The sequence below is a fragment of the Schistocerca piceifrons genome, chromosome 2 (assembly GCF_021461385.2).
Source record: "Schistocerca piceifrons isolate TAMUIC-IGC-003096 chromosome 2, iqSchPice1.1, whole genome shotgun sequence".
In the NCBI taxonomy this organism is placed as follows: domain Eukaryota; kingdom Metazoa; phylum Arthropoda; class Insecta; order Orthoptera; family Acrididae; genus Schistocerca; species Schistocerca piceifrons.
This window is the reverse complement of record NC_060139.1, coordinates 174,371,076-174,515,254: the sequence shown is the minus strand read 5'-3', so window position 1 is coordinate 174,515,254 and position 144,179 is coordinate 174,371,076. Positions and strand designations below refer to the sequence as shown.

The window sequence follows — 144,179 nt, the reverse complement described above, 5'->3', positions numbered from 1 at the left end:
AGGGTAGGGAGGACAGAAAGAAAGCAAATTTTAAGAGAGGTTAGAACTGAGACAAACCTTCAGTTTGAAAAAGAAATCAAAAAACATAATTCCAGCTTATTACATCAGCATAAACAGCCATTGGTTAAGAATTTTCAACTGTCAGCAGATATTTTAACTCCACCCAATTTTAACTCAGACAATGTGAAATGTCAGCTATTTTTATTGCATCAAAATATTCGAGGACTGAGAAATAAAATTAATGAATTAACTATATGCATAGATGAATTAGAGTCTTCAAACGCAGCTGACATAATCTGCCTCTCTGAACATCATGTGACCACTGGTATAGAACTTTTAAGTGTTACAGGGTTTAGGTTAGCATCTCACTTTTGTAGATCAGAAATGGAGAAAGGAGGAGTTGCCACATTCATCAGGAACTGTCATAAATTTAAGAACATAGACATTCATAAATTTTGCCTAGAACAGCATATGGAAGCATGTGCAACAGAATTAGATTTTCACAAAAAATCTTTCATAATATTAAGTGTATATCGAGCACCTGCAGGTAACTTTAATCTGTTTGTAAACCACCTTGAAGCTGTACTGGCCCATTTAATAACCAAAAACAAAGAAATAGTGGTTGCTGGTGATTTCAATGTAGATTTCCTTAAAGACTCTCCGAATAAGAACTTATTTGAGTTAGTAACACTATCATTCAACTTAATTCCCACAGTAAAGTTCCCCACTAGGATAGCCACTTGCTCACAAACAGCCATTGATAATATCTTTATAGAAAAGTCCAATGAACAAAATTATATTACAAAACCAATAGCCAATGGCCTCTCAGACCATGACATGCAGTTCCTTCTGTTAAATGTTAATACTGAACAGGATATAAAATCTGTTAAATCTGAGCTCAAGAGGGTAATCAGTAAGCCAAAAATTGATTATTTTAGGACACTCCTCAGAGACATTCACTGGACTGATGTTTACAGTGCTCATGGCATGAATGAAAAATATAACATTTTTGCTAATAAAGTGCTTACCTTATTTGAACACTGCTTTCCCCCAAAACTTACCAAGGTTAGAGGAAAATCTACAAAGAAGCCATGGATTACTCGAGGAATAAGGGTATCTTGTAAAACAAAAAGAAAACTGTATCTGTCAATCCGAAACATTTCCAATGTTGATGCTATAGCACATTATAAGAAATACTGCAAAATATTAAAGACTGTAATATGGATGTCAAAGCAAATATATTACAAGGAAAAGATAGTCATATCAGGTAACAAAATAAAGACAATATGGGATATAGTGAAGGAGGAGACCGGTAGGACCAGACATGAAGAGGAACAAATAGCAATAAGAGTAAATGATACATTGGTGACAGATGTGTATAGTGTGGCAGAACTTTTTAACAAACATTTTATAACTGTTACTGAAAAGATGGGGTTGTCAGGTTCGGTAGATGCTGCTATGGATTACCTTAGACCAGACATTTCAAGTAATTTCCATAATATGAATTTGACCCTCACTACCCCAACAGAAATAATGTCCATCATAAAATCTTTAAAATCAAAAACATCTAGTGGGTATGATGAAATATCAACAAAGTTAATTAAAGAATGTGATTCTGAGCTAAGTAACATATTAAGCTATCTGTGTAACCAGTCGTTTATCAGTGGAATATTTCCTGAATGGCTGAAATATGCTGAAGTTAAGCCACTGTTTAAGAAGGGAGATAAAGAAATAGCATCAAATTTCCGTCCAATTTCACTGTTACCAGCATTCTCAAAAATTTTCGAAAAAGTAATGTACCATCGTCTTTATAACCATCTTATCTCAAATAACATACTGTCAAAGTCACAGTTTGGATTTCTAAAAGGTTCTGATATTGAGAAGGCTATCTTCACTTACAGTGAAAATGTGCTTAATTCATTAGACAAAAAATTGCAGGCAACTGGTATATTTTGTGATCTATCAAAGGCATTTGACTGTGTAAATCACAATATCCTTTTAGGTAAACTAGAATATTATAGTGTAACAGGAAATGCTGCAAAATGGTTCAAATCTTATATCTCTGGCAGGAAACAAAGGGTGTTATTAGGAAAGAGCTTGATACATGTCTATCAGGCATCATCCAACTGGGAACTAATTACATGTGGGGTCCCACAAGGTTCCATTTTGGGGCCCTTACTTTTTCTTGTGTATATCAATGGCCTTTCATCAGTAACATTACCAGATGCCAAGTTTGTTTTGTTTGCCGATGATACAAACATTGCAATAAATAGCAAATCAAGTGTAGTCTTAGAAAGATCAGCCAATAAAATATTTGTGGACATTAATCACTGGTTCCTAGCCAATTCTTTGTCACTAAACTTTGAAAAAACACACTACATGCAGTTCAGAACTTGTAAGGGGTGTCCCAAGAGTATATGTCTAACATATGATGACAAGAAGATAGAAGAAGTGGACAGTGTTAAATTCTTGGGATTACAGCTTGATAATAAATTCAATTGGGAGGAGCACACCACAGAACTGCTGAAGCGTCTTAACAAATCTCTGTTTGCAATGCGAATTTTGTCAGACGTAGGGGATATAAAAATGAAAAAGCTGGCATACTATGCTTACTTTCATTCCATAATGTCATATGGGATTATTTTTTGGGGTAATTCATCAAGCCAAGCTAAAGTTTTCCGGGCACAAAAACGTGCAGTAAGAATTATATGTGGTGTGAACTCAAGAACATCCTGCAGAAGCCTGTTTAGGGAACTAGGGATACTAACTACAGCTTCCCAGTATATTTATTCCTTAATGAAATTTGTCATTAAAAATATATCACTTTTTCAAACCAACAGCTCAATTCATGGAATCAATACTAGAAATAAGAATAATCTTCACAAGAATTTAAAGTCACTTAGTCTTGTACAAAAAGGTGTGCATTATTCAGGAACACACATTTTCAATAACTTGCCAGCAGCCATAAAAAGCTTAACAACCAATGAAATTCAGTTTAAGAGAAGCCTAAAGGATTTATTGGTGGCCAACTCCTTCTACTCCATTGATGAATTTCTTAGTAAAACCAACTGATTTGTATATAAGTACAACATAACTTCTGCACAATTTCAGTGCAGTAATGTGTTCACTGAAAATTTGTGTGTGTGTGTGTGTGTGTGTGTGTGTGTAAGTATAATCTAACTTCTGCACCATTTCAGTGCAGTAATGTGTTCATTGTAAATAAGTATTACAGTAGTTGTATTACATGTTTATTACCTTATAAATAAATAAAAAACGTTTTTTATTTTAAATTCAGTGCATTAGTATTTGTAAAATGACTCTTAGTGTTCATTAAAAATGACGATCATTCCACTTGGGACCTGTGGAATGGTACATTAGCTTATTTGTTTTAGTTGTAAATATTTGTCATGTATTGTTGTTTTTCTGACATGTTCCACATCCAGGAGGACCTCCTCACTACGGATCAATTGGAATGAAAGTAAATCTAATCTAATCTAATCTAATCTACTGAACAGAATTCAGGAGAAGAGAAATTTGTGATACAACCTGACTAGAAGGGCTCATTTAGTAGGTCACATTCTGAGACATCAAGGGATTACCAATTTTGTATAGAGGAAAGTGGGGGGAGGGGGGGGGAGGAGTAAAATTCGTAGAGGAAGGCCAAGAGATGAATACAATAAGCAGATTCAGAAGGATGTAGTTGCAGTAGTTACTTAGAGATGAAGAGGCTTGTACAGGACAGAGTAGCACGGATAGATGCATCAAACCAGTCTTTGGACTGTAGACCAACAACAACAATTCATCATCACTAACATCTGATACATATATTATATTTCTGCTATTTTTCCTGAGGGCATGCAGCTCTACTGTATGATTAAATGATGATGGCGTCCTCTTGGGTATTTTTTTTTTAATAGAGGTGGAGCCCCTCCACGCCCACACCGGCATGATGGCCAACACAAAAGGTCTACTGCCATCTCTGCATAAGGGTTAGTATTCACTAAAGTGAGGTGTCGCAGGATGTGGGTACTGCGATGTTTGCGTATGTCTGGTTAGGATTAACCATTAATACGCGCTCATCTGGAGATAGATTGGTCGAAATCTGACGAAGGGTAGCGGTTTGAAGGGTAGAGGAAAAAAAGTGCCAAAGCAAGAGCCAAGAGAAAAAAACCTCTGCGAAAATTAGGTCGGGTGGCAAGAGCAGTAGCAGTTGTCTTGCTGCCTGCGATAGGTTGTGCAAGGATAGGCTTTGTTAGCAGTGGGTATCATGCATGTCGATACCTTGACGTTGTGCGTTTGTGCTGCTCGGCGGCTGGCGCTGGGTGCTGGTACAGAGTCCTCGTTCAGCGTCCTGCAACCTGCAACAGTTAGGTTTGTTATCGGTCTTGTGTCCGATAGGTCATATACCGGAGGCACAGTGTGAGGGAGTGTTGGCAGATTGTTTGTGCATCTGTGGGCGAGCTCGTCGGTGTTCCTGCTGTGACCTGTTGGTCGGTTCTAATAGCAGCTGGTAGTTGCCAGTCAGTGTTGCTGATATGCAGGGGCTTACCGGCGTTTGTCGCTGTTTGCGTATGTTAGTTTACCATAGGTGGTTATGCCCTAGCTAGCAGTGTCTTTGGCCGCTTGTGTTTCCACCTGTGGTTGTGATCATAGTTTCCCAGAGTGAGGATGAAAGGATTGTTTGAGTGTCTCGAATTCCTGTATAGTCGTGTGGCGTGTTTCTTGAATACTTCCTTGTAGGTATCAAGGCGGTATTCATGGTGAAGATCCACGGTGCGTGTGTAGCGTGGAGCATTGCTGATGATTCGTAGCACCTTGTTCTGTATGATCTGCAGGCGGCGCAGTCGTGTGGGAGCTGCATATCCCCAGATGGGAGCTGCGTACGTCATCAGAGGTCTAATCAGTGTCATGTATAAGGACCTCGACACCCTCCTATTCAGTGTGCTTTCCCTGTTGAGCATTGGGTAGAGCTGTTTGAGCCTCGCGTGCGCTTGGTTGGCAATGTATTCGATGTGGTCCCCCCATGTAAGTTTCCGGTCCAGCCAGACACCAAGGTATCTGACTTTCTCTCGGAAACGTATTGGGCATGTATGTAGTGTTATCGGTCTACAGTGTTGGTGTTTGCGCAGTAGTTTCGGTCTGCGTGTGAACAGAACTGCTTCGCACTTGTCGACGTTTACTTTAATACGCCATCGCTCCAGCCAAGGCTCAGCTGTTCTGAGTGCTGTCTGTATTCGTGAGTTGATGTTCGACGGTTTCCAGTCTTGCACAAGGATGGCTGTGTCATCCGCGTAGATGGCTAACGTTGTGTTTCGTGTCGCTGGGAAGTCATTAATGTACAGGTTAAACAAGATGGGCCCTAGGATGCTTCCTTGGGATACTCCAGCTTGGATACCATGTTGTGTTGATTGTTTATCCTGCACGTTAGTGTTGAAACATCTGTTCGTGAGATATGAGTGTATGAGACGTACGAGTCTGTCCGGGAAACCAGCTTTGCTTAGTTTGCGTATGAGTCCGTTGTGCCAGAGATGATCGAAAGCTTTTTCTACGTCTAGGAACACAGCCCCTGTGGCTTTGTTCATGTTGTAGCCGTGTGTTATATGTTCGACTACGTGGAGGAGTTGTTGTGTTGTCGAGTGGTGATTCCTAAAGCCGAATTGCTCTGGTCTTAGGGTGTCATTGGCGATGCAATGCCTTGTGATACGTTTTAGTATTACCTTCTCAACAATCTTGCTGAGCGAGCACAGCAGACTGATGGGTCGGTAATTTTGTGGGAGGGAGTGGTCTTTCCCTGGCTTCCTGAACATCAGGACCTTGGCCGCCTTCCAAAAGTCAGGGAAGTGTTGGTGTGTCAGGATGGCATTCGTTAAGTGTGTGAGGTATTCTACGGCTTTATCCGTGAACTCCTGGAGGACACGGTTTTGAATTCCATCAGGCCCAGGGGCTTTTCTAGCGTTGGTGTGCTTGATAGCCCATGTGACTTCATTTGTGCTAGTACATCTTATTTCATTGCGCGAGGGCTGGGCTACAAGTCGTGTAACCTCCTGGTCCGTTTCAAGTGTGAATGCTGGGTCTGAAGGAACCAGATTCGGCATGAAAGATGCTGCAAGTGTTGTAGCCATAAGCTCTGCCTTCTCCGTCGCGGAGTAGGCTGGGCCGTCTGGTCCTTGTAACGTGGGAATGTAATGTTTCTCCCTGGTGAAGTGTCTGGCCAGCTGCCACACGCCAGGACGTGTGGTGTCGAGCCCAGCGAGTTTCTGTCCCCATTGTTCATTTCTGAATGTTTGAATTTTATTCCGTATTATGCCCTGGAGTCTGTTGACGTGCAGTTTATAGAACGGGCGCCTGGTACGCTGCCAGTATCTCCTGAGGCGGCTCCTCATTGAGATAAGGCCCAGGATTTTCTGGGGCAGGGCCGTCGAGTGTTGTCTTGGTGTTGTAAATGGAATGGCGTCAGTCATTGTGTCTTGGACAGCAGTTGTGAGAGCCTCCACAGCCTCATCGATTTGCTGTGTGTTGTTAATTTCGTGGGTGTCAGGAATGTGACTATCAAGCATTTCCTTGAATAGTGTCCAATTCGCACGCTTGTAGTTAAGCATCCTGTGAGGTTCGATGTCCTGCAGTGTCTCTTCCATGTGCAGTATTACAGGCATGTGGTCTGAGTCCAGATCATTTTCAACCGTTAGGTTGAGTGTGCATGTGATGCCCTTTATGAGGGCTATGTCTAACACGTCTGGCCTATGTCGGGCCTGTGTAGGCACGAACGTGGGAACGTCCGGTCCAAGTATAATGCAGTTTCGGCCTAGTGCTTGTTCGTACAGTTTCTTGCCGTTGGAGGTTCGTATTCGTGAGTTCCAATCAGGGTGTTTTGCGTTGAGGTCTCCAGCGGCTATTACCCGCGGTGCTATGTTGAGTACTGTGCTGATATCGCGTGTTACTATGTTTTTAGGAGGATTGTATAGCGATACCAGTGTGGTGTTGGCTCCGTTGAACTTGACCCTGACGGCCGTAGCCTCTAGTCTTTCAAGTGCTGGGAGCTCGATGTTCATGTGGTCTATGTCTCTGTGTATGATGATTGCCGTGCCGCCTCCCCTCCTGCCATCCGCTTGGTCGGTACGATAAACGCAATAACCTGGGAAGTTTAGTTGTTTGCGAGGCGTAAGCAGTGTTTCGTTCACAAGAGCGATTCGGATACCCTTTCGCTCCATGAACGCGGCCATCTGAGCGTTTTTGCTTGCGATCCCGTTGGCATTCCAAAACAGGATCTGTGTGATTGTGTTTAAGTCTGCGTTTCGGGGCTGGTGTGGTGTATTATCCATGTAGTAGTGTAAAAAGCGGTGTGATAGTGGCTTGGAAGCTAGTCCAGTTGAGCGTACACGACATGAACTGCATGAAGAGTTGTGAGACACACCCCATAATCTTCGTGACTATTTCGGTGGTCGTGTGTCCGGGGAATAATGTTTCCATTATTCTCTGGAATGTTGTCGTAATGTTGGTCATGTCGGCCTGCGAGTTATTGGTCGTGTTAGCGGCCGCTTGTTCCATTGTTGGCGTTTGGTGAGGGCTGGCCTGCGAATCGGTTGTTCGTGTGGCAGTTGTGGGCGCCTGTGTATTCTCTGTGGTGAGTGGGTGTGTAATGTGGGTTGTTGAGTTGGTGTCCGGGATGTATTCGTGGATGTTGGTGTTCTGTTGCCTGTGTACTTGTTGTGGTGTGGTCGTGTTCCTCGTGCTGCGGCTGTGCGGCTGTTTCTCCTTCTCCTCCTCCTCTGGCGCTGTGGTTGTCCCTGTGTAGGTGCGTTTTCTGTAGCCTGTGGTGGGCTGCAGTTCGCGATCTCAGGGGGTAGGGTGGTGTTGTTGCTTGTTTCGTGTGGTGTGCCCGGTGCGGGTGTGGTGTCAGGTGTTGTGCTTGTCTGTTGTGTGTCTGTTGCTGGGGGTGTTTGCTGAGCGTGTTCTGAGCTCTGGGGCTCCTCTGACCGTCCCGCACTGCTGGGGCTGCCAGCGACCACTCCAGCGAAGGATATTCCACTTCTTACTGGGCGCGGGGGCGGTTTTGGAACTGTGATGGCGGTAGGTTTCGCATGTTTCGTGATTTTGCGCCTCAGAGCTGCTTTGTAAGCAATGCACCCTCTGTAGTTTGCCGGATAGGCAGCACCACAGTTGGCGCACTTGCGAGGTGCAGTATGGGGGAGTTTGCAGCGTTGGGTTGTGTGACCGCCAGCGCAAATGTGGCAGCGGGGTGCGAGACCGCATCTGATACCCGCGTGCGCATAGCGCTGGCAGTTATGGCATTGTTGGGGGGTGTGCGGCGTGTTGTAAATTTCTACATTTACGACCATGTGAAGAAATAGCTTTAACTTCAGCAGGTCACAGGATTTGGCCGTGTCGGCCAACTCCGCCATGTAGTTATGAGATGGTCTCGCTGTGCCGAACTCTGACATTCGGTTTACCCGAATGCACTCCCATCCGAGAGCAGAGAGTTCATTGTGTACTGTGTCAGTCGGGGTTCATGAGTCTATCCCCTTTATCACGTACTGCTGTGTTTTTTCCAGGACTGTCCTGTACGTGAAGTGTTCTACCTTCCTTTCTTTGAGAAAGTCCTGTAGATTTGTGTAGTCTGCCTTGTTCGCCACGTACAGTGCGGCGTGTTCCCCGGTGAGCTTAGAGTAGTATGTTGTGGGGCTGTGCTGATTGTTAAATTCCTTGTTTAGGAGACTTAGGTCTCCGTAGTTGTGAATGATGACTGGTGGGAAGCCAGTCGCGGTGTTGTTTTGGGTAAAATATTCCGGAGGTAAAATAGTCCCCCATTCGGATCTCCGTGCGGGGACTACTCAAGATGATGTCGTTATCAGGAGAAAGAAAACTGGTGTTCTACAGGTCGGAACGTGGAATGTCAGATCCCTTAACCGAGCAGGTAGGTTAGAAAATTTGAAAAGGGAAGTGGATAGGTTAAAGTTAGATATAGTGGGAATTAGTGAAGTTTGGTGACAGGAGGAACAAGACTTTTGGTCAGGTGAATACATGGTTATAAATACAAAATCAAATAGGGGTAATACTGGAGTAGGTTTAGTAATGAATAAAACAATAGGAGTTCAGGTAAGCTACTACAAACAGCATAGTGAACACATTATTGTGGCCAAGATAGACACAAAGCCCACACCTACTACAGTAGTACAAGTTTATATGCTAACTAGCTCTGCAGATGACGAAGAAATTGATGAAATCTATGATGAGATAAAAGAAATTATTCAGGTAGTGAAGGGAGATGAAAATTTAACAGTCATGGGTGACTGGAATTCGATAGTAGGAAAAGGAAGAGAAGGAAACGTAGTAGGTTAATATGGGTTGGGGCTAAGAAATGAAAGAGGAAGCCGCCTGGCAGAATTTTGCACAGAGCATAACTTAACCGTAGCTAACACTTGGTCCAAGAATCATGAAAGAAGGTTGTATACATGGAAGAACCCTGGAGATACTAGAAGGTATCAGATAGATTATATAATGGTAAGATAGAGATTTAGGAACCAGGTTTTAAATTGTAAGACATTTCCAGGGGCAGATGTGGACTCTGACCACAATCTATTGGTTATGAACTGTAGATTACAACTGAAGAAACTGCAAAAAGGTGGGAATTTAAGGAGATGGGACCTGGATAAATTGAAAGAACCAGAGGTTGTAGAGAGTTTCATGGAGAGCATTAGGGAACGATTGACAAGAATGGGGGAAAGAAATACAGTAGAAGAAGAATGGGTAGCTTTGAGAGATGAAATAGTGAAAACAGCAGAAGATCAACTAGGTAAAAAGACGAGGGCTAATAGAAATCTTTGGGTAACAGAAGTGACATTGAATATAATTGATGAAAGAAGAAAACACAAAAATGCAGTAAATGAAGCAGACAAAAAGGAATACAAACGTCTCAAAAATGAGAGCGACAGGAAGTGCAAAATGGCTAAGCAGGGTGGCCAGAGGACAAATATAAACATGTAGAAGCATGTATCACTAGGGGTAAGATAGATACTGCCTACAGGAATATTAAAGAGACCTTTGGAGAAAAAAGAACCACTTGTATGAATATCAAGAGCTCAGATGGAAACCCAGTTCTAAGCAAAGGAAGGAAAGCAGAAAGGTGGAAGGAGTATATAGAGGGTCTATACAGGGCGATGTTCTTGAGGACAGTATTATGGAAATGGAAGAGGGGTAGATGAAGATGAAATGGGAGATATGATACTGTGTGAAGAGTTTGACAGAGCACTGAAAGACCTAAGTTGAAACAAGGCCCCAGGAGTAGACAACATTCCATTAGAACTACTGACAGCCTTGGGAGAGCCAGTCCTGACAAAACTGTGCCATCTGGTGAGCAAGATGTATGAGACAGGCGAAATTCCCTCAGACTTCAAGAAGAATATAATAATTCCAATCCCAAAGAAAGCAGGTGTTGACAGATGTGAAAATTACTGAACTATCAGTTCGCTAACACGAATTCTTTACAGACGAATGAAAAAACTGGTAGAAGCCGACCTCGGGGAAAATCAGTTTGGATTCTGTAGAAACATTGGAACACATGAGGCAATACTGACCCTACGACTTATCTTAGAAGAAAGATTAAGGAAAGGCAAACCTACATTTCTAGCATTTGTAGACTTAGAGAAAGCCTTTGACAATGTTGATTGGAATACTCTCTTTCATATTCTGAAGGTGGCAGGGGTAAAATATAGGGAGCGAAAAGCTATTTACAATTTGTACAGAAACCAGATGGCACTTATAAGAGTCGTGGGACATGAAAGGGAAGCAGTGGTTGTGAAGGGAGTGAGACAGGGTTGTAGCCTCTCCCCGATGCTATTCAATCTGTATATTGAGCAAGCGGTAAAGGAAACAAAAGAAAAGTTCGGAGTAGGTATTAAAATCCATGGAGAAGAAATAAAAACTTTGAGGTTCCCCAATGACATTGTAATTCTGTCAGAGACAGCAAAGGACTTGGAAGAGCAGTTGAATGGAATGGACAGTGTCTTGAAAGGAGGGTATAAGATAAACATCAACAAAAGCAAAACGAGGATAATGGAATGTAGTCGAATTAAGTCAGGTGAAGGGGAGGGAATTAGATTAGGAAATGAGACACTTAAAGAAGTAAAGGAGTTTTGCTATTTGGGGAGCAAAATAACTGATGATGGTCGAAGTAGAGAAGATATAAAATGTAGACTGGGAATGGCAAGGAAAGCGTTTCTGAAGAAGAGAAATTTGTTAACATCGAGTATTGATTTAAGTGTCAGGAAGTCGTTTCTGAAAGTAGTTGTATGGAGTGTAGCCATGTATGGAAGTGAAACATGGATGATAAATAGTTTAGACAAGAAGAGAATAGAAGCTTTCAAAATGTGGTGCTACAGAAGAATGCTGAAGATTAGATGGGTAGATCACATAACTAATGAGGAGGTATTGAATAGGATTGGGGAGAAGAGGACTTTGTGGCACAACTTGAGTAGAAGAAGGGATCGGTTGGTAGGACATGTTCTGAGGCATCAAGGGATCACCAATTATCACCAATTTAGTACTATGGGGGGGGGGGGGGGGGGTGGGGTGGAGGAGCGTGGAGGATAAAAATAATAGAGGGCGACCAAGAGATGAATACACGAAGCAGATTCAGAAGGATGTAGGCTGCAGTAGGTACTGGGAGATGAAGAAGCTTGCACAGGATAGAGTAGCATGGAGAGCTGCATCAAACCAGTCTCAGGACTGAAGACCACAACAACAACAACAACATTATAAATACAGTTGCCATGTTGTAGAAATGGATGTACATACAGTTGTTTGTTCCTCTGTATTGGATGCCACTGATGTTGGGTCATACACCTGAAAACTGGTTCATTAAATAAACATTTCAAGTGCAGCTCATGATATTAAAGATGTTCTTTAATAAATATCTTAAAGCTGCAGAGCACAAAGCAGCCAAGATTTTTATAACAGAAGTTTCCAACATTCAGAATAATAACTGCATACGTACAGTAGAAAAGCTAACCACAGAAGTCACCAGATCACAGAGAAAGATAGCCAATCCACTCAATGTTCCTGAAAGCAGTATGTGAAGAGGAAGTGACAAAGGTTATAAAAATCTAAAAGAAAAGCAGTCTGCTGCACACAGTGAAGTGTAAAAACTATCTAATCAAGCATTTGGCAGCATAAGTAATCACACCACTATTGGATACTGTCAGCTGCTCACGCCAAGAAGGAGTATTTCCTGATCAACCTAAATTAATTAAAGTAGTCCTAACAATTACAGACCAATATCTTTAGAGTCAGAATTCTCAGATATATTAGAAATGTTCATGTTCAATAGATTAACTGCTTACCTGGAAAATCATAATGTAATAACTAAAGCAAATCAGTGGAAACAGAACTGAATCATTAACAGAATTTATTGTACAGGCCTTGGACAACAGGATGGTAGTGTCTGTAGTTTTCCTTTACTTGTCCAAGGTGTTTGACACAATTAATCATGCAGTTCTAGTAAGAAACTAGAGGATTTCTACAACATGAAAACTGTATATATAATAGCATAAATATAATATACATCTGAAAATACAGCTGACTGGATAACATATCATCTCAGTAACAGGAAGCAATATATAACCATTACCAACAGATGAGAAGTTAAAAGCATTAAGTATGGTGTACCTCATGGTCTATAATGGGACCTATCTTCTTCAATTTATTTGTGAATAAAATACAAACATGTGGAAATGAAAATGTGATACTACATGCAGATGAAATGACTTTTCTAAATGTTTCCAACAATTTTGAAGCATACGGGAAAGTGTTTTCATGTGAGTCAATAACATAGCACAATGGCTTATGGAAAAAGAGCTAATTATTAATCTGAAAAAAAAACTATGTAGGTCCTGCATGGTTTCCAGAAACAGATCAAAAGAACTGGCAAACCACCTCCGCTACAACCTTGACTAGTCGGCGGTGCTGGTCTCCCGCATCGTTCCCTACGCTCCTCGGAGTATGGGATCTCATCTCTATAAGCTAAGTGCAGTGATATTTGTAATGAAACAACTGGCTCAATATGCATATCAGAACTCTTTTTCACTGACTGTTATGGACTTTTTCAGCCATATTTGCAAAGCATAACCACAGTATAGGGCAGCTCTACCATCACAGGAATGTAAAGAATGTTCACATTACAGAAGAGAACCATTCAAATTGTGCCTATAAAGAAGCAAAAAGAATATTGTAGAAATTGTTTTGAAGATGTTTATAAAGCTTCCTGGCAGATTAAAACTGTGTGCTAGACCAAGACTCAAACTCGGGAACTTTGCCTTTCACTGGCAAATGCTCCACCATCTGAGCTAACCAAGCATGTCTCATGATTCATCCTCACAGCATCAATTCCACCAGTACCTCTTCTACCTTCCAAACTTCACAGAAGCTCTTCTGCGAACCTTGCAGAACTAGCACTCCTGGAAGAAAGGATATTGCAGAGACATGGCTTAGCCACAGCCTGGGGGATGTTTCCAGAATGAGATTTCCACTCTGCAGTGGAGTGTGCACTGATATGAAACTTCAAGGTCCAGAGTTCGCGTCGAGGTCCAGAGTTCGAGTCTCTGTCCAGCACACAGTTTTAATCTGCGAGGAAGTTTCATATCAGCACACACTCTGTTGCATAGTGAAAATCTCGTTCTGGAAACATCCCCAGACTGTGGCTAAGCCATGTCTCCACAATATCCTTTCTTCCAGGAGTGCTAGCTCTGCAAGGTTCGCAGAAGAGCTTCTGTGAAGTTTGGAAGGTAGGTGATGGGGTACTGGCAGAATTGAACTGTGAAGATGAATCATGAGTCATGCTTGGGTAGCTCAGATGATAGAGCACTTGCCCGGGAAGGCAAAGGTCCCAAGTTCAAGTCTCAGTCCAGCACACAGTTTTAATCTGCCAAGAAGTTTCATATCAGTGCACACTCTGCCGCAAAGTGAAAATCTTATACTGGGAGATGTTTATATTTTGTTGTTTCCATCTATTCAAGACCATTGTGGCTGCAGATGAGATCCCACAAAACTGGAGACCAATGAGAGTTTTCATACCCATCATGCAAGAAACACAAAACAATCACAGTGCATTTCACATAGTCTATAGATTTTTGAAGAGGGTCGTAAATACTTTGGTATCAAGCTAATACAAGCATTGCCAAGTGTAGTATCCTATCCTCGTCAGCACTGTAGAACGTTGTAATGCAAGGAAGCAAGGGAGAGGATGTTGTTATGGGTGGCCAGTATCCTCTTTCTACAACAGAAATGCACACATGAATTAATATGGTTCTTTATTTACATGAATTGTAAATTCTTACTTAACTATAATAGATTCCATCTGTTGTGGCACAAGCTCATCAGAAATAGTCCTATTGCTGACAATATTGGTAATCTTGTCATTACAGTCTTTAGTCCCACTGCTAGTCCCAAAATGGGCACTAATCTGATTGCTAAGTATTGTCGTAGCCTACGATGTGAACTGAACCCACACTGCAACTGACTGACAGATGCCAAACTGGATCGTGTGTTAGTCCGGCCCTCTGGTCAGCAGCAGTGGCCTAAATACATGCTGTCAAGAGGACGCTGTTGGCATGTTGCTTGTTGGTGTATGTCTGTGGCCACTCTCATGATAGGTGTGCTTGATCCAGTGCCTACTATCGATCTTAGCACTATATCTTTGCCGACCAGTGTGATGGTGACAGTTTATGCCAGCACACCTAGATAATTGCAGAACTCCAAAATTGAGACAATTTTCTGTGAAACTGTAAAAAATTTCTAATTGATCAACAATTATATAACATATGAGCAGACAGTGAGCAAACATTCACCATGTGAGCGTTAAATTTGTGTACAATATTAAGAGAAACTAGCATTAAAAATTAATGTTACAAAGTAAATGAGAAATAGACCCACTCATGTAAAATCAAAGACAAAATTTTTCCACAAAATTGTATTTTTTAAGCTGTGTTGTTATAAATCATTGTGTATTCTAAATAATTATGCATTATGTAACATTATCTACATACTGTGAAAGTTATTATATGTATTTACTGTGGGAGTTATTATATTATATATTGCCTAGATGATGTGTCCTATGTTACTAGTACATAAATGTCACAAATAAAGCTTACGGCCAGTAAGGCCTTGCCCACCTGGCTAGCCGCGCGGTCTAACACACTGCTTCCCAGGTGGGAAGGCATGCCGGGGACCGGCATGAATCCGCCTGGTGGATTAGTGTCAAGGTCTGGTGTGCTAGCCAGCCTGTGGATGGTTTTTAAGGTGGTTTTCCATCTACCTCGGTGAATATGGGCTGGCTTCCCTTATTCCGCCTCAGTTACACTGTGTCGGCGATTGATGCACAAACTCCATTTCCACGTACGAGTGCACCATAATTAGTTTACCACACAAACATTTGGGGTTACATTTGTCTGGTTGTCTGGTATGAGACATTACCGGGTGGGGGGGGGGGGGGGGGGGTGTCAACTGGGGGCCAAGCCACACAATAACCCTGGGTTCGGTGTTGGGTGGCACTGGGGTGGATGGACTGCTATGGCCTGTGGTGGGGTTGTGAACCACTGAGGGCTACGGAGGGGATGAAGCCTCTCCATCGTTTCTAGGTCCCTGGTTTAATACTATACAGTACAGTAAGGCCTTCTGCAAAAATAGACAACAGACACACACACTCATGCAAATGCAACTCCCACAAACATGACTGTAGTTCAGGCAACTGAAGCCACACTGTGAACAGCAGTGGAAGTGGTGACTGGGTGGGGGTAAGGAGGAGGCTGTGGAGGCTGGGGTGGGGAGGGGGAGGGATAGTAGATTATGGCTGTCAGACAGTGAAGTGCTGCATGGGAGTGCGCAGGGATGAGCTGGAGAGAGGGTAGGGCAGTTATGTGCAGTCTGGAGGTTAGACGGAAGGCAGGGATGAGGTGGAGGGAGAGGGCAGAGGGGTTAGCAGGAAAGGAGAGGAGTAAAAAGACTGGGTTGGGTGGTGGAATAAGGGATGCACAGTGCTGGATTGAGAACAGGTAGGGACTTCATGGGTGAGGACAATGACTAACGAAGGTTGAGGCCAGGAGGGTTAGGGGAACGTAGGACATATTCCAGGGAGAGTTCCCGTGTGAGCAATTCAGAAAAGCTGGTGTTACTGGGGAGGATCCATATGGCACAGGCTGTGGAGCAGTCATTGAATGAAGGATGTCATGTTTAGCAGTGTGCTCAACATTAGGATGGTCCACTTGTTTCTTGGCCACAGTTTGTTGGTGGCCATTCATGTAGACAGACAGCTTGGTGGTTGTTATGCCCACATAGAATGCAGCACAGTGGTTGCAGCTTAGCTTGCAGTTCACGTGACTGGTTTCACATATAGCCCTGCCTTTGACAGGGTAGGTGATGTTTGTGGTGGGACTGGAGTAGGTGGTTGTGTGAGGATGTATGGGACAGGTCTTGCGTCTAGGTCTACTGCAGTGGTATAAGCCATGAAGTAAGGAGTTGGGAGCAGGAGCTGTGTAGGGATGGACATATATACTGTGCTGGTTTGGTGGACAGTGGAATAGCAGTGTGGGAGGGGAGTGAAGGATAGTGGCAGGACATTTCTCAGTCTAGGGCACAGTGAGAGAGAGCCAAAACCCTGACGGAGAATGTATTTCAGTTGCTCCAATCCTGGGTGGTACTGAGTTACCTTCTACCAGGTAACCCTTGTGGTTCAAAACAAAACAAAACTCCCCAGCTGTCAGATATATCCACCTACAAACCTTGCCATAATGACCCCCATCCCAGAAATCCAGCAGGATCTCCAGTCAGTCCTCAAATCCTTAGTCCCATGACAGTACCTCTCCCTAGAGTCTATCTCTCTGCTCATCCTTACTACTCCCCACACTCCTACCTTCTATAGTCTTCCTAAAGTCCATAAACCCAGCCACCCAGGATGCCTCATTGTGGTTGGTTACTGTGCCCACACTAAGAGACTCTCTGCTCTCATAAACCAACACTTTCAACCTATTACCCAGAACCTACCCTCCTATATAAAAGATACCAACCATTTCCTCCACTGTCTCTCCACAGTTCCTGTTCCTTTACCACATGGTGCCCTACTCTTCACTATTGATGCCACCTCCCTTTATACCAACATCCCTGATGCCCATGGCCTACCTTTCCCAATGCCTGACAGATTCCATACCAACAACCTCCTTCCTAGTTGCCATGACCAGCTATATCCTCACCCCCAATTACTTCTCCTTTGAATGAATTACCTACAAACAAAGCCAGGGTATGGCTGTGGGCACCCGCATGGCACCATCCTATGCCAATCTATTCATCGGCCATCTAGAGGGTTCCTTCCTAAACAACCAGAATCCCAAACTCCTCACCTGGGTCAGATTCACTGATGACATCTTTACAATCTGGATTGAGGGTGAGGACATCCTATCCACATTCCTTGAGAAGCTCAACAACTTCTCCCCCATTTGCTTCACCTGGTCCTATTCAACCCAACCAGTCACCTTCCTAGATATTGACCTCCACCTCATAGAAGGCTACATCAGCACCTCAGTCCACATCAAACCTACTGACCACCAGCAATACCATCACTTCGACCACTGCCACCCATTCCATACCAAGAAGTCCCTTCCATACTGCCAACCAGCCCATGGTCATTGCATCTGCAGTGCTGAGCAGCCTCTCTTGAAATATACTGAGGGTCTCACTGAAGCCTTCACAAACTCTAATTATCCTCTCAACCTTGTACAAACACAAATCTCCTGTGCCTTATCATTCCAGTCTCCCACCACCTTCCGAAGTCCCACCATCTGGCCACAAAAGAGGGTTCCCCTCCTAACTCAGTACCACCCAGGACTGGAGCAACTGCATTACATTCACTGCCAGGCTTTTGACTACCTCTCATCATGCCCTGAAATGAGAAATGTCCTACCCACTATCCTTCACACCCCTCCCACACTGGTATTCCAATGACCACCTACGCAATATACTTGTCTGTCCCTACACAACCTTGTTCCCAACTCCTTACCTCATGGCTCATACCCCTGTAGTAGGCCTAGATGCAAAACTGCCCCATATATCCTCTCACCACCACCTACTCCAGTCTGGTCACAAACATCACCTATCCTGTCAAAGGCAGGGCTACCTGTGAAATCAGTCATGTGATCTACAAGCTAAGCTGCAACCACTGTGCTGCATTCTATGTGGGCATGAAAACCAACAATCTGTCTGTCCACATGAATGGCAACCAACAAACTGTGGCCAAGAAACAAGTGTACCATTCTGTTGCTGAGCATGCTTCTAAACATGACATCCTTCAATACAGAGACTGCTTCACAACCTGTGACACGGATCCTTCTCATTAACATCAGCTTTTCTGAATTGCGCAGGTGGGAACTCTCCCTGCAATATATCCTATGCTCCCATAACCCTCCTGGCCTCAACCTTCATTAGTCATTGTCCTCACCCATCCAGTCCCTTCCCTGTTCCCAATCCAGCACTATGCAGCCCTTATTCCACCATCCAAACCAGTCTTTTTACTTCTCTCCTTTTCCGCTACCCTCTCCGCCCAACCTCATCTCTGCCGTCTGTCTAACCTCCCAACTGCACATAACTGCCCTACCCTCTCTTCACCTCATCTATGCATGCTACCCAGCAGCACTTCACTGTCTTCCAGCCCTACCCTACTATTTCTCCCCTCCCCACCCCAGCCTTCTCATTTGCAACTCATTATCTCTACTTTATGGTGAGTAACAACTTTACTTTTCATAATATTGTTACATTCCATCCTGAATTTTTCATTGTTCAATAAATAATCACAATCAAAATGCATGCTTGTATAAGCACACAGCAAGCATGTGTAACTTATAAGTACATGGTAATTTATTTATTTATTCTTTGCCCATGGACTCCAGCTGAAAGTATTGGGTGTGTCATACAATAGGCTATTAACATCAAACTCGATTACATTATGTATAAATGAAACAAATAATTAAACAGAAATAGTCCATAATCATACAAAGGTATTACATGTTTCACATTGTATGTACACACAAATCCAAACAACAAACAGAAATGATAATTTTTAAAAGTACATTTCAGTAATGACGTAACATATTTAAACACCATCTTAGTATTCACTCAAACTGTATATACGTTTCTCTGTGAGAACATATTAGGTCTGAAACTTCCTGGCAGATTAAAACTGTGTGTCCGACCGAGACTCGAACTCAGGACCTTTGCCTTTCATGGGCAAGTGCTCTACTATCTGAGCTACCGAAGCACGACTCATGCCCGGTAATCACAGCTTTACTTCTGCCAGTATCTCGTCTCCTACCTTCCAAACTTTACAGAAGCTCTCCTGTGAACCTTGCAGAACTAGCACTCCTGAAAGAAAGGATACTGCGGAGACATGGCTTAGCCACAGCCTGAGGGATGTTTCCAGAATGAGATTTTCACTCTGCAGTGGAGTGTGCGCTGATATGAAACTTCCTGGCAGATTAAAACTGTGTGCCTGACCGAGACTCGAACTCGGGACCTTTGCCTTTCGCGGGCAAGTGCTCCACCATCTGAGCTACCGAAGCACGACTCATGCCCGGTACTCACAGCTTTACTTCTGCCAGTATCTCGTCTTCTACCTTCCAAACTTTACAGAAGCTCTCCTGCGAACCTTGCAGAACTAGCACTCCTGAAAGAAAGGATACTGCGGAGACATGGCTTAGCCACAGCCTGAGGGATGTTTCCAGAATGAGATTTTCACTCTGTAGTGGAGTGTGCGCTGATATGAAACTTCCTGGCAGATTAAAACTGTGTGCCCGACTGAGACTCGAACTCGGGACCTTTGCCTTTCGCGGGCAAGTGCTCTACCATCTGAGCTTCCAAAGCACAAATCATGCCCGGTACTCACAGCTTTACTTCTGCCAGAATCTCGTCTCCTACCTTCCAAACTTTACAGAAGCTCTCCTGCGAACCTTGCAGAACTAGCACTCCTGAAAGAAAGGATACTGCGGAGACATGGCTTAGCCACAGCCTGAGGGATGTTTCCAGAATGAGATTTTCACTCTGTAGTGGAGTGTGCGCTGATATGAAACTTCCTGGCAGATTAAAACTGTGTGCCCAACTGAGACTCGAACTCGGGACCTTTGCCTTTCGCAGGCAAGTGCTGTACCATCTGAGCTACCGAAGCATGACTCACGCCTGGTACTCACAGCTTTACTTCTGCCAGTATCTGGAAGGTAGGAGACGAGATACTGGCAGAAGTACAGCTGTGACTACCGGGCATGAGTCATGCTACGGTAGCTCAGATGGTAAAGCACTTGCCCGCGAAAGGCAAAGGTCCCGATTTTGAGTGTCGGTCGGGCACATAGTTTTAATCTGCCAGGAAGTTTCATATCAGCGCACACTCCGCTGCAGAGTGAAAATCTCATTCTGGAAACATTTTAAGTCTGTTTCATTTTTAATGATTTTGGGGAGTTTATTAAGAAACCTTTTGCCTGCTTCTTCTGGGGCAGTCGTAGACAGTTTTAGGTTTCTGTTTATCATGTAGTAATTTTCATTTCCTCTTGTACCGTGTTTGTGTACATTTTTATTTAGGAGGTGTTTATTGCTTGACCTTACTGCTATTATGCTTTGGTATATGTACAGTGAATATACTGTCATAGTATTATTGTGTACAAAAGCTTGCCTACAGGTCTGTCTTGGTGGTATTTTTGCAATACATCTCACTGCCCTTTTCTGAATTGTGAATATTCTTTTTAGGTAGCCAGCTTGTGCACTTCCCCATATATGAACTGAATAAGACAAATGTGGGAAGACAAGTCCATAATACATTGATCTGAGGACTTTATCATCCACAGTCTTAGCTGTTTTATGCATGATGAAGATCTGTTTGTTTATCTTTTTACACAGTGTATCTATGTGCTCCCCCCCATGCCAAATGTTTGTCTATTATAGTTCCTAGAAAATTTGTGCTGGTTACTTCTTGAATAGTCTTTCCATTTATATTAAAATTTATATTATAATTTTCACTATGTTTGGTCTGAAATACTACATTCATTGTTTTAGACTGATTCATAAACAGGTAGTTTTGTGTTAAATATTTATTTGCATTTTCGAAAGTCAGGAGAGCTTCCTTCTCAAACTCCTCCTTTGTGTCAGCTGTGCAAATGATTGTTGTGTCATCAGCATACATTATAAGTTTCTGATTTATATAGCTAGGGAAGTCATTTACGTAGAGTATAAATAGTATTGGCCCAAGCACAGACCCTTGTGGCACACCATGTTCAACTGTTTGTAATTCTGTTCTGTAGTTTGTTGCATTTCCCCCACTAGTATGTCTGATTTCAGTGCATTGTTTCCTATTTGTAATGTATGATTTAAGTATGTCATAGCATTTTCCTCTAATTCCATACTGATATAATTTCATCATTAATTTTGAGTGGTTCTCACAATCAAATGCCTTAGATAGATCCATAAAAATCCCACACGTCTTTTGTTGCCTGTCAAGTAAATTAAGAATGTGCTCAATTATATCTGTTGATGCTGTTTTTGTTGACTTCACTTCTCCGAAACCATGTTGTGATGAATGCAGTATACTGCACTTTGTTATAAAACTTACAATTCTATTCTTTATTATCATTTCATAGATTTTAGCAAATGTTGAGATCAATGATATTGGCCTGTAATTTCCTAATTCATCCCTGTTCCCTTTCTTAAATATTGGCTTCACTTTACTTACTTTCATTGAATCTGGAAATATACCTTCTTCTATCACAGCATTCAGCATGTGTGTCAATGGTTTTAATATAGATTCTCTGCATTCCTTTATGAGATGTGATGTGACACCATCCAAGCCAGATGAATGTTTAATTTTAAGTTGTTTTATTAGGTTTGACACTTCTGTATCTGTTGTAGGTATGAAAACCATAGTATAATTTGTGTGTGGGGGGTTTAACAATTTACTTACTGCATTTGTTTTATTTTGTCTTATTAATTCGTCTGCTACAGTAATATAATATCTGTTAAAAGTATTGGCTATTTCTAGAGGGTTTGCGTTGCTTTTCCCACTCATCAGTGGGCAGATGTCCTCTGCCCGTTTTGTTACTTTTCCTCTCTCTTCATTAATGAACGACCAAAAACCTTTTGAGTTCTTTCCCTTATCTATAGACATCTTGATGAATGATGCTTTAGTTTCTCTGATAAAACCAGAGTACTCTTTCTTTTTTATTTTATACTGATGGAAATTAACATGGCAACTATGTACGTGTAGAAAATTCTTGTAGAGTTAATCCTAATATTTATCATTTTAATAGCAATTCTGAGGAAATATGGTGACTTTTCAGGCCTAACCATGAAGAACTGCACAAGAAGGAAACTTAAGTAGTAAAAATCTAGGAAACAGTATTCTGTGGTTTGCAGTCTACAAGAATGAATTCATTGCCTGAAACAGTAACAGAAATATGGGGTGATGTAATTATATGGTGGTTTCCAAGGGATTTCTCACAGTCACGGATTGGTGACAAATGCACAGGTTAGTGTATATATTATTAATGTTTGGAAACAGCAGTATCTGTTATTTTTTAATATGATATATCAAGAAATATATTATGGCACATAATAATAACTGTTGAAATGGACTAGACTATAGACAGTAGTTTCTGCATTAGACTTTTGTGATGAGTCAAAACAGGATGCCACAATAGATATTAAACCTAGTTACCTGTTTTCAAATGGTAGTGCATTTTTGAGCTGGCCGGAGTGGCCGAATGGTTCTAGGCACTACAGTCTGGAACCGCGAGACCCCTACAGTCGCAGGTTCGAATCCTGCCTCGGGCATGGATGTATGTGATATCCTTATGTTAGTTAGGTTTAAGTAGTTCTAAGTTCTAGGGGACTGATGACCTCAGAAGTTAAGTCCCATAGTGCTCAGAGCCATTTTTTTTTTTTTTTTTTTTTTTTTTTTTTAAAGATGGAACACAAGCTTGGATTAATAATAATAAAAATAATAATAATAATAATTTTATTGTCGTTCAGCTGATTACAGCAATAGACAAAGTTAAGAGCATATATTTCCACATAAACTACTATATCGATGTAAATTGTTTTACATAAAATAGGTACACGTTAGAATACAGTATTTTCATCTTCAAAGAATTCATCAATGGTGTAAAACGGATTGTTCACTAGTAGCTTGTATAATTTAGCTTTAAAGATATTTACAGGCAGTTCTTTAAAGTCAGCACTTAGTCTATTAAACATCCTTAGTCCAAGAACTAGGTAAGAGTTATGCGATTTTGATAATCTATGATATGGTATGTCTACAGATGTTCTGTTTCTAGTATCATGGCTATGAATATCACTTCTCAACACAAAATTAGACACATTTTTTCTAATGTACATTAAAATATTGTAGATGAATAAGTTTACTACTGTAAGACACTGCAATTTAATAAACAGAGGTTTACAATGTTCTGTTTTATCAGAATCTGTTAGTATTCTTATTACTTTCTTCTGTAAAAGTAAAATGATATTTACATGACAGCTACTACCCCACAGTAAAATTCCATAAGAGATGATGCTTTGGAAGAAGGCAAAATATGCTGATCTCACATAGTCATTGGGAACATGTCTTTTTAAATTTCTAATTAGATAAATAACTCTTGAAAGCCTAGCCAATATATTTTTAATGTGTGGTTCCCACGTCAATTTATTGTCAATAGTAACACCTAAAAATTTAACAGTTTCTAATTCCTGGTAGTTAGGAATCTCTTTGAGGCTAAAGTAAAGTGTCTGGGTTTTGTTTTCATTTAGCAAGAAGCCATTAGCTTTGAACCATAATGAGGACTGAGCAAGGGTATTTTCGGTCAGTGTTTTCAGTGTACCTAGATCAGAGCTTTTATGTAGAAAAGTTGTGTCATCAGCATACAATATTGTATGAGAATTTATGAATAAGGGCAGGTCATTAATCATTAGTATAAACAGTAAAGGTCCAAGCACCGACCCTTGAGGCACTCCGTACCTAACATTAACCAAATTTGATTTCTCCCTACTAATGCACACAACTTGTTGACAGTTCTCTAGAAAAGACCTGAACATATTTATACTGTTGTCATCAAAACCGTAGTAAACTAGCTTATTCAGCACAGTGTCACGCTCTACACAGTCAAAGGCTCTGCTCAGGTCACAAAATGTAGCCTGGGCATAGTCCCTAGCCTCGAACACATCTAGGACTAACTTTACGAGGGAGTCCATTGCATCCGTTGTGGATTTACCTTTCCTAAATCCAAACTGTTTATCACTAATTATGTTTAGTTTACCCAAGTAGGCACTAACTTGCTCATACATAATCGTTTCTAAAATTTTTGAAAAAACTGGGGTTATGGATGTAGGTCTGTAACTAGCGGGACAGTTCTTTTCCCCTTTTTTGTATATGGGCACAACTCTAGAAATTTTTAGTATGTTGGAGAACTTACTTTCAGCTAGGCATTTGTTAACACAAAAGGTTAAAGGATGAATCACACAATCAATAACATCTTTCAACAAATTACATGACATATCATAGTAATCAACACTAACTGAAGGTTTGAAATTTTTCACTATTTTTAGGATATTATTTGGGCTCACTTCTGTGAAAGTGAAGGTGCTTGGGGGAAGCTTTTCAAAGCAGCTGTCCCTAATACTAAATGCATTTTCAGGTGGTTTGATTATTGAACTACTAATTTCTTCAATGGACTGAATGCAATATTTATTAAATTCTTCTGGGGTAATGGCAATTTTCTCTTTGTGTTTAGTGTGTGCAATGGAGTTTATTACACTCCAGGCCTTCTTGCATTTATTGTTAGATTTTTCAATGTTTACTATGTTATGCAGTTTCTTTGCTTCATTTATTGCCTTCCTATACTTGCATTTAGCTTTAGCATACAGATCTTTATACAGTTCTGATTTACTGGTTTTGTACAGACTAGAATATAGCATAACAGTATTTTTCAGTTGCCCTAAATGTGGAGTATACCATTCCTTCGTTTTCCTTTTCTTGTAATTACTATAAATATTCACTGTACATTTTTTGAGGGGGATGTCATTTTCAAATACATTTAAAAAGACGGAGAAAAACTTTGTGAATACAATATCAGCTGAATAGTGTTGAAGCCTAATAAAACATGTGTCCCAACTGAAATAAGTGAGGGCATGTCTAAACCTATCCATCCTCTCTCTGCTCACTGGTCTAGTAATCACAGTTTTAGATTCTCGTTTGGTGCAGTCTGAAGTTACATTATTAAGTCTAAGATATACTGCATCATGGTCTGAGAAAGGGAAACTAATTGCATCAGTGGATATACAAGTTCTCTTAATATTTGTAAATATATTGTCTAGACAGGATGAGCCTCTGGTAGGTTTGCAGTTAACATAGTACAGGTTAAATTGTCGAAGCACGTTTTTGAGCTCTGTCACAGTTTTTCTGTCCTGCAGGACATCAAAACTTGAATTGATATCCCCTCCAATGACAACATTGTATTTTTTCCATTTCGGTATACATATGACATTAAGAGTTCCTCAAGTTTCTCCAGAAAGATATGGGGGTCACCACTAGGTGGCCTGTACACTACTACTACCATTAGCTTAAGGCTCTCAATTACTAGACCTGACATTTCAAAATGCATTTCATCACAAGGGGTATTGAGATCTATCCTGCCACAGTTTGGTGCAAGAGGTGTTTTTGTATATATTGCTACCCCACCACATAAGTGCTGTTTTCTGCAATAGCAACTAAGTAGTGTGCAATCATTCAATACTTTGTACCCAAGCTCATCCTCTTTACACCAATGTTCACTTAAACATAGAATATCTATCACGTTTTCATTTGAAAATTCGTTGACAATTAAGTTTTTATCGCCATGCCCTGAATTTTGAGGTAGCATATTTTAAACTATACTTTAGGCATTTCTTTTTTTGCATATTCTCTTAGTTGACATGACCTACTGTTACTGCATGAAAGTTGACCAGGTTGTGTCCTTATGTTACTAGAACACCCAACCTGGTCTATGCATACAAGTTTTTTGTCATCTTAGTTGAAACATAATCCAAACACATTACTGGTCTTTTTTCCTTCTCTAGCTTATCCAATACTATTCTGATAATTGTATCACTTAAAACACGTTTACCCAGGTAACTGAAATGTTGACCACGCTTGGTATGCCATTCTCTGCTATAACTACTGGTGTTAATTAAGGAAACATTCTTAAAGTGCTTACAGATTGCTTTGTACTCCTTGTTTGTCTGCCCCACTTCCTTATTCACACATGACCACTGGGGCAAATCATGTCCATGTGGCACATTAACAACAATCACGTTGGTGTTCCGAGAGTCTTCTTCAGTGTCGAAGTAGCAATCTTCCTTTCGTTTCTGCTGACGTTGTTTGCTCCGGCCATTACCACTACAAAGTCTCTGTCCGCGAGGACTGTGCTTTCTTTCTTGATTGATGTTGAAACATCTCGTAAACCAGCTCCTGATTTAATGGTACCTTCTATTTCAAACTCGTTAATCACATGAGGTCCACTTTCTGTTAACATAGCTGCTAATCCTCTGGCGTAACTGTCTAAATAAATCTTGATTTTACCTTTTTTCTTATACCTTACTTGGCTGTTCGCTAAGTTTTGAGAGTCCTGCACCACCTTATCAGATGAGTGTGCTGATACAGTTTCTATGTCATCTGTGTTTTGAAGCGAATTATATTTGTTATTTAATGGTAACACAAATTCCTGCCTATGTTTATTGTTAATATGTTTGTAAGTGCTCCCCTTCGATTTTACAGTTACCCATCTACTGCTAGGCCTGTTGTGAGCCGTTTTAGTCATAGCTTCACTTTCTGGCAATCCTTCCATAGGTTTGGGGATATTAAGACATACCTGATGACCACTCTCTTCCATTTTAAGCTTGAGTCTTCTGTTTTCATCACTCAGAATTTTTGTGTCCTCTCGTAGCTCAGCAATAATTAACAACAGATCATTTTCGGAGGATGAAGCACCGATTTTCACATCTTTGGTTTTTGTTTTACCACACCATTGCTCCTACTTGTGTGGATTTAATTCATATTTCTCATACAGTTTTTTTTTAATTCGTCCTGTAAGGGAATGATGGAGGGAAATCGTCCATGCCCTTTCATAGAAACCATTCTGACATTTTCCTGAAGTCGAAGCTTGAACATGGAATTGCAAAGAATGGAGAGGCAGGTCAAAGCTTGAGACCATTTCTGAGGCATGTTCAGATGTTCAGTTACAAGAGCATTAATTGTAAAATTCAAGTGTTTGGAATTTAGTCCCACTGAGACATACAACTTTAAACTGTCTGAATATTCAGTGACAAGTGTTTATATCAATAAAACTTGAAAGAGGACAGTCAACAACTCAAGAGCAATCAATAAAACTTTAAAGAGGACAGTCAACAACTCAAGAGCAGATGAATGATATGAACACCTTTATAGTCTTGGCCTGATATTACTTACTGTTTTTGCATGATTGCTCAGGCAGACAAGTGTGGACTGTGAAGAAAGAATTTGCTCATTTAAGAGGGAGAGAATGTGGGAGAAGGATGTAGAGGGAAGGAACAGGTAGCTTTCAGTGGCAATGGTGAAACAGACTTTCATTTTTAAGTTACCAGTCTTGTGAGTCATTTGATGCCATCCTCCATCTTTTCATTTCCACAACATCTTCTGTAATCTGTTTTGTGCATTCTAGTTTTTATCTCCTCTACTGATCCCACTAGCACCAATCTTAGTACTCGTAGATGCCACAGCACATGTCACATGAACCTGACAATTCTTCTGGTAATGATTATCCGTAGATTTCTATCCTTACCCATTCTCTTCAGTACATCATCAGTTTTTACCTTAGCTGTTTACTTAAATGTAACATTTTATGATATGGGAAGTTCTGGCTGAATGTAAATAATTTAGGACTGAATAGTGGAAAGTAAACACACACACACACACACACACACACACACACACACACACACACGCGCACACACACACACACACACACACACACACACACACACACACCTATGAAACTACATTGTGCCAGAGGTTGAGGTCAAGGGATTATGGGACCAAAGGATGTGTTGCAAAAGGTAACTCCCCTCTACATAGTTCAGAACAGGTGGTGCTGGAGAGGAGGTTCCAGATGGCATAGGTTGTGAAGCAGCCATTTCAACATAACTTCCAACCCCTACTGAAATCCATAGGCCTACTCAAGATAATTTCCCTGAATCCATCTCTTTCCTCACCCTGATGACCCCCCCCCCCCCCCCCCACATCCATATTCTAGATGTTTCCAAAACTCCAACAATTAGCTGATTACTGTGCTCCCACTGAAAGAATCTCCCCTTTTATCAATGAACACCACCAACCAATAGCCCATAGCCTCTCCTCTCATATTAAAGATAAAACATTTTCCTCCCTGACACTCAGCCATTCCCACACCATTACCATTCAGATCCATTCTGGCCATTGTTGATGAAACATCCCTATACACCACCATCCCTCATGCCCATGGTCTTGCTTCTATCAAACACTGCCTCTCCCAACATAATTCAAATTCCAAACCCACAATCTCATTCCTTATACATCTAACCAATTTCCTAATGCATAGCTACTGCTCCCCTCAGATATATAAACAAATCCTTGCATGGCCATGGGCATGTGGATAGCACCTTTCTATGCCAGTCTGCTTGTGAGACATCAAGAGGAAACCTTCCTAGCCTCTCAAATACCCAAACTCCTTCTCTAGTTCAGGGTCATTGATGATATCCTCATGTTTTTTTACCTAGGGCTAGGACACCCTGTCCTTGTTATTCCATACTCTCTAACACCTTCTTTCCCATTCACTTCATCTGGCCCTCCTCAGCCCATCATGTCACTTTTCTGGGTGCTGACTTCCACCTTTCCGATGGCTCCATCCATTTCCAGTATGCACATTTTAATAACTGTCATACATGCTTTATCAAAAGAAAAAAAACCACTTCCATATAACCTGGATACCAATGTAACCCATCCATAATGATTACAAACGCATTGTTAGACTACTTACAGGCCATAAAGGACATTTAAGCAGTTATTGTTCCCATGCAACTGTATGCAGATGGAATCGGCAGAAAACCTAATTCATGGCTCCATTGGAAATACCCTCTGCCATGCACTTCATTGTGACTTAAAGCTGGGTGTTAATGTAGAAATAACATTAGTGAATATATTTATTGGTCCATAGATGTAAGAATCCCTAGGCTGTTGTATAGGTTTCTGCACTATGTTACGCTATCAACTTTATATCAAATTATTACAGCACATTTCTGTAGAATAAATACTTTTTTGATGTTAGCTGCATTTAACCAGGAGACTATACCATAAGACAATACTGTGTGAGAGAGTGCAAAACACGCTAGCATTCCAGTCTGCAGGTCAATGCAATGCAGGCAGAACTCAGACTTTCCATTAACTTATTCATATGTTAATGCTACCAATCTTTCTAATCTATCTAGACTCCTAGGAACTTCAAAAATGGAGCTTCATCGCGTGCGTGCCCATTGATCTCTGCTTCTGATGCCTGTAATTAATTTTTGTTATGTTGGAAATGCATAAGTCTCTTCAGATTAATGGTTAAGCCAAATTCTTTGAACATTTTTATTAATGCTATTAGAACAACAACAACTACAATACTTATGCTAGTACTACTAACATTATCAGAGAAGGCCTTTACTGTAATAGCACATACAATAAGAGGTGCAGTGTCCTTGCACATAGTGCAGTCAGTACCAGTTTGACGTACAATGAGTCATGAGCATTGTAAAGATGGCAGGAGCATAAACCATTACAGAATGAGAGAGAAACCACTCCACTATGGATTAAACAGAATGACTTTCAACATTTACACATGGTGGTGCTGGATGGTGACTGCACACACCACTCTTTATGTCCAGCTGTCAGTGCTGCCTGAATGTGCCTCCTCTTGGTAGCTGAGCTTAGCCACCACATGCAAGTGCAGGCAGATTGAATAACTCCTAATGGGCTAGCACCTCATGTCCTCCTGAATTTTAATGGATAGCATGGTGCCCGTGTGATTGAGGTGGTAACCGCAGTTACCACAGTCCTTTCCCTTTTTTGGGGCAACTGGAAGCTGGTGCCACTCCAGTGTCCCTTGCCCATAGTGTGGGATGACCTTTGGTGCTCAGGAAGGTAATGTCCACATTCTCCACAGTGCTGCCAGTTGACGACCTCTGTGTCGCAAAGAGCTGCCTGTCAGCCCGCACAAAAGAGTAGGGCCAAAAGTAATCTGGACAGTGGTGGCTTCACTGTGGGCAGATGCCCATAGTTGTATTGTGAGCCACTGGTGGAGCTGAGACCAAAACTGGATGCATGTAAGTGTCCTGCAGCTTGTTGGTGGAGACAGAACTGGTGGAAATAGTGCCCCTGCTGCCCATGTGGCACCTCTGGCTGCTGTGTATGGCCATTGGTGCCTGGACATTGATGAACTTGTGGAGGGCTAGAAAAAGGAACAGCAGACATTGAGCAAGACATAGTATCATAGGGAGTAGACTCAGTGGAAAGGCCATCGAGGACTGAGGTGAGGGAAGAGCTGATGATCTCGTAGGACTGTGCGGAAACTGGTCTTTCACTCTTGGACTAAATTCATTTCAGTGGCATGTCACCAGCTCTTCCTTCTGTCTGCAGTGTGAAGATGTGCTGAATGTGCTTGCCATGGATGGCTGCTGGAATGCAATGCTCATGGCTAACCAAATGTGTGAGCCCAGGCTGGAGTCCCAGGCAAGTAACATGGTTTTGAAGGGGCCCTGGGGGACCATGGAGTGGGGAGCAGTAGATTCAGCACCACGCACAGCTGGCGGCCATACAGTAGCACCACTGGGTTCTTCTCACCAAAGGGTGGTGGATCTGTAGGAACTAAGAAAGCATTTGAGTGCCTCGTTCACCAGAGTGTCACCAATATACTTCTTCATTTGCATCTTGAGAGTGCGTGTCAGCTGTTCAGCTCCCCATTCGACTGAAGGTGGAATTGGGGGTGCACAAATGTGGTGAATACCCTGGTGTGCACAAACATTGAGAAATGTCTGCCAGATGTATTGTGGACCATTGCTTGTTATACCAGGATGTGGAGCAAGACTTCAGTGGAGAATATCTGAGCGAGAGTCCTTTCCTCCACTGTGGTGGAGTTGTGATTTAAAACATACGGAAACTGGGACTAAGCACTGATTGGCTACCAACCAGTAAACATTCAAGAAGGTGCCAGAGAAGTTGACATTGACATGCTTCCAAGGCTGTCATCATGAGTAACATTGATGGGTAATGGGCTGATGATCTGCACATTTAGAACAAGCAGTGATTAAATGTTTGATCTCACAGTCAATTCCAGGCTAGAAGAGATGGTGGTGAGCCAGCATCTTTGTGCATGAGATACCCCAGTGATTCTGATGCAGAATGCATAGAATGTCATGCCAGAGAGATACCAGAATGGCCACCTGTGGTACAGCGTTTTCTGTAGACAACAAAATAACCCCATTGATAAGTATGAATATGTGCCGTAACGGAAAATAATTAAATAATTGTGGATGGAATCCAATGCATGCGCTCCACAATTCTGTGCCGCGTGAGATGTGTTGTATCACAGCAACTTCTGCCTCTGAATACATGCTGGAAGGAATGTGTCAACTGTCATCTAAATTGACAGTGCCCACAGCAGCCCAAGAGTATTACTGGTGCCCTACATCATGGGAAAATTCAGTGGCTTGAGCTATCATAAGCAGTTCTTCTAAAGAAGGGTCTTCCATCTACAATGCTTATTGGCAGACTTCTTTATCAGGGACTGCCTTAACAATAGCATTCTGCTCCATGAAGTCTGTGTAAGGTTGCTGAGATTGAGTAGTAATGAAGTGGCACTTCCATCTTAAACCTTGCAACTCCACTGTCCAAGTCCAATGTTGTTAATGGGGTTACTTCCTGCACCGTTAAAACTTTACTCTTGTGGAAATCACACAGTTATTTATGTTTTTGACAATATGAAGTCAACAAATGACACATGCCATCAAATAACACAGATACCAGACCGTGAAGGGGGCTAACTTCCCTAACAAGTGGTACATTTAGAGAGAGATCCATCACAAAAAGAGAGCCTTAATGGATTCATCATCTATTACCTTGAAAGCTGTGAATTGTTGGTGTAGGCATGTCTCACACAATTCCTGGCCTTTGGCAGTTTCATTATACATGGGAAAAGATGTTGGGCATGCCGGTAAATTTTGAGGCCATATCGGATTCATCATCTATTACCTTGAAAGCTGTGAATTGTTGGTGTAGGCATGTCTCACACAATTCCTGGTCTTTGGCAGCTTCATTATACATGGGAAAAGATGTTGGGCATGCCAGTAAATTTTGAGGCCATAGCACCAGGCCTGTCAACACCCTCTCCAACAGAACTATGTGTTCCTGGTGCTGCTGCAGGAAAGTCTGAAGGACAGACCGCTTCACCTGTGTCAGCATTGTACCTTTGATGACAACACACATGAATAACAAACCTCACTTGTCACCACTTGTGCAATAATAACACAATTGTGAATGCCAAAAACAAATACAGTCACTTTAATGCCATAACCATAAACACATTCAATACAACATCATTGTACATAATCCATTCAGTACCAATTTGACATACAATGACCTGCAAGTGGAGTGAAAATCACAAGAGCATAGACTATTTCAGAACAAGAGAGAAGCCAGTCCGGGGTTAAATAGAACAGCTTAACATTTTCATGTGGTGGCACTGGGTAGTAGCTACACACTGCTCTTGATGCCTGGCTGTCAGAACTATCTGAATGCTCCACACCCTGGTGGCCAAGCTTAGCTGTTGCACCAGTGTGAGCTGATTGAATAATGCATGATGGGCTGGCTCCTTGTGTCATTCTGGACTTCAATGTAGGTGAGTCTCCATCCCAGTTCCATTTTTTTCATTTCTGCTTTCATCTTCTGCTTCTTCTTCACACATTCACCTATAACATTTTATGCTTTTCTGAAGCTCCATAAGAATTCCCAAGATGCCCAAACTTCTTCGAACCAAATGAGGCAAAACAAATGCATGAGATAATTGTTTGATGAATCATTTTCTTCTGATATAATTTTCATTGTTGTCAAAATAAATAATGTAGTCATTGATTCCACTCCTAATCATAAATGCAAAAAAATGTAACTGTAGACCAGTGGACCACATTTCTTGCAACATTGTGGGAAATGGTCAGTTTACCTGTAGGGTTGACTCCATCTTTGATGCCATTATGATGGATGCCTTTTGTTTCACCTCCTATGTCAGCATCTACTGAATTATTCTCATGCAAACTTGATGCCAAACCTTCTCACCTCCCCTTTCTGGAACATGTCAAACTGGAGTACAGTCTTTCTTGAATCCAAAAGTGAGCTATGAACAATCCTTCTTCACAGGTAGTAAACTCCAATGGAATTGCTGAATCTACAGAGCAAGAACCAACTCGTTTTTCTAACTTGTTTATTAAGGAAACTACAATAAACCACCAACAGTAACACACTCTTCGAAACCAACGAAACAATAAGGATGTCTTCTGTGGATCAAGCAAATAACTAATTCTTACAATCAGAGTTCCCTTCAACTCTATACCCATAAAACTGTTCTATGTCAAACTCAGCTGGTAGCTAGTGTAACACAATGGAAGTGATGTATTATAATCATTGCAGAAGAGAGGATGGTTGGGGTGGCACACTGCAGAAATGGCCGATCTTCTCTGCACTCGGTGAGTCGAGAACTGCCCCTAAACGGCCGGGCACTGGCTTTTCTAGCCCTGGGCATAAGGATATTTCTGGGACTATTTGCACACGTGTGACAGCCAGGAAATAGTTCATTGATCATCATCCCCCCGTCCTCTGCTGTTTGCTGATGCCCTCTCATGGACAGTGACCACACCCACATGTTTGTTGTCAACTGTGGTACTTGCTGCTAAACACTCTTGCATCAGCCAGACTTTGCAGCGGAACTGGCAGCCCACATTGCTGGTCTGTCTGCTGTATTGCTGTTGCAGTAGGCGTCTGTGGTGACTGCAGCAGAAATCTTATGCTTGTTTCTCATCACCCCAATAGAAGCGCCAAAGAGACTGGTATAGGCATTTATATTGAAATAAAGAGATATGTAAACACGCAGAATAAGGTGCTGTGGTCGACAACATCTATGTAAGACAACAAGTGTCTGGTGCAGTTGTTAGATCAGTTACTGCTGTTACAGTGGCAGGTTATCAAGATGTAAGTGAGTTTGAACAAGATGTTATGAGTGACAGCGTCTTTGAGGTCGTGTATGACCATTTCACGAGTGTGCTGTGAATATCAGGAATACAGTAAAACATCAAATCTCCAACATTTCTACAGCTGGAAAAAGATCCTGCAAGGACAGGACCAATGACAGCTGAAGAGGTTTGTTCAGTGTGACAGAAGTGCAACCCTATTGCAAATTGCTGTGGATTTCAATGTTGGGCCATCAACAAGTGTCAGCTTGTGAACCATTCAACAAAACATCATTGAAATGGGCTTTCAGAGCTGAAGGTCCACTTGTGTATCCTTGATAACTGTATGACACAAAGCTTCACTCACCACCTGTGCCCATCAACACCTATACTGGACTGTTGATGGCCGAAAACATGTTGCCCGGTCAGACGAGTCTCATTTCAAATTGTATAGAGCAGATGGACATGTACAGGTATGGCGACAACCTCATGAATCCATGGACCTTGCATGTCATTAGGGGACTGTTTAAGCTGATTGAGACTCTGTAATGGTGTTGGGTGTGTGCAGCTGGAGTGATATGGGAGTCCTGATACATCTATATACAACTCTGATAGGTGACACAGCATCCATTCATGTTCATTGTGCATTACAACAAACATCTGCAATTCTGACAGGGCATTGCAATGCCCCACATGGCCAGAATTGCTTGAGAGTGGCTCCAGGAACACCCTTCTGAGTTTAAACACCTCTGCTGGCCACCAAACTCCCCATACATGAACATTATTGAGCAGATCTGGGATGCCTTGCAACGTACCCCCTTGTATTATCCTTGGATTTATGGACAACTCTGCTGGATTCATGGTGTCAGTTCCCTCCAGTACTACTTCAGACATTATTTGAGCTCATACCATATTGTGTTGCAGCACTCCTGTGTGCTTGTGGGAGCCCTACATGATGTTAGGCAGGTGTACCAGTTTCTTTGACTCTTCACTGTAATTTTTTTTCCTGACTCTTCTTTCAAGTCAGTACTGGCAAAATCAGCTGTCTGCTGCCACACATTCACACATTCTCAGAATGACATCCAAAGGTTTGTTGCTTGTAATCCTTCTGGTTGCATCACAGTGTATATTTCCAACTTATCCAGGTAAAATATTTAGGAATCCACAAGAATATACATCTTCATGTTATATTTGTTTGATTTGCTATGGATTTATTGGCAAAAGCTGCACCTTCCACAGAATTCTCCCAGTTTCTCATTTACTGCAATGTTTTTCCCAAGAATACAGGTCCCAGTACAAACATAGAAAATATTTCCCAAATTACTGTTACCTTGTCTCACTCTCACTGTGTCCTTTCACCCTGAGTTACACAATTGTTGCCATATCTAAGGCACTGCCTGATGAATTTGGAATATATGATCATTACAAGACAACATTTTTCAGTACCATCCTCATCAGTTTGTCACAGATCCTCTAAGCTTGCCTGGTACTTTTGCTTGCACTTGCTCAAAATAAAAGACTGATGGAGGCTTTCAGTTCCATAACAGGTTTTGATTTTACATCTCTCACATGCTGAAATGAAGCTTTGATGCTCTCAGTATACTGATTTGTATATAGAACTATAATGTACAAAATGTCATCTGTGAGGCAATTCTAGGATTCCAAAGTGGTTATTGATGCTTTTGATACACCTAGAAGTCCAGGTATCTTTTCAATAACACTGCAGGCCCTGAAACATGCTTTGTATAGTGGTGGAACAAGATTCCGGTGTCTCTCTTTGTTCATCCCAGTACAGTAATGATTTTTTTCCTCAAGTACTTCCTCATCACCTTTGCTGTCATCTTCCTTTGCTTCTGAATCTTCCCATTGAACTATAACTTCATCATCACAATCCTCTTCAAAAAACATCTTCTGGATTTCAATACATTTTGGGTCGAGGAGGTTAGCTGTAGCTTTCCTCCTGAAATATTAAAATTCCTATAAAGTAATGCAATCAAGCACAATGTATCAATGTGATACTTTATATTCAGACAGCCATAAAAAACAATCCAATAAGAAAATAAATGCATTTTACATTGTAAAGAAGCTTTGTACTACTTATGAAGTTAAGTTGATAACCAAATTAATGCACTGTTGAAATAAATGGAATGGGCACATTGTATCAAATGAAGCAGTTAGAGCATACCTGGATTCAAAGCAGTTGCTCTGATATTGAAGCACACGTCAATGAAAAGGGTTCAGTGAAGGGATGTTACTAGTAAATAGGTATCATTACTGTTGATAGCTGATGAATAACTGACAGCATATTTTGACAGTTATCATTTTGATCAGTCACATGTGACAAAAGGTTAATACAATTTGTTTTACTTTTGATACTGATTTCATCACTGCCTTTGACAGTACAGTTCAGTGGTGTATTTTCTTCCTTCATTAGACTTGTTTTCTGTTTATATTAATCTGAGTAGGACAGACACATTTTACTGTCCTTTTTGTAAGAGATCAGCCACCCATACGTATCTAGCAATGTTTGGATGCTTATTTATCACACAGTAATAGATCCAAAAGCATTATTTCACTTTTTGCTGAATAAGGCTTGTGCCTCATGTGCCTTCCCAGTTTTGTTTCTGAGATGAGCAGTGACAGAGCTATTGCTCCTCTTTCTCAGTCACCACGTCCATCTGTCCTCATCTTTGTTTTGATGATAGTTGAGTTACGCCTAGCTCTTCCTGTTGCAGAACTGATTAAAAGTTTTAGAGGATCAAAATCCAACTTTCCTTTTATTATGTTCCAAACATATGTGCTTCTTAAAACCTCTCTCTTTGATCTTACATTATCTCAGTCAGTGGGCATTCCCATAGGACATAATCCATTGTGCCCATTCTGCCACAGTTGTGAATGGTTATTGCCCTCCTACCAATTCTGTTCAAATATGTTGCATATGGCCCATGTTCAGAACTGTAATCGACCATTCACCTACTTTTGTTCAAAATGTATTAACTGTGTCTTTATTTCTATTTGTGGAGATAAACTGATGAGCCAAACCATTACCACTGTCCACCAGATGACTGAATGCTGCAGGGTGGCATTGCAGGTACATGATATGCTAAGAGAAGTTGATAAGTTGAGCAGAGATGAATACAGAATCATCCTTGTGACAATATGGCTTGCTTATGGGGAAATCCATTGACTTACGTAACTTTGAAAAAAGCCAGATTGTTATGGCTCAGTGTTTGGCAATAAACATTTCAGAAATGGCAAAGCTGGTTGGCTGTTTGCTTGCTGCTATCAGAAGAATATAGAGCTTTGAGGCTTGCCTGCTCTGTAAAGTGGACAGACAGAGTACAATGCTAGTACAGGCACAAGTATTTCAGAGAACACCATTCAGTGCACATTGTTGAATGTGGGTCTCTGCAGCACACCACCATTATATGTCCCCATGTTGACCCAAAGAATCATCAGTTATGATTGCAGTGGGCACCGCGTCATCGAGATTGGGCTATGGATGAATGGAAATGTAATTGTCTGGTTGGACGAGTCAAGTTTCATGTTAACACCAGATCAATGTCTGTGTTTGGATATGCCATCATCCAGGCAAGCTACTGCTCAAAACAGCACTATTCCATGGATGCATGGATATAGGTGAGCACAGTGCAGTATTATGCTATTGGGGGGATTCACCTGGGCTTCCACGGGACCTGTGATAGTAATTGAAGGAACCATGATAGTTATAGACAACATGGAACATTGTTGTGGACCATCTGCATCACTTTATGGTTGATATCTTTCCTGAAGGTGATGGCATCTCCCAGCAGACCAGAATTGTGCTACAGTGATGTGAGGAACATGATAGTGAGCTCACATTGATGTCGTGGCCACCAAATTTGCCTGGTTGTAACCCAAAGGAACACATCTGGGATACTGTCAGTTGCCAGTTCATCACTCACAAACCACCAGCCCATAATCCATGGGAAATGCATGATCTGTGTAGACATCTGGTGCCTCATACTTCTGGATGCCTACCAAGGGCTTTGCAGATTCATGTCACTTAGAATTCCTTCTATATTACATTCCAAAGGTGGACCAACATCCTATTAAGCAGGCTGTCAAATGTTGTGGTTCATCAACGTATTCAGTTCTTGCTTATGAAAAATTTCATGATTCCAGACAATGGCAGTGATGAAATTTGGCATTTTAACAAGAGTCATTTACATGTTTTCCATTTTAATGAGTGAAATTCTTTATTTCTGTTCAAATAACTTATGGGAAGGCGGCCACATAATGTACTCAACAACCACTGATATTTTCTCAGGTAAACTCCCCACCAGTTTCAAGGCACAAATCAACAATTTAGAGCAATACTGTCATAATGAGCACTTTTTAAAATTTGCAGTATGACAAATTGAAAGTTCCAGTATTTCCCAGAAATCAACCTGGAAATGTACACTTGCGAATGCTGCTTGAAATGTTCAATTGTTCCATTGTCATTGTAAGTCCTTTAAACCAAAAAAATTCTAGAAATTGTTTTAGTGATGGAATTATTGGTATTGCTGTCTCACATTAATGTCACTTATGATCATATTTCACTGAAACTGTACTACATCAGCATGTGGCTACAAATCTGAATAACTTTATTTCATAAATTCTGTTGGCACTAACAATGCCTGCATGATATTTCTTATTTCAAAAACTTTCTAGCATTTTGTACAGATACATGAGACATATAAACCTGTTTCAGTTCTGAGCACTTAAATTGTTAAAGAAGAAAGAAACATTTTTGTAGCCAATCTCGCTTTGCTGCTTTAGGAATTTGTAGATGCAGCTAGCTGTGTCTCTGCTTCCTCTGCATTCAGTTACCTTGTACCCCATGAAGCACATTCCTTTTCATACTCCCTTGTTATAGATAGTGTGGAGTGATGAATACCTGCTGTAAATCAAAACAGGCCCTTAGAAATATACTGTCAGTTTGTGCCTTCAACTTGTCAGCATCTTTTTCTGCTCGAGCCAGGTCTTTATTTTCCATATGTCTTTGTATTTCCTCTAAAGCAGTTGTATTTCGTGGTTCAGCACTCTTCTAGGCCTCTCATCACATGCATCCATTTTACATTTGAAAAACCTAGGATAGTATTCCATCATATTGAAAACCTTTTTATACATCCAAGCTAATGCATTCCCCCCCCCCCCCCCCCCCCCCCTCTCCACTCACCCATCCCTCATCCCTCTCTTACCACTTCCACTTCTGAATGTATATGCTGTAAATCTTTCGAATGTCATGGGTACTATCTATGTATTGCCATGAACAATCCTTTTTAGTGTAATGTAATTCTACTTTATCAAATAAATCTATATGAGTTCTTGTATCTTCGATAATACCATCTCATGTTCAGTGATGATTATTATGCTTTCCATGTTTGCTCTCACTCATTACACCTTCTGGACTTGTTTTCCCTAAAATTGTCTTTACCCACAGATTGGTAGTACCAAATGTCTGCAAAAACATAGTTTTGCATACATTTAGTACTTAATTTTCAAGACTAAAAGTATACTGTAATGTGCAAGTGCACCTGGGCATAATACCATCTTCTGATCTGTTACGAATTCTTTTTCTTGGAATTTTTGTCATCAACTTGCTCAGATAATCACCTTTCCTGTCTCCATTTTCTAAGCCATAAAAAGTTTCAAACAATTTCTGCCTTTGATCTAATGATATTTTGTCTATACACTTGCTTCTTGCAGTTACGTCTCTATTTTCTAAGCCATAAAAAGTGTCAAACAATTTCTGCCTTTGATCTAATGATATTTTGTCTATACACTTGCTTCTTGCAGTTATTCCTCAACCTGGACGCATCAGCTTTTCTTGCATTTGTTCTCTGCTTGAATTTATGTATGCTTTTCCCTTCTGATAAGCTTCTTTTCTATTGTTTCTCCAACATTTCCACTCTTCACATTTTCATTTACAGGTTGCCCCTGTAAAACTTAGCTCCATTCTAGTATATCTATTTAAAGGTAGCAGGCTAATTATACTTCCACACTATCACTTGCTGTACTTTTATTTACAGTTCTTTTTGTTGTTTCCTCTATGTTGCCCATTAGCACCATTATTTATCCCATCCAAATTCTCAATTATGAGATCCTGCACTTTTTTGTAAGCATGTGTAATTCCTGTAATAATAAAAATAATTTCTTGTGGCAGAGTAACTCCATTGGTCTACTATAGTTTATTTGCAATGCTGCTAAATGTATTAGAGTAGTTCAATAAATTAAGCTTAAATACATTTTTCTTCGTACCTGAAACTATTGGTTCACTTTACCCTCTCTCAGAATGCTGTTTCAGTGAATTATCAGTCACTGTAATGTCCTCTACAGATGAATTGCTTCTTTCTCAATCATCAGTATCTAAACAACAACAACAACAACAACAATAACAATAACAATAATAATAATATTTTAGCTCATTATGTGCACTAGTGTTTAGCCTACAACCAATTTATTGTTGTTTGTTTCTTGATTGTTGTTTGTTTGCTATTTAGATGGACAACTACACTTACAGAGTACACCATCATGTCTTGTGTTTTCTGATGAAGAATATGGTTGCATAAAACCATGCTTTCTTGCTTTCTCTAAAGGCATTTGTTACATTAATCTGGAACGTCTCATTTTATGGTGTCACCCAAAAGATAAACTGTATGCTAGGTTACACTACATAAAATACAACACATTGCACTGTAACCTGATTCATTGATTGTTACTCATACTTAATGGTACTAATGACTGGGTAGTATTAGACAATAACCACAACACAGAATAGATAAAAAGCTTCAAACATGGCATGCTGTTTCAATCAATTTATTTGCCCACCCATTACAAGCATTACAATGACAAAGGGGTTCCGTGATACCAGTGTAACTGTGCTGTGATATATAAACATGATTTTGTTGTTTAGTGAAACAAAATCATAAAAGTAGTTATGATAAAAGGCCATGCAAGCTACTGAAGATATAAGTGCAAAAGAATTGTGACAGCAGGTGTGAAGATCTTACACTGAAAATGTACATAGTTTGTAGTCACGATGTTCAGACATCTTCTTTGCATGATGAATCAGTAAGTAGAGCAGTTATAATTTTATTTCACTGATAAAACATTAGCTTGGGCAACACAGTGACATTGTAACTTCATTTTCTCCCACAGTGTAGTTACAATATTGCTCTGAACTGTTGAAAGGTGCTATGTTTTCTTGTGGTATTGGTGCTTGGGAATTGATGGGATATTCACCTGTCAAAATGTTGGTGATTTTTGAGGACATCATCTGACTGAATCCCTATGTGTCATTGTTATTATCTGAACAATTGGGAACCTCATCCAATGAAAAGCAATCAATTACTGGCTCTGTAGTTCACAACTGGAGTTTATATGGATTCATTGCCATGGCACACCTCCATGCACTATACATCAAACATTTCAAGAAGTGTGCTGTAATTGTTTTTTATTGAATCTCGACAGTTGACTTGAACTATGTGTTTTACATTAAGTGTACTATGTTTCAGATATGCGTTTCAGCACAATCACACAAAGTAGACAGAAGTAATGCTATCTATATTAAATGTATAAGAAATGATTGTGGTGTGGGCTTCTCATTCAGAAACCATATTTGAATATTGGTTATTCGTGAAAAGATTGTGTTATGCCATGCGTATGAAGAAATATCATTGATGAGCATGTGTCGGAATTCAGTGACTGCAGAATAGTGACCAACTGAGACTGTGGCTTATTACTTCAATATATTGCTGCTCCTGTGACAACTATCATGTGAATATTGAAACTATGGGTTCAGGATGCCACACTCAGCACCATGCAGGATCTCATGGCCCACGAGACTATCACCTGAGGTGACAGACAGACATATTATATTGTTAACTTGACTGTGTAGGATGATACAAACACATCATGTGTCTTGAATGAACTTGTCTGTAACAAGTATCTGGAACACTATGAACTGTCAGCATGGCAAACATTTCTTGCAAATTCCCTTGAGGTGGCAGCAAAGAGAGGTGCTCTGATAGTGGTGCACACAATGACAATATTAGACACTGGAATGGCACCAGATCATCTTTTCTGCTGAACCGTGGCTCTGCATACAGCATTGCAATGGACAAATCCATGTGCATAGGCTCCACGGAGAATGAAACTATCATTCATAGTAATCAAATAAGCCCGTATGGTATATACACTGATAAGCAAAAACAGTATGATCACTGCCCACTGCAACATTGGATGCCACCCAGTTGCACTGCAGGCATGTGACAGTAACAAAAGTATGTAAGCAGAGTAGACATGGATGGAGGATCACCCTACCAAAGATGTGAGCTGCAGATCAGGAAATCCATTGGGATAAGTAATGTTGACAAAGGGCACATTATTATTACACAGATCCTGTAAATGAGTATCTTGAAAATGGCACAGCTGGTTGAATGTTCACGTGCTTCTGTAAGGAGCATCTATGGATAGAAGTAGGAGGGCAGTGAAACTACCACTAGGCACTAAATGGTTGGAGTCTATGACTCTTCACAGAATGCTGGGCTTGGGGGCTTGTCTGCTCTGTAAAGAAGCACAAATAGTGATCTGTGGCATCTCTGACAAACAAGCACAATGCTGGTGCATGCACATTTGTTTTGGAGCACACCATTCATTGTACATTTCTGAATGTGGAGCTCCATAGAAGACCACCCCTACAAGTTCACATGCTGACCCAGAAACATCGTCAGTTATGGTTATGGGGGGCACAGGTGCATCAGGATTTGACTGTCAGTCAATGGTTATGTGGGAGCTCTTTGGGTGAATCACATTTTTGCTACACTAGGTCATTGGTCATCTCCACAAACACTGTCATCAATGTGAATGGTGGCTCGAAATGTGCAGCTTGCCACAGATGCAGTCTGGTGGGAGTAGTTTTATGCTGTGAGAGACATTCCCCTGCACATGCATGAGACCTGTGGTAGTAATCAAAGCCACACTGACAGCAGCAAACGATCTGCATCCCTTCAATCTTGATGTCTTCCCTGACAGCGATGTCATCTTTTAGTAGTATAATTGTTCATGTCTTGGAGCAAGAACTGCACTACAGTAGTTTGAGGAGCATTTAGTGAACTCATCGTGATGTCTCAGTGAGCAAATTCGCCTGATGTGAAGACTGTGGAACCCACCTGGGTCGCTATTGGGTGCCATCATTGCTTACGCAAATCAGCATCCCATTATTTACATGAATTACTTGACCTCTGCATAGACATCAAATGTCACATGTCCCCAAAATCCTACAACAAACTGTTGGATCCCTGATATGCAGAATCCGTGATGTATTTTGTTCCAAGATGGACAAACAAGCTGTTAAGCAGATGGTCATAATGTTTTGGCTCATTAGTGTAATACAATCACCTGTGGTTTGAATAATGGAGCATCTGACATGCTAAGGCTGGTGGCTGTCTCATATCTTTGAGGTCTCCATGACACGATATTTCAGTGATGTAACTAAATAACACATGTTGCCTGTGCTTTCCTGAACTACCTCCAGACAGAAGGTGTCTGACTGTAGCTCTTGCCAGCACATGCTTCAGATCTCTCACCCATTTAAAACATATGGTCATGGGATGGCTACAGACTGGCACACCACCACTTACCAGCCATTGGAATTTAGGAAACAGGCATAGTGTTGAAGCAGCCTGAAACAATGTACCCACATATGTCATGTAAATTCAGTTCTACTTAATGATCAGCCAGGCTACGGCCACTGTTGATGCCAGAGGTGCCAGGTGTGTGTTAAATTTTCATCCCTGTATACCCTCAGATTACCTATAAGTTCAGTTGTGTATTATTTCTGTTATACTGTATATGCAAAATATGTAACATTTTGTTGTTTGCTATCCTTCCTGGTACTACAGATTTAATGGCCATCAGTATATATTTTGTAGTCTGCTATCCAGTACAATTCTAGTGGGGAAAAACAACGCCAAAGGTCCAGTTATAAGTATGAAGTAACAATTCAGAATCATTTCATTTTTCTAAATTTCAGATAATTAATACTAAATCTCCATATATTTTCATTTTCTTTCTTTTGTCTAACAGGTAACATAATAATCACTTGTCTTTTCAATAAATATTTGAAAATTTCCCAGTTGAAATCTGTGCATTGTAATTATTATGAATGAGTTTACCATTACATTCAATTAACAATAAAATTATTTCAGTTGCTGACTGAAGCAATCATGTTGAAATCACTACAGAAAATTAAAAACTTTGTTATTCACTTATTTATTTCATGTTCCAGTGGTCCATATGCATATGTTACAGAATGTGGAACATGTCCCCATATCTCAGTTAGTTAAATGTTTCATGGATCATTTGAATGATACTTTTATCTTTTATAGAAATGATGTGGAACAAGTTAGTTTATGCAATATGTATACATGAGTAATGTTAACATTAATGAACATATTTTTTTAGTTCCACTCCTGCAACAAACTTAGTTTTTAAGTAGAAGTCATTAATGGAACAGGAGTTGTCCTGGAGAAATGATTTTAAGTTGGATTTAAAACTTGCTTTGCTACTTGTCACATATTTCATGTCACTGAGCAAATGAGCAAATTTTTTTTTCTTGCTGCATATAGAACTTCTTTCTTTAATGACAGATAATAAAGATCATTTGTCCCTATGGTGTCATAGGTATAGATATCACTCGTCTTTTCAAATTGTGATGGATTATTTATGACAAATTTCATTAGCAGATACCTGTATTTTGATGGCACAATGTCCAGCTCATTGGAGACATACCTACATGATATCTTTGAGTGAACACCACATATTATTCTTATTGCTCACTTTTGTTCAGTCAGTACTTTCTAAGTGATGAGTTACCCCAGAAAATTGTTCCATAAGACATCATTGAGTGTAAATATGCAAAATATGTCAGGATGGGTGTTATTCACAAAAACAAGCTCCTACATAAATCAAGTAGCCCACGTCACAGCCACAGTACACCAAGAAAGCTCTACCAACAACAAACGAGTGCAGAGCAGTAAGGAATGTATTACATCAGCACAGAAGTTTTCAGTTATCCCCTCCCCAAATTAAACCTGTTGTCAATGGACCACAAAATTTAAACAGCACATGATAGAATTTGTCTGTTTTTATGATCCTAGGAAACTGTACATACCAACAGTTGTGTCAAAATAAAATTTCATCTACAGATCCCTTTCATGTGCAATAACTTAATTCCCAGAGACATTGCTTTTACAAATATGTTTGGGTTATTGTACACTAATGTTTTATGCCTTTGACATCCAGCTGTAATCTATAAAATTTCATCAACTATCTTCAAGTAACCACATACATTGATTACCCCACATCTTACAATGCCACCAGTTTTTCTTAAACATTCATTAATATGTTGTATCTTCTCTGACTATATTCATTTTATTTTACACTAGCCTTTTCCTCATAGCTTCACCTGTGTATGTTCAGCACATATATTGAACACACTTCCCCCTCCCCATCTCTGTGTCTACCTCTTTGTCCCTCTGTGTGTCCGTGTCATCCTCCCACCTCTATCTGTGTCTTCCTCCCTGTCTGTTCATCCATTTCTTCTGCCCCTTCTCTCTCACCATATTTTCCTCTTCCCTCCCTCTGACCATATCCTCCTCCTCTTTCTTTCCACATCTGCCTCCCCCTCTCCATTTCCCATCTGCCCACTACCTCTCTAAACCTTCCACCTGCCTCATGCATGTCTCCTCCCCTCCTGTCTGTCCATTTCCCCTTTCTCTGTTGATCACCACTTCTATTCCTGTCAACATTTCCCTGGCCATGCTCATCAGCATGTGTAGACCCTGCAATACAGTTCAATAAAACAGGCTGACATCACTCCCACAACACACTTGCCATGCAGGATATGCTCTATGTCAGGGTCTTAAAAATCATTTATTTACCCCTGACATAGAGGCCATTATGCAAAGCAGGTCGATTAAATAAGTCAATACTGCCCCAAAAGAACATGCCTGTAACGCAGGGCATCATACTTGTCAGGGCCTGGAAACCATTTCTTGCCTTGAGATGTAGATTGCCCTGCAAAGCAGGTTGGTTTTTCAGACTGATAGTGTTCCCACGCAACATGCTTTTCATGAAGGGAAGCCTATACATGAGGAGCTGGAAGAAACATGTTTTAGCCCAAATTTCCACTCCTACTGGAGCCATGAGGCCATGAAACCTGCAGTGCTCTTACTTGTGAGGTCTGCTGTTTCCATGCCAAATTTGGTTGAAATCAATCTGGGGGTTTGGGAGGAGATCCTGAACTTCACACACATGCACTCTTCTTCATGTACATATAACAGACAGATTAACATTGTTAAAACAATATCAGCAAAAAATACTTGACCATATGGGCTCTTGTTACACCTCAACAGTCAGTTAACTACAGTATTTACACTGACGAAAAAAAACACAGCACCAAAAACTAATTAATGTAGAATAATGAAATTTTAGGAATACATTTGTCTAGGTAACATATTTAAAGGATTAAAATTGCAGTATTACAGCTTAATGCAAGTGTGAGGTAAGCCACTAAAAATATGAAGTGCTGGTACATTAAAAACCAGTGTAACCGAAAGTATGTTGAATGAAAGCATGCTTGATCAATCCAGGGACAGTTAATGCTGTTTGTGGATGATGCTGGAGTTGTCGTCCAATGATGTCCCATATGTGCATGATTGGAGACAGAGCTGGTGACTGAGCAGGCCACGGCAACAAGTTGATCCCCTATAGTGCATGTTGGGTTACAACAGCAGTACGTGGGTAGTGTTCTCCATTTGGAAAACAGCTCCTAGAATGCTGTTCTTAAATGACAGTACTACAGGTCAACACACCAGACCAACAAACAGTTTTGCAGTCAGTATGTGTGGGATAACCAGCAGAGTATTCCTGCTGTCATACGAAATCACACACTAGACCATAACACCAGGTGTAGATCCATTGTATCTAATACGTAAACAGATTGGTTGCAGGAACTCAGTTGGCCTCCTCCTAACCAATGCATGGACAACAGTGGCACTGAGACAGGACCAGTTTTCATCATAAAATACAACATACCTTCATCCTGCCCTCCGAAATCTCTTGCTTGACATCACTGAAGTCACAAATGGTTTGGGGTCAGTGGAATGCACACTATAAGATATCTGGCTCAAAGCTGTCTTTGACGTAACCAATTTATTACAGTTCATTGTCACTGTGATACCAGCTGCTGCTCAGATTGCTGCTGAAGATGCAGTATGAAGCACCAGAGCCATTCGTCAAACATGTTGGTCTTCCCTCTTGGTAATGCCACGTAGCCATTCAGAGCCCAGTCTTCTTGTGACCATACATTCTTATGACCACCACAACCAGCAGTCATGCACAGTGAATATGTTCCTATCAAGTCTTTCTGGAATATCATAGAAGGGACATCCAGCTCCTTGTAGCCCTATTATACAGCCTCATTGAAACTCAGTGTGCAGTGGGGCGGAGTCAGTTGTCTGTTGTTGTTAACGCTATCATTCAGTCCACCTACCTCGATAGGATTCTTGCTGATATCCTTTCACTCTGTGGTACCAGATATGTGCTAGGCAGTGTAAAGCAGCATTGATGAAACCACTACCTAATAGCTACCACCCAGGGGCTGCGTAACTCTAGTTGAAAGTCAGTTCCTGAAAGTTCATGATTAAAAAATCGGGCATTCATGATATTCAGTCTACTTGCAGAAAAGCCTTTAAAATTAGATTAACTCTGTTTTTTTACTTTATATTGAAACACATGAAATGGCTATCAAGTCTGAATTTAATATGGTGAAACATTATCATTGAAAGTTCACTGTCCGTATAACAAATATTCACTCAAAAAGCAGCCAGAATTTTAACAAGCCTGACATGACTAATTTTCACATCCTACCAGTCACAGACCCACAACTATTCACGAGTTAAACATTTGGTCATTTCAGTGGTCTTCTTCGTAAGAAGTGCTCACCAAAATATTCTGTACAGAGCACAAAACACGCCATGGGGAATTTTTACTATGACAAGAAAGTTCACACGCTCATATCTCTCGAACTATTTAACTTAGAAACACCAAACTTTCCTTAAAATGTTCGTAACTCCAGTCACTTCAGTCACAATATATTCAAACTGAAATTATCTCACTATTTCCTCATCTTACAGAGTATTTTTAAGGAGCAATCTAACATCGTGTTATCCATAGGCCGGCTAGCAAGTGACTCTCTTGAGGTACTCTCCTCTCTGCATGCTCCTCTTTTAGTGCGGGACAGCTTAATTCTGATTGGCTGTTGATCTAAACGACCAGTCAGAAGGTTCCTACCTGATCATTCTTGTGGCAAATCTTGCCTTATCCAATCACTAATTTGATAGTAATTAATGTCAGAAAAACTTCAATTTCTTGTATTATGTTTAATCAAAATAAGCAAAGTGCGAAATATACTTGAAATTGATAAATAAACTTATTCCACCTCTAACTTCCATTGTGGCTGCTTTTATACAAAACCATGCTCACACAGATATACTTCACCTGAATTGTGGTTGCAACATATCTTTCCCACAGTTCATTTGTACAAAGTTTTACATAAAATGAAATATTAAATTTTTACATATGTCCCACAAACACTCTCTCATTCATTCTCACTCACTCACACACCAAAATATAATCAAATAATAATTTTGGTCGATTTTTGTATTATGTAATGCACAGAGTCTAAAGTTTTAAAAATAAAATTCTAATTAATTGATTTTTTATGCACTGACAACTCTGTAATGGCTCCAAATGATAGTGAAAGTCGATATGTTATTGTTCATAACTCAGTTTTAAAAAACAAGCATGGGTTTTAAGACTTTCAGGTAATTCTCTTTATCTCCGGAACTATAATAAATAAAAATCTGACATTTTGACAGTGTCATTACATTAATAACAAAAGGTTGTGTACCAAATTTGAACAAAGTTGGATAATTACTAATATGGATTATTTAGATTCATAGAGGGTATGAATCTTCATATCGACTGAATGTTACAATATGCAGTTGTCATGGCAGGCAACATCAGCTATGCTGTGACCAGAGCGAAAAAGAAACATAGCCATCCTGCAGCCACCATACTAGACGGCTGCGTGCCTTACTGCAACAAATGTTATCTCATAATAACTTGCTATGTTACACACCCCCTACGCACCCAAAGTTACTTTTAAATGCATTTAAGGTTCGTATAACGGCAATGTTATTACTGAATTTTTAAACTGAACCTACAAATTTAACTATGGGATTTTTAATGGATATTGTTCCTACTTTCAATTTTTTCCAAATGAATGAAATATAAAATACATTGTGGTTTTTATGATGTTACATCAGATTTCAAAGGCTTGGACTTGACAGCGAATAATAAAATTGATTTTCATTAGCAAATATTCAAGTTTTCCTCTAAATTAAATTTTACTTTAAACAATTACTTTACAAATTTCTATATCATTTTGAAATGAAATAAACCACTTAATGCTCTTTACAGTCACTATGTTAGTGTTCATGAAACCTAATATATTATCATACAAAAGATTCGACTTAATTAGCAGTATTCCACAAAATTTTCTAGCAGGATAACACTAGCTTTAATCATCGCTGTGGATAAAATATTTCTTTTGTTATATTATTACAATGAAATTTTCTTCACTTATTCTTAACCTTCTCGCTTTGGGGAGCATCTTTTTTACCTACTTTAGCAAGAAAACACTTACTTTCTATAGCAGCACTGGGGTAGAATATGTTTCTTTCTCACACTTACACTTTGGTTGCTTTAAAGACTCTTCACTGTGATACAGTGTCCAGTTATCTTCCCAGACCTGGTTTCTTATAGTCTCGTATCAGGTTTTTAAAAATTTCATACCTGCAAAATGCAGTATATCTCAGCCACCATTCTTAATTTCTGCACCCTAACTTTACTCATACTAATGTATCATAATTCGTTTTTTTTGTTCTCAAATCTAAAGGGGAAGCTTTGCGAGGAACCTTCTAGAATTTTACTGTACTCAAAATTTACTGCTTATTTTTACAAAACTATATTCCAAGGAATCTCAATTTTCATTGCAATTCAACATCTTGTATCAAATAGCCTTTTACAGTACTAATTATTTTCAGTAAAGGGTGAATTAACCATTATTCAAAAGTAACAACAGTACCCAAATTGGCACTATTACTTTACTCTTTTTCAAGAAATCATTATATGTATTTTATAGTGGGAGAATTTCTAAGCGAGTTCCTGCTGAAAGCAATACTTATTACTATGTAAGAAACATTTTCTTTAACTTTTCTTTTCAGAAAAATATTTACCTTACAGTTACTATTAAATATCTCATGACTTTACATAAAACAAGCTATTATACACAGAGAATGCAAAATTACTGGAAATGTTGAAAATATTTACGACAACTTATGTGGCTCGTAAATAAACATCAGATACATGATCTATTTACTTACCTCTACTAGGCACACTCCTAAAGCCTCTTACCACAAACATCTTCCTACATCATTTCTACATGTTCTGAAAATGGCTTAGAAATCACATATTAAGGAGTCACATTACATTATTTTTTCAGTACACCTTTTTACATCACTTTCACTCCACATTCATTTGTGTTAGTCTTTAGTAGTCATTTACCTCCCAAAAATATCTTTCTTTTAACAGTTCTCGTATTTTTCTAATGGCATTCACTCTTTATGTACATTATTTACCACGATAAGGAAGAAGGAAAGAAAATATCAAAAAAGTTCCAAATGATGAAGAGTTTGGTTGACAATATGAAACAAAAAGGAAATTTTATTGCCAACAACTTGGGATGCCTGGTGTTTGTCATACACCTGACAACACTAAAAATGCGTGTTCCCTGTACTTATTCAAATCAATGATATTTCGCAATCCCAGAAGTTTGTGCAACCTGACATATTCTAATTTATATGCATTGGCATGAGGCTTGGCCATAATTCTAAAGGGTCCCACATACTCAGTTGTGAACGTTTTGGTTTCTGCCGTAAGCTTTTTAGGTTTTTCCTTCGTTTTCACCAGCACTAAATCACCTACTTAAAACTTGTAGGACACACTCTCACATTGTCTCTCCTTTTTCTTTCCAGAGCCTTTTGTCTAATATTTGCCCATGCTATCCTCTTTTTCTGCTCCATGGCCATTTCAGTAAAAGTGGGAAATTCAACTAAGTAAAAAATAAATAAATAATAATAATAATGTGTTTCCACACATTAACTCTACAGGTGCAAAAACAGTTATGTAATAACATGGCTTTCGGCACCCTCAATGTTTACAAAAAAGTCTTTCTCTAGTTTACTAACAATTACTTTGGAGTTTGCCTTTTTTATAGTATAAGATCTAACATACTTCGTAAATCCATCTACCAGTACAAAGACATATTTACAACCCCCCCCCCCCCCCCTCCCTCTTGAAACAGGTAAAGGGCCAAAAAGGTCCACAGCTACAAGATCTAGCCTATTTTGAGGTTACATTTGTACCTGTATGATTATATTATTTGCTCACACCTTCCAACATCTGTCACAAGATTCCAGCCTTTTCTGTACCCTGTGCCACATGTTACCGAAAATCACTATCTCATTCAATTTTGCAATACATTTTCTGGCTCCATAATCCCTGTACTTCCTACACACATAATGTATCAGCGAGTCCATATTTGGTTCTTGGAAACAGATGTGCCATTTTTCCTCATCATTCTTTTTTAGCCTAAATAGTATCTCCTGGTGTATTTTGTAATATTCTGCTTTTTTTGGCAAATCTGGATGACCTAGCCAGCTTTTTACCAGTTTAATATTGTCATCCTGATTTTGCTTCCTCCTGAGGTTCTTACAAATGTGTTTAAGTGGTCCTTCTTCCTCTCATTGTATTGTTGCCTGCAAAACATCACTCCATTCCTGTTGTCCTAAAGGATCTACTTCCAGCCCATTTTCTTACGCATTTCTAGACAATACATGACTACAATGTTCTCTGAGCCCTTTATGTACTTTATCTCTATATCAGATTGCTGGAGATACATTGACCACCTCCTCAGTCTGCCGTATTTTAGTCGGCATGTCTGCAAATATGTTAAGGCCTGATGGTCACTGTAAACTATTACTTTGTGACCTAATAGATAATGCTCAAATATAGTTGCTAGAACTTCCAGCTCAAAATTCCATAGTTCTTTTCTGCCTGTTGCAACGATCAACTAGCAGACATGATCATTTTGTGAACTCAGTTTTCTCCTTCTGTTTCAATTTGGAACAGTTCCACCCCCAGACCAGAATCACATGTGTCTGATCCAAGACAGAAAGACGTGGCAAAGTCAGGATGGTTTAAGATCTGACTACTTAGCAGCACCTCTTTAAGCTCTTTGAAGGCCCTCTGACACTCATTTTTCCATCTAAACAGTGCATTTTTCTTTAACAATTCTCTCAGACAAGGTGCACTGAATAATTTTCCAGTCACAAATTTTCAATAGTATCCAAAAAAAGCCAAACATACCATTTAATTCATTTCAGGTAGTAGGTGCTAATAATCCCTAATGACTTTAATTTTTTCAGGATCAGGCATAATTCCTTTTCCACTAACAATATGTCCCAGGAATTTTATTTCTTTCCTCATAAACTCCATTTTTTCTAATTTGAGTTTCATTCCACCCCTTTCTATTGCTTCTAAAACCTTATCCAACAACATACAGTGTTCTTCCCAATTGGGAGTTGAAATCAACACATCGTCCACATAAACAGTAATTCTTCTTAATAACTGGTCACCTAGCACTTGGGACATTGCCCTAAAAAATTCACAAATGCTGTTATTTAACCCAAAGGGTACAACCTTGTACTGATAGCACCTTCCCTCAAACAGGAAAGCTGTGTAGTTCCTAGATTCTTTCACTACGGATAGGGTCCAGTAACTACAAGTTACATCTATCGATGTGAAAAATTTTGCACCTTTAAATTTTTCCAATAATTCTTCTGTATTTTCAGGCCTCTGACTCTCTTGCAATATTATTTTGTTCAAAGCTCTAGTGTCCAAAATGAGTCTAATCGAACCATCTCTTTTAGACATCACAACCAATGGGTTGTTATATACACTAAATCCCCTTTCTATAATGTCCCATTTAAGCATTTTCTGAATCATATCTCTCACAGCTTTTTTATGTACTTTTGGAACAGTGAATGGCTTTTGGAAGAAATGGGCATCCTCTTTTACAGTTAGATAACATTCATAATCTCGAACTAGTCTTGGCTGGTGAGAAAACACTTCCTGATGCCTGCTCTAAATTTGTATTACTCATCCTTTTGTGTTTTTGTTAAATCGGATAACCCTGCACTTTTTCGTTAATTATTATTCAGATGTTTTCTACCTCAGAATGATCTACTTCCTTCGTTTTGCCATACTCATTGTTCCCCACAATATCCTCTTTCTTTCTGCAGTAACGTGTAGGCATGTCACCTTGCCTGTCGGATTCATACTGCCTTTTACCAATAAAAGGAATAGCTAATGTTCTTCCCTGCACCACAATGACAGCTTCATTATGCCAAAAATCCACGTTTCCTTTGTACATTTGTAAGAAATCTGCTCCCACCAGCATTTACTTGCTTAAGCCATTTATTATCAGAAAGTTCTGGTCCAACTGTACTTCACCAATCCTCACAGGTAGCATAACTTCATGTTTAACTACTTTCTTAATTTTCCCTGTGGCTACAATAACATTTATGTCATGCACTGGCATTATAACCACATCCTTACTAGCAGGGAGAGCATTCACAAAATCGTGTGACACTGCACATAAATCGGAACCACTATCCAGTAAACAAGGAACCTATTCATTAAAAATAGTAACTTCTATTATAAGCTGTCCTGCAGTTTTCTCTCTGACTTCAGAATAAAGTTCATCTAACAATTCTTGCACTACATCATGTCTATTGAATCCTACACCTTCTGTGGAAATTACGCACATATTCATGGAGTCTTCTTCCTCTTTAACTGTGGCAGCTTTGATTAGTCTGTCCACTACTGACAAATCAAAACACTTCTCCAAACACTCTCCTTCTTTAATAATAATATTGAATTCTGCAACCATTCCTATTGTGTTGCCAGAATTATCAAAATAACCCCCTGCTTCCTCCACTTCTGTTCCTTCTTCGCCACTATCAGACACTACTCCTTCTAATCTACGTAAAACTTCCTCTGCCCTACTATATTCTTCCTCAGGTACCTCTAATACTGTTTCCCCTATTATAGGGCCACACTTCACTGTAAGCTCATCATCTGCATTGCAGTGCTGACTCACACTAACATCCTGTTCTGAATCATTATTTTCTAATACCTGTTCCTCATTAATGTGGTTCCTGAAATCACTTCCCTGGAATCACTTCCTTGAAAAACACATATTTTAACAGTGTCCCTCTCCTCTGCAACATCTGTTTCTACTATACCGACCCCAATATGTTCAGTTGGTGGCTGCCCTACAAAAGGTTTTGCTAGCAGATTTAACCTACGCTGCCACAGCCTGCAAACGTTAGCACCATTACAGACTGCCATTAGTTTTCCTCTCTCCTATGCAGTTATTGCCACTGACATTTCTTTCAGCTGGCTGTCTATGCCACTCCACCCAGTCAGTGGTCTGCTCCTGTCTATAGTCAACATTTTGGTCGCTGTCATTATGTCTACTTCCAACAGGAGCCCCTCGCCCATGGTACCTGCCTCTGTAATTACTGGGCCTCTGCACTCCTATTCTATTTACATATGCGTCGGGTCTGTTTTCATTTTGCTTAATGAGTGGCCTATAATCCCTCCTAGCATTCTCCTCCTCCTTTAGAAAGTTTTCTACCTTCTCAAGGTAATGAATAAATTTATCAATATCATCCCTAGGTGCCGATATTAATTGATTATGCCAGTACAAAGCCAACTTATTCTCTACCCCCATAATGATCTGTCCCGTCTCCACTTTGGAGCTCAAATATGACAAAGTTGTGACCCATTTTTGCACAAATCTCTTAATAGTATCTTTCTTCAGATCATATTTTTCACCTGAGCAGAATTTGTTCAAAACTTTCATCTGCTTTCATTTGCCCCAATATTCTGGTAAAACGTCCTCAAAATCACACAGAATTCTTTAGGATGTACATTTTTACTTGGATCAAATCGCAAAAACTGCCGATGTGTCACAAATGCAATTTCTGAGGATCCTACAATACCATTAGATATTAGATAGCCACTACTGTTAGTAATACTTCGTTCTATTCTTTTTAGTCTACCATCATGGTTACACAGTTGTTCACCTACAGCTGTACTAAATTGAGTTATGTTAGTTTCCAGGTTAGTAAATTTAGCAGCCACTTGCACGCCAAATTTTTCACACACATCCTTTCCTTCCTTGATTTGATTTCCCATTACAGTGTGACTATCCTCACATTGTTTTTCCACATTATTTACTTGTTCCTACATTTTATTTAAATCTGCTTTTACTTGTTCCCGTAACTGTTTGCTGTCATCAGCAGTGCTGAAGACCTTGCTGTCGTATGCCCAAAAAAAAAAAAAAAAAAAAAAAAAAAAAAAAAAAAAAAAAAAAAAAAAAAAAAAAAAAAAAGCCCTGTCATCAGCAACTTGCTTAATCTGAGATGTCAATTCATTTTTACTGTTTTACTTTACTAATTTCACTTTGTACACTGTCACTAAACAAAGTCATGTTGTTTTTCCATGAATCTCTTAATTTATAAATTTTGTTTTCCATTCTTGATTCCATTTCTACTGATATGTTTGTAAACCCCTGATTAACTTCAGAAACCAATCCATCAACTTCAGTATACAACCCATTTATTTCAGTGGGCAATCCATTTATCTCAGAACTTAAGGAACTCTTTATATCAGAACCCATTTCCTTCATTTTAGTGTTAATATCAGAGCTTAGTGAAATTTTAATTTCAGAACCCAATCCATTCATTTTGATATTCATATCCCCCACATGTTTCAAAATATTTGCTAACATTTCTGAAACACTATCTTTCTGCTCACAAGCAATTGACAATGGTTCCTGTTTTATCTCTGTAACAGTAACAATTGCAAACTTAACATTAACCTCAGATTCTGCTTCACTTTTTTCCTCCTGAATAGGAATAGATGTGGAGTTTTCAACCTTCGATTCCCTTTTTAGTCTTTGAACATGAAATGGTGTAAACTTGACATCAGTTTCCATCGTGTTCTGTTCATTGTCTGTCACATAATTAGCATGCACTGAATCTGGCAAGCCACTATCATTTGCTTGTGATGCATCAAAACTAAATACACCAGCCACTGCATCATCTGCATGTACTACTTTCTCCGAATCTACCCTCACATTCTTGTCTACTATAGCAGGGTTATTATTTTCCGCCATGTTCATAAGTTTCTTTACACACACACACACACACACACACACACACACACACACACACACACACACACACACACCAAATGAAGTACAAAACAACTTATCTCTTCTCGATCATCATCAGCAAGGCAAGATGTTACAGCCGGTCCATTCGCCAAGCTCTGCCCCCACAGATGTAGTTTCTGGGTCCACACTCTGTCCACTGCTGCCAGCTGCTGCAGATGCCTGGCTGCTGTTGCTCATTGTCACGTGATGTACAGCTGCTGCCGACATCGTCTGCCGCCTTCTCCACCAGTGGTTCTAGCCACGAAATCTTCCACTTCGCTATTGCTGTACTTTCTGAATCATCGTTCCCTTGATTGCATGGTTCCTCTGTCTTTCTATCAAAGTTTGTTTATGCACATTTGGGTCTTTCTTTTATTGGGTTAGCTACACTGCTGCTTTTAAAGTTCACTCTCACCTGAACTTCACATTTACCGGACGCATAATGCAGCAAGTGTGATGGGGCGGGGTCAGTCGTCTTTGTTGTTATTAATACTATCATTCAGTCCACCTACCTTGATAGGATTCTTGCCAATGTCTCTTCACTCTGTGGTGGCAGATACATGCTAGGCAGTGTAGAGCAGCGTTGTTGAAACCACTACCTAATACCTACCAGACAGGGGCCGCGTAACTCTAGTTGAAAGTCAGTTCCTGAAAGTTCATGATTAAAAAATCGGGCATTCAGGATATTCAGTCTACTAACAGAAAAGTGTTTAAAATTAGATTAACTCTGTTTTTTTAATTTATATTGAAACACATGAAATGGTTATCAAGTCCGTATGTAATATGGTGAAACGTTATCATTGAAAGTTCACTGTCTTTATAACAAATATTCACTCAAAAAGCAGCCAGAATTTTAACAAGTCTGACCTGACTAATTTTCATGTCCTACCAGTCACAGACCCACAACTATTCGCGAGTTATACATTTGGTTGTTTCAGTAGTCTTCTTTGTAAGAAGTGCTACCCACAACTATTCGCGAGTTAAACATTTGGTTGTTTCAGTAGTCTTATTTGTAAGAAGTGGTCTCCAAAATATTCCGTACTGAGCACAAAACAAGCCATGGGGAGTTGTTACTATGACAAGAAAGTTTACACACTCATATCTCTCGAATTATGTAACATAGGAACACCAAACTTTCCTTAAAATGTTCGTAACTCCAGTCACTTCAGTCGTGATATGTTCGAACCAAAATTAGCTCACTATTTCCTCGTCTTACAGAGTATATTTAAGGAGCAATCTAACATCATGTTATCTGTAGGCTGGCTAGCAAGTGACTCTCTTGAGGTACTCTCCTCTCTGCATGTTCCTCTGTTCGAGTGGGAACAGCTTAATTCTGATTGGCTGTTAATCTAAAAGACCAGTCAAAAGTTTCCTGCCTGATCATTCTTGCAGCAGATCTTGCCTTATCCAATCACTAATTTGATAGTAATTAATGTCAGAAAAACTTCAATTTCTTGTATTATGTTTAATCAAAATAAGCAAAGTGCAAAATATTCTTCAAACTGATAAATAAACTTATTCCACCTCTAACTTCCATTGTGGCTGCTTTTATACAAAAGCATGCTCACACAGATATACTTCACCTGAATTGTGGTTGCAACATAACTTTCCCGTGGTTTATTAGTACAAGGTTTTACCTAAAACAAAATATTAAATTTTTACATATGTCCCACATACAGTCTCTCAATCATTCTCTCTCACTCACACAACAAAATATAATCAAATAATAATTTTGACTGATTTTTGTATTAAATAATGCAAAGTGACTAAAGTTTTAAAAATAAAATTCTAATTAATTGATTTTTTATGCACTGACAACTTTGTAATGGCTTCAAATGATAATGAAAGTCAATCTGTTATTATTCCTAACTTGGTTTTAAAAAACAAGCATGGGTTTTAGGACTTTTAGGTAATTCTCTTTATCTCTGGAACTATATTTATCATACAATCTCTTCAGATTTTTATTTATTAAAAATCTGAAATTTTGACAGCATCGTTATATAACTTGCTGCATTACAAGTGATGTTCTGATATTGGTATCTTTGTCACCTTAAAGGCATTCTTGACTAACATCAAATCACTATATCCAATCTCAAAGGCAAATAATACTCATGACCATTACAGTGTGTATTTAAAGAAAATCTGATCTACATCCTCATAGTGATGCTAGTAGCACCACTCTCATGTGTCTGGTGCTGGTACAAAATCTGAAGAGACATCATCTTTCAGATGTAGAAACATGTCTACCAACTTTCGTTTATGTCGAACATCTCCTTCGTGACATTGCAGCTTTTTCCATCAATGTATGTAGAGTGTCTTGTATTTTTCAAGGTCGTCAGTGTTTCTTAAAATATTTGTACTTGTGCTTATGCTACATTCACTGAGGTTTACTTTACATTGTAATAATATTTATAAAATGTTCTTTCAACTTGCCTCACATTCAAGGAAGCAGCTCACTAATTGGACACACAAGATTTGAAATGAATGAATAAAATAGGCAGCCAAGAAGAGTAGATGGGCTGGTGGCTCCTACAGCTTGTGATTTTATAACTGACTTTTTTTGTGGGAAGCAGTATTCAGCATCATCTGCAGCTACTGACACCAAATAATGATCAAACCAATTGTACACATTGTGACAACTCACAGGTGAAGCTAAAGAAGACTTCCTGTCTTGTTCAGACTGATCTGGGAGACAGGATGCTTCCCTGACTAATAGAGAGATGCACTGAAAATACCCATTATACAGTAAGAAAAGGGCCATACATATCTGTGTGTTTATTGTAGTATTAATCTATATAGCTGTGCAGGAAAGACATCGACATGAACGGTGAACTACAATGTTGTCTGAGTTTTCTAATCAGGAGTGCACCATAGTTCATTCCACTCTTTTTTTCAGGAGGTATCATTACATTCATGATTTCCTAATCCTGCTGGAGGTAGTTATACTATGCATTTCTTCCCATAAAGAATCTCACATGTTTCTTTTTCAAGTCTACGACAAAAGGTTGTAGCCTGTACCCAACGTTTTGAAATCTACACACTGAACAAGCAGTGCAGGAAAACAGGAAGAAGTTTGGGAAGGGAATTAAAGTTCTGGGAGAGTAAATAAAAAATTTTAGGTTTATTGATGAATTGTAATTCTATCAGAGGTGGAAAAGAACTTGCCTTGAAAAGAGAGTTTGAGATGAACATCAACAAAAGTAAAACAAGATAATGGAATGTGGTCAAATTAAATCAAGCAATGTTGAGGTAATTAGAATAGGAAATGATACATAAAATGTAGTTGACAGGTTTTGTTATTTGTGCAGCTAGATTACTGATGATGTCCAAGGTAGGAAGGAAGTAAAATTCATTAATTTTCTGTAACTAAAAATGAATTTATGAAAAACATGATTTCTTAACATCTAATATAAAGGTAACTGTGAAGTGAAGCCTTGTATGGGTGTGAAGAGTAGTCAATAAACCGTTTGAAGAATAGAAGCTACATTCTACATTAAGTGCTACAGAAGAATCCAGAAGGTTAGATGTGTAGACTGAGTAACTAATGAGCAAATACTGAATTGAACAGGGGAAAAAATAAATTTCTGGCACAACTTGACTGAAAGAAGGTATCATTTGATAGAACACATCCTGAAAGGGCACATTCTGAGTCATCAGTTTGGTAATGGAACAAAGTCAGGGAGGGGAGGGGAGAGTAAAAATTATAGTCAAATGCATTTAAGTTTTAGTAGTTATTCAGAGATGAAGAGGCTTGCACAGGAAGACTAGCATGGACAGCTGCATCCAAGCAATCTTTGAACTTGATACCAACAACAATACCACTTGGAGACACAATATTCTTTGATAGCTCCCTGAATCCAAGGACATTTCCCCATGCTTATATTGTCCTCCCTGTCACACTGCACCTTCCAATAGTGAACTGTGAAAAGCTTGTTAGACAAGTATGAGCAGATTAATAGTGTCACTTACATGAGATTTCTGAGGATTAAAACACTTGTTGTCATAATGTAAAATCCAGGATGGAGTGTAACATATTACGAAAAGGAAAGTTGCTACTCACCATATAGCAGAGATGCTGAGTCGCAGATAGGCACAACAAAAAGACTGTGCAAATATAGTTTTTGGCCCTAAAGGCCTTTGTCAAAAATAGATCTCTCTCTCTCTCTCTCTCTCTCTCTCTCTCTCTCTCTCTCTCTCACACACACACACACACACACACACACACACACACACACACACACACATGCATGCAAACGCAGCTCACACACACATGAATGCAGTCTAAGGCAACTGTAGCTACACTGTGAGCAGCAGCACCAGTGCATGATGGGAGGGGTGACCGGGTGGGGGTAAGGAGGAGCCTCGGGTGGGGAGGGGGAGGGACAGTAGGGTAAGGGTGGCAGGCAGTGCAGTACTGCTAGGGAGCATGCAGGGATGAGGTGGAGAGGGTAGGGCAGCTATCTGCAGTCGAGAGGTTAGATGGAGGGCAGGGAAGAGGTGGAGAGGGGAGTAAAGAAAAGGAGAGAAGTAAAAAGCTTGGGTGCATGGCGGAATGAGGGCTGTATAGTGCTGGAATGGGAACAGGGAGGCTGGGTGGGTGGAACAATGACTAACAGAGGTTGCAGACCTACTACATTTACCCCACCCTCCAAAACTCCCTCCACACAGAATCCAGAACCTAATCAGATCTGAAACATTGTCATGAATCTTTCCTCCAGAAGCCTTAGCTCCACAGAAATATCAGTCCTTTCCAAAGGCCTCACCTTTTCCCCCATTCCCAAATTTAATCATGCAAGACTTGTTTAAGACCTTCTCTCCTTCTCCCGACCCCTACAGTGGAAACACTTTTTTGCTACCAACCCTACCAATCAGACTCAACCAAAGACCAATGTTGAACCCAGCCTAACTCAGTTGGCTCCTCCACCCAATCATGATCCACCACACTGCCCCCAAACCACTCCCTATGAACATTCCAGAATTTCTTAACCTCGAACGTTGCCTCATCATCATTCCCCAAGTCCCTCAACATGCAAACTAACCTTAACACCGGCAGAAAGAATCACAGTCTACCATCTAAAAATTGATCCTGGCCTTATAATCCTACCTGCTCACAAAGGCTCCACCATGGTTGTTTCGAACCTGGCAGAAGGACCCCGCCAGCTGTCGGATACATCCACCTAAAAACCTTGCCACAGTGACCCCATTCCAGAAATCCAGCAGGATCTCCAGTCTCTCCTCAAATCCTTAGGCCCATCCCAGAACCTCCCCCCAGAGTATATCTCTCAGCTAACCCCTACCACTCCCCTCAGTCCTACCCTCTATGTGCTTCCTAAAGTCCATAAACCCAACCACCCAGGACACCCCATTGTGACCAGTTACTGTGCCCCCACTGAGAGAATTTCTGCTCTCATAGACCAACACCTTCAACCTGTTACCCAGAACATACCTTCCTATATAAAAGATACCAACCATTTCCTCCACCGATTATCCTCAGTTCCTGTTCCTTTACCACATGTTGCCCTGCTAGTCACTATTGATGCCACCTCCCTTTATGCTAGCATCCCTAATGCCCATGGCCTTACCACTATTGAACACTACCTTTCCTAATGCCTGATGGATTCCAAACCAACAATCTCCTTCCTAGTTGCCATGACCAACTATATTCTTACTCACAACTAATTGTCCTTGGAAGGTATTAGCTACAAACAAATCTGGGGTATGGCTGTGGGCACTGGCATGTCACCATCCTATGCCAACCTACTCATGGACCATCTAGAGGAATCCTCCCTAAACACCCAGAATCCCAAACTCCTCATCTGGTGTGATTCATTGATGACATCTTCATAATCACATCAAGGTTGAGGACTTCCTACCCACATTCATCCAGAACCTCAACACCTTCTCCCCAATGCTCTTCACCTGATCCTACTCAACTCAACAAGCCACCTTTCTCGATGTTGATCTCCACCTCAAAGATTCTCTACATCAGTACCTCCCTGTCCATATCTAACCTACTAACCACCAGCAGTACCTCCACTTTGACAGCTGCCACCCATTTCACACCAAGAAGTCCCTCCCATACACCCTAGCCACCAGTGATGAGCAGTCTCTCTTGAAATATACCGAGGGTCTCACTGAAGCCTTGACAGACAGTAATTATCCTCCCAACCTTGTACAAAAACAAATCTCCTGTGCCGTATCTTGCCAGCCTCCCACTACCTCCCGAAGTCCCACCATCTGGCCACAGAGGAGCATTCCCCTCGTAACTCAGTACCAACCAGTACTGGAGCAACTGAATTACATTTTCTGCCAGGGTTCGACTACCTCTCATTGTGCACTGAAATGAGAAATGTCCTGCCCGCTATTTTTCCTATCCCTCCCACAGTGATATTCCACTGGCCACCAAAGCTACACAATATACTCATCCATCCCTACACATCACCTGCTCCCAACACCTTACTTCATGGCTCATACCCCTGTAATAGACCTAGATGCAGGCCTGTCCCATACGCCCTCAGACCACAATTTTCTAGATGGCGGAGACATTGTATGTACAAGTGAGTGGTGTTCTTGCGAAAAACGAAAATACAGTGTGTGTAAATTGTAGGGACGAAATTATGAAGCTAAATGAGCATATTTCTAGCCTTCAGCAAATCATCAGTGTATTGAATAGTGAGATGTCTAAACTTCAAAAAGAAATAAGTGAGCCATTAGTCAAACAAAAGTCAATTTCTCTTCCACAGAAAAACTCTAATGAGTAGACAAAAATACAATATAAAAACAGAGATGTAAATACGAAAACATCACTGGGTAGTGAAAACACCAAACAGTTGGCGGTTAAAAACAAATTTCATGTTCTTTCTGTGAGTGAAGAGGTGGATTTAGGCCTAACATTGGTAAGGGATCATGAACTTTGGAACAAACCTTATCAACAGAATGGTGATACAGGCTCTAAGTTCAGAATTAAGGCAAACAGTGACGGTGAGAAACTGAGCATACCATCTTTTGCGTGAAGTAATGGGACGAATGAGAAAGACAATATCAACAAAAAAGTAGGCCTACAACAGTGCAAACATGAAAGTAGTGTATTATTTTTAACGGACAGTCATGGCAAAAACATGACGAGACTTTTCGAAGGAAACAAAAAATACGACACAACAGGTATTGTGAAACCAGGAGCAACAACGAAAAACAGTATTGGTGTCAACTTACACGATAAAATGTCGGGGAAAAATGACTAGATTGTGTGTATAGTGGGTGCAAATGATATTGCAAAAATTGAAGCAAATAACTGCCTAATGAAACTAAAGTTCCTGGAATGCAATAAACATCAAAATACAATAGTTGCAATTTTACCACACAGATATGATCTTTTGTATCTCTCTTGTGTCAACAAAGAAATTTGAAAAACTAACATTAAAATAAAACAAATGTGTTCTTTGTTTGGGAAATGTAGCATCCTTGATACAGGCAAATTGGACAGATGTCAGCATACCAGACACGGGATGCATCTGTATTACGAAGGAAGAAACTTTGTGCGTAAAATGATAAATGAAATCATTGCAAACAGGAATAGAGCAAAAAGCAAAATTTCATTTACTGGTATGAGACCAGTCTCAGCAGCAGAAGAAGCAGCATCATCAAAAGCAGCAAAATCATCAGTGGCAGGACCAACAGCTGAAACATCAACACATTCAGCAGAAACTGTTGCCCATCCTACACACAACAGAAAGTAAACCCAGCATTTTTTATGGCGAGTAACATGAGAGAAAAAGATTCGTTGCGTGAAACATGTCTCTCGTGTGTTCAATATGAGTCTTCCCACCTCAAGCAATACTATCAACTAGTGTACTGGAAAAAGCCACTCCTAACAAACATCATGCAAATGCAGTGGTGAGCAAAAATCAAACTTTGTCTTAATTCCACAAAAATATATGTAGTCTCAAGAATAAGAGGGACCATTTATTAATAAATTTAAAAGATGAGTGTGAAAGTGAGCCTGATATACTGTGTTTCTCAGAACATCATGTTAGGAGTAGAATCCACAGGCTGCAAATTTAGAACTTTAGTTTAGCTGCACATTACTGTAGATCTATTACGAGAAAAGGTGGAGTTGCAATATTTGTAAAAAACAATGTAGTGAATAAATCTCTAGATTTAAGCAAATACTGTGACGAAGAGCATTTTGAGGTGTGTGCCACTGAGTTAAGAGCAGATAGTGCAACAGTTATTGTACTGGCTATTTACAGGACACGTGCTGGAAATCTGAATGTATTTCTGAGACAAATAGACTCACTTCTGTCCTTAAACTGAATCAACCGTTGTTATGGGTGACTTCGATGTGGACTTCTTGACAGAAAATAGAAACAAAACAGACTTTGAACACCTGATGTACTATTACAACTTAGTACCAGTGGTGGACACTCCGACTAGAGTAACAGCTGGTTCTAGCACTTTAATAGATAATGTATTTGTAAATAAGGATATTTACAATAATTTAACTGTGAAAAATATTATAAATGGCCTCTCTGGTCATGAAGGGCAATTCCTCACTCTAAACCAAATAAATGTACAAAGGAAAGAAAATTTCACCTGGAAAAACTTTAGGATTATAAACAAACACACCATTGAAAGCTTTAATTAGCAATTACAACTAGCGGACTGGTCACCTGTATATGTTGCAATTGACGTAAACTCAAAATTTAATATATTTATCAAAGAAGTTACAAATCTATTTGAAGAAACCTTTCCAAAAAAAATCAGTGAGAGAAAACCTGGAGACAAGCCTTGGATTATTAAAGGCATCAAAATTTATTGTAAAACAAGAAGAGAACTATATGCAGCAGCCAAGAGATCAAATGATCCCACTAGAAATATGCACTATAAACCCCACAATAAAGTTCTGAATAAGACCATACAAGCAGCCAAGAACATGTGCTTGAAGACAGAAATTGATTACTTGAGCACTAAAGTAAAAACTATTTGCAATTTTGTAAAGAAGGAAACAAGGAAAAATTCAGTTTGTAGTGAAAATATTCAAATAAAAAGTGAGGGTCATATTGTTAGCAATTCAAAAATAGTTGCAGACACATTAAACAAACATTTGTTAACAGTAATAGAAAAAATCGGTTTACAAGGCTCCATGAACCAAGCCATCAATCTTTTGAAAGCCAGAATACCTAGCTCAGTACAACACATGAAGGTAACAACAGTCACTGTTCAAGAAATTGAAAGAGTTGTTAAATCTCCGAAAAGTAAAATCTCTACTGGGATTGCCGATATTTCTAACAAATTATTAAAATACTTCTGCAGCCATGTAAGTAAAGTCCTTTGCCACATTTTTGATGCATCACTTAAGCAAGGAATAGTTCCTGAGAGGCTTAAGTATGCAGTTGTAAAACTAATGTATAAGAAGGGTGATAAGATGGATGCTGTTTTTAACTATCAGCCAATATCACTACTGACAAGTTTGTCAAAGGTTTTAGAGAAACTAATACATGCCAGGATAGTTAAGCATCTCAGGCATCAAAATATCCTCAGCGAAAGTCAGTTTGTATTTAGAAAGGTTTGTCAACAGAATATGCAATATTTGCATTTTCTGTCAGAGTCTTGGAATCTATCAACAAAAAACTAAAGGTGGCTGGGATTTTTGTGACCTAACAAAAGTATTTGACTGTGTCAGTCACCAGATTCTTTTACAAAAAGCTGCACATCTCGGTATAAGTGGTTCTTCAGGGATTGACATGTACCTGTCAAACAGGAAACAGAAAGTTGTAGTGGATAGTCAAAATGGAGTCCCATTATCTTCAGAATGGGCTACCATCATGTGTGGAGTGCTCCAAGGCTCAGTTCTGAGCCCCCTGCTTTTTATTATCTTTATAAATGATCTGCCTCCCTGTACGAAATACTGTAGGTTCACCATTTTTGCTGATGACACTACACTACTTATTGGTAATTAAGAACATAAACTTGAGGAAACAGCAAATAAGGTTTTAAGTAAAACAGTGAACTGGTTTAATATGGTCTTTCATTAAATTACACTAAAACAAACTACGTTCAGTTCCACACAACATTCAAAGATGAAGAAATAGTAGTAAAAATAGGTGAGCAGGTGATAACCAGGATGCATACCTCAAAATACCTAGGCTTGCATATTGACAGCAAACTGAACTGGTCAAGCCACATCCTGGATCAATGCAAAAGATTGAGTTCAGCAACTTACGCATTATACATTGTTTCTTCTTCTAGAAATATGGAAACCATGAAGCCAGCCTATTATGGTTATTTTCATGCCATTAGGGCATATGGAATGATATTTTCGGGTAAACAGTCATTGGCTAAAAAAGTACTGTGTGTACAAACAAGGGCCATAAGAATCATGTGTGGGGTCCATCCTAGAGCCACATGCAGGAATCTTTTTAAGAAACTTGGAATCCTTACATATATTCTCTTTGATGTGCTTCATAAGGAAAGAAAAATCCATTTTTTAAACTGAACAGTGAGTATCATAGTCTATAGACGAGAAGAAAACATGATATCCACTATGAACAGGCAAATCTAAGTATGAAAGGAGTCCATTTCACTGGCTGTAAGATTTTTAACACCCTCCCTTCAAGAATTAAGTGTTTGGTAGAAGATGAGCTCTTGTTTAAAAAAACTTTAAGGCAGTTCCTATTAGAAGGATCATTTTATACAATAGAAGAGTTCCTGAACTACAATGTTTAGCATTTCTTGTATCGCTAGATGCAAATATGTGCCCAAATCTACATTTGTAATCCTGACTGTTGTTTATTGTAAACACATATTTTGCAATATTTATTTTCTGTAACACTAATTATTTGCCCTCCCACCACCACCTACTCCAGTCCTGTAACCCGGAAGGTGTACATGATCAAAGGCAGAGCCACGTGTGAAAGCACCCATGTGATTTACCAACTGACCTGCCTACACTGTGAAGCTTTCTATGTGGGAATGACCAGCAACAAACTGTCCATTCACATGAATGGACACAGGCAGACAGTGTTTGTTGATAAGGAGGATCACCCTGTGGCTAAACATGCCTTGGTGCACGGCCAGCACATCTTGGCACAGTGTTACACCATCCGGGTTATCTGGATACTTCCCACTAACACCAACCTATCAGAACTTGCCCTTCAATATATCCTCTCTTCCCGTTACCCACCAGGCCTCAACCTCCACTAATTTCAAGTTGCTGCCGCTTATACTTCACCTATCATTCAACAACATCTTTGCCTCTGTACTTCCGCCTCGACTGACATCTCTGCCCAAACTCTTTGCCTTTACATATGTCTGTTTGTGTCCGTATATGTGCGGATGGATATGTGTGTGTGTGCGAGTGTATACCTGTCCTTTTTTCCCCCTAAGGTAAGTCTTTCCGCTCCCCGGATTGGAATGACTCCTTACCCTCTACCTTGAAACCCACATCCTTTTGTCTTTCCCTCTCCTTCACTCTTTCCTGATGAAGCAACCGTGAGTTGCGAAAGCTCGAATTTTGTGTGTGTGTTTCTGTTTGTTTGTGTCTCTATCAACATACCAATGCTTTCGTTTGGTAAGTTACATCATCTTTGTTTTTAGATATATTTTTCCCATGTGAAATGTTTCCCTCTATTATATTCACATCATTAATTATTTTGTAATATTTATTTATCTCTCAAAATTGAATTTCTGTAGTAGAACCTAAGTTACTGTTTTCTGTAGTATGAAATCTTTTTTCTTTTTTTTATATGTGCTACCACAGATCTCCAACACGTTCCATATCCTGTGATACTGTCACAACATAGATCACCGGAACAAGAAATAAATAAATAAACCACCACATACTCCAGTCCAATCACAAACATCATCTTTCCCATCAAAGGCAGAGCTACCTGTGAAACCAGTCATGTGATCTACAAGCTAAGTTGCAACCACTGTGCTGCATTCTGTGTGGGCATGAAAGCCAACAAGCTGTCTGTCCACATGACTGAACACCGATAAACTGTGACCAAGAAAAAAGTGGACTATCTGGTTGCTGAGCACGCTGCCAAACATGACATCCTTCATTTCAATGACTGCTTCACAGCCTGTGCCATATGGATCCTTCCTACCAACACCAGCTTTTCTGAATTGTGCAGGTGGGAACTTTCCCTGCAATATATCCTACGTTCTCATAACCCTCTTGGCCTTAACCTTCGTTAGTCATTGTTCCATTCATCCAGCCTCCCTGTTCCAATTCCAGCACTATAAAAACCTCATTCCACCATCACACCCAGTCTTTTTACTTATCGCCTTTTCTTCAACCCCTCTCCCGACCTCTCCCTTGCCCTCCATCTAACCTCCTGACTCTGCACATAGCTTTCCTATCCTCTCTACTTCATCCTTGCATGCTCCCTAGCAGTACTGCACTGTCCACCACCCCTACCCTACTACACCTCCCACTCCCCACTGCAGCCTCCTCCTTACCCCCACCCAGTCACCACTCCCATCATGCACTGGTGCTGCTGCTCGCAGTGTGGCTATAGTTGCCGTAGACTGCAGTCGTGTGTGTGTGTGTATGTGTGTGTGTGTGTGTGTGTGTGTGTGTGTGTTTTGACAAAGGCCTTACGGGCTGAAATTCTTATTTGGAACAGTCTTTTTGTTGTGCCTATCTGTGACTCATCATCTCCACTATATGGGGAGCAGCAACTTTACTTTCCATAATATTGTTACGATATCATATTGTCTATGATTAGGTGCTGATCCCCACCAACTCTGGTCATAAGTGAAAATGCTTTGAGAGTGAATGACTGTAAGAGATTTAATGGGCCTTCCAAATCACTACAAACCCTCTTGCTACTAAGGTTTTAGTGTCCTCAAGAATATATCCCTCAAAGTGTTAGGATATTAAATTATCTGAGTCACAAATTATTTGTAATAAACAATGGGAAATCCAGCATGGAATAATGACAATAATGACAACATTATGTGACTGTGCTGGAGTAGATGGTGGTGGGAGGATTTATGGGCAGGTCTTGCAGGTTTATTACAAGGATATGAACCATGAGACAATGGGGTTAGGAGAAGAGATAGAGTTAGAATGGATGAGGATATTGTGTAGGTTCCATGGGCAGGGGTCACAAGCATCACCTATCTAATCAAAGGCAAGGCAACCCGTGAAAGCAGTCATGAAAGATGATGAAACTTCCTGGCGGATTAAAACTGTGTGCTGGACCGAGACTCGAACTCAGGTTCTTTGCCTTTCGTGGGCAAGTGCTCTACCAACTGAGCTATCCAAGCACAACTCACACCCCGTCCTCACAGCTTCACTTCTGCCAGTACCTCTTCTCCTACCTTCCAAACTTTACAGAAGTTCTCCTGCGAAACTTGCAGAACTAGCACTCTTGAAAGAAAGGATATTGTGGAGACATGGCTTAGCCACAGCCTGGGGGATGTTGCCAGAATGAGATTTTCACTCTGCATTCTGCTAGGTTTGCAGGAGAGCTTCTGTAAAGTTTGGAAGGTAGGAGACGAGATATTGGCAGAAGTGAAGCTGTGCGGACGGGGTGTAAGTCGTGCTTGTGTAGCTCAGTTGGTAGAGCACTTGCCCGCGAAAGGCAACAGTCCCGAGTTCAAGCCTCAGTCCAGCACACAGTTTTAATCTGCCAGGAAGTTTCATATAAGCGCACACTCCATTGCATGGTGAAAATCTCATTATGAAAGATGATATCTATTCAAATTTTGCACTAGTCACATAAGAGTGGCGCTAACAGTGCCACTATGAGAATCCAAATTATATTTGCTTTAAATACACGCTGTAATGGTCACAAGTGTTAGTTACCTTTGAAATTGAACATAGTGAGTTCATGTTAGTCATGATTGTCTTTAAGGCAACAAGTACACCATTATCAATACTTCACTGAGTTTGAATGAGATAGTGTAACAGGGCTACGAGGAACTGGATGTTCCTTCTGCAGTACTGCAGAAAGACTTGGCATGAAGATAGTCACTGTAAACGATTGATGGCAGTGGCTGTTAGAACAATGTATGGCTGCAAGAAGACCAGGCCCTGGCAGCCATGTGGTGCGAACAAGAGGAAAGACCATCATGTTTGGCATATGCCTCAAGCGCATCATACTACATCTACAGTGGCAACTGGAGCCACAGTTGGTATGACAGTGGCAAAACAAACTGTTAAAAATTGGTTACTTCAAGGACAGCTGTCAGCCAGACAGACTGTAGCGTCCATTCTACTGGTCTTAAACCAACACCATTTGTGACTTCAGTGGTGTCAGGCAAGAGCTCATTGGAGGGGAGGGTGGAGATCTGTTGTGTTTTCTGATGAAAGCTGGTTCTGTCTCAGTGCCAGTAATGGACATGTGGCTATCCCATGCACACTGACTGCAAATTTGTAAGTCAATCTGGTGATCCGACCTGCTGTATTGCCATTCATGAAAAGCATTACAGCAGGTGTTTTTCAACAGGATAATGCTCATCCACATACTGCTGTTGTAAGCCAACATGCTCTACAGAGTATCAACATGATGCTTCGGCCTGTTTAATCACCAGGATTGTCTCCAGTTGGCTATATATGGGACACTTATCAAATGACACAAACAGCATTGACCAACTTTGTATTGACCAACCAATTGCAACAGGCATGGAACTCCATCCCACAAACCAACATCCGGCACCTGCACAACAGAATGCATGCAGGTTTGCATTTAACATTATGGTGGTTATACTAGTTATTAATGTACCAGCATTTCACATTTGTAATGTCTTATCTCACAATTACATTAACCTGTATCTAGCAACATTAATCACTTAAATATGTAACCTAGACAAATGTATTCCTGAAATTTAATTATTCTACATTAATTATTTTTTGATGTCGTGATTTTTTTTTGTCACTGTATATTTGTTATCCAGCATGACACGATTAGGCTGACTGCATGTGTATACAGAGCAATCATTCTCCTAGAATCTATGCCAAAGCTTTTAGCCTCCTTTAAACATCAGATGGCAGCTCCTCGGAATGAATATGTCTACAGACTCTTGTCTACTTTGGCATTGTCAACATTCCATCTGATTTGTCACATGCCCATTTTGTTGACCTCCACAAACCACACAAAACCAACAAAAATATATTTAACAGGATAGATAAAAAAATCTACTCACCAAGCAGTGACAGAACACACAGATACTCAGTTTCCAAAATTTCCTCTGTTTTCATGACTGTCCTAATCGATTTTTTCATTTATCATTTTGGGTACCATATAGATTGCACACTCATTACCTCTTATTAACGATTTCCGTATGACTTTTTCTAATTTTTCTGCCTTTTTCCTTGCCTTTTCTTCCATTTTTCTATCTTTTCCACCCTCTGTTTCCCCGCTCTCATGATTTTTAACTCTCCAAGCTGTCCTCTCTTGCCATGGTGAATCCCATATCACATTACATCTGTTCTTTTCGAAAACATGCCTTTGCAGTAGCAAAACTTAAGGTCCCACATTCTGTTTCATGAAATCTGCTTGTCCCTAGGAGTTACTCCAAAAGGCCTAACATTGAAAGTTGGTATTTCTGGATGCAGTCCTACCCTACACCAGGCTCTTTTGCAGTTTCAAATACAGCACTCTCTTGCCCTTGCACAGCTAATCTGTGACCTGTATCTATCATCAGCAAATTTCCGCTCTACCAGACTTCTCTCCTTATATAAAATTCTGCAGTTATCTTCCCCTCATGTTTCCTTGGATGGTATCATCCACAAAGCCAACAAGCCAACTTCAGACTGCAACAGCATGCCAGACTTCACCTCAGAAAGCTATCCCACCATCAACCACCAATCCTCTCCTACAAACCAAGCTTGCCCAACCTCCTTAAATCGAATCACAGTTTGGTTTCTGAAGTCAGCCATAGTAGAATTCACAAAAGTTGTACTTGATGCTCTTGATAAAGATGAGTGTGTCACAGGCATATTTTTTGGATCTTTCTAAAGTGTTTGGTAAAGTCAACCACAAGATTCTATTAAATAAAGTAGAAGCATTAGGAATAAGAGGGGTAGCCAATGACTGGTTTTGATCATACCTAGTAGATAGGGTACAAAGAGTAGGGATAACACATACTTCAAATAGATCCAAACATTTAGTAAAACACTTATCAGAACTGAAATACATTACTATAGGGGTTCCGCAAGGTAGCATATTAAGACCAATACTATTCCTGATATACATCAGTGACTTTCCCAGTAGTGTTACTCATTATAGTTACTGAGAAAACAAGAGAACTCCTTGCCAAGAAAGCAAATGAAACTCTCGAGGAAGTTTATGACTGGTCAGTAAGCAAAAAAGTGACATTGAACATAAAGAAAACTAATGCCATGAATTTTAGTTTGAAGAGGAAAATGACAATGTTAAATTAAATGTAGATGGCACCTCTATAGACTGTGTAACAAATGCAAAATTTCTAGCAATGAATATCGATTCTCAGTTGAAATGGTGCGAACACACAATGGTACTTATAAACAGAATGTCATCAGCATGTTATGCCCTTCGAATCCTATCATCAGTGTGTAACATGTAGTGCCTTTTAGTTACATATTATTCTTATGTACACTCAATTCTTAGCTATGGCATTCTTTTTTGGGGAACAAATGCACAAAATATGAACACAATTTTCAAACTCCAAAAAAGAGCCATAAGAATAATAACCAAAAATACTAGTCAAGCTCATTGTAACGATCTGTTCAAAACACTGGGGATTTTAACTGTTCCATGTGAATACATTTACATCAGTTGTACACATCAAAAATAACATTGGTAATTACTGCACAAACTTCTCTGTGCATGACCATGCAACAACAGAGTACGCGAAGGAACTTTCCCCCCTTCTTGCAGCGGTGTACCATAGGTCTCTAGAAGAGCATAGCGTTCCAATGGATTGGAAAAGGGCACAGGTCATCCCCGTTTTCAAGAAGAGACGTCAAACAGATGTGCAGAACTATAGACCTATATCTCTAACGTCGATCAGTTGTAGAATTTTGGAACACGTATTATGTTCAAGTATAATGTCTTTCCTGGAGACAAGAAACCTACTCTGTAGGAATCAGCATGGGTTTCGAAAAAGACGGTCATGTGAAACCCAGCTCACGCTATTTGTCCACGAGACTCAGAGGGCCATAGACACGGGTTCACAGGTAGATGCCGTGTTTCTTGACTTCCGCAAGGCATTCGATACAGTTCCCCACAGTCGTTTAATGAACAAAGTAAGAGCATATGGACTATCAGACCAATTGTGTGATTGGATTGAGGAGTTCCTAGCTAACAGAACACAGCATGTCATTCTCAGTGGAGAGAAGTCTTCCGAAGTAAGAGTGATTTCAGGTGTGCCACAGGGGAGTGTCATGGGACCATTGCTGTTCACAATATACATAAATGACCTGGTGGATGACATCGGAAGTTCACTTAGGCTATTTGCAGATGATGCTGTGGTGCATCGAGAGGTTGTAACAATGGATAATTGTACTGAAATGCAGGAGGATCTGCAGCGAATTGACGCATGGTGCAGGGAATGGCAATTGAATCTCAATGTAGACAAGTGTAATGTGCTGCGAATACATAGAAAGATAGATCCCTTATCATTTAGCTACAAAATAGCAGGTCAGCAACTGGAAGCAGTTAATTCCATAAATTATCTGGGAGTATGCATTAGGAGTGATTTAAAATGGAATGATCATATAAAGTTGATCGTCGGTAAAACAGATGCCAGACTGAGATTCATTGGAAGAATTCTAAGGAAATGCAATCCGAAAACAAAGGAAGTAGGTTACAGTATGCTTGTTCACCCACTGCTTGAATACTGCTCAGTGGTGTGTGATCCGTACCAGATAGGGTTGATAGAAGAGATAGAGAAGATCCAACCGAGAGCAGCGTGCTTCGTTACAGGATCATTTAGTAATCGTGAAAGCGTTACGGAGATGATGGATAAACTCCAGTGGAAGACTCTGCAGGAGAGACGCTCAGTAGCTCGGTACGGGCTTTTGTTAAAGTTTCGAGAACATACCTTCACCAAAGAGTCCAGCAGTATATTGCTCCCTCCTACGTATATCTCGCGAAGAGACCATGAGGATAAAATCAGAGAGATTAGAGCCCACACAGAAGCATACAGACAATCCTTCTTTCCACGAACAATACAAGACTGGAATAGAAGGGAGAACTGATAGAGGTACTCAGGGTACCCTCCGCCACACACCGTCAGGTGGCTTGTGGAGTATGGATGTAGATGTAGATGTAGATAGACTCAACTTACATTTGCCAATAAAAAATAAACATGAAACTCAAAACAGAATTTTCTACCAAGGAATAAAACTGTACAATAAATTACCAAAAGAGATTAAAGAAACTGCAAAAATACACTTATCTAAAAAGGCAGCTAAAAAGTACCTGTGATGCAATACATTTTATACATTGAAGGATTACTTAGATAAAACAGAGTAGTGGTTTGATAAAAAAATGTTATACAAATAAATAATAATAATAATGATTATAAAACACCTTCACTTTGTGTTTTTTTTTTCTTTTGTTTTCCTTTCTAGTAATACTTACCCCCAAGCTATGCATAGCACAATAATAACACCTCTTCCTCTTTCTGAGCTCAGCATATGGAGGGATGCTGACTCAGTTTTTCAGGATAGCAAATGGGAAGTTGTGGTACAGAAAATGGCCCAGAGATCACCAAAGTGTGTGTGTGTGTGTGTGTGTGTGTGTGTGTGTGTGTGTGTGTGTAGTGAGTGATGTGCTGAAACATTGTGTGTATAGTGTGTGCAGTGACTGATAGTGAGATATGAGTGAACAGTGTGGCATTACATTATTTAATAAGTTACTTGTAAAAAAAAAAAAAAAAAAAAAGGGTACTGTATACCAGGAATAAATCTAATGATTGTCTCTAATTAGAAGTCTGTAAATAAATGTTTATATGAATTTGCTTATTTTAAATTGGTCTAAACTTGTAAATACTTTGACATGTCCTATATCATTGTAAAAAGAGATCCACTACTACTACTAAACCCCACAGCTTTCACCTTTGCCTCCCAGACGAAGAATAACCCATAACCCCAAGAACCAGTCACAACAGTACATTGTCCTTAACCTCTCATCTAAAGCACTCTACCCTCCTGAATTATCTGTGTTATCTGAGGGCCTCACTTTCAGCCCTATACCTGCATTTGATCATGCTACTTTCGTGAAGGACCTACTTTCCTTCACATATATTATCCTTTGGAAATATCATTTTGTCACCCAACCCCAAAACCTTTCCAACAGTAAACCTGACATTAAACCCTGCCTGAACAGTTCAGACCATGATCAGAACTTGATCCATCACCACTATCTCAAAATCATCCCTTACAAGCCTTCCAAGAATTCCTCACATCCAGCATTGCTTCACAACCCTTCCTCAGGTCCCTACAACATGACCCTACGTTCCCTAAAAGCTGATGACTCCATCATTATCCTCCCAGCAGACGAAGGATCTACCACTGTAGTAATTAACTGAAAGGAGTATGTTAGTGAAGGTCTATGCCAGCTGTCTCATACATCTACATACAGTGTCTGCCATCAAGATCCCATCCCTGTCTTTCAAACTGACCTGCAGTCCCCCTCTCAAGGACTACCACCTCAATCCATAGACCTTCTCATCCCACCCAAACCACCCACCCCCACCTTTTACCTTCTTCCTAAGATCCACAAACCCAATCATCCTGGCCATCCTATAGCTGCTGGCTTCAAAGCACCTGCTGAACATATATCTGCCTTAGTTGATCTACACCTGCAACCTGTAGTTCAAAGACTCCCCTCCTACGTCAAAGATACCAACCATTTCCTAGATTGTGTGAAATCTGTGTCCATCCCACTCCCACCACACACCTCACTAGTCACCACTGATACCACCTCCCCCTTTACCAACATCCTCTATGTACATGGTCTGTCTGTTGCTGAACATTTTCTCAGTCAGCGCTCACCTGATTCCAAACCTATGACATCCTTCATGCTCACCTTAATTAACTTTATACAACTACTTCACCTCTGAGGGCAGACATACAAACAGATCAGGGGTAAGGCCATGGGAACCAGGATGGTTCTTCCTATGCCAACCTTTTCATGGGTCACTTGGAGAGCACTTTCCTGGGATTCATAAGTCTTCATCAGCCCTTGGTTTGATTTAGATACATTGATGACATCTTTACCATATGGACACATGGGGAGGCTGACCTTCTAAAATTCCTGGAGTCTCTGAATACCTTCTCCCAATTAAATTTCACATGGTCCTATTCCAAATACCATGCCACTTTCCTTGATGTTGATCTTGTCCTCACTGAAGGCCAGCTAAATACTTCCATCCACATTAAACCTACCAACAAACAACAGTACTTACATTCTAACAGTTGCCGTCCTTTCCATGTCAAAAGTTCCCTCCCATACAGCCTTGGCATCTGAGGCAAATGTATTTGTCTGGATGCAGACTCTTTACAGCAATACACCACCATTCTCACCTCAGCCTTCACTGCACATAATTACCCAACCAGCCTAGTTAAAAAGCAGATTTTCTGGGCCATCACATCTAATCCTGTTACTGCTGATCCCTCCATAAAACAGCTTCAGAGCACACCATTGGTGACTCAATGTTATTCTGGTCTGGAATGTCTTAAGGTCGGGACACACACGTCCGTGCCGTGTCAGGGCCGAGCGTCGGACGAGTGACGGCTGTGCTCCGGTCCGTTCCTGCAGGGGCCACACATGACCGGGGCGCGTCCGTGTCTTTGTTGTTCCTTGTTGTGACTCGGATGCAGTGATCTGTGTTTCTGTTTGTGAAAGCTGTAAAACATGTTCACTAATTTTCGTAATGGTGAATTAGGACTTATAGCACTTGCTTTAGACGAAGAGGAAAAAGAACGAAGGCAAACAGGAAGAAAAAATTGTGGATCCACAGTGCCTGGAAAACAAGACCAGTACAGGGAGAGTTTCGAACATTATTTTATCATCTCATAGATGATGAGACTAAGTTTTATGAATATTTTAGGATGACACAGTACACCTTCTGTGAACTTTTAAAGAAACTAGAACCAAGACTGACAAAATACGACACTTTCTGGAGAGTATCAGTTTCACCCAAAGAACGACTGGCTGTTTTTTAAGGTAGGTTAAAGAAAAGTACACAGAACACAAATAAATATGAAGTTTTAAAGACAGCATTTTTATTTTATTACATTAGTAATTGAAAGATAAATACGTAAGTTACTAAATAATATAGTTAAATTTCTACTACCCTAAGAAAAACAAATGAAGACTATTCAGTGAATTAGTTTCTGAAGCTGATGAGGATGCAGGGGAACTTGGAGGATGATCGCTTTGGTTATTTATATACGAATTGTGGGAATCCCTTTGCAGATTCAAAAGCTGCTGTGTAGGTTCTGTTGACTCGTTTTCCACAGGTGAAGGATATGGTGTTGAAACAGATTTTGCTGAGGAATTGGAGGATGATGGAGTGAATTGATGGACTGATACGTCATTCAAGAGTTGCTTCAGTTCAAAGTCTTGTACAATTGAAAAAATCCTCTTTTAGCTTGATGAAAAACTCTGTCTTTGTACTCGATATTCCTTTAGGTTTCACTTCCCTGATCGTAAAGAACAGGAAACTTATGAACTTCTTCTATTAGTCGTTCCACATCCATGTTTTGTACACAGAACAGCCTTGCGCAGTTGCACAGTTCACAAGACAATTCTACCATCAGGCCGTGTCCGTCACGTGAAAAATTAAACACGGCGAATCCCGCCCGGCCCGGCCCCGGTCCGTTGACGTTCCCCGTGCATGGCCCGGTCAAGTGGGGCCCGCTACATTTGTTTTAATGATGTATTTCGTCGTCCGGGTGACGGCCGATACTCGGACGTGTCTCGGCACTGACACGGTTCGGGCATGTGTGTCCCAACCTTTAATCAGCTACTTCGACAGGGCCATGACTTCCTCAAATCATGTCCTGAAATGAGATCTTTTCTGTCGCCCTCCCAATCTCCACAATATTCTTGTCAGATCCTATGGTCCTTCTGCACCCATCTTCCTGCCGTATGGCTCCTACCCCTGTGACCATCCCCATTGCAAGACTTACCCTAAGCACCCTCCTACCTCCACCTATAATAGCCCTGTAACTGGCAAAACATATACTATCAAAGGGAGAGCCACCTGTGAAATGACACAGAGCAAAATGCTCTACAACTTGACATTCACGGTCTCAGCGCCTGTTTCACCACACATGTTATCTGGAGTCTTCACCCAGACACCATTTTCTCAGAACTCTGTAGGTGGTAACTAGCACTAGAACAAGTCCTTGGTTCTCACCATCCACCTGGCCTTAATTTACGTTAATTTCTTCCTGGCCTTAATTTACGTTAATTTCTTCTGTCCCAGTATTTCTTCACTGTAACTACTCTTTACTTTACTCTGCTTTAGTTTTCTTCCTCTTATATTGTCTTTTCCATCTATTTTTCACTGCCTCCCTCCCATCTCTGTTATGTACAATGCACTTACCTTTTCGCTCTTATTAACTCATGCACAATTTTTTAGTAGTAATTTCTGTCTTGCATATTACCCTGTCTTCCACCTTTAAGGTCTCAGGTTTTCAAATCTTGTCCAATGTAGTCCCCAATGATCAGTCTCTCCTTCTCATCCCATACAGTAAGTCTCCCCTTATCTGTGGTTGTGGGAGACTTTCCCAAAATCTATCTTTTCCTAGACCTCTCCAGTTCTTTTCCTTCACCCTTCTTCCTTCCCCTTCAACCCTTCTGCCTGAAGAGGGATTCAATGGCTTCAAAAGCTTGCCAATGATGTGTGTGTTCTGGTGCCACTTGGCAAGTGCATTTTTTTATCTATCTAATTAAATAATTTTGTCAATAATTGATGGTTTTTGTTGTTATATCAACAAAAATATATGTAATATGCACAATCCAACATGAACCAAATATCAGTCTTTACTGATGTCTGGTGTGACCTTCTGCCCCATCTTCAGTAATGGTTCCATGCGAGGGTAAAATTTTAGCTGCTATGTGGTTTTCCACAATCATGATCTCAAGAATCATGAACAAAATGATCTTGTCAAGCTATCAAATCCTGTTTCGGTTCCCTTAATGCACTTTCATTCATTTGAGCCACCAGTGCATCCTGTCGAGGGCTTCCTCCCTCTCACACCCACAATCTCTAGGGAAGGAGGTGACTTTGTTCTGGGAGTCAGGACTTGCAGAAATTCATGAAAACAAATTGACAGAGGAGACAATTAGGTTTGCACAGTACCTACAGTGGCACAAGCAATTATCTCATTGTGAGGCACAGTGCCTTATTTCATGGGAGGATCAGTGGCTGAAAGTTAGGGTTATGAAACTGTGATTGATGAGGTCATCAGTCCTGCCATGTGAAAGCTCCTCCCAACCACAGAGGCAAAAATAAGTGCTGTTGACTAATTTCAAAATACATTTATTCCTCCTTAAGCAACAGTATCTATAAGATGCTAGTGGCATAAAACAACATGTATACATCACATATTTGAAGGGTTCACCAAGTTTACTAGCAAGAGGTAGATCAATTTCACTGGAGAAGTGTCCTGTATTTTGACCTATCTCAAGCACCCATAAAAATTCTATTCATCTTTCAGTTTTTACACAGTGCCTTGGAAAGGGACAAGCTAGCTCTAAAACATCAGCGCTTCTCGTTGTGAAGTTATTTTAAGGTTTTATTCTTTCTTTACACCTCTCAGTGTTTAGCAACAAAAATAATCGATTTTTGGAAATATAACGTAATTGAATACGTAAAAAATCTACTCAACAAGTGGTGGCAGGAGAACACAATATAAAAGGTATTATAGTTTGCAAGCTTTCAGAGCCAGTGGCTCCTCCTGGCACAAGGGTTGAAGGGGAAGAAAAAGGGGTGAAGGAAAAGGGCTGGTGATATTTAGGAAAATGGGTGGAGTTTGGAAAAGTTTCCCAGAACGTTGGGTCAGTGGAGACTCACCCAATGGAATGAGAAGAGAAGACTGATTGTCAGGGAGAAATCTCATATGTGCAGTCCCAACAGTCAGCCTTTCCTTCACATCCCATCTGGTAAGGAGACGACCTGTGGTCCTGGGTGACTTTTCTGTACTCTACCTCTTTTCCTAAATCTCGCCAGTTCTTTTCCTTCACCCCTCTTCCTTACCCTTCAACCCATCTGACAGAAGAGGGAGCCACTGGCTCTGAAAGCTTGCAAACTGTAATACCTTTATATGTGTGTTCTCCTGCCAATGCTTGGTGAATAGATTCTTTATCTATCCAGTTACATTATAATCCTTGTTTAACAGTTTCATTAAATTATTACTCTATTGAGTGACTTGACTCATTTTATTTTACTATGAATAACTATTTATTTAGCTCATATTTTATGAGCACACCTCACTTTGTCTTTCTTCAAAGATTTGATGGACTTATCTTTTCATCTCTGCTGTACTTCTTATCTTTCCTACACATTACTTATTTCTTTCCATTCTTGTAAACTATGCAGCAATCAGTGCATTTGATAGTTATGGTCACTGTAGATACCTCAGAACACAATGAATAAGATATTAAGTAAAAGAAAATTGGGAAGACAGCACTTTGGGAAGTGAAAAGTAGGAAAATGAAACTACTGGTTAAATATGTCTGGCACAATAATAAGATACTACTTGCACTAACCATAAATAATCGTTTTAATAATAGTTTTCCAAACACAGTGACATTTTGGCAGAAAAAATGAGAAGTTTCTTCATATACAAATGTACATTTCTCTGCTGCTGGCCATGTCTATGATTTTTCAGTAATGTTTCAGAGATTAACCCACTAGTTTGTAATCTGTTTCAAGCAATTGGAAAATCATAGTTTATATTTATTTAAAAAATGAAGTCATGTCTACACTAGAGTACATGCCTTCATTGATGATCTATAACACAATTATTCCATGTATTCTTATTATGTAAGTCAAGTTTTAAGAAACATAAATTGAAAAGTAACTGTTAAGTACTTTTTCAGGAAGCAATGCATGCACACTAATAGCTCTCCTGGTAGCTCATCAGTGTTACAAAGATAACATAAATATTTCACCAGGTGAACAGCGCCTGAGCTCTCACATTATTACTGCTCTGGCAGAAAGCATAATGGAAGGTAAAGCAAACAAACAGCATCTATGTAATTAGCTTATAATTCAAATGAGATATTCATAAAATAAATTGATGAAAGTATACACGAATTATAGTAAGAAAAAAGAATTGTTTTATTGACTGCAAGGTTTATGTGCACTTCCTACAGGATACATTGCGTCTCTTGTTTGAAGAAGTGCCTTTGGAATTGTGAAGGTTCATGTGTGCATGGTGGTGTACCAGCGTATTTCTGCATTGTGGTAAGATGGCGTTTCAAGAACATCTTCCTCTGTTATGGATTGGTTGAGTTGGTCCAGACCATTGTAATGTAGTTCAAATATGATCCTTCATACTGACAAAGGCATTTCTTCCATCATTAGAGGCCATATGGCTCACAAGAATTGCAAATATGCCTTACCTGTGCAGTATTATGGAAGGATGGCTGATCCCATGTTCAGTGCCAACACACTGGGGCTGAACTGGTACTGCTTGGTGGTGTCCACTATGCCTTGGAGATCCTACATTGTCACATATGGATAGGGAATAACAGCATGTCATTATGGAAATGTTACTATATTGGGTCAAAATTACCATCTGAGCACTGAAACCATACATTTCTGAACACAAGTTTATTGAATAGTATTTATTCCAGCCCCCCCAGTTGTTTACACTGTTCAGAGATACCATGTAGTTTTAGTATAAAGAAGTGGAAGGTCACATATCCTCACATGAAATGACTGTAAAATACTTTAAAATGTTTAAACTCGACTCCAAAATAGCATACTTACATGACTGGTATGCCATTCACTGAATGTCACTGAACATCAAAACCTTAGTTTTGATGTTGCTTGAAAATATCTACACCTGTAAAACTTGCTTTCTTGTATTTCACCATCAACATAACAATATTTATGATACAGTTGCTAACACAAATAGGTAGGAGAACCTCTATAATATACAGTAGTTTTCATTTTTTCACAGTTTCGAAAAAAGTTAAAATGAAAACATGTTGTAGTCTTCAGTACAAAGATGGGTATGATGCAGCTCTCCTGTGAAGGCTTCTCATCTCTGCATAACTAATGCAACCTACATCCATTTGAATCTGCTTAGGGTGTTTCAAGCTTTGGTCTCACCCTGCAATTTTTACTCGACCAATTTTCCTGCCATTATCAAACTGACAATCCCATGATGCCTTATGGTGTGTCCTATTGATCAGTCCCTTCTCTTAGTTAAGTTGTGCCATAAATCCCCCCCCCCCTCCCCCCACTTCCCCAAGTTCAACCCAGTACCTTCTCATTAGTTACTCCATGTACACATCTGATCTTCAGCATTCTTCCATATTTAGAGTCTTTATTGGTCATTCAGCATTATTACATGCAATAGACTTCGTCAGTTCACTTAACTTATTAATTTTACAAAATAAATTTTTACATATTTAAGTTGATATTGGGCATTTCTAAAAATTCTTCTAATGAATGAATGGATTAGTTAACAAGAAGTTATGTACATTTTCTTAAATAATTTGTCAGGCTAGATTGACACATTCTTAGACAACTTGTTATATATTTTAATTGCCATATACTTATGACTATTGTTAGTTTTAGCTAATCTATTTTAGATTAGATTAGTACTTGTTCCATACATCATGAATACGACACTTCGTAATGATGTGGAACGTGTCAGGTTAATAAAAGGTGTCTATACAAGATATAACATTACACAGAATATTACAGACACTTAATTTTTTTTCTTTTTTTTTGGTGGGGGGGTGAGGAAATTGCCCACTTACTATACCCAAAAATTCATCTAATGAGTAGAAGGAGTTGCCATCCAGAAATTCTTTTGATTTCCTTTTAAATGCTATATGGCTATCTGTCAGACTTTTGATGCTATTAGGTAAGTGACCAAAGATTTTTGTGATGAGTTACCCCAGAATTTGATGCCATACGAAAGCAGGGAATGAAAATAGGTGTGGTAAGCTAATTTACTGAGATGTATATCACCAAAATTTGCAACCCTAATAGTATAAGTAGCCGAACTCAAACATTTCAGCAGATCTTCAGCGCTTTTTTCCAGTTCAACCCCTCATAAATGCAAACACCTAGAAATTTTGAATATTCTACATTAGCTACCGATTTCTGATCGAAGTCTATATTTATTAATGGTGTCATTCCATTTACTGTGTGGAACTGTGTATACTGCGTTTTGTCAAAGTTTAATGAGAGCTCATTTGCAGAGAACCAGTTAATGATTTTGTGAAAAACATTGTTCACAATTGCATCAGTTAATTCTTGTCTGTTGGGTGTGATAGCTACACTTGTATCATCGGCAAAAAGCACCAGCTTTGCATCTTCGTGAATATAGAATGGCAAGTCATTAATATATATTAAGAACAGCAGAGGACCCAAGACCAAACCTTGTGGCTGCCCCTTCTTGATTGTTCCTCAGTTTGAGAAATCACCTGTTTTTGCATATTATGTGAACTGCTTATTTCAACTTTCTGCACTCTTCCAGTTAGGTATGATTTAAACCATTTGAGTGCTGTCTCATTAATACCACAGTACTTGAGCTTATCTAGAGGTATTCCATGATTTACACAATCAAAAGCCTTTGAGAGATCACAAAAAATCCCAACGGGTGACTTCCAGTTACTCAGAGCATTTAATATTTAATTAGTGAAAGTATATATAGCCTTTTCCTTTGATAAACCTTTCTGGAAACCAAGCTGACATTTTGTTAAAATTTTATTTTTACAAAGGTGTGAAGCTACTGTACAATACATTATTTTTTCAAGAATTTTGGATAAGACAGTCAGAAGAGAGATTGGGCGGTAGTTGTTGACATCAATTGTATCCTCTTTTTTATGCAGTGGTTTAACAATGGCATACTTCAGTCTATCTGGGAAAATATCCTGCTTCAGAAAGCTATTATGTATGTGGCTAAGAATCCCACTTATCTCTTGGGAACAAGCTTTAATTATCTTGCTGGAAATGCCATCAATTCCATGTGAGCTTTTATTCTTGAGAGAGCTTATTATCTTCCTAATTTCAGAAGGAGAGGTGGGTGGAATTTCAGTTGTATCAAATTGTGTGGGTAGGGCCTCTTCCATTAACTGCCTTGCTTCTTCTAATGAACATTTAGATCCTCTTTCCTCTACAACATTTAAAAAATGATTATTCAAAATGTTTTCGACTTCCAGTTTGTTGTTTGTCAAGTTTCCATTTGCTTTGATGGTAATGTCGTCATCCTGTACTCTTGGTTGCCCTGTCTCCCTTGTAATAATATTCCAAATTATTTTGATTTTGTTATCAGAGGTATTAATCCCAGACATGATGCACATGCTTCTGGGGTTTTTAATAACCTTTCTTAATGTGGCACAGTAGTTTTTATAATATTTGGCTGTTTCTGGGTCATTACTCTTTCGTGTTGTTAGATACAGTTCCATTTTGTGGTTACAAGATATTTTTATTCTTTTAGTAAGCCAAGGCTTTTTGCATGGTTTCTTATAATTAGATTTAACTACTTTCTTGGGGAAACAGTTTTAAAATTATCTTACAAGTGTATCATGAAATAAGTTATATTTTAAATTAGCATGGGGTTCCTTGTACACCTCATCCAAGTCTAACTGCTGAAGATTTTCCCTGAAATTTCTAATTGTTGAGTCATAAATTGAATGCACAACTTTGGAGGGTAGTTTTGAATTACTGAATGGAGCTATATCATGTACTGTAACTAGCTGAGCACCATGATCAGTGAGGCCATTCTCAACAGGACAAGAATTTATGTTTTTAAACTTATCTTGGTCTATAAAAGTGTTATCTATCAATGTGCTGCTGTACTTTACTACCCGAGTAGGAAAATCAATGACAAATGTCAAATTGAAAGAACCGAGCAAGACTTCCAGGTCATTCTTCCTATTACACTCTTTCATCAGTGAATCGACATTGAAGTCCCCACAAATAATAATTTGCTTTCCCTTATCTGACAGATAGCACAACAAGGCATCCAAGTTTTCCAGGAATAAATGAAAGTTTCCTGAAGGGGACCTATATACTGTTACAATTATAAAAGAGCCTTCCTTCAGTTTAAGTTGACAGGCACATGCTTCTATATGTTGCTCAAGACAAAACTTTTTTGTATCTAAGTTTTTTATACAGTAATAACTTTTGACATGTATAGCAACTCCTCCTCTCACCTTATTCTCTCTACTCATATGTGCAGCTAGTTTATAACCACTGGTATTTACGTTTTCCTTATCAGACACAATGTGATGCTCAGACAGGCATAGTATATCTATTACATTATCAGATTCAATGTCATCTAAACAAACCAGGAGCTCATCTACTTTATTCTTCAATCCCAGAATATTTTGGTGGAAAATGGTAACATTATTTTTTACTTTACTTTTGTGAGAATCTACTTTTTTCTTTAATCCACCAATATTTTGGTTAAATATGGTGACATTATTATTTACTTTAATGTTGTGAGAATCTTGTGAGTTTTGGACCTCTTTAGCATCTGCCTGCCCTAACTTCTCAATGGACACTGATATTAGTCTAAAAAAGAGGTACATACATGAGTACTAGCATCCCCCCTTACGTATTTCGCTAACAACCCTGCCAGTTTACCCTTCCCTTTCCTACTGAGGTGTAGGCCATGTCTTGTGAAATCCCCCCTATCAATAGTCTTGACAGGAACCAATCCAATGTCTGACAGAATGGCCACCCTACGCAACTGATCCAACTCCATATTTACCCTCGTGTCAGAGCGGTTCAACTGGGGCTGATCATGCCACACGAAAGCAGGCACCAGCCCAACATTGGTATGGGTCGTTGCCGAGGCTATTTTCACCAGGTCACACTCAATACTGTAGCCTTGATCCCTATCAATACTTTTTCCCACTCCACCCACTGTCATCACATGATCCTGCTTTGAGAAACCCTTGCACAAGGAACCTATATCCTCTACCACCTGGCTAAGACATGCACTTGGCTTGAAAAAGTTTGTGACCTGTGACCTGATACCTGTCACCTAATTTTTCCTCCAAAATCTGGCCCACACCTCTTCCATGGCTGCTACCTAGCAACATAACTTTCCTCTTACATTCTACTTTTTTTGAAACAGTTGGTTTCATAGTGAGATTCTGTTGCATCTTAACTACATCTACTTCCACTGGAGCCTCTTCCTTACTTAACTGTGGTAGCAAGGCAGATCTATTGGTTGTGCCAATTGGGGAAACTGTCAGACACTGTTCTTTTTCTGTGGCCCCTGTTCCCATCTACCACTTCCCACTGCTGTTTACCTTCCTCCCCCCTTAACCTCTTCAGTTCCTCCCTTGCTCTGTCTAAATCAGCCTGGAGGGCTCTAATTTTCTCCTCCTGTTCAGCTATAATCCTATCTCTTGAGCAAACCCTGCAAAAGAATGGAAGAGTCTCGTTTGCTTCCCCAATTCCCATGCCGCTACAAATTCCCCAATGAAACCACCTGTCACAACAGCTGCACAAAACCCCTGAACTAACTTTCCTACTGCAACTCACACACGTAGTATCCAAGGTAGTTTGGAAATTAGTTAAGAGATTTGCTAAGTGATGATGATAATATATTAAATACAGATATAAAAGGACACTAAATATGTTTTGGAAACTAATGTGTAAGTAAACTATTAGCAAATGCACTTAAATCTGTGGCAACAGAAGAGAAGTACAGGTTCTTGTATAGTAGTCATGCCTTTGATTTGTTACACATAAGTTAGGTAGTTCAGCAAGTATGTGGTTAACGCTGTCAAGAATATATAATTGTAAAAATTCTATATTTAATGAATAATGGTTTACAATGAGTCCTATTATCTACCTTAGCCATTACTCTGATTGCTTTCTTCTGGATCACCATAAGTTCATTTATTTTTCTGCTGTTTCCCCCGAGTATTAACCCATACCCTAAAACAGATTGAAAAAAGGCAAAGTACACTGTCCTTACATACTCAAATGTCACACAACACATCAGCCTCATCAACAAATATATAACTCTTGACAACCTAACCACTATGTGATCAACATGAGAGTTCCATGTTAGATGTTGCCAAGTATGATACCTAAAAACTTTGCACTTTGATTTTGTATTTTTGTAGTCTTTGATAGACCAAACCACATATTCTGGGTCTTTTCCTCATTTAATAGTAGACCATTTGCATTAAACCATGATGTTCCATTTTCTTTTGCCAATTTCATACCACTTACAAAGTTATCAAATACATGGTTTACAGACAGAAAAGTTGTATCATCTGCATACATATACGTCTTTACATCTATATTTCCTGGTAAGTCATTTATGTGTACAAGGAAGAGAAGTGGTCCCAATTTAGATCCCTGTGGCACTCCGCATTGAACTTTGAGTGTGTTTGACAAATGACTTCCTGAACTCACCACCTGTTTCCTTTTATTGAGGTATGATTTGATGAGTTTTAAACTTTAGTCACATATTCTATAGTACTCAAGTTTAGAGTGCTCAGATTACATTAGGTTACCTGTGTATGAGCGTGGTCCTTGAATGCTGCTAAAATGTCTTTGACTAAGAGCTCTATGGCATTTATAGCTGACCTTCCTTCTCTGTAACCAAACTGTGACGCGCTTAACATATCATTTAGTTCTAGGTACTCATACATCTGCTGATATATTATGCCTTCAAAGACTTTTCCTAGTACTGGAATTAGTGAAATTGGTCTGTAATTTGCAGGATCTGATTTGATACCCTTCTTAAAGGTTGGAGTCACCTTGGATAGTTTAAGACGATCAGGAAAAACACCTTCTATGAGACACAGGTTTATAGAATATGTTAATGGTGCTGCAATGTAATGTTTGCTTTCTTTCAATAGATTTGTCTGACATATTAAAAATATCTGTACTGTATGAATTTTTCATTTCTTTGACTATTTTAAGAACTTCATGTTGGCGTATATCTTTAAAGTGTTTCAGTGATGATCTGGCCCTATTATGATTTAGGTTTGCACTCTTAAGATAATCTATATATGTTACATTGGGTTTACTGATCAACTTTTTGATACCATCAGCACAGCTTACAAAATATTTGTTGAATGTATCTGCTGATATTGGGACTATCTTGTCAAAGTTTCTGACTTCACCTTTAACAATATTTATTACTGACCAGGCTGTTTTGCATTGGGTTTTACTATTTTTATGAAATTTGTGCTGTACCTATGTTTTTCCAATTGTAACTCTTTCTTATGCAGTTTCTTAGTGGTTTTTTCGAGATCCTTAATTTCATTAGAATTGTTTACTATGCCAAGGTGCTTCAAAGCAGTAGCTTATTTTTTAGATTCTCCAGTTCTTTGGTGTACCACAATTTACCCTTTCTTGTTTTATTATATTTCTTTTGAATAAGATGGTCTTTTAAAGTACCTATTAAGTAATTGTGGAATGTTTCATAAACTGTTTGGGCACTGAAATCATAGTTTTGAAATAATTTGTCCCAGTTAGTTATGCTCAGCTGGTGTGTCAGTTTTCTGAGATTGTGTTTTGTTAATATTAAGGTATTGAATTTTGTTAACTTTTGTGAAGCCTTGCTCTCATCCCCTTTTGTAAAATGTCTCAACTCTACTGTTAACATAGAGTGGTCTGAGGAAACAAATTCCTTTACCTTGGTGGAGTACATATCATGAGCACAGTTGACAAGAGCATTATCCAAGCACGCTTTTAGTCTTGTTGGTTCGGAATTTACATGATGGAAGTTGAGCTGCCTTAGCATATTCAGTAGCTTATTTACACTGGGTTTGTTACATGTTACATCAAAGCTTAAACTAAAGTCTCTCCCAGTTACAGTTACATATTGTTTCCACTTCGTTATGTAGCAGAGTACATTGTCTAAATTACCTAAAAAGTTTTATCATCTGAATCAGGGGAATGGTAGATACATACAGGTTTAATTATGTCACATATGATCCTGGTAATTTCAAAGTGTTTCTCTACACATGCCCAACTAAGATCTAGTGCTCTACACTCTATTTCATTTGAAACATAGATAACAGTACCACCATTACGGTACTGAGATCTGCAAAAACTGTTTCCATGTTTATAAACTTCTGGTACATAGTATTGTATTTGTTCTTGTTCAAGCCAATTTTCAGATAGACATAAGAAAGAATACTTATACTGTGGCAATGACTCCTCCAGAATTTTAACTTTACTTTCAAGACCCTGAATGTTTAAAAATAAGATGTTGCTGTGACTTATCTGTGAGTTATCAGGCTGGTTTCCCACATTTTTATTTTCTTCTTGGCTTGAAACCATAAAAAATTGTCACTGGATTACACCAATGTATTTTTCCTTTGGCTCCTCCTTATGCATTGCTGTGTTGCTGCTCCAGTTGTTGTTGGTTCTGCTACTGCTCCTGCACTACATTTCAAAATCTTCTGTTCTCTTTTTGTCTGGAGTGTTTATCATCCACATTTTACTTCCAAACAAGGCTATACTTCAGACAAATACGTTCTGAAAAGACTTCCTAACACATTTGTATTAATGTTACCAAATTCATTTTAGACATTCTTTTCTTGCTGTAGCCTGTCTGTATTTTATATCCTCTCTACTTGGGCCATCATAGGTTACTTTGCTGTCTAAATATTCAATCAAACTCATTTGCCACTTTTAGTGTCTCATTTGCAAAACCATTTCCTCCAGTATCACCTGATTTAATACTAAATCTCATTATCCTCATTTTATCTTTATTGATGTTCACCCTATAACCCTTTTCAAAACACTATCCATTCTGTCCAGGTCCTATTCCAAGTCCTTTGTTGTTTCTGGCATAATTACAATGTCACCAGCAAACCACAAAGTTTTCGTTTCTTTTCCATGAACATTAATCTTTTTTCCAAATTTCTCCTTGGTTTCCCTTAATGCTTGTTCAAGGTACAGGTTGAATAACATAGGGGATAGGTAACAAACCTATCTCACTCGCTTCTCAAATACTGATTCCCTTTCATGTTTTTCAACTCTTATAAATGCAGTCTGGTTTCTGTAGAAGTTGCAAATAACCTACCACTCCTTGTGTTTTATCCCCGATACACCCAAAATTTTGAAGAGTTTACTCCAATCATCATTGTCGAAAGCTTTCTCTAAATCTCCAAATGCTATAAACATATGTTTGTCTATCCTTAACCTATCTTCTAAGATATGTCATAAGGTCAGTAATGCCTTGTGTGTTCCTGCATTTCTCTGGAACTCAAACTGGTCTTCCCCGAGGTCGGTTTCTTCCAATTTTTGTATTCCTCTGTAAATACAATATGTGATGAAAAGTATCAGAACACCTGGCTGAAAATGACTTACATCTACATCTACATTACATCCATACTCTGCAAGCCACCTGACGGTGTGTGGCGGAGGGTACCCAGAGTACCTCTATCGGTTCCCCCTTCTATTCCAGTCTCGTATTGTTCATGGAAAGAAGGATTGTTGGTGTGCTTCTGTGTGGGCTCTAATCTCTGTGATTTTATCCTCATGGTCTCTTCGTGAGATATACGTAGGAGGGAGCAATATACTGCTTGACTCGTCGGTGAAGGTATGTCCTCGAAATTTTAACAAAAGCCCGTACCGAGCTACTGCGTGTCTCTCCTGCAGAGTCTTCCACTGGAGTTTACCTATCATCTCCGTAACGCTTTCGCAATTACTAAATAATCCTGTAACGAAGCGCGCTGCTCTCTGTTGGATCTTCTCTCTCCCTTCTGTCAACCCTATCTGGTACGGATCCCACACTGCCGAGCAGTATTCAAGCAGTGGGCGAACAAGTTTACTGTAACCTGCTTCCTTTGTTTTCAGATTGAATTTCCTTAGGATTCTTCCAATGAATCTCAGTCTGGCATCTGCTTTACCAACGATCAACTTTATATGATCATTCCATTTTAAATCACTCCTAATGCGTACTCCCAGATAATTTATGGAATTAACTGCTTCCAGTTGCTGACCTGCTATTTTGTAGCTCAATGATAAAGGATCTATCTTTCTATGTATTTGCAGCACATTACACTTGTCTACATTGAGATTCAATTGCCATTCCCTGCACCATGCGTCAATTCACTGCAGATCCTCGTCAATTCGCTGCAGGTCCTCCTGCATTTCAGTACAATTTTCCATTGTTACAACCTCTTGATACACCACAGCAACATCTGCAAAAAGTCTCAGTGAACTTCCGATGTCATCCACAAGGTCATTTATGTATATTGTGAATAGCAAATGGTCCTATGACATTTCCCTGCGGCACACCTGAAATCACTCTTACTTCGGAAGACTTCTCTCCATTGAGAATGACATGCTGCATTCTGTTATCTAGGAACTCTTCAATCCAATCACACAATTTGTCTGATATGCTCTTACTTTGTTCATTAAACGACTGTGGGGAACTGTATCGAATGCCTTGCGGAAGCCATGAAACACGGCATCTACCTGTGAACCTGGGTCTACGGCCCTCTGAGTCTCGTGGATGAATAGCGTGAGTTGGGTTTCACACGACAAGTTTGTGGTGCCCTCCATCGGTAATGCTGGAGTTCAATATGGTGTTGGTCCAACCTTAGCCTTGATGACAGCTTCCACTCTCGCAGGCATATGTTCATTTAGGAACTGGAAGGTCCCTTGGGGAATGGCAGCCCATTCTTCACAGAGTACTGCACTGAGGAGAGGAATCAATGTCAGTCGGTGAGGCCTGACACGAAGTCGGCATTCCCAAACATCCCAAAGGTGTTCTATAGGATTCAGGTCAGGACTCTATGAAGGCCAGTCCATGACAGGGATGTTATTGTCATGTAATCACTCCACCACAGGCCGTGCACTATGAACAGGTGCTCGATCATGTTGAAAGATGCAATCGCCACTCCCGAATTGCTCTTCAGTAGTGGGAACCAGAAGGTGCTTAAAACATCAATGTAGGCCTGTGCTGTGATGTTGTTGTTGTGGTCTTCAGTCCTAAGACTGGTTTGATGCAGCTCTCCATGCTACTCTATCCTGTGCAAGCTTCTTCATCTCCCAGTACCTACTGCAACCTACATCCTTCTGAATCTGCTTAGTGTATTCATCTCTTGGTCTCCCTCTACGATTTTTACCCTCCACGCTGCCCTCCAATGCTAAATTTGTGATCCCTTGATGCCTCAAAACATGTCCTAGCAACCGATCCCTTCTTCTAGTCAAGTTGTGCCACAAACTTCTCTTCTCCCCAATCCTATTCAATACCTCATCATTAGTTACTTGATCTACCCACCTTATCTACAGCATTCTCCTGTAGCACCACATTTCGAAAGCTTCTATTCTCTTCTTGTCCAAACTACACTCCCGGAAATTGAAATAAGAACACCGTGAATTCATTGTCCCAGGAAGGGGAAACTTTATTGACACATTCCTGGGGTCAGATACATCACATGATCACACTGACAGAACCACAGGCACATAGACACAGGCAACAGAGCATGCACAATGTCGGCACTAGTACAGTGTATATCCACCTTTCGCAGCAATGCAGGCTGCTATTCTCCCATGGAGACGATCGTAGAGATGCTGGATGTAGTCCTGTGGAACGGCTTGCCATGCCATTTCCACCTGGCGCCTCAGTTGGACCAGCGTTCGTGCTGGACGTGCAGACCGCGTGAGACGACGCTTCATCCAGTCCCAAACATGCTCAATGGGGGACAGATCCGGAGATCTTGCTGGCCAGGGTAGTTGACTTACACCTTCTAGAGCACGTTGGGTGGCACGGGATACATGCGGACGTGCATTGTCCTGTTGGAACAGCAAGTTCCCTTGCCGGTCTAGGAATGGTAGAACGATGGGTTCGATGACGGTTTGGATGTACCGTGCACTATTCAGTGTCCCCTCGACGATCACCAGTGGTGTACGGCCAGTGTAGGAGATCGCTCCCCACACCATGATGCCAGGTGTTGGCCCTGTGTGCCTCGGTCGTATGCAGTCCTGATTGTGGCGCTCACCTGCACGGCGCCAAACACGCATACGACCATCATTGGCACCAAGGCAGAAGCGACTCTCATCGCTGAAGACGACACGTCTCCATTCGTCCCTCCATTCACGCCTGTTGCGACACCACTGGAGGCGGGCTGCACGATGTTGGGGCGTGAGCGGAAGATGGCCTAACGGTGTGCGGGACCGTAGCCCAGCTTCATGGAGACTGTTGCGAATGGTCCTCACCAATACCCCAGGAGCAACAGTGTCCCTAATTTGCTGGGAAGTGGCGGTGTGGTCCCCTACGGCACTGCGTAGGATCCTACAGTCTTGGCGTGCATCCGTGCGTTGCTGCGGTCCGGTCCCAGGTCGATGGACACGTGCACCTTCCGCCGACCACTGGTGACAACATCGATGTACTGTGGAGACCTCACGCCCCACGTGTTGAGCAATTTGGCGGTACGTCCACCCGGCCTCCCACATGCCCACTATACGCCCTCGCTCAAAGTCCGTCAACTGCACATACGGTTCACGTCCACGCTGTCGCGGCATGCTACCAGTGTTAAAGACTGTGATGGAGCTCCGTATGCCACGGCAAACTGGCTGACACTGACGGCGGCAGTGCACAAATGTTGCACAGCTAGCGCCATTCGACGGCCAACACCGCAGTTCCTGGTGTGTCCGCTGTGCCGTGCGTGTGATCATTGCTTGTACAGCCCTCTCGCAGTGTCCGGAGGAAGTATGGTGGGTCTGACACACCGGTGTCAATGTGTTCTTTTTTCCATTTCCAGGAGTGTAGTTATCGTCCATGTTTCACTTCCATACATGGCTACACTCCATACAAATACTTTCAGAAACGACTTCCTGACACTTAAATATATACTCGACGTTAACAAATTTATCTTCTTCAGAAACGATTTCCTTGCCATTGCCAGTCTACATTTTATATCCTCTCTACTTCGACCATCATCAGTTATTTTACTCCCTAAATAGCAAAACTCCTTTACTACTTTAAGTGTCTCATTTCCTAATCTAATTCCCTCAGCATCACCCGATTTAATTTGACTACATTCCATTATCCTTGTTTTGCGTTTGTTGATGTTCATCTTATATCCTCCTTTCAAGACGCTGTCCATTCCATTCAACGGCTCTTCCAAGTCCTTTGCTGTCTCTGACAGAATTACAATGTCATCGGCGAACCTCAAAGTTTTTACTTCTTCTCCATGAATTTTAATACCTACTCCGAATTTTTCTTTTGTTTCCTTTACTGCTTGCTCAATATACAGATTGAATAACATCGGGGAGAGGCTACAACCCTGTCTCACTCCTTTCCCAACCACTGCTTCCCTTTCATGCCCCTCGACTCTTATAACTGCCATCTGGTTTCTGTACAAATCGTAAATAGCCTTTCGCTCCCTGTATTTTACCCCTGCCACCTTCAGAATTTGAAAGAGAGTATTCCAGTCAACATTGTCAAAAGCTTTCTCTAAGTCTACAAATGCTAGAAACGTAGGTTTGCCTTTTCTTAATCTTTCTTCTAAGATAAGTCGTAAGGTTAGTATTGCCTCACGTGTTCCAACCTTTCTACGGAATCCAAACTGATCTTCCCCGAGGTCCGCTTCTACCAGTTTTTCCATTCGTCTGTAAAGAATTCACGTTAGTATTTTGCAGCTGTGACTTATTAAAATGATAGTTCGGTAATTTTCACATCTGTCAACACCTGCTTTCTTTGGGATTGGAATTACTATATTCTTCTTGAAGTCTGAGGGTATTTCGCCTGTCTCGTACATTTTGCTCACCAGATGGTAGAGTTTTGTCATGACTGGCTCTCCGAAGGCCATCAGTTGATCTAATGGAATGTTGTCTACTCCCGGGGCCTTGTTTCGACTCAGGTCTTTCAGTGCTCTGTCAAACTCTTCACGCAGTATCTTATCTCCCATTTCATCTTCATCTACATCGTCTTCCATTTCCATAATATTGTCCTCAAGCACACCGCCCTCGTATAGACCCTCTATATACTCCTTCCACCTTTCTGCCTTCCCTTCTTTGCTTAGAACTGGGTTGCCATCTGAACTCTTGATATTCATACAAGTGGTTCTCTTCTCTCCAAAGGTCTCTTTAATTTTCCTGTAGGCAGTATCTATCTTACCCCTAGTGAGACAAGCCTCTAAATCCTTACATTTGTCCTCTAGCCACCCCTGCTTAGCCATTTTGCACTTCCTGTCGATCTCATTTTTGACACGTTTGTATTCCTTTTTGCCTGCTTCATTTACTGCATTTTTATATTTTCTCCTTTCATCAATTAAATTCAATATTTCTTCTGTTACCCAAGGATTTCTATTAGCCCTTGTCTTTTTACCTACTTGATCGTCTGCTGCCTTCACTACTTCATCCCGCAGAGCTACCCATTCTTCTTCTACTGTATTTCTTTCCCCCATTCCTGTCAATTGTTCCCTTATGCCCTCCCTGAAACTCTCTACAACCTCTGGTTCTTTCAGTTTATCCAGGTCCCATCTCCTTAAATTCCCACCTTTTTGCAGTTTCTTCAGTTTCAATCTGCAGTTCATAACCAATAGATTGTGGTCAGAATCCACATCTGCCCCTGGAAATGTCTTACAATTTAAAACCTGGTTCCTAAATCTCTGTCTTACCATTATATAATCTATCTGATACCTGGCAGTATCTCCAGGATTCTTCCAGGTATACAACCTTCTTTTATGATTCTTGAACCAAGTGTTAGCTGTGATTAAGTCATGCTCTGTGCAAAATTCTACAAGGCAGCTTCCTCTTTCATTTCTTCCCCCCAATCCATATTCACCTACTACATTTCCTTCTCTCCCTTTTCCTACTCACGAATTTCAGTCACCCATGACTATTAAATTTTCGTCTCCCTTCACTACCTGAATAATTTCTTTTATCTCGTCATACATTTCATCTATTTCTTCATCATCTGCAGAGCTAGTTGGCATATAAACTTGTACTACTGTAGTAGGCATGGGCTTTGTGTCTATCTTGGCCACAATAATGCTTTCACTATGCTGTTTGTAGTAGCTAACGCGCACTCCTATTTTCTTATTCATTATTAAACCTACTCCTGCATTACCCCTATTTGATTTTGTATTTATAACCCTGTAATCACCTGACCAAAAGTCTTGTTCCTCCTGCCACGGAACTTCACTAATTCCCACTATATCTAACTTTAACCTATCCATTTCCCTTTTTAAATTTTCTAACCTACCTGCCCGATTACGGGATCCGTCATTCCACGCTCCGATCTGTAGAACACCAGTTTTCTTTCTCCTGATAACGACGTCCTCTTGAGTAGTCCCCGCCCGGAGATCCGAATGGGGGACTATTTTACCTCCGGAATATTTTACGCAAGAGGACGCCATTATCATTTAATCATACAGTAAAGCTGCATTTCCTCGGGAAAAATTACGGCTGTAGTTTCCCCTTGCTTTCAGCCGTTCGCAGTACCAGCACAGCAAGGCTGTTTTGGTTAATGTTACAAGGCCAGATCAGTCAATCATCCAGACTGTTGCCCCTGCAACTACTGAAAAGGCTGCTGCCTCTCTTCAGGAACCACATGTTTGTCTGGCCTCTCAACAGATACCCCTCCATTGTGGTTGCACCTACAGTACGGCCATCTGTATCGCTGAGGCACGCAAGCCTTCCCACCAACGGCAAGGTCCATGGTTCAAGGGGGGTGTGATAGTGCCATGCAAAGCAACAAGGGGTGTAAGTCCCCTCCTTGAAAAACACCACCGCCTCCGAATTTTACTGTTGGCACTAGATGTACTGGCAGATGATGTTCACCAGGCATTCGTTATACCCACACCTTGCCATCAGGTCACCACATTGTGTACCATGATTTGTCACACCACACAATGTTTTTCCACTGTTCAAGTGTCCAATGTTTATGCTCCTTACACCAAGTGAAACATCATTTGGCATTTACTGGCATGATGTGTGGCTTATGAGCAGCCAGTGCTGTCATGAAATCCTAGTTTTCTCACCTCTCATCTAACTATCATAGTACTTGCAGTAGATCCTGATGCAGTTTGGAATTCCTGTGTGATGGTCTGTATAGATGTCTGCTTATTACACATTATGACCCTCTTCAACTGTTGGTGGTCTCTGTCAATCAACAGACGAGGTCAGCCTGTATGCTTTTGTGCTGTACATGTTCCTTCATGTTTCCACTTCACTATCACATCAGAAACAGTGCACCTAGGGATGTTTAGGAATGTGGAAATCTTGCTTACAGACATATGACTCAAGTGAGACCCAATCACCTGACCACCTTCAAAGTCTGTGAGTTCCGTGGAGCACCCCATTCTGCTCTCTCATGATGTCTAATGACAACTGAGGTCGCTGATATGGAGTACCTAACAGTAGGCGGCAGCACAATGCACCTAATATGAAAAACGTATGTTTTTGGGGGTGTCCAGATACTTTTGATTACATAGTGTAACTTATGTCAGTATTTTGCAACCATGGCTTATGAAACTGATAATTTGGTTATATTGAAAGTTCTCAGCACCTACATTCTTTGGAACTGGAATTATTGCACTTTTCTTGAGGTCTGCGGGTGTTCTACCTGTCTCATGTATCTTGCACATGAGACGGAATAGTTCTGCCATAGCTGGCTCTCCCACAGATTTCAGTTTTCTCTATTCCAGGTGCTTTATTACAACTTAGATCTTTCAGTGCTCTGGCAAAATTCTTGTCACAATGTTGTATCTTCCATCTCATCATCTGCTTCCTCTTCCCTTTCCATAGTACTGTCTTCAAGTTTATTTCCCTTGTATAATGCTTCTGTACATATCTTCCACCTTCCAGCTTATCCTACTTCTATTAGTAATGACTTGTCGTCTGAACCTTTGGTATTCGTACAGCTGTATTCATACAGGTTCCTCTCCCTTCTCCAAAGCTCTAATTAATTTTGCTGTAGGTGACATCTATGTTCCCACTGGTTATGTATGCCTCTACAGCCTTGCATTTGTCTTCTAACCAATCTTGCTAATCCATTTTGCACTTTTTGTCAGTCTAATTTTTTATACATCTTTATTCCCTTTCATCTGCTTCATTTGCTGCATTTTCACATAGCCTCCGTCCATCAGTTAAATTCAATATCTCATGTGTTATTCAAGATTTTCTACTACGCTTGCCTCTTTACTTATTTGATCCTCTGCTGCTTCCCCTATTTCATCTCAAACATACCCATTCATCTCGTGTTTTATTCCTTTCCCCCATTTCAGTCAGTTGCTGCCTATTACATCCTATGAAACTCTCAATAACCTCTAGATGGCTAAATTTATTGGACACATCTCCTTAACGTCCTCCAGTTTTAATTTGCATTGTCAGACAGCTCCATAAATATGCCTGCCCATATTGAGCACACCAATCACCATAGAACCTTCACTTCAACAACTGTCACCCATTCCAAGTTAAAAAGTCTCTCTTTTACAATCCCACCACCCGTGGGTGCCACATATGCAGTGGAAAGCAGGAGTCGTTGAACTACACTTATCATCTTATCAGAGCCTTTACTGACGGATAATATACTGTACAGCTCAACCATAAACAAATCTCCTATGCCATCTGCTCCTCTGGCACCAGTAAATCTGTTAATGAGCTACTGACTAGCACTCCCTTGATCACTCAGTATCACTCTGGCATTGATAAGCTCAACCATGTCCTCTACTAGTGCTCTGACTGTCTCTTGTCGTGCCCTGAGATGAGGGATATTCTACCAGAATCATACCCACATCATCCAAAAAATATTGCTCTGCTGTCCATACAACCCACAGAATATTCTTTTCCATCTCTATTCCAATCCTACTCCCAACCCTGAAGCCTATGGGTCATTTCCCTGTGGTTGGCCCAGGTGCAAGACCTGTCCTAAGCAGCCACTCACTACCTCCTACCACAGTCCAGTTACAGAACTGTGTGTGTAAGCAAGCAACCACATCATACAGCAGCTATGCTGCAATTACTATACAGCATTTTATGTGGGTATGACAAGTAACTAACAGTTGTCTCACATGAATGGCCTCACCAATCTGTGGCAAACCACAAACTCAGTCATCCACTTGCCACACATGCTGTGCACCATGGTGCAAATGACTTCAATGGCTGCTTCACTATGCAGGCCATTTGGACATGCTCTTCCAGCACAAACTTCTCTGAACTATGCAGATGGGAAATATTTCTCCAGCATATCTTGAATTCACAACTTCTCCCTGGCCTAAACACCTGATAATTGTTCCCACTGCCTATCTTATCTTCTGCTTTCTCTCTTTATCCACCCCATGTCTTCTGCATCCAAATCAAACACCGTCTTCTCCCAAGACTCATCCTGTCCCCCCCCCCCCCCCCCCCCACACACACACACACACCTGGGCATTCTCTCTTTCTTTTATGCCTCTGCCTCCTCTCTTCCCTCCCTTTCTCCCTCCAACTCTACCTTCCTCTCCTCCTCCCAATATCCTGCCTATGTCTCTATTTGCTCTACCCTCTGTACCCTGTTGTGCAGCCACAGAGTCATCTCTCCAAAGACCTGCCTCTTTCCCACTACACCCTATTTGTGTCCTTTCTTACCATCTCCCCACCTCCACCAGCTCAGGCAACTGCTTCCAAAAATCAGTCTTGCTGTAACCATGGGAGTGTGCGTTTGGGTGATTGTGTGGTTGTATATGCGAATGTGTGTATTTTTGCTAGAAAAAGAGCAAGAGCTTGAAAGCTAGCATCATTGCTGTTTGCTGTTAAGTGTTTCTGTGCTCCATGCTTTGATCTGCTGTATATGAATAGTTGCCTTTCCCTTATTTTACATAATGATGACATAATCTAAAAGAATTTGCATATCTTCCTTCCATTTCATTCTTATTTCTAATCTCCTTATCAGAATGGTTATAATTATACAGTCTGCTTACAGTGGCATATGTGCATTTGATTATGATAATCATAGTCATATAGTCATAATTTTAAGTTTGCTCATTCTAAATATGTTTTTCATCTCTAAAATTTCTTTTCTGGCTAAAACCTTTTGTAAGCTAATTTCCCTATTAGATTTCACAGTTATTTTGACATGTAAGTGAAGGTCTATAATATTGAACTTAAATATGAAAACCCAATGTCTGGATGTACACCTAACAGACAGCATTATTTTCCTCCCCTACTTCTGGTTCACATCTTACTATCATTATACAGTGTGAAGAAAAAATGCTGCATTTGGAGGTTGACAAGTGATACTTCATACACATTCAAGACAAAAGTTTGTCTAGCAAAATCAGATCGGGTGCATTCTGAAAATACATGTATGAAAAAGAGGAGCTGGGAACATTGTCACATTGTGCAGTGCATCAAAATATACGGAGGAACATGTATTACCCCACACTACATACTAGCCATTGTAGTTCACTGTGTAGACTGCTGGGACATGAAACCCAAATCCACTATGGAGCTATCATTCAAATCCTTGTCAGGATCCTTTTAATTTTTTAGGTGTCTGTTTCCTAGTTCTCACTGTTAATAATCAGTATAGCATTTTGTCACATGACAGTAGCCTATCATATGACACTGGGATCCATTAAACTGTATATACATACCTACTAACCACATAGTGCCCAATCATAATTGGATCTGTCAAGTTCATGTCAAGCAGCTTCCCGATGAAATACAAAAATTATGAATATATTGATATGCCTTCGGTGCTGGGTGCGTCCAATAACCCAGCTGCTGCTACTGTTCATGTGTATACTGCACAGTACCATCTAAGGCACCATTCCAATAAGAATGTCTTTGTCTCCTGGAGCAATGTCTTCACAAGTAATGGACAGAGGTCATCCAAGGACTAGACATGCTCCACAAACAGAGATGCGATCCTTGAAACCATTCACCAGTCACCTCAGCAAAGTACCAGTGATAATGCAGCCAGTTTCATATATCTCAGTGTCGCACAATGAAGAATTGCATCCATATCATTACACATTAACTCATCACCAGCGACCAGAAGACCACATTCAGTGAGTACAATTTTGTGAATGGCTTTTGCACCAAATGGAAATAATGAAGATTTCCATGAATATGGCTTTCACGCACACTTTGGCATAAACAAGTGGGCTGGAATCATGGGAGGAGCACCCTTGGCCCCTTACCTGTTGCAGGACTTGTTAAATGTGTCCCTGTATCATATGTTTCTTTGCAATACTTTGCCTGATGCTAATAGCATTCCACTTGGTGTCTGGTGGCGGCTATGATTTCAGCATGGTGCACTGATGGAATGAATGTGCATAACTATTTAAATGAAACAAACAATGGAAAATCTAGGCTGCATTGTAACAATATATGAAAAATATAGCTGCTACACACTATATAGTGGAGATGCTGAGTCGCAGAAAGGCACAACAAAATTACTGTCAGAAAGTTCTGGCTCTAGCTGCCAGAGATTGTGGTCAAGTGTGTGTTAGTTGCATTTGCATTAGTGTGTGCATGTGTGTATGTTGTCTACTTTTGACAAAGGCCTTGGCCAAAGCTAAATTTCCAACAGTCTTTTTGTTGTGCCTTTCTGTAACTTAGCATCTCCTCGAGATGGTGAGTAACAACTATCCTTTTCATATATTGTAACTCATTAAATGAAGTATTTCCAGGGAAGGGGATTGGACACAGAGGTCCAAAATTCTGGCCTCCATGTTCCCAGACTTTAATCCACACATTTTTGTTTGTGGGTACACTTAAAGTAACAAGTTTTTGGTAATCCTCCCACGGATGTACACAAACTAATGGCTTGCATGCATGTCACTTTGGCAATGGTTGATGAAGTTATGCTGCATGGGGTCCAGAAAAGTATGGTCCAATGACAGGGGAAGTTTTTGCAGATGCTAAGTGGTCAATTTGAACATCTTCTCTAAAGTGATGTTGCTCATACATGTATTTACTGTTTCTGTGAAGATAAGCCTGGACGTCAGATGTACAGAACAGAATTATTGTGCCTAGCATAATGTGCAATCTAGTGTAGCCTGCCTATTGTGTTTTTTGTACCTCACTGGATACAGACCAATGTTACTTTATCCATTGTTATTTTCTACTGGCTTTGTGTCATGGACAAAACAAAGTGTTTACATCTCTAAGAAGTTCATGTATTGCCTTAATGTTTAAAAAGAAGTTGAAGGAGATATCAAGGTGGTAAGGTAATGACCACGGTTCTCATTCTAATCATCAATACTTTTATTACACGACAAATGTACAGGTCGAAGCCTAGGCGGGAACTGAGGTCCCAGAAGTATACAAAACAAAGATAAACTCGAAGACATAATACACATATGATGTTCTGGCCTATCGACCCGTGGATCAACGCCACATAGCCCCCCCCCCCCCCCCCCCCTGCAGTATGGAGTACTGTGGGTTTAAGTGGGTTACAGTGAGTTCCTCCATGTCTAATGGCACGGGCCGTGTGGGAGGAGAGCATTGAGCAAATCCTGGAATGCTGATGCTGAAGTCTTGAAGTGACATCAGCGGTCATAGTAGTTGGCCAGTGCAGGAGCACTGGTGTGGAAGGGTGTCGTTGGCAGGGAACCTAATGATCACCTTTCCACTTGGCCTAATGTAAGCATGTAGGTTGCCAAATGTAGCACTTTGAGAGATTTTGAAATGCTTCACTACATGTTGTGACACACCACCTAACAAGTTACACAAATCATCACACACAAGCAGCACTAATGCGGTATCACCACTAACAATGACAGATAAACCACAAATGTCATTAGGATGAACGTGGGTAGAGAGCTCGTAAGTGGCACCTGCTAACGGAGAGGTATGCTGAGCCGGTGGGGTGGGAAAACCATAGCACAGAGAGGGCGGTGTGCTGTGAGTAGAGGGGTGAGTGTCAGACGGTGAGGTCTGAGTGGCCATGCCCGGAACCTCCGGGCTTCACCAGTTAGAAGAGCGGCGCGGGGTGCTGTCGCACGAAGATGGAACTGTTATGTTAGAGCCATGGGAGGTGGGGCCTCTGCCATGGGAGTTGGGAGGCAGAAAAACTCGGAATGAGTGTGGGCTCGTTGACAGGGCCAGTGTAGGCATGAGTTTACTCGAATCATGAGCAGAGGAAGAAGGCCGAGGGTGGCCAGAGAGCATGGGCTCTTCAACGGTGGGTGAGTTAGGGGAAAACTTGATGCGAGCAGGTTTAACCCTGTTGAGGGAGACAGTAGTTACTGAGCCCTTAATTACGATGTCCATTGTGTTACTGGTTCGTCTGACAACTCTGTATGGGCCTGTGTAAGGGAGCTGTAATGGGGATTTTACAGTGTCGTCATGAAGGAACACAAATTCGCAAGTGTCGAGCACCTTGGGAACATATATGTGCGGCGGAGTGTGGCTGGAAGCAGGCAGGGGTTGAAGCTTGTTACAGTGTAAGCTCACCCGTTCTACCAAGGATGGCAGTTTGGACGGTATGGCGACTGGAGTAGGCATAACAAGTTTGCCTGGCAGTGTAAGGGACTGGCAGTAGACGTACTTGGCCACTGAGCCTTCAAGGTCTTCCTTGCAAGTGGTCCGCAAACCGAGTAAGACGAATGGCAGGGCTTCCGTCCAAAGGAGGCCATGGCAATGTAGGGCCATCTTAAGCATCGTATGCCAACGTTCCACAAGGCCATTGCTTTGGGGGTGGTATGCTGTTGAATGAATTTCTTGATGCCGCACAGCCTACATAGTTCAGAAAACAAGGCAGGCTCAAATTTATGGCCTTGGTCAGTCATCAAGTAAACAGGGCAACCAAAGCGTAAAATCCAAGTGTCTATGAAGGATCGTGCCACTGATTCGGATGTAATATTGGGTAGCGGGGCAGCTTCCACCCAATGAGAGGTTCTGTCTATAATAGATAGCACATATCTGTAACCCTCGCAGCGAGTGAGGGGGCCCACCAAGTCGATGTGAATGGGTTGGAAGCGACCGGGAGAAGCGGTGAAGCTGCCTAGTGGGGGTGATGTGTGCCGCGAAAATTTATTTTGTTAGCATAGAATGCATGTCGCGCCAGACGAAGCGCTCTGAAATAAGTCTGGTAGAGGCTCTCACACCTGGATGAGCTAGGTTGTGTAATTTATCGAATACTTGTCTCTTTAGAGGTTTGGGTATGAAGGGACGCAGTGTACCAGTTGATTCGTCACACCAAACCTCGCCTATGACACCGGGAAAATGTAATGTGTTGCAAATACATAGAAAGAAGGCTCCTTTACTGTATGATTATATGATAGCAGAACAAAGACTGGTAGCAGTTACTTCTCTAAAATATCTGGGAGTATGCATGCAGAACAATTTGAAGTGGAATGATCATACAAAATTAATTGTTGGTCAGGCGGGTGCCAGGTTGAGATTCATTGGGAGAGTCCTTAGAAAATGTAGTCCATCAACAAAGGAGGTGGCTTACAAAACACTCGTTCGACCTATACTTGAGTATTGCTCATCAGTGTGGGATTCGTACCAAGTTGGGTTGACAGAGGAGATAGAGAAGATCCAAACAAGAGTGGCGCATTTTGTCACAGGGTTATTTGGTAAGCGTGATACCATTACGGCAATGTTTAGCAAACTCAAGTGGCAGACTCTGCAAGAGAGGCGCTCTGCATCGCGGTGTAGCTTGCTGTCCAGGTTTCGAGAGGGTGTGTTTCTGGATGAGGTATTGAATATATTGGTTCCCCCTACTTATACCTTCCGAGGAGATCACGAATGTAAAATTAGAGAGATTTGAGCGTGCACGGAGGCTTTCCAGCAGTTGTTCTGCCCGCGAACCATACACGACTGGAACAGGAAAGGGAGGTAATGACAGTAGCATGTAAAGTGCCCTCCACCACACACCGTTGGGTGACTTTCAGAGTTTAAATGTAGATGTAGATGTAGAAAGGTGGATCACACAGGTTTGAGTAATGAGCTGTGATTGGAAATAAGGTCCATAGTGTCCGTATCGGCAGACTGCAGCTGAGGCAAGTTAGAGAGGTCTATCAGAGTTGTGAGAGCACCGACATGAGACAAAAAATCTGCGACCACATTATCTGCACCCTTGATGTATCATATGTCAGAGGTAAATTGCAATAGAAAGTCCAAATGATGGAAGCGTCTAGGTGGAGAGTCAGTCAGGAGGTTCTTTACAGCAGCAACCAAACGTTTATGGTCGGTTAAAATGTAGAAGACCCTATTCTCAACCTTGGCACGAAAGTATTTCACAGCCTCTTAAATTGCCAAGAGCTCCCTATCAAAGGCTGAATACTTTTTTTGAGCGCCGTTGAGCTTCTTAGAAAAGAACTGCAAAGGAGAGGTAGTATCTCCGATGGTTTGGCTGAGGACAGCACCTACTGTGGTATCACTGGCATCCGCGGTAATAAAAAATGTAGCTTCTGGATGCGGGTGGGCAACAGTCACCGCATTTGCTAGTAGGTGCTTCAGTTTGTCAAAAGCTTGTTCCATGGCAGGGGTCCAGGGGACCGGGCGGATACCGGTCATATTTTAGCCAGCAAGGGTGTCTGTTAGGGGGGGCCTGAACCTCGGCTGCGGCAGGCAAGTGCTTCCTATAATAGTTAACTGTTCTGATGAACCTGCGCAACTCCTTAAACGAGTGAGCATGTGGCAAATCCAAAACAGGTTTGATTTTATCCTTGGGAGGAGTGAGGCCCTTAGCTGACATCATGTAGCCTAAGAATCTTACCAAAGTCTGGTGCAACTGGAGCTTCTTATTATTCAGTTCAACACCGGCAGCAGTAAGAGTGTCTTTAACAATCTGCAAATGTTCCTTGTTCTTTTGCAAAGTAGGACTGAAAATAAGAATGTTGTCCAAGTAAATGAAACAAAAATCCAGATGAAACAACACCTTGTTTATGAATCTCTGCCACGTTTGTGCAGTGTTGCAGAGGCCAAAGGGCATGAACCGGTACTGGAAAAGGCCAAAAGGTGTTGTAACAGCTGTCTTTTCAATATCCTCTGGTGCCATTGGAATTTGATGATAGGTCCTCCTACAGTCCACTACCGAGAAATATTTGGCACCTGCAAGAGCATGATTAAAATCTGTGACGTTAGGAACAAGGTACTTGTTTATGATAGTACGAGAGTTCAACTTAGTATAGTTGCCGACCATACACCAGATGCTGTCACTTTTGGTGACGAACTGGATAGGCGAGGCCCAGTATCCAGCAGATGGTTCAATGATGCCAGCTGTTAAAAGATCGTCTATTTGTTTGCTGTTAAAAGATCGTCTATTTGTTCACGAGCCACTTTCATGAGTTCTGGCTTGAGACAGTGTGGTCGGCAAGAGATAGTCAGTCTGTCTTGCAAGCGAAGTTTGTGGGCGGTGCCGTCTGTAACCACGTAATCGCGCAACGCGGTACACGAGGCGACTGTCTGTGGTATAGTGTGTGCGGTGGCCGTTAAGCTTGGTTTTGGTGCTAAATGTTGGGTGACAAACAAGGTTGGTACACTGTTTATTAGTAACCGAAGGCTCCGCTGTCGAGCTTGGTGGTGGTAGCGAGGGTGAATGAACAGCCGATGGCAGTAAATAAAAAACATTAACCTGCGCCTGGGAAGTTAGCTGCCCAAGCGAGGAGGGGAATGAATGTGCGCTCAAATTAACACAGTTAGAGCTGGCGAGAGCGCGGACGCTGGACTGTTTATGTGGCACACGGTCACAAATGCACTCAGGCGCGAGACACTGTAGTGGCACCGACTAACCTTGTGTGTTGCTGAGCCATCGTCTGCTGCAAGCTGCTGCAGTGCCGAAGATAACTTGTTACTTAAGTCATTGAGGCGACGGTGTAGCTCAAGTTGTTCCAAGTGCAGGCATGTAGACTCGACACGCTCCGTGAGCCACTTATTGGACCATGACAAGAGCATGGAGGAGGGGTTATTACACTTCCTAGCCATGTGGACCTGTTTAGCAGTACTATTGACACTTGACGAAGCACACGGGATGTGTTCCTGTGTAGGGTGGTAGAACACTGTATTCTTGACTAGGTCAGGCCACAGTTTGTGGTGTAGTAGAAAGTCGATGCCCAAAATGGGATCGTTGATGTCAACCACCAGGAAGGACCACTTCAGGTTGCAATCAGGTGAGAGGGACACTGCATATGAAGTAGAACCTAAGCACAACAAACTAGACGAGTTTACAGCATGTAGGACAGTTTTGTGTAGTTGGATCTTTTTGGCAGCAAGACGAGATGGAAGTAGGGAAACATCTGCATCCGTGTCGATGAGAAAGTTTGTGCCAGAGTTCAAGTCGTGGATGTAGACTCATCCATTCAAAGCATTAGTATTAGACACAGAATGGAGCATGGGATGGTCCCTTTTGTTTATGTCGCAGGAGGTGGCACTGCTGCCTACCTGCTGTTGAAGTTTGGGTAGGAGGACGGCGGTTTACAATTGGGTGCTTGTTCCCCGAATTTGGCATGGAAGAAACAGTATTTGTGGGCGGACGTCTGTTCCTGCAAGTGGTCAGATGACGGTGGCCAAGAATCTTCCACGGAGTCAGATGTGCTGCTGTTGTGTGGATGTGAAGGTGCCGGTAGTGCAGCGAGTTTGACAGACTTAGGTTTAGTGTGGCATCCACGTTGGGGCCCTGGTTGTGGTAGGAAACTGGCGTAGCTGCCAGACTGCTGGGCATGGCGTTCACGTAGTAGAGCGGAGTAAGCTCTGTCGGCGGCACACAAATGTTTGCTATTTGATCTATCTTCATAGGCGGAGATGGCAGTTTGGACAGACACAGGTAGCTTTTCCGTCCAAATCTCAGTGAGCATGGCGTCAAGCATGTCGCATTCACTGACGAGAAGTTGAAGGCATCGCCACTACTATACTGTTTGGTGTGCATAATGGTGTAAGGTGGCTACTGCAAGAGAAGTTTCCTAGCATTAATTTCTGGTGTTGTGCTAACCGTCACTGTGAATTGTCTATTACTGACTTAGTTAAGAGTGTGGCAGGAGTGAACTTCAAGGGTTTTGTGGACAAACTTTATGTGTGTTATCACACTTCACCTAAGAATGTTAGGGAACTGCATTCTGATATGCAGAAAGAAAACTGGAAAAACATATATGAGACTCAAACTGTAGACAGCAAATATGGAACATTCCTCAACATTTTCTGCTGTTATTACAGAAAGTCCTCCAACTGGTTCACCCCACGGATTATCAGGTCATCTCAAAGGAAAAGTGTTATAACCTTTAATCCTAATAAATTGCGTGGATATACAACATAGAGCAATAGCGAGTTACATGCTTCCAACTCCGAATCTGTCACTCCACTGCCGTGCCGTGACATGCGGCCAGTGCCGTTCATAGCCAGGTGGCGCTCCCGCGCTCGGCCGAGTTGCGGAGCGCCTCTATCGCCGTGTTCGCGTACTGACGTAGCGGCACTTTTAAATCTCGTGGCACTGTCACAACACTTTTCCCCCCTTGAAAAAAAAAAAAAACACTCACTTCCTTGGAGGCATGGACAGTGCGGAGACATCCATGGCCTCTTGGGAGGCCCCGAGAAGATCCCGTGGAGAAACACGAGAGTATGGTCGAAAATGTCCAGGACGGAAGCTTGCGCGTGGAACACGCCTCCTGGACGAGATGATGGGGGAAAACTCCGGAGCAGCATCCATAGGTGTCGTGGACCTGGGGGTGTGTCCCAGTGAGATGGGTCCCGGAGAAGGCGGCGTCGCAACTGGGGCCGGTTCCGGCGTACTCGGAAGCGGTAGCGACGTCGGCTGCAGCAACACACCTGGAAGATCGGCAGCAGCGACAGGACTGGCTTCTCGGGCTGGTGGAGACGGCGTGGCCACCACTCATGGGCGCATCTGGTCGTAATGGCGAACAACCATGCTGTCAATAATTACTATTAAAAACAGTCTTGATCACAATTTATTTTATAAGGTGACCGGTTTCGACCACTGCTGTGGTCATCTTCAGACCTACAAGATGTATACAAAGCATTAATTAGAGGGCTACATGCATTAATGAAAATACATAGAGTTATACGGCTATAAAACGTTGAATTACCATTGAGTGGAAACCCCTTTCTGTTGGAGAATCACAACTGGAGAAACCAGTGCACGTCTTACTTTATATAATGGAGGCTCCACCCACTTCTGACTGCATGATGTCATTATTAACCAATGAGTTATAAGTAGAATTACAATTTAAAATTTCTTAGTTAAAAGAACATTGTCAAGAATTAGAAATAAATATACATTAAACTTTGCTTATTTAACAGCTATTGTCAATTAAAATGCGTTAAAAATATTTAAAAATGTAGGAAAATGAACTTCAGTTTGGCAGTACATGGGTTGCCCTCTCGTGGCCTGTCAGTGAACCATTTGAAACCACTGGTTGCTATGGTGAAGTTAGACGCCGTTACAAAGATGAAGGAGCAAGCTTTTTCCACTGAAGTTGTTGTAGAGTCGATAGTTGAAGTAGTGGTTGCCATGGTGAGGACAAACGCCAATGCAAAGATGTGGCAGCAGGCTTCTTTCCAATGAAGTTGTGGCGTCAGATGATGTATTATTGAGCAGCAACTTGTCTTTATTGAAACGAAAAGAGTAAGCTACAATAATCTGTAGCTGATATATATATATAACTCATGCTGCACAAATACGCTATGAAGTAGTTGACTGTATATATAAAATATTATCTATGAAGTTAGTATGTACATTACCAGTGCCATTTTTTTTATAAGGCATTGCTATTCTTCAAGTTACATACCAGTCATATAAGCAAATAAAATTGAAAGAATTTAAAATTATAAAATTATTAAATTATGAGCCATTGTCAATAATAAAATAAAACGATGTGAATTAGCAGTCTAAAAGCATAAAAGCAATAAATCTAAAACAGGTAGTCAATCATAAAATAATGTTTGGTAAAATACAATTACAATGTAAAGATAAAATTATTTGCTAAAAGTCTTAATAATTAGAAAGACTTTTTTTTTAAAACAAATACAGAAGAGTAGACATTCTAAAGCAGATCATCGAAAAGCTCAAAGAAATGTTTGTCTTTGAACTGAAGTTGTTCGTTTAAAACAGATAATGGATTACTTTTGTGAAGTGAAAAAATTTCAATTTCTTCTAAGGTATTTAGCAGTGGTCCTTTTGGCACAGTATGTAATATTTTCAAATTCCTAGAAATGCAACCCTCAGAATGATTGTATTCATCAAGATGTTGACCGAATATTGATTTGATACGTGCAGCACCAGTAGTATGTTCTCTGAAACGTGTTAAAAAGTTTCGGCCAGTTTGGCCAATATACTGTTTCTCACAGTCATTACATATTATTTTATAAACACCTGACTTTTGGTATCTATTTGAGTCTCCAATTGTGTGTTTCAGTTTCATCTGTAGGGGGTTATTAGTTTTAAATGCTATTGCCACGCTTGTGTTCTTAAATAATTTATTTATTTTATCTGAGATAGGTCCCATGTATGTCATTTGTGTAAATCTCTTCTTGGAATTTATAACGGCATCATTTTTTTCTTGTAATTTTTTATATAACAGATCAACCTGATGGGAATTATAATTGTTAGCAACTGCTATCTGTTTTAATGTATCAATTTCCTTTTGGATAGCATCATGTTGGAGAGGTAATTTCAGTATCCTATGTATCATAGTTTTAAAAAATGCCATTTTGTATCTTAATGGATGGCATGATGTAGCATTTATTATTACGTCGGTTGATGTGGGTTTTCTATAAATAGAAATATTATGTCTTCCATTCTGTTTTGTAATTGTGAGGTCAAGGAAATTAATACTATTTTTACTTTCATGTTCTACTGTAAATACAAGTTTTGGATGTAAATTATTTAATTTGTTAGCGAAAGCATCAATTTCTTCCTTAGAGCCGTTATATAATAGCAGTGTGTCGTCAACATATCTTTTGTAGTATATAATTTTATTTGTTATTTCTGGATTATTTTTGAAAAATTGGATTTCAACATAGTTGACGAAGATATCTGCTATAGTGCTAGCCAGGGAATTTCCCATTGCAAGTCCATCTTCTTGTATGTATATTTTATTATTAAATGAATATAATGGAAGGAAACATTCCACGTGGGAAAAATTATATATAAAAACAAAGATGAGGTGACTTACCGAACAAAAGCGCTGGCAGGTCGATAGACACACAAACAAACACAAACACACACACAAAATTCAAGCTTTCGCAACAAACTGTTGCCTCATCAGGAAAGAGGGAAGGAGAGGGGAAGACGAAAGGAAGTGGGTTTTAAGGGAGAGGGTAAGGAGTCATTCCAATCCCGGGAGCGGAAAGACTTACCTTAGGGGGAAAAAAGGACAGGTATACACTCGCACACACACACATATCCATCCACACATACAGACACAAGCAGACATATTTAAAGACAAAGAGTTTGGGCAGAGATGTCAGTCGAGGCAGAAGTGTGGAGGCAAAGAAGTTGTTGAAAGACAGGTGAGGTATGAGTGGCGGCAACTTGAAATTAGCGGAGATTGAGGCCTGGCGGATGACGAGAAGAGAGGATATACTGAAGGGCAAGTTCCCATCTCCGGAGTTCGGATAGGTTGGTGTTGGTGGGAAGTATCCAGATAACCCGGACGGTGTAACACTGTGCCAAGATGTGCTGGCTGTGCACCAAGGCATGTTTAGCCACAGGGTGATCCTTATACCTGTCCTTTTTTCCCCCTAAGGTAAGTCTTTCCGCTCCCGGGATTGGAATGACTCCTTACCCTCTCCCTTAAAACCCACTTCCTTTCGTCTTCCCCTCTCCTTCCCTCTTTCCTGATGAGGCAACAGTTTGTTGCGAAAGCTTGAATTTTGTGTGTGTGTTTGTGTTTGTTTGTGTGTCTATCGACCTGCCAGCGCTTTTGTTCGGTAAGTCACCTCATCTTTGTTTTTATATATTATTATTAAATGAAAAATAATTAAAATCTAGAGTAATTCTTAACAGTTCAATGAATTCTACTATTTCTTTGGGGCTCATGATTTTGTGATGCGTTAGGTTATCATTAATAATAGAGATAGTCTCTTGAATAGGTATATTTGTGTAAAGATTTGTGATGTCTAACGATGCAAACCTTGCGTTTTTTGGAATATCCACATCATAAATTAACTTAGTTAATTCGAAACTGTTTTTAATACTATAATTTTCTTCATAAACATAGAAGGATTTTAAGATTTGATTGAGCTTTTTGTTTAAGTTATAAGAGGGACAGTTGGTATTATTAACAATTGGACGAATTGGTAAGTTTTGTTTGTGTAATTTGATTTGCGATCTCAACTTAGGTAAAGTGGGGTTCATAACTTTAAGTGTTATTTTATCTTTAGGTGAAAGTAAAGAGTCATTATCATCAATCAGTTTTCTAATTTTTGTTTGAAATCTTGAAGTCGGGTCTTTATTAACCTCAGTTATTCCATTAGCGTTAAAAAATTGTAAAGTTTTAGAAACATAATCCTCTTCGCTAACAATGACTAGAGTATTCCCTTTATCTGCCTTGATTGCAATAGCTTTATTAGTTATTAACTTCTGGTTGATTTGCTTTATAAGTTTTAATTCATTATTATATTTATTTTTATCTTTTTCATTAGTAATAACATTCTTAGTTTTACGTGCAATGTCACATATTTCAGACCTACTAAATTGTGCATGTTTTGCAGCAATCTTTACATCAGCAATCACACGTTTAATATTTGCATTGCTCAATTGTGGAGCTAAATTATATTTTAGGCCTTTGTTTAAAAGTGTTGTCTCGGCAGGAGTAAAAGAAATTTTGGTTAGATTGGTTACTCTTGGATGAAAGTGATGTACATTTGGTGAAACATCTTGTGAACACATATTTTGATGACTAACAAGGGCTGCAATTTTTTTATTATGCTTATGAAAAATAGTTTCTCGCACTGCATTAATTTTCTCATCTGTAAAGTTAAGTAGCTGTGAAAATATTAATGGTGACAACTGACTGCTAATTTTTAAATGTAAATTGTACATTTCAAGATTTAATGTATCTTTTTCTTTATATGCATCTCTAATTTCAGATCTGATCCACAGAATGCTACTCTTCTGTCGTAGAAACTTTTCTATATTTGATCTGGTATTAAAACTAATTTTTACATAATTAGGAATCACATTATTCATCAGGCATTGTTTGTTAAAAGATATTTTGGTATTAAGTTTCATAATTTTAGTGCGTAACCCTCTAAACTTCTTGTAATCTCCCAATACCTGACTAGGCAATAATTGTATTACTTTTGAATGCATTATGGGAACAGCAGTGATCAATAAAATTGTAAATAATTACTATTAAAAACAGTCTTGATCACAATTTATTTTATAAGGTGACCGGTTTCGACCACTGCTGTGGTCATCTTCAGACCTACAAGATGTATACAAAGCATTAATTAGAGGGCTACATGCATTAATGAAAATACATAGAGTTATACGGCTATAAAACGTTGAATTACCATTGAGTGGAAACCCCTTTCTGTTGGAGAATCACAACTGGAGAAACCAGTGCACGTCTTACTTTATATAATGGAGGCTCCACCCACTTCTGACTGCATGATGTCATTATTAACCAATGAGTTATAAGTCGAATTACAATTTAAAATTTCTTAGTTAAAAGAACATTGTCAAGAATTAGAAATAAATATACATTAAACTTTGCTTATTTAACAGCTATTGTCAATTAAAAAGCGTTAAAAATATTTAAAAATGTAGGAAAATGAACTTCAGTTTGGCAGTACATGGGTTGCCCTCTCGTGGCCTGTCAGTGAACCATTTGAAACCACTGGTTGCTATGGTGAAGTTAGACGCCGTTACAAAGATGAAGGAGCAAGCTTTTTCCACTGAAGTTGTTGTAGAGTCGATAGTTGAACTAGTGGTTGCCATGGTGAGGACAAACGCCAATGCAAAGATGTGGCAGCAGGCTTCTTTCCAATGAAGTTGTGGCGTCAGACGATGTATTATTGAGCAGCAACTTGTCTTTATTGAAACGAAAAGAGTAAGCTACAATAATCTGTAGCTGATATATATAACTCATGCTGCACAAATACGCTATGAAGTAGTTGACTGTATATATAAAATATTATCTATGAAGTTAGTATGTACATTACCAGTGCCATTTTTTTTATAAGGCATTGCTATTCTTCAAGTTACATACCAGTCATATAAGCAAATAAAATTGAAAGAATTTAAAATTATAAAATTATTAAATTATGAGCCATTGTCAATAATAAAATAAAACGATGTGAATTAGCAGTCTAACTAATTCACATCGTTTTATTTTATTATTGACAATGGCTCATAATTTAATAATTTTATAATTTTAAATTCTTTCAATTTTATTTGCTTATATGACTGGTATGTAACTTGAAGAATAGCAATGCCTTATAAAAAAAATGGCACTGGTAATGTACATACTAACTTCATAGATAATATTTTATATATACAGTCAACTACTTCATAGCGTATTTGTGCAGCATGAGTTATATATATATATATCAGCTACAGATTATTGTAGCTTACTCTTTTCGTTTCAATAAAGACAAGTTGCTGCTCAATAATACATCGTCTGACGCCACAACTTCATTGGAAAGAAGCCTGCTGCCACATCTTTGCATTGGCGTTTGTCCTCACCATGGCAACCACTAGTTCAACTATCGACTCTACAACAACTTCAGTGGAAAAAGCTTGCTCCTTCATCTTTGTAACGGCGTCTAACTTCACCATAGCAACCAGTGGTTTCAAATGGTTCACTGACAGGCCACGAGAGGGCAACCCATGTACTGCCAAACTGAAGTTCATTTTCCTACATTTTTAAATATTTTTAACGCTTTTTAATTGACAATAGCTGTTAAATAAGCAAAGTTTAATGTATATTTATTTCTAATTCTTGACAATGTTCTTTTAACTAAGAAATTTTAAATTGTAATTCGACTTATAACTCATTGGTTAATAATGACATCATGCAGTCAGAAGTGGGTGGAGCCTCCATTATATAAAGTAAGACGTGCACTGGTTTCTCCAGTTGTGATTCTCCAACAGAAAGGGGTTTCCACTCAATGGTAATTCAACGTTTTATAGCCGTATAACTCTATGTATTTTCATTAATGCATGTAGCCCTCTAATTAATGCTTTGTATACATCTTGTAGGTCTGAAGATGACCACAGCAGTGGTCGAAACCGGTCACCTTATAAAATAAATTGTGATCAAAACTGTTTTTAATAGTAATTATTTACAATTTTATTGATCACTGCTGTTCCCATAATGCATTCAAAAGTAACCATGCTGTCGTCCGTACGTATTTCACAAAGCCGGCGGCCGCGAAGAGCCTGGACCACCCCTGGAATCCATTTAGGGTGAGATCCATACCCCCGTGCCCACATGTCGGCGCCCACCGGGTATTTTCCCGCACTAGGGGACACAGTACAAGGCCTGACAGGGTGAAGCAGGTGCAGTAGAGTGTGTGGTTGGCGGCCATGCAAGAGTTCAGCAGGGCTGCGATCACCCAGAGACGTGAAGCGATAAGAACTCAGAAATTGCAACAGAGCGTCATCTGTGGAAAAATCACTAAGGAATTTTTTCATCTGGCTTTTTAAAGTGTGGACAAGGCGCTCGACCACCCCATTTGATTGCGGATGGAAGGGCGGTGCTGTAACATGATGAATCCCTTGTCCAGTACAAAAATCACGGAAGGCCTGCAAAGAGAACTCAGGGCCATTGCCCGTGACAATCGTGGATGGAAGACCTTCTAGCGCAAAGATTTTGGACAAAGCCAGCGTCGTCGCCGCAGTGGTGGGCGACAGACATCGAACAACAAATGGAAACTTCAAGAAGGCGTCAATCAACAGTAGCCAATAAGTGCCGAGGAAGGGGCCGGCAAAGTCAGCGTGCACCCGTTCCCACGGCTGCGCTGGATCAGGCCACGGAGAGGGCATAGTACGAGGTGCAGCCAGTTGTTGAGCACACTGACCACACGCAGCGACAATGTGGGCGATGTCCGAATCAATACCGGGCCAATAAATGTGCCTGCGGGCCAGGGACTTAGTCCGAGAAATCCCCCAATGGCCTTCATGCAATAGTTTGAGAACATCTTTGCGAAGAGAGGCTGGCACCACGACCCATGGAGATGCGCCATCTGTGGCCAGAAGAACAACACCCTCACGAACAGACAGACGAAGGCGCAAGGCATGGTAGCTGTGAAGGGGATCCAATGCCCGGGCCGTGGTCCTGTCCGGCCAACCCCGTTGAACAAAACCGATCACCTGATGCAGGACCGGGTGCCGCACAGTAGCCGACGTGACCTGCGAACCTGTAAGGGGAAAACCCTCGACCGCATGACGTTCTTCCTCATCAATGTGGAAACAGAGTAGTTCATCTCGATCGAAAACCGGGTCGGGGCCCATCGGCAAACGCGACAATGCGTCAGCGTTTGTGTGCTGGGCCGTGGGGCGATAGTGAATCTCATAGTGAAACCGAGACAAGTATAAGGCCCAACGTTGCAGGCGGTGAGCTGCCTAATCCGGAAGCGACGCTGAGGGGCTGAACAGAGAGACCAGCAGCTTGTGGTCGGTGATGAGGTGAAAATTAGAACCATACAAGAAAACGCTGAACTTTTTTAGAGCATAAATGATAGCGAGCACCTCCTTTTCGATTTGAGAGTAACGCCGTTGGGCATCGTTGAGGGTCTTGGAAGCGTAGGCGATGGGTCGTTCCGACCCATCCTCATACTGATGGGCGAGAACAGCCCCTAGGCCATACTGTGATGCATCAGTCGCCAGAACCAAGTGCTGACCCGGACGGAATGTGGCAAGACAAGGCGCCAACTGCAAATGAGCCTTCAGGCGGACAAAAGCTTGCTCACACTCGTCGGACCAGCAGAAAGGAACGTTTTTGTGTAACAGCTGATGCAGAGGATGAGCCAGCGCCACCGCGGAGGGAATGAATTTGTGATAATAAGCAATCTTGCCTAGAAACACCTGAAGTTCTTTGACCGTAAACGGCCGGGGTAGAGCGGTAATGGCTGCAACGTGCTGTCGTAGAGGACGTATCCCCTCATGGGACAAGTGGAAACCAAGATAAACAATGGAGGGTTGGAAGAACTGTGACTTGTCCAGATTGCACTTCACCCAGCCAAATGCAGAACCCGAAACAGCGAACTCAAATTGCGAAGGTGCTCCTCAGTGGAGGCCCCCGTGACAACAATGTCATCCAGGTAGTTGATGCAGCCAGGAACGGAAGCCGTGAGCTGTTCCAAAAACCGCTGAAAAATGGCCGGCGTGCTAGTGATGCCAAATGGTAACCGCTGGTACTGATACAACCCACAAGGAGTGTTGATGACGAGAAATTCCTTGGAAGAAGCATCCAATGGCAACTGATGGTACGCCTCCGATAAGTCAAGTTTGGTAAAGAACTGGCCCCCAGCGAGCTTGGTAAATAACTCCTCAGGACGGGGAAGAGGATAAGTGTCAATGAGGCTCTGAGCGTTGATAGTGGCTTTAAAATCACCACACAATTGCAGACTCCCGTTTGGTTTAGAAACCACCACGATTGGCGATGCCCATTCGCTGGAGGTAACAGGAAGGAGAATCCCTGAAGCTGTTAACCTGTCTATCTCAGCCTTGACAGGTGCACGCAACGCCACCGGAATAGGGCGTGCCCGGAAAAACTTAGGGTGAGCCGTAGGCTTAAGAGTAATGTGGGCTTCAAAATCCTTGGCACGACCCACACCAGCAGAAAACACGGACGAGAATTCAGAACACAATCCATCCAGCTGTTGATACGGAATATCCTCAGATATGATGTGCACATCATCATCAATGGAGAACCCGAACAACTGGAAAGCATCATAACCGAACAGGTTTTCAGTGCCAGCATGATCCACCACATAAAACGTGAGGGGCCGAACAACAGACTTGTAGGCAGTGGAAGCATCAAACTGGCCAACGATAGGAATTTTCTGCTTATTATAAGTTCTCAGATTTCGCGTAACTGGAGACAAGGGAGGGGAGCCCAACTCCAAATACATGCAAGAATTAATGAGAGTTACTGCAGAGCCAGTGTCCACTTGCATGCGAATGTCTTTATCCAGAACACGAACAGTAACAAACAACTTATTTGTTTGAGAAAGCACACAGTTAACGTCCATGTCCGATGCCTCGTCCTCGTCGACAGGGACTTTAGGGGACTGACACATAGAAGCAATGTGGCCTTTTTTCCTACATGAATTACATGTGGCCCAACGTTTTGGACACGCGGCCCTGTCATGCTGTACGAAACAACCTGGACAAGAAGGAAGTGCGGAACGAACCTGCTTCTGTGGTTGCTGTTTTTGCTGCGAGCGTGGCGGCCCAACGCGACGTTGTTGACGTGAGTGAACCGCCGCCACATCGTCGTTCCCCTGTGAAACAGGCAAATTGTCCATGTCAAAAGTGGTCTGTACAGCGCCTACATCACACCACACGTCTATTTGCGCACCAGCAGCGTGAGACACTTCAAAAGATTGAGCGATGCTTAGAACTTCCGACAATGACGGGTTTGGCAGTTGTAAGGCACGTTGCCGAACTTCTTTATCAGGAGCAAGCCAGAGAATAGCGTCCCTAACCATTGAATCAGCATAAGACTCATGATGAGTGTCCGTGACAAACTGACATTTCCTACTCAGACCGTGTAGTTCCGCCGCCCAAGCCCGGTAGGATTGATGGGGCCATTTACGACACCGGTAGAACGACACACGGGCGGCAACGACATGGGTGTTTTTTTGGTAATAGTTAGACAATAAATCACACATTTCTTGGAAGGACAGAGAGGCTGGTTCCCACAGAGGGACTAACTGAGATAGCAGCTGATAGATCCGTGGGGAAATCCAAGATAGAAATAACGACTTACACATAGGAGCGTCGACAACGCCAAAAACCAAGAAGTGCTGCCACAAACGCTTCTCATAATCCTCCCAGTCTTCAGCGGCCTCATCGTAAGGAGGAAACAAAGGCGGAGAAGAGGAAGACAGATGATGAGTAAGCGACGTCGACAACACCTGAATAGCAGCCGTCAGCTGTGTTTGTTGCACCTGAATAGCAGCCGTCAGCTGTGTTTGTTGGTCAATGAGCGGTTGCAGAAGCTGTTCCATGTCTGCCCCGACACGAACACACAATTCCACAACTCAGGAAAAAAAATATCCGACCTCATCGCCAAAAAGTGTTATAACCTTTAATCCTAATAAATTGCGTGGATATACAACGTAGAGCAATAGCGAGTTACATGCTTCCAACTCCGAATCTGTCACTCCACTGCCATGCTGTGACATGCGGCCGGCGCCGTTCATAGCCAGGTGCCGCTCCCGCGCTCGACCGAGTTGCAGAGCGCCTCTATCGCCGTGTTCGCGTACTGACGTAGCGGCACTTTTAAATCTCGTGGCACTGTCACAACAAAAAGAAAACTTGTCTCTGTCAGCAAAACTGATCTAAGCAATAGTGAAGAATTTAAGAAATACTTTACTTCATGTAAAAAGGTATTTAGAAGCATAATTACTGCAATGGAAAAGCTACAAAATGATTTATCTTCTCAAAAAAATCATCAAATAAAAAAAAATGTTTGTGGCAAATAATTAATGTGACACTGGTAGAGGAAAACAACAAGCTAGTGACATTAATCTAAAAGTAAATGGAAAATCATTATTCAGTAAAAGAGAAACAGCAGTTGAATTCAACTGCTACAAAACAGTTGAAAACCTGACTAATCACCTCAAGAACAACCATCTCTCAAAATTAGAACCAAATTTATGCCCTGACACGCTATTCTTAATGCCAACATCAGAAACAGATGGAAAGAATAATTAATACCAAAACAGAGAAAAATATCATCTGCTGGGCAAGACCAGATACCATGCTTTCTCCTTCACAGTTGCAGTAACCTTATTAGTAAACCATTGGCTTACATAATAAACATTTCTGATTGGCACATTTGCTAGTAAGCTCAAAATTGCAAAAGTCATACCTTTTTATAAGAAGGAGAGTAAAGAAATCCTAGCATCTGCAAACCTATGGCGGTGTGCTCTATATTTAGTAACGTGTTTAAATACATAATGGCCATCAGATTTAATTCATTTCAATAAATATTATAATTTCCTTGCCTGCTGTTTGTGTAGAAATACTGTATGATATTCATGTTGTATATGTTGTGATATGCATTTCTGTATTGTCTTATCCCATGTAATATGTTTTTTTTTTATATATTGACTTATCCCACATCAGCTGTACAAGCTTCTCTACTGATTTGATCTAGTGGACAAGTAATAAATAAATAGATAAACAGAACTACAGGCTTGTCCAGTGACTAGAGCTTCAGCTTCTTAAAATTGACAGAATTTTAGGCACTTGCTGGGTTGCATCTAACTCTCATATCATTTTTGTTGTGTGACAAGTCTTTGAAGCCCTCATCCATCACTTTCAGGAAGCAAATGAATGCAGTAAAAGAAGCAAAATTAGCTCTGTGTGAATTGATTCTTTATTTGGGCCTTATGTGTGATGCTAGTGAACTAAGTCTAGGTCTGGAACTTGTACAAACCACACAGGAAGATAATGAGTACAGTCTAATTTTTTGAAGAAAGAACTGAAAATTCTAGTCCATACTACAGTACCTCTCTACAAAGTAAGAAGTCCATGAAGTTCAAAAGGACTGAACTCCACAAATATTAAAGACATTGCCTTGAAATTATTTCATCTGAGTTTTATAAAAGACTTTAAGAAGCTGTTGGAAAGTTTGCTTCAAGCATATGATGCTGATTTGCCTGAATGCACCAAGATTTTAGGTACCAGGTATTGGCCATAACGTCCTGGGAAGCCATTTACATTTGCTGAAGACAAAATAAGAGAGTTAGCCTGCAAATTTTGCTTAAATGAAAGAGAAGGCATTCATGATTTTCAGGAATATCTCCAAGAAAATAAACTACCAGATATGCTTCTTCCTCTGAAGCACACTTTGGGAACAATTGCAATATCTTCCAGTGAATGTAATAGGGGTTTCTCCAAAATGAATCTTACTGTTACTCCACCTAGGTCATCTATGCTTGTATGGATAACCTCTGCAGTACTATCATCAGGATGATAGGGCCTCCTCTGAGTCAGTTCAAACTAACAAGAACATAGAATGATGGCTGCTCCAAGGTCATCATTCTGCAGTTGACAGAAAAAAACAAGAAGTGATCTAGAAACAATGAGTGTACAGTGCAGTATACTTTAAAATTATAGAAGTTGCTGAAAGAAAATCTTTGTGAGAACCAGCAGCTTTTTTTCAGAAAAAAGTAATGAGTATTTATGTAGTAAGTGTAACATACATTTATCTGTGTCTAAATAAGATGATAAACTGTTTCCCAGAATTTTACAAATAAGTCTATGTTGCATGAATCAAACAATGGAAAATCCAGGATTGAATGTAACAATATTATGAAAAGGAAAGTTGCTATTCTCCATATAATGGGGATGCTGAGCCACAGATAGGCACAACATGAAGACTGTCACAAATAAGCTTTTGAACAGCGAGACCTTCATCATAAACAGATGACAGACACGCACAAACACTAATGCAAATGCAACCCACATACACAGGACTGCAGTCTCTGGCAACTGAAGTCACACTGCAAGCAGCAGCACCAGTGCATGATGGGAGTAGTGACTGGGTGGGGTAAGGAGGAGGCTTTGGCGGGGAGGGGAAGAGATATTAGGGTATGGGTGGAAGTGCTGCTGGGGAGTGCACAGGGACAAGGTGGAGAGAGGGTAGGCAGCTAGGCACGTAGATGGAGGCAGAGGAGAGGTGAGTGGTGGGGATGGGGATGGGAGGAGAGAGAGGAAAAGGAGAGAAGAGAAAAGACTGGGTCTGTGTTGGAATGAGGGCTATGTAATGCTGGAATGGGAGCAGGGAAGGGGCTGGATGGATGAGGACAATGACTACCAAAGGTTAAAGACTTGTGGCTCCTCTGGCATAGATCACCCTATCTTTGACTATGATCTCTTTGGATTGCTTTTGTGCTATACTCTCTTGGCACGCAACTTTTGTACTGCCATGTTGTTCTTGCTTACTTCAGTGTCTAATAAATGCATTTACAACATCTAAAGTGTGTTATTACCGACCTACAATACATGATAACCAAAGTGGTGTCTCTGACATCATTGTCGTATGTTTATGAGTTATTTTGTGCTTCTCTTCGTCATTACCAGACTTCGTGTGCCAGCCCAAATTGTCTTTAGAACAATGGATCTTCCAATGTTGTTCGGTGCTAGTGCTATGCATCCTGTTGACTCTGCTTGTGACCACAAGTGGTCAAGTGTACCTAATGTGTGTTTGGCTAAAGGTGAACAATTATCTACGCCCGGCAATGCCGGTGGACACTTAGCTTTAACCAGCTCAACATGGCCACCATAAAGGGGGACTACACAGCAATGGCCACTACATGGATAGTGCACGCTGCCTAGTGACATCGTGGATGATAACCCAGTTAAGGACATTGTGGTTTACCCCTTAGCTATGCAGTGTCCTTTGGTTTGGTTTGATTTGCTGCTCAAGTTTCAGAACTGTGATTTGAACATTCCAATGCACAGAGTTGCACATTCTTATATACTTAGTGTTGCAACATCCCCTCCCCCCCGCGCCGCGTCCCTCAATCTCGTCGACACCAGTTGCCTCGAGCGCACCAGTTACCACAACCATCGCTCTGTGGTTACACCACAATTGCCTTCCGTCCACTTTCATAATGGCACCAGCCTTTCCACCTACGCTGGTTACCAGGTCAGCCCCCCTGTGGCTGCACCACGACCGCCTTCTGCCCGCTGTTGCAATGGCACCACCCATTATACAACACACTGTGTTTGTCATCTGGCCCGCAGGTGGGACACACCATGCCGACCTTTACACCTGCTCACTCCACACTGTGTGCTACATGCAGCCGTCCCCCTGCGCAGACCTTGGGAAATGCACCGTCCACCCCTACTGCAACCCTGGTGTTGGGGGCTTCCCCTCTGCACGTATGGATCTTCGTCTGCCAATGCTGCATCAACATGTGATACCCAGCAGGTTTCCTAAGCTGCCTGCTTTGCAAACAGATAACCCTAAGACTTGGTTTGCATTAGTGGATCACCTACTGGATACCCTCGGTATTTCAGACGACAATGCACATTTTGTCTGCCTGGTGAGTCACCTCCACGCTCATCCAGACCTCATCAGCGATTTGCTTCTCTCACCACCCAACTTGCACAAGTATTTGATGGCAAAAACACTGCTAATCACAGACTTTTCTTGCCTCCCAGTGGAGGCCATCCACCACATTATTCATGACGAGCACCTCGACGACCACACATTTTCGCAGCTTTGGCTGCACCTCCGTGCATTAATTGATGATCAGGCATTACCTGACACCACACTTTTGACATTGTGGATGGTCAAAATGCCTTCAGAGCCACAACTTCACCTGCTGTCTTATGTCACCAACCCACTCGAGTCTTGCTTATGCATGGCTGATGAAGCTTATGCTATCATTCGTCACCAACACTGCCAGTCTTGGGTGACGCCTCCATCACCATCAGCTGGCACGCCTGCACCTTCTCTGCTGGCAGAGGCCAGCATGTTCACCTCAGCTCCTCAGCTGCCTGTCAGGAGCTGCCACCTAGCGACCTACTGGAGTTACTGCCTGCTGCCTCCTGGCAGCAGCCGACCTCGCCCGAGCGGCCACCAGCCAGCTGTGGCCCCCTTCCACTCCACACCACCTTGTCTCCAAGCTTACCCGCTATGCTGGGGCCATGCTACTTATCAGCCTCACACAACTGTCGCATGCCTTGTGCCTACCCAAATGATTTCGGTGGACACATTTAGGCGACACAGCCCACCACGCTCCTTCGCAGTGCCTACTGTCCGACGCCGCACCACTCGCACCACTCGTTCCAGCGGCGCGATGCCTCTACATCATTGACTGGTCATTGGGCACTCAGTTCCTCATTGACACTGGCACTGATGTCAGTGTTATACCGGCCAAGCAAGCAGGCAACAAGCTTTCACCTGCTAACCTCACTTTGATCACTGCAAATCACCCTCCTATCGCGGTCCTTGGCTCCATTGAGATGTCACTTCACCTATCACCAGTCCACACCTTCCCTTTGACTTTCCATGTTGCCAATGTGGATGAGCATGTGATTGGGCTGGATTTTCTACACCATTATGAACTTTCACCTGACTTCCAGGCCACCGCACTCTGCCACGCATCTGGTTCTACTCTTCTGTCCAGCGCACGACTCTGCTCTCCACCTCCTCTTCTACACTTTCCACTTCTGCATCTCTTCTCGAGCTTATTACTACACAGCTCTCTGTGTTGGATGTATGCACACAGATCAACGAACTCCATGCCCAGAATGATGCGTTATGCACCTGCATTGCCTGTGCCTCCGCTGCATTGTCACATTCATGGCACACAATACATCGCCTATCTGCAGCACCACAGCAAGGTGAATCAACACATTCATCTACTGCGTCTTCTCACCACATTGCTCCTGTGTGGAGCATTCCACTGACTGCTGCCGCTTCCACATCGCTGCAGACAACTCTCCAAGATGCACCTGTTCACACTACTCGGGATTCCTCACATCACTTGGCTTCTGCACCACACCCTTCTTCGTCGACTGCAGCTGACGCCCCGGCCATTCTGCCCTGACCTGCCAAGGTCAGTGAACCGCCATTGCATTGCATCTGGACCCTTCTTGCCCCCCCCCCCCCCCCCCCCCGCCCTTTGCTGGTCTCCCTTCACAGGTATCGGCTATCAGTAATGGCACCACAGACGGACTGCCTGGTCATTATAAGGCTAGGTGCCTTAATGCTTCCAAACTTCTGTGTGCAAAAGAAATTCAGGATTTGTTGGCTTCAGGCATGCTCTGCTCCTCCAAAGGCAACTGCTCTTCACCTATCCACCTTGTACCTAAAAAGATAGGTCCTTATGTAGGTCCCTTAATGCTCGCACAATTATCAATAAATATCCAGTTCCTCATATCCAGGATTCCATGCAATTACTACATGGTTCAAAGTTATTCTCTGTTTTAGATCGTTCCAAGGCATACCATCAAATCCCTATGCATCCACCGGATATTCCGAAGATTGCCATCATCACACCCCTTCGTCCTATTTGAATACTGTTACATGCCTTACGGATTGAAAAATGCTGTGCAGATGTGGCAGTAGTTCATTGACTCCATTTTGCTATCTCTGCCATTTGCTTACACTTTTAGATGACATACTGATCTTTTCCTCCTCTGCTGAGGAACATCAAGCCCACCTCAATGCAGTCCTTTCGGCCCTCGCTGCCAACAGCATGGTGATCAACCATGATAAATCTCAACTCTGTTACACATCAGTTACGTTCCTAGGCCATACTGTCTCTGCCGGTGGCCTCTGACTGACGGATTCTCGTGTCAAAACCATACTTGATTTCCCTCTTCCTGAAGATTATGCTCAACTCCATTGTTTTCTGGGTATGGCAAACTTTTATTGCAGCCATATCCCTCAGGCTGCCTCCGTCCAATTGGCCCTCACCGACACCCTCTCGAGCAAAAACACCACAGGGAAATGGAAGTTGGACTGGACCAAACCCATGCTCAACACATTTGGTAAACTTAAAACTGCCCTCGCCAAAACCATCACACTTGCCCACCCGGACCGTGAGGCCCATGTTTCGATCATGACTGATGCCAGTGACTCACCTGTGGGTGCTGTTTTACAACAGCACACCGCCGACTCCATCCAACCACACCGTTTCTTTTCCAAGAAACTGACTAAGAACCAGTCAAGTGGTTGGCTACTGACCGTAAGCTTCTCGTGGTGTACGAGGTGACTAAACACTTCCGTAGTGACCTCAAGGGGCAACCTTTCATGATCTACTCTGATCACAAGCCTCTTGTGGATGCTGTTCATAACCCGGCTAAAGACCTTCTGCCAAGATGTTTCCACCATATGGACTATATCTGTCAGCATTCTTCCAATGCATGCTTTATTCATAGCACAGAGAATGTTGTGGTAGACTACCTGTCTCGCATCTGCTTGCTAACCACACCATTGCACTTGGATGAGCTCACCCGACTTCAGACCGAAGACATCGATATACAGCAATTAGTTTCAGACAACGAGTCATCAATCACTGTCCAACCTCATGTCCTGCACAGGTTGATGACCCCGGTCCTTTGCGACATCTCTATGAACACTCCTCACCCCTTGGTACCCTCCTCTCTTCGGTGCAGGGTTTTTAATGCTCTGCACAACTTGGTCCACCGGCCGCTGTGGCCAAGCAGTTCTAGGCACTTCAGTCTGGAACTGCGCTGCTGCTACAGTCACAGGTTCGAATCCTGCCTTGGGCATGGATGTGTTTGATGTCCTTAGGTTAATTAGGTTTAAGTAGTTCTAAGTCTAGGGGACTGATGACCTCAGATGTTAAATCCCATAGTACTTAGAGCCATTTGAACCATTTGAACAACTTGGCCCACCCTGGAACGTAGGCCACGACAAGGCTGGTTACTGAACACTTTGTCCGGCGTGGTGTGAAGTATGACTGCTGCACTTGGACACTTGCGTGCATCCCATACCAGCATAGCAAGGTCAGCAGGCATGATCAACCTTCGTTAGGCAAGTTTGACGTTCCAAGAGGTCGCCTTTGGCATATCCACATCGACTACTTTATGTTGACTATGCTACAAATATAGCACTATTTTTATCTGTTATCTATCAGGGATCATTGGAATGGCAGAAAGTTCCACGGGACTGTAAGAAGGCCCAGGTCATAGCAATCTATAAAAAGGGTAGAAAATCGGATGCACGTAATTACCGGGCAATTTCACTGACATCGATTTGTTGTAGAATCATGGAACATATTCTGTGTTCAGACATAATGACCTTTCTAGACTCTGAGAAGCTCATCTGCAGAAACCAGCATGGTTTTAGGAAACAGCGGTCATGCGAGACACAGCTGGCCCTCTTTGTGCGTGATATACAACAGGCTCTAGATACCGGCTCCCAGGTTGATGCCATATTTTTCGACTTTCGAAAGGCATTCGACTCAGTTCTGCACTGTCGCTTGCTACAAAAAGTGTGCACTTATGGTCTATCCGATGACATATGCTGTTGGATAGAAAGTTTTCTAACAGACAAGGACAGTATGTCGTCCTGAACGGGGTGACTTCAACAGAAACAAGCGTAATTTCAGGTGTGCCCCAGGGCAGCGTAATAGGTCCCTCTGTTTTTTATGATTTACATAAATGATCTGGTTGATGGTATTGACAGCGGCCTTACACTGTTTGCCGATGATGCTGTAGTCTACAGGAAAGTAGTATCACACGAAAGTTGTGAAGAAAACAATGAGGATTTGCAGAAAATAAATGCATGGTGTAATGACTGGCAGTTATCTCTCAATGTTAGTAAGTGTAACCTACTGTGTATAACAAGGCAAAAATCTCCATTAATGTACAAGTACAAAATAAATGCCCAGTCTTTGGAAGTGGTAACATCCGTCAAGTATCTGGGTGTGAATATTCGAAATGATCTCAAATGGAATGACCAGATTACACAAGTAATGGGTAAGGTGAACTCTATATTGCGCTTCATTGGTAGAATCCTGAAGTGATGCAGTCCTTCAACAAAGGAAATAGCTTACAATATGTTAGTTTGTCCAGTCTTGGAGCATTGTTCGTCTGTATGGGACCCTTACCAGTTGGGCCTGATTCATGAGATTGAGAAGGTCCAAAGAAGAGCAGTAAGATCCATGACTGGTACATTTAGCCATCATGAGAGCATTACAAAACTCCTAGAAAGTTTGAAGTGGGACACACTTGCAAATAGACGGCGTGCTAAACAGAAGGGGCTGCTCACTAAATTCCGAAATCCGATCTTCACCGAGGATTTAGAGCATATATTATTACCACCAACTTTCAAATCATGCAATGATCATGATTCAATGATAAGGGAAATAAGAGCTCGTATTGAGGCACTCAGACAGTCGTTTTTCCTCCGCGCGATCCGTGAGTGGAACAGAGGGGGGGGGGGGGGGGGGGAATATGACTTTGGCGCGAATTGTGCCCTCAAACACACATCTCTTGGTGGCTAGTGGAGCATATATGTAGATGCAGATGTAGACGTGGTTGGTCCACTCCCCCATTCCAAGGGGTACAGATACATATCATCGATCATTAACTGCTTAACCCACTGGGTCAAGGCAGACCCTCTCGTCAACATCACAGCCGAGACCATCGCTCACTCTTTCCTACCTGCATGGTTTGCAAGGTACGGCTGTCCTCTTTCCCTCATGACTGATCAGGGATGACAGTTCCAATCTGTGCCCTTTGCTTGACTGTGCGAGCTCTGCAGTGTCTCTAAATTCCACACCACAGCCTGCCACCCGCAGGTGAAAGGCATGGTCGAACGGTGGCACCGAACTCTCAAGGCTGCATTTATGTGCCACGGTGTGTTATGGTCCGAGGCCCTTCCTTGGGTCTTGCTCGGCATCTGCTCAGCCCATAAAGAGGACTTGAACACATCGCTGGCTGAGATTCTCTATGGAGAACCCTTCCTCCTTCCAGCAGAGTTCGTGGAGGATGCACCATCGGCTAATGCTATGGTTCTTCTAAGCCTTGTTGAATGGGTTCATGCGCACATCACTCACCTGCGCACTACCCCCCCCCCCCCTCCCCCAATACGCCCTCATTCCACGCCACAGCTGTTCGTCCACAAGGACCTTGCATCATGTGAATTTGTGATGCTGTGCAATGGCTCCGTGTGAGTGGCCTTGCAATGACCTTATTTGGGCCACCACCGCCTGTTATTTTGCAGCATGAATATGTTCATAATTCATTTAAATGGACGACCACAGACTGTGTCCATTAACTGCTTGAAACTGCTGTGGTACCTCTCCAAGTCACTGCTGCTCCACCTGCTGACATTGCAGACCTGACTTCGAGCAATGTACCACAGCCTACGCAGCAGTTGGTCACACGGGACTCGTGCAACACAGTTTTCGATGTGCCTACTTCTCAAGCCAGCCTCTGTCTTCAACCCTTCAACCACAACGCTGGCACGACGATTATGAGTTCAAGTGAGGTAGCTTCCCTCCGGAGCAGGGGGAGGGAGGTTGTCTGGGGGTCTCAGTGGCGCCTCTGGCATAGAGCGCCCTATCTTTGACTATGATCTCTTTGGACTGCTTTTGTGCTATGCTCTCTCACCGCACAACTTTTGTACTGCCATGTTGTTCACACTTACTTCAGTGTCTAATAAATACATTTACGACATCTAAAGTGTGTTATTACCAACCTATGATACGTGATAACCACAGAGTAATTGGTAGTACATAATATTTCATACTATCTGTAGTTTATATTTTTCATTGAAAATTATTTTTAGCAACCAGTTACAATAGTAACAGATACATAATGACAGAAATGCTGCCAGCTGCCATACCACCACTCTCCTGCTTCTTCAGGTATGGTATGACACTTATTTCATCTTAGGTTGTGTTTTTCTTGGTCTTTCTTCCTTCATTTCATTTCCTCATTCAGTATTTTACTTCTCCCTGTTGACAACTGTCACATAATGTTATAGAAGTTCATGTCTCCAAATGTACCTTCTATACTACCCATGTGTAAAATTATGAGTGTAAAATAACCAAATTAACTGTTCGCTTATTATTTTTTTGTAATATTGTGAATCTCAAGTAACTAAGGTAAATTTTTTCTACAATATCATTAGTTTTTGGATCAATAAATAATAAAATTCAGGATGGAATAATGACAATATTCTGAAAAGGAGAATTGAGTTGCTGTCAAGCACAGCAAAAACACTTGCTACACATGTGAGCTTTCAGCAAAAGAGTTTCCTCTAAAGTAGAAAACTACTTTAGAAAAAAGTCTTTTGCCAAAAGCTCACATTTATAGCAGTCTTTTTAGATGATTTATTTCATTCTACAGTTGTAAACTTTGTTTTTCTCAATAAAAAAATATAAAATCGGAAAACTTATGTCTTATTCCTAAGTGTGAGTACCACAACCTCCCCCTTCCACTTCCCAAATGAAAAGAAGAAAAGAAAAACAACCAGTCACAACACTGAGGTCCTGCCTTGTTGACTTGCTCTACTTCCTACATCCTCCAGTTAGTTGACCACAGTCTTCCTTCATACATCTAAGACATATTCACTTCCTTCACCACATAACCTGTCCCATTACAATGAGACCCCTTGCTTGTCAGAGTGGATCAATGTCCCTGTACACTGTCTCCCATTTGCATAGTCTTGCCGGTGTGGTATCTTTTCCCATGTCCTCCTTACATCAGTCTCGTTACCTCTAACCAAATACTCCTGGTCACCCATTACTATAGATTAGGATTCAATTAAATTAGATTCAGTTTTCGTTCCATACTCCCAAAAATCAGATGATTCTCCTGGCTGTGGAACATTACAGAAAGTATAACATAAAAAACATACTACATTTGAATATAATACTCACTTTCCTGATCATTTGTCAGGATATTGTCAAAATATGTGAATACAGTACAGTAAACTGGAACTCTTAATATTTACAGATTTAATATACTGTCAGAATGAACATAGTTATGCACTTTTAATAAATTTATCAAACACAAAATACCTAATCTTGACTGTTATGACCAAGTGCTGTCAACACTGAAATCTAATGGACATTTTTATGTAAGCTGATCTAACAGCCCCTGTTGAGATATTCATCTATAGAGTAGAAGGCGTTGCCTACCAAGAAGTCTTTCAACTTCTGTTTAACCTGTGCTTTATTTGAAACCAAGGTTTTAATGGTTGCTGGCAGTTTATTGAAAATGCATGTCCCTTAATATTGGATCCCTTTTTGGACCAAGGTAAGTGATTTTAAGTGTTTATGTAGATTGTTCTTATTCCTAGTATTGATACTATGTATTGACCTATTGGTTAGGAATAGAGTCATATTATTTCAACAAATTTCATTAAGGAAGAAATATACTGAGAATCAAAACATGGTGTTTTTGAATTTACACCATAAACAAGTATTATTACAAGCTTTTTCTTGATTTGACAAGTTACCCCAAAATGTGATCCAATACAACATAATAGAATGAAAGCAAGCAAAGTATGCAAGTTATGTATTTTTATTTCCTCTGGACACAAAACTTACAACAACAAAAAATTCAAGGTATCAACTAGTACACATTGACCATTTCTGGGTCACGAATAGGCTCAGCAATTAAAGCACTATAATGTTTGAAATTTTGCTACCAGACCTAATAGTGCCTTAAAACAGTTGGCAATCATCTGATTGTGGCATACATAGGCCTCACTAAGATATTTCTTATATTGTTATATGTTGTACATTCTGCAATACTTTATGCAATTCCCAAAAACTTGTAATCATATATACACACATACATCAAAAAAAGTTTTGCATCACCCCGGTTCCCAGAACTCCTGAAGATAGACGTTGACTGTGGATATTGTTATCACAGACACAGTCCCTTTGACTGTTCAGAGATGTCACTAAACCTGCCCAAAGATGTAAACAACCATGTGAGAGCCAGCGCCTATTAGACGGAGGGGGTCCAACAGCCGATCAGTTCCAGTCATTTCACCAGTAAGGAGGTACATGGCTTGTGTTGTCTGTAGTTCAACTCTGCCTAGATGGCCAATACTGCAGTGCGATCATGTCCACATTGTTACTTTGTGCCAGGAAGGGCTCTCAACAAGGGAAGTATCCAGGAGTCTGAGTGGACCAAAGCATTGTTGTTCGGACATGGAAGAGATACAGAGAGACAGGAACTGTTGATGACATGCCTCACTCAGGCTGCCCATGTGCTACTACTGCAGTGGATGAGCACTACCTATGGATTATGGCTCAGAGGAACCCTGACAGCAACGCCACCATGTTGAATAATGCTTTTCGTGAAGCCACAGGACGTCATGTTATGGTTCAAACTGTGCACAATAGGCTGCATGAGGCACAACTTCACTCCTGAAGTCCATGGCGAGCTCCATCTTTGCAACCACAACACCATGCAGCATGGTACAGATGCACCCAACAACATCCCAAATGGACCGCTCAGGATTGGCATCATGTTCTCATCATCGATGAGTGTCGCATATGCCTTCAACCAGAAAATCGTTGGGACATGTTTGGAGGCAACCCGGTGAGGTTGAACATCTTAGACAGACCGTCCAGCAAGTGCAGCAAGGTGGAGGTTCCCTTCTGTTTTGGGGGTGGCATTATGTGGGGCCGACATATGCCGCTGGTGGTCATGTAAGGCGCAGTAATGGCTGTATGGTACGTGAATGCCATCCTCCGACTGATATCAGCAGCACATTGGTGAGGCATTCATCTTCATGGACGACAATTCGCACCCCCGTCTTGCACATCTTGTGAATGACTTCCTTCAGTATAATGACATCGCTCGACTAGAGTGGCCAGCATGTTCTCCAGACATGAACCCTGTTGAACATGCATGGGATTGATTGAAAAGGGCTGTTTGTGGGTGACATGACCCACCAACCACTCTGAGAGATCTACGCTGAATTGCCGTTGAGGAGTGGGACAATCTGGACCAACAGTGCCTTGATGAACTTGTGGATAGTATGCCATGATGAATACAGGCATGCGTCAATGCAAGAGGATGTGCTACTGGGTATTAGAGGTATCAGAGTGTACAGTAATCTGGACCACCATCTCTGAAGGTGTTGCTGTATGGTTGTACAACATGCAATGTGTGGTTTTCATGAGCAATAAAAATGGCAGAAATGATGTTTATGTTGATCTATAGTCCAATTTTCTGTACAGGTTCCGGAACTCTCAGAACCAAGGTGACGCAAAACTTTTTTTTGTGTGTGAACCTGACCTGTGACATCTGAAAGCCATTAGCATGGCATCATCTACCTGTAAGTTTTTGTTTGATAATGAAAATAAAGTAGGTCACTAATTGCCATTTTTATAAAAATTTTGACCTGTTGGAGATACAATGACAACAAACTGTACTGAGAGGGAAATTAAAGAGACATTAGGCCATCATTCACATATTATGAGGGCATGCACAGTGATCCAGTCTCTCATCTTTAGCTACCCTTTCATGTAAGGTGAATAAAGACCACAGACAAATAAGTTACCTGACATTTTAGAATGATATTTCTTCAAAATAATATGTAATTCTACTGTGATTATATAGCAAATCTATGTAGAAAATTTTATGTTCAGAAAGTCTTTTACAGGATGTCCTATTATACATACTTAATAGCAGTTAAAATTATTTTTGCAGGAAATGAAATACATAGGCAACTTTTGCAAAAAGGAAATTTGCAATATTTAAATATGACTGTACCAGAGGCAATGGCTGCTGCGAAGAGCAAAATAAAGTTTATCACAGAATGGGTAAGTGTTACCTGCAGCATTTTATGTATTAAAGAAGTGTATTGTAAATACACTAACTAAAAGCCTATGAAAATAAAATAAGTAGTAATGTGTGTTCCACAGAGAAGCTATGTTTATCTACTTGACCTTGGAGCAAGTCTTTATGAACAGATGAATGACACATTGGCAGACTGGTTTAGAAATCCTCCAGCTCGCAAGGGATCAGAACTGTTTGTCATTCTTATTGCGGAAAATAGATCTGTATTATTTGTGTTTCAAAAAGACCAGAATAAGGTACTTTAACTTGCTTAATGCTGATATATAATGCTTATGAGTAGTGTAGGATGTCCTCAATGTAACAAACTCTCAGTTATAAACCTTGATAAATAGTAAAAAAATAAACAAAGTAATAGACTTTTTTTAGTATGTGGGAAAGTTTACTTTTTTATTTTTTCCAGGTGACACTTATTGACACACATCAACATCTGAACCATGGTGCTGTTATAGCTCAAGTGGAAACTCCTAATTTAGAGGCATTATGTGCCTGGTATGCTGTACTGCTAAGAAAATGCTATGCAGCACGGCCTGAATGTTATGAACTGAGTTTCTTATATTTTAAGAGTTATGAGGCTGGTGAGATGACAGCTGGTTAGCAGCAAAAAACACTTAATGCACATAAAAATTATTAGCATGGAAATAAAAACTAGTCACAGAATAAGACTTTAAACTTTTTCTCAAACATATTATAAATGATGTGCTAAATAAAATTGATGGGCTGATCTTCAAAATCTTGAATTTTGATTGACAGCTAAATGTAGACAACACAATCAACACCATTCCCTCATTCCTGAGGATAATGAAGTTGGCAGACGTGATTTAGCATCTCATCCTAGAGCTTCTACTGTTGTGATAGCCATTTTCATATAGGAAGCACATTAGTTTCATCTGTCCCATCACATTCCTTCCACATGTAGAGGCTGTTTTCTCATCAAGGGTACATTATATGATTTAATAATTTTTATACACTCTCTTTTCAATGTAATACATTACGACAAAGTAACTGTTATATTTAGGAAGGAGTTAAGGTAGCAATATTTAATGTGTAGTTGACGCCTTGCGTCTTGGCAGGTACATAAACAAGACTGAAGCTTATACACACACACACACACACACACACACACACAAAACACACACACACACACACACACACACACACACACTAATCTTTCCTACTGATAACCAAGATTCATATTCAGCTCTTCTCCCACTAATTATAGACTATGTAACAAACATGACATTGTAAGATATGTATACTTAACAACTGTAATACTAATCAAAACAATCTGTACTTATGCTCATTCTGATGTTTGTAATAGGCTGCATGCAGGCAATTGATGGAAAATTTAATGTACTTAAAGTGTCAAAACAAATACTGCTGCATAAAAAAGAGTTGCTGTAAATTATCACAAAAATGTGATCTCTCAGGTTTTCTCATTGTGACTGGTTAATGGTATGTTTTCATAACAACTTCCTAATACAGCTACTCTACCAAGGTGAGCCTCTACCATCCCTTACTACCTTGTTCAGCAAACACTGGTCAAAGGCATATTGAACAATGATTCTGAATTTTGTCCATTCTTGCTCCATCTCGGCCTCAGAGCTCAATATTTGATGTTGACTACTCAGATACTTTGCAATTTGTTTCATATACATTTATAAACAAAAATATTTTCCTGCCTATCTCAACATTCCTTGTGACACCTACATTCAATGGCTATAACATCCTTATGATCACTAAACCCCTTCTCTTCACTAACCGATTCAAAAAGCTTAAGTCTATTAGTTACTAAGGGGCCTGATTATGTCCTTGAATTTATAATTTCCATACATTATATACTAGGTGTAGAAATACAGGTTCACTTCAAAAAATGAAGCTGGTATTGTTACCAAAGAATACTACTATGTATTGGAGAAACATTACAAATCTATACACTAATAACAAATATGTAAAACGGTCATGTCTGCCTGTTTGAACATGCTTGTTTAAAATTACTAGACATATTTTCATGTGTTTTTTTCTCAGTTAACTTGAGCCTAGCTTGGGGCATTGTGCAGGCGTTAGCTCATCAAAATCAGATTATGAAAAAAAAAAAGATATCATGATCTAAATTTTACTAAAACCATGTTGTCTATATGTTTATCTATTCATACATGCTAATCTGCAAAACCACTAGATGAATTTTCATGGAGTTTTCACAGATAACTTGAGTACAGCTTGGAGCACCATATAGACTTTATTTAATCAAAATCAGATCACAGAAAAAAGATATTGAGATTTAAAGTTTCATCTAAGACCATCGTACCTGTCTTTTGTCTCTTGAAACATGCCAATCTCTTCCATGACATTTTCAGAGGTAACTTGAGCTTAACTTTGTGCAACATATAGGCTTTAATACTAATATTATAAATCTAAAAGTAACTCTGCCTGTTTCATTTTCACAGCTAACCCACTGGCCTGATTTCATTGAAATTTGGTATGGAGATAGCTTGATCCCTGAGGAAGAACATAGGCTACTTTAGAAAGCGTATTGTACAAGATACTTATTGATCTGAAAAATATTACATGAATTAGGGGAAAATATTTTCTCTTAAAAAAGCCATTTACTTTTTGACTTTTGATCTTTATCATATTTGTGAAATTACTGTTCTTGGTTGATATGTGCTGCGTGATATGATTTAAACTAATGAATACAATTCTTATATGGTCTTCATTACTTCCACAATGTTTGTTGCATAATGTACACATTGTATAATGTCTAGCTACTTCAATAGCATGATGCACAGACACCCAAGTCCCTCTGTACACACTGCTCAGCAGTGACGCTCCACATGCCGATGCATGGGGTGTTGGGAAAGCCTGGGAGGGGGGGTGAGTGGGGTGCACATCATGAGCTATGCTTACCCAAACAGGCAATCACATGAGAGCAGCTGATGTTATTGCACATTCAGTAGCTTACTTACTCACCATCACTCATAGCATGAAAACTACTGATACATACTCATGTATCAGTGAGTAACAGCTAGTTTGATAATAAGCTCTAAGGTAATTTAGCAAAAGTCAAAACAAGTATCTGATATTCTTAATTGCTTAAGACTTATAGCTATTTGGACTGATTCTGCTAATATAATGAAGTGTTGACAGAAATAAGAAATTTAGTGCCTAGAATATGTCTCATAAATTTGTTTGCTATGATTTAAGTGAAGCCAAAATGAATATATGAAGAACAATGTGAGATTTGGTCAATGAATCTGAAAGTAAAGTTTTGCCAACCAATCTGGCTAAGAATCATAAGAATTTTTGGTCTTACATAAAGTCAGTAAGTTGATCAAAAGCATCTATTCAGTTGATCAGTGACCATAATGGTATCAAAACAAAGGATGGCAGGAAGAAGGCCAAAACATTGAATTCACTATTCTGAAATACTTTCACCAAGGAAGAACATTATACAGTGTCTCCTTCCAATAATCACATAAATACCACCATGACAGATACTGAGTTAAGTAATTTCAGAACAGAAAATCAACTGAAACCACCCAATAGTGGAAAGACATCTGCACTTGATGGGATATCTGTGAAATTCTACAGAGATTATGTGAAAGAACTTGCTCCCCTTCTAGCAGTAGTATATTGTAGGTTATTCAGATATGAAGAGTGCTAAGTAATTGGAAAAGAGCAACAGTCATTCCCATTTGCAAGAGAGTCATCAATTGATGCATATAGTTATAGGCCTATATCAGTGACATTAATGTGTTTTGTTATGGGACAACTTCTGTGTTCCCACATTGTGACATTTCTGGAGAACAGAAATCGGCTCTATAAAAACAAATGTAAACAGAGATCTTACAAACCACAGCTCAAAAAATTCATCCATGAAATCCAGAGTGCCACAGAAAAAGACCCAGGTTGATACAATATACCTTGATTTCTGGAAGGCATTTGATACATTTTCTTATTATCATTTAGTGAACAAAATATGAGCTCATTGAGTATTGAACCAGATTTGTGTCTGGATTGAGGACTTTCTAAGAAATTCCTGATGGGATGAAACTGACAGGTGTAATTGTTATTTCTGGAGTATCCTAAGGGAATCTTGTAAAACCAATATGTATAAATAACCTAATGGATAATGTCAGAAGACCTAGAGGAAGGTTGCAAGATGACAAGACTAGCAAGATGCAGAAAGACCTGCAAAGGGTTGATAATTGGTGCAAGGACTGGCAGTTGACCCTGAACATATTGTGCATAAATAGGTAAAGTGATGCATTAATGCTCAATTACTTTGTGGCATAGAGCGCCATAAATATCGATATTTGTTCAGTGTATAAGTGTGCTATCTTTGAGGAGAGGGCTTTGGGAAGATGTTGGCCGCTAACGGCAGTTAGCCTCTGGACTTGTATCTGTGTAGAAGCAAAGTGCTAATAAATCTGTATCTGAGAGAATTCTAGTTATTTACCTACAACTATATCCTATTCCCTCACTGGTGACCCAGATTTTTGTGTAATATGTGTCTAAGTTACCACCTGAAGGTTATTTATGCGCCTACAGTGTCAGGTTTCTTCGCGATCGCGAGGGCCGTTGTTCAGCTTCAGCACTTTCAGCACTCACCGCTGCCCGGATTTCAGCAACATCTCTCCAGCACTCCTGCCATTGTAGTGGACATGCCACAAGATTCTCTGGAATCCTTCAGCCCGAACATGCAGTGGAATTCATCGAGTGCTGCCAGTTTCTTCCAACCGCCAACGGGCGCCGACTCTAGCTTTGTTAGCCTAGACCTTTCCACGTGTCCTCCACAGAGTGTTGTTCGGAACATTCCTACTCCTGTGTCGAACACACAATTCAACACAGTTCATGGCATCGAGCAAAGTTTTGCTACTTTGAAAAATCCAGTAGTAAATTCAAACTCTAATCAGTTCCCGCCACATGTGTATCCTTCCGCGCCGGCTAGTCAACAGGTGCTCAATGCTCGCCAAACAGCAAATATCACACCAAGTGTGCATCCTAGTGTACATGTGTAGGATCCTTGCATTGCTTCTAATCAAGTCAACAATTCTGTGCTGGACAGTAATTACTCAGACATCTACAACCAGCCCCACCACTCATGGTCGAGTGAATACAGTGTGCATAACGGACATTCACTGGCGTACATAAGTATTTGTGGCTTCTCTCCGAGCTACCACGTCAATGAGAATGCACATTTTGACTATGATCCTCACACTGTTTGAGCGTCCGTCACTTCTCAGCCCCCCGCCCCTGGCGTCAGGTGAATTTTGCGACACCCGCATTACGGGACGCCAATAATTCGGACTCCCTATGTTCTGCATGCTCTGCTTCCGTCCGTAGACATAGGCGCACCTCCACAGTGACTGCACTGCCGAATCTGCCAAAACTACCAGACTTCAAAACCGCTCACCCGGAGTGCTGGTTTAACCTGGTTGAGCAAACATTCATAGTCTGTGCTTTGGACGATGACGCACGCTTCGCCTGCCACATGAACCATCTTCATGACCGCATTGATTTAATTTACGAGCTGGTCAAAGCACCCCCCCCCCCCCCCAGGGAAGTATGCTGTGGTGAAACAGATGATACTGGAGCGCGTCTTGAAAACCAGGAGAGAAAATGTGCGACAGCTCATCTACGAAGAGCGTCTCGGCGACAGGTCTCCATCCCAGCTGTGGCGGTGCATCCGTCTTCTCATCGATGAGCAAGTTATGCCTGATGACACGCTCGCAGAAATCTGGACAGAAAAACTGCCTTTGCCTGTCCAGACTGCAATCTCTGCGTATGAAGATAGGCCAGTAAATGAACGTGTTCACGCCGCCGACAGAGCATACTCTGCCAGGCAACATGAGCTCCGTGCACTGCATTCTGGACGTGACCACACTAAGAAGCTTTCTGACACCACGCCCTTGTGTGATGCTGCTAATAACAAGTTTGTTAAACTAGCCGCCCTGCCTGCACCTTCAACTCCCTGCAACGACAGTGCATCAGCCTCTGTGGAAGACTCTGGGTCACATACTCCGTCACCTAGCAATTACCCCTCCAAGGGTTTCCATTACTTGTTTACAGCTATTGACAGGATGACTCAGTGGGCTGAGGCTGTGCCTATTCCGAACATTACATCTGAAACAGTAAGTCGAGCATTCTTAGATTTGTGCATCTCTAGATTTGGCTCACCTGTTTACCTCACCACTGACCAGGGACGACAATTTGAGTCTTCAGTTTTCTCCGACTTTGTAAAATGTGTGGTATTGTCAAAATTCATACTTCTGCATACCACCACCAAAGCAATGGGCTTGTTGAGCGATGGCATCACACCTTAAAGTCTAACTTGCGTTGCCGTGACTCACTATGGACAGAAGCACTGCCCTTCGTGCTTCTTGGCCTTTGTTTGACTTTCAAGGAAGACCTCAAGGGTTCCGTAGCCGAGTTTGTGTATGGCCAACCTCTGGTTTTGCCTGGAGAATTAATCACTCCCACCCCACTTCCACGGCCCTCTGAACTCCCTTCACTTCTCGAGCAATTGCGCTTGCACTGCAGCAAAATTCAGCCGCCACCTCCGGCTACTCATACACCTCCTCGCGTGTACGTACCACGCACGCTAGACTCTTGTGCATACATGTTTCTCAGAGACGACTCAATCAAAGCCTCACTTCAGTCACCCTACATAGGTCCTTACAAGGTCATCAAACGCTCTGAGAATAACATGGATCTCCTCATAAAAGACTCTGTAACCACAGTCTCACTCAACCGAGTGAAACCAGCTTTCATTGAGCCTCAGGTGAACCTCCCTGATTCTGCCCCTATTTCTCCCACTCCTGCTTTGAGCAGCCATCCATCTTCTCATACCTTACATTCAGATATTGATTCTCCACAGCGTGCTTCTCTGCCGAGCACTGCTTCTTCTCCACGTTCATCTAATTCGAGGGGCCAATCTTTTCTAGGTTTCACTCCTCACAGCCCTCGCAGTTGAACTGCCAACCACTCGGATTCTACCACTGTGTTACCATCTTCGTGTGACAGCTCTTTGTCACACCGTTCAATCCACACCGACTCCTCGTTGCCTTCGGTCATACTCCCTCGTCCGTCAGCTGATCGCCCGAGGTTGTCGCCTGCGCAGTCCAGTGCACCTGCCACCCCCCTCTTCGCAGATGCTTCCCCCTGCCATGGCTTTCCCACACCTCCATGTCTCCCTACCATTGCTTGTACAGGTGCCACCCAAGAATTCACAACACATGTACACCCTGATGACATACATAAATAATCTGTTGTCGTAGATGGCGATACGGTGTGTGTGGTACTCACGTGTGACAATGTTGAGGGAGGAAGTGCAGAAACTCATGTGGTGAGCCAAGTGCTGCATGTGGCAATTTACGTGCCTTTGTTAGGCCTTCTGGCAAGGTGATTCTCCGCCTGCCTGCTGACGAAGTGCTACACCTCCGCTCCACGACGGGACGTCGTCTTCAGCTGCCGGTGTCGCTTGCTGACTTCGCCGTCGACGTACCCGGTTTCACCCCCCGGTCTCCTACCAGTCGACCGCTTCCGCCTGACGCGGAAGAACTGTACGTTACCTTCCTAACTTCTCACCCCCCCTCCCCCCCATTCGCAGGGATGTACTTCATACTGCGCGGGGAGGGGGGGGGTTATGTGGCGTAGAGCGCCATAAATATCGATATTTGTTCAGCATATAAGTGTGCTATCTTTGAGGAGAGGGCTTTGGGAGAATGTTGGCTGCTAATGGCAGTTAGCCTCTGGACTTGTATCTGTGTAGAAGGGAAGTGCTAATAAATCTGTATCTGAGAGAATTCCAGTTGTTTACCTACAACTATATCCTATTCCCTCAACTCTATTGGTGAAATATCACTGGAAACAGTTACAACTGTAAATTATCTAGGAACAATGAACTGGACTGTCCTAAAGTGGAATGACCACATAACACAGGTTGTAGGAAAGGCAAATGCCAGGCTGAAATTCATTGGGAGAATCTTAAGAAAATGTAATTCTCTCACAAAAGAAGTGGCTTAATAAACACTTGTTCAATCAGTTCTTGAATATTGTTCATCACTTGGGACTCTTACCAAGTAGGTTTAACAGAAGATGTAGATAAGATCATGGGATCACCACAGAGAGGCTCAACAGACACCAAGGCAGTCACTGCAAAGGGTTGTGTTTCATGGTGATGCTTACTGTTGAAATTCTGAGTGTGTATGTTTGAAGAAGAGTTGGACAACATTGACTACATGCATACAATGTATATTGTTAATGGATGAATAAAGAGATAGATAGATAGATTGATTGATTGATTAATTCTGCCTCATTAATTATGTCTCACAAAATCATCATACCAAACAAATCAGAGAATTTAGAGCTCATACAGAAGTTTATCAGCAGCTGTTTTTCCCACACACAATTCATGAAAGGGATGGGAGTACCATCCATTACAAACGGTAAGGTGGCTTGAGGCACACAGATATATTAGATTCATTCAAAAATAAACAAGCCAGAGGCTGTAAAATGAAAAGCTCTGAAGGGATCAAATGACATTGTCTATAAAAGAATGTTCGGTCCCTATAAAAATGCTGAAGCTCCGAACTCACCACTAGAGGGACATGGGTGCACACCCACATGACAGAGCAAACATGTGCACCCAGCACTCAGCCTTGGAGACTTCAAAAGAAGAGCAAAGACATGACAGTGGAAGGAGTGCGGGGAATGGCAGTTCATCAAAGAATGTCACAGAAGTACAAAGAGCACGACTCATGCAAGGATCAAGGTGTGGCACAAGTGATTCAAGAGAGGACAGATGTCAAATGTTCAAATGGTTCAAATGGATCTAAGCACTATAGGACTTAACATCTGAGGTCATCAGTCCCCTAGACTTAGAACTACTTAAACCTAACTAACCTAAGGACATCACACACATCCATGTCCGAGGCAGGATTAACCTGCGACCATAACAGCAGCGCGGTTCTGGACTGAAGCAGCTAGAACCGCGCAGTCACAGCGGCCGGCAGGACAGATGTCATTGGCAGTGATACGAGATCTGGAATGCCACAGCACATTACCAATACCATTGTCCAGAAGGTGAATGCCCCAATTAATGAAGACTGGTAAGTTACAGATGCAACCTTTGCCCCAGAGGTTGGATAGAGCATTAAAATTGCAACAGACATTCAGTGCTGCCCTACACTTGTGCCATTCTTTGATTGAATTTCCATTCCTTGCACTCCTATCACTGTAGGGGAATGCACTACACCTCATTACTCTTCTTTTGAAGCCTCCATGAGTCTGTTTTCAGCATGCGTGAGTGCAGTGGAAAGTCGATTCATGCAGGTGCTTTCTCTGGGTGTGCACCCATATCCTTCTAGCAACAAGTTTGAGGCCTCAGAACTCTTATAGGGATCACACCTTCTTCCATAGGCAATGGCATTATGACCCCTTCAGTGGTTTTTATTTTACATCCTCTGGCTCATTTCTTTTTGAATGACAGGAAGATTATTGTCAATATTTGGTATGTACTTTTAATGAAAATGAAAACCACACACTATTTATGACTTCAGAAGTTATTAATTTACAGGAATCCTTCACCTTATTGTAACATGACTATATCATGGCACTAAATGATATTGAACCTTTCAACATTTGCATTAATGTCTTACACAGCAGGTGTATAAGTAATGGCTTTTCTGGAAGAACATTATTGTATGGATGGAACATTAAATCATTGTTGTGGAAGGTATCAAGAAGAGAGATATTTATTTTTTAACAGGATAACAAGAACAATTAACAAGACCTAAAGGAACAATTTGATCAAAAGGAATAGGA

The 144,179-nt window shown here is 41.0% G+C and overlaps 1 protein-coding gene across 1 annotated transcript; it reads left to right on the top strand.

Moving 5' to 3' along the window:
• Nucleotides 1–63,927: 63,927 nt before the first annotated feature.
• LOC124775224 lies at nt 63,928–134,974 on the top strand. The gene is made up of 5 exons (XM_047250062.1): nt 63,928–64,003; nt 81,865–81,996; nt 134,205–134,317; nt 134,420–134,590; nt 134,755–134,974. The coding sequence occupies exons 1-5, from the start codon at nt 63,928–63,930 to the stop codon at nt 134,947–134,949; spliced, it is 687 nt and encodes a 228-aa protein (XP_047106018.1). The 3' UTR covers nt 134,950–134,974.
• Nucleotides 134,975–144,179: the final 9,205 nt, after the last annotated feature.

What these genes read in the sequence shown, in the direction of transcription:
- LOC124775224 (XM_047250062.1), top strand. Translation starts at nt 63,928, where the DNA reads ATGACGAGACTTTTCGAAGGAAACAAAAAATACGACACAACAGGTATT. An exon ending in AGGAGCAACAACGAAAAACA is followed by an intron (nt 64,004 to 81,864) that starts GTATTGGTGTCA and finishes GTACTTTTTCAG; the next exon opens with GAAGCAATGCATGCACACTA. An exon ending in TAAAGTTTATCACAGAATGG is followed by an intron (nt 134,318 to 134,419) that starts GTAAGTGTTACC and finishes TGTGTTCCACAG; the next exon opens with AGAAGCTATGTTTATCTACT.